Genomic DNA, 144,179 nt, shown 5'->3' on the forward strand with positions numbered 1-144,179 from the left:
TTCCTGTTTAATGCTGCTCCAAGACTGTTTCTGGAAATGTACAGCTTAAACGCCATTTGCGTAAGTTGCTCTATTTTTGGTATTCACGAAACATTTTAAGTACGTATTTTGCGTAAACTAACGCAGGTGCTGCATCAGCTGTTAGAAATGATTTCCTGCTCCACTGAGCACTCCCTGAATGCAATGCCATGAGGGATCATGCACCACACTGGTAGGCAATATGGTGTTAATAGTTTATTAGCACGTGTATGAATGTCTGTTTATGTGTGATCATTTCCTGTGATACCCACTGCCCCTGATGAAGCTAACATAGCGACACGCGTTGGGCCAGGTTCTCCACTTCCATTTTTAGATAGGGAATCACCATGATAGGAACTCTTTTCCTATGAGGCATTGCAGCTGCTGTTTTGACCATTTGGTCATAATGCTGCTTGAAAGATAGAATGTCTGTCTCAGTATATACCTATTTATAAGATGGTTATTTTTCTGACTCTTTATCTGTATTGTCTTGCATTTTGAACTATCTATGGTGATTCTGGTACAATATATATTTCTTGGAGAAGATTTTTTGGATTGGGTTTCATTACCATTGTCCTTGGTGTTTTTTAATATGTCTGCACTGTGTTGTATTTTGTATGTGTGGTTTTAAACTTTTTGATACATAAATAAAGAATCGTATTATATTACTTTAAATCTGGAGTGAGTGCCTCTAGTCAAGCGCTTTTCTTGTGATTACCCACCCAAACAACCTGAACCTTGATGCTGCCCCTAAGAAGTGGGCAGCACCCCTTTTCCCCAGTCCAGGAACGGGCCCAGGCGTTATCCAACGGGACGGGTGCAGGGTTTCACATCTGCTTGTCTTTTCAGAAGCCCCATGTCCAGGGGACACCTGACCGGAAGATGGCCAACGGTTGCAGTGGTGGCGGGCCTCGGCCATCTATTTCCCGCAGCCCCATCCTCCAGTCTGCCTCTCCGGAGGCTGTGAAACCGGGAAGGCGGGTTAAAAGGGGGGGTTTATTTACATGCCCAATAGTTTTTGGGTGGACACTAAAGGACCAGGATCCATAACCAAGAGGGTGGATACTGTGCAGAAGGGCAGATTGCACAATACTCTGTGACGACCTGATAGGCCAGGGCGTAACAAATACTCATCTGTCCCCGCGATGTTGTCCTCAGCGGTGCTGTCCCCGCGATGCTTCTGCTTCTAGCTCTGCACACCAGTGAATATTCAGTGAGTATAATGAGTGGCGGTCAGGAGCGAGAGGCAGCAGAGCTGATGAAAACAGCAGTGGATACAGGTTAATATAGAATATCTTTTTATTTCACAGACACGTGTTTACTCCGGTACCTGTCACACGAATACAAACACAGATGTCACATGTATGACACACGTATGACCATAACCATGCGTGTGACCAGTGTACCTCCCCGCTGAGCCGCCGAGCCGCTCGGATCTGTGCTCGTACGGTGGGTGGTTCGAGCTCCTCACGGACCCGGGGCTCACGTCGCTCTGCAAGGGGTTGGCGCTACATGCAGGGACTTCGGTGAGGAGTTCCACGGCCGGGGCCGCGGTGGTTTGTAAGGGATGTAAGTTCGTGACGCCACCCACGGGTTGTGGTGAATGGATGGACACCACCGCTGCTGTTGACTAGACCTCCCGGAGACGGTGTTGCGCAGCTTGGTGTTGACCCCTCCATGGGTAGGGGAGTGATGGTCCCGGGGGCCCGAGGGAGGTGCTGAGGCGTGGGGATGGGTGCGTGCTGGGTGCTGGTGCGGTGCGGCACGGTGCGCGGTCCGAAGGCACTGGTGTACTCACTATGACACAATACACTGGAGTCTCTGGTAAACCAAATGGGATGATGAATGGGACCCGCAGCCGGCTGCAGCTTCTCCCTTAACAGGTTGGTGGTTTCCGCCTTTCTCCTGCACCTCTTTGTGTGAATGTTTTGACTCCTATGCCTAAGCAACGGTAGTCCGCTCACGGCTTGCTGGGTGTCTGGAGAGCCCTATTTGCCCGCAGACGCTGGCCCTTTGGGTCTCTATGCCTTGGCGGGGGCTTTACCCTGTATGGTTGGGCTGTTGTCTTCTAACGGGTCTTGTGTGGGAAAGGTCCTTAAGTCCAGTCCTCAATCAGTTGATTTGACTTGGCCCTGTCGGTTCTGGGCTTCGTACTGGGTCTGAGTACCCCTCCTGATGCTCCGGTTTCCAATCGGTTCCCTCGTTCGGTACCGGCGAGGCCATCACCCGACCCTGGTCCCTACGGTTCCACTGGCTGTAATCCCAGCTCCTGCAGGCGGCCACCACCGTCTGCCTCCTTGCCAGAGGTGCCTGGCCTCCAACCCAGACACCTGAGTAGAATATGGCAGGCCTGGTTACAGGTCTGCCCTTGAACTTGACCTCACTCCTTCACTGTCAAAACTCATCTACTCTAGAACTACTGCTTTTTCCCGCCTCCAGGCCTGTGAACTCCTCGGTAGGTGGAGCCAACCACCTGGCTACACCCCCCTGGTGTGGACATCAAACCTGGAGGGTGGTGACAAGGTGTTGAAGTTTGGCTGCTGTCACCTTTCTAGGGAGGGGCTGTGTGTGAATGGGACTACTTGGGACGACCTGACTAGTCCAGGGCATCACATTCCCCCTTGGTTTAATGCAGACTGTCCGCGGGCTGCCCGTCCATCACCGGTTTATTTTGTTTCTGAAAGATAAAAAACGGGAACACAATACAAGTATTCTAACAGTCGTATAAACTTCAAATATTGGCTTTTTAAATCTTCCCTTATGGGAGGCACATACTTAAACGTTGCAAACGGTAACACTTTTATTAATGCGGGAAACGGGACCGGCTCCTTCAGGCACCCACCTAAACAACCTGAACCTTGATGCTGCCCCTAAGAAGTTGGCAGCACCCCTTTTCCCCAGTCCAGGAACGGGCCCAGGCGTTATCCAACGGGATGGGTGCAGGATTTCAGATCTGCTTGTCTTTTCAGAGGCCCCATGTCCAGGGGACACCTGACCGGAAGATGGCCAACGGTTGCAGTGGTGGCAGGCCTCGGCCATCTATTTCCTGCAGCCCCATCCTCCAGTCTGCCTCTCCGGAGGCTGTGAAACCGGGAGGGCCGGTTAAAAGGGGGGGTTTATTTACATGCCCAATAGTTTTTGGGTGGCCTGCCAGTTCTCGGTCTTGTCTTTATGAAAACGGGGCAAAAACAAAGTCCCTACGGGGACGGGCAATATGGTCCCAATGGGGACTGTTCCACTTTGGCAGCCGGGTTCCGCTGCCCCCAACTTTCATTTTCTTCATACTCCTCCTCGACAGCAACCTCAGGGCTGTACGGCGGGGGAGGGGACTGGGAGTGCTCTGGGATATCCTGGCGCACCCTCCTTTTAACGCTGAGGGCAAACCAGCCCCTCTCCCCGCAATGCCGGGTGTAAGTTACGAGATCTCCTGGAACCAGATCCCGATCCGGATTGCCCAACGGGAGGTGGGAGCCGACATCCTGTCGGGAGACAAAAACCTCGGCCTCCAGGCCCGGTTCGAAGATGAACCCCCATCCATGCCGGGGGTTAAACCGGCGGACTTGGCCTTGGAAGGTCGGGCCCCGCACCCGGTAGGTGGCACTCCTCAGGTTCTCCTTCTCCCGGATTGTGCGGGCCAGGATTTCTGCCTTCCTCCTCTCACAGGCCTCGATCTCTCGGCCCAGCTGGTTTGGCTGCCGCTCCCAATACGGGGCGCCTGCCTGCCCAGGGTCTCCTTGTGTGGGGGTCTGGCCCAGTTGATGCCCCAGGTGCCAGCGACGACTGACACCCTCCGTGGGGAACCCCGCTTTGTCACGGCCGGCTCTGCTGCTTGGCAGCGACCTTACCGCAGGACCTCAGCCGAGGCCTGAGACCCGGAGACGGCCAGCCTCACCTGCTGGGCCTACTTCCAGGCAGCGCCCTTCTCCTCCCTGGCCGGGCGGACTGCTGGGTCCAGGACCACATCAGGCGCGGGCACCTTCCGGGACTTAACCTTCTATGGGAGCGGAGGTAGTGCGGGCCGATCGGGTGGCTGTCCGCGTGCTGCGGCCACAGGCGGCTCCTCCTCGGCGTCTGGGACGGGCTCCGCACTGGTGACGGGGGTGGGGATCCGGGCAGAGAGGCAGCGGCGACCACTACGGGCAGTGGGGGAGGCAGTATGGAGGGCAGGAGCAGACCGGGTCTCTCAGCCGCAGCGGCCGGTCCCTCTCGGACACAGAGGCGTGGGTCGCGTACCCTTTCCTCCAACACTGCCGCCACTTCACATTCCCGCACAGCGGCAGCTATCCCCTCCATCTCAGTCGCCCATTGCTACATAGGGTAGCGTACCTGGACCTGGAGACGGCAGCACATCATTGCCGTCCGGGCTTCCACCCACGCCGCTGTTCCGGGCGCGCAGGCTCCGGGAATTCGGGCTTTTCAGACGGGGCGGACATGTTGCGGCTTGTGCGTCCAGGAACCAGACGGGTGGCAGAGTCCTGGAGTCCCTGCCCTTTATCTCCTCAGTCACATGAGGCTGGATCTTCACCCGTCCCCCCCCCCCTTGGTCTTTTCGGGGCACTCCGCTTGCTTTCTGCACCAATCTACTCTCGGGGGCGGGGCTTCGCTTTTCGCGCCCTTTCTGCTTGGAGAAGACGGCTTGTGCGGGAAACTTCGCGCCACTGGATAGTGACAAGATGGCGGATTCTGCAATTTTTCAGCTGGACGCCGCTAACGATAACTTCAAGGCGCACTTCCACAGGTAAGTGGATAGGTTCAATCCTGTTCGTGACACCAGAAGAGTTGATGTGTACCACCCCGCGGGCCCGGCTGCGGCCGCCGAGCCGCTCGGATCCGTGCTCGTATGGTGGGTGGCTCGAACTCCTCACGGACCCGGGGGTCACATCGCTCTGCAAGGGGGTTGGCGCTACACGCAGGGACTTCGGTGGGGAGTTCCACGGCCGGGTCCGCGGTGGTTTGTAAGGGATGTAAGTTTGCGACGCCACCCACGGGTTGTGGTGAATGGACTGACACCACCGCTGCTGTTGACTAGGTCTCCCGGGGACGGTGTTGCGCAGCTTGGTGTTGACCCCTCCGTGGGTAGGGGAGTGATGGTCCCGAGGGCCCAAGGGAGGTGCTGAGGCGTGGGGATGGGTGCGTGCTGGGTGCTGGTGCGGTGCGGTGCGCGGCCCGATGGCACTGGTGTACTCACTATGACACAATACACTGGAGTCTCTGGTAAACCAAACGGGATGATGATTGGGGCCCGCAGCCGGCTGCAGCTTCTCCCTTAACAGGTTGGTGGTTTCCGGTTTTCTCCTGCACCTCTTTGTGTGAATGTTTTGACTCCTATGCCCAAGCAACGGTAGTCCGCTCCCCGGCTTGCTAGGTGTTGGGAGAGCCCTATTTGCCGACAGACGCTGGCCCTTTGGGTCTCTATGCCTTGGCGGTGGCTTTACCCTGTATGGTTGGGCTGTTGTCTTCTAACGGGTCTTGTGTGGGAAAGGTCCTTAAGTCCAGTCCTCAATCAGTTATTTGACTTGGCCCTGTCTGTTCTGGGCTTCGTACTGGGTCTGAGTACCCCTCCTGGTGCTCCGATTTTCAATCGGTTCCCCGGTTCGGTACCGGGGAGCCACTGCCCGACACCGGTCCTTACGGTTCCACCGGCTGTAATCCCAGCTCCTGCAGGCATCCACCACCACCTGCCTCTTTGCCAGAGGTGCCTGGGTTCCAACCCAGACACCTGAGTAGACTATGGCAGGCCTGGTCACAGGTCTGCCCTTGAACTCGACCTCACTCCTTCTCTGTCAAAACTCATCTACTCTAGAACTACTGCTTTTTCCACCTCCAGGCCTGTGAACTCCTCGGTGGGTGGAGCCAACTGCCTAGCTCCACCCCCTGGTGTGGACATCAAACTTGGAGGGTGGTGACAAGGTGTTGAAGTTTGGCTGCTGTCACCTTTCTAGGGAGGGGGTGTGTGTGCATGGGACTACCTGGGATGACCTGACTATTCCAAGGCATCACATTTGTGCCTGATTAAACACGGACATCTGAAACCGGCCTAAGGGTATGTGTGCACGTTGCATTTTTACATGCTTTTCAGCAGTGTTTTCAACTGCACCTTTTCAATGCCAAAATGCATATGTTTTGATTTTCCAGCAAAGTCTATGTGAAATAGGGATTTCTTGTGCACACCATGCTGTTATAAACGCTGCGTGAAATTTGCATATTTTGTGGCAAAAACTCAGCGTTCAAAGAAGCAACATGTCAATTGTTTTTGCCATTTGAGGCGCGTTTTGCTAACATAGAAGTCAATGAGAAGTAGCAAAAAGCAAGCAACATCATAATTCCAGCGTTTTACATGCTTTTTAGCTGCAGAAACACTGCGTTTTGGAATTCCAAAACGCATGCTTTTCTGACATTAAATTAATGGAATAATATTTCCCATTACACACACACATAGTCCAGCAATTTATTTAATGAAAAATATAAATTTATTGCTATTTTACCACTAAATATTATAAAACCGGTATAATTATATGAAATATAACTATTTTCTTTATTATTCCAAAAATTGTTTTCCTTATTCTCTCTTTTTTCATTATGTTTGACTGTTTAAACTTTATTTAGCAGTGTCTTTATGTTCAAAACGCATCTTTCAAAACGCAAAGGAAAAGCATTTAAAAAGCTCTAAAAACGCGGCTAAAATGCGGTAAATACGCATGCGTTTTTAGCGCTATTTTGTGGGCAAAAGCAACTTTGGCAAAATCAATTACTGCCGGAGGGTGCGTTTGGAATTGCAAGTAGGACGACGCAACGTGCGCACATAGCCTTACAGCTTTAAAAAAAAGGGCTGGATGATTTCCTCAGTACACACATCATTGTTGGTTATAAATGATTTAGTGTCAATAATAATATATAATTAGGAAGGTTGAACTAGATGGTCTTTTTTCAACCTACGTACCATATATACATATAAGTTCAATTCTGGGAATAATCTTATAGGGTTCTTGCAATGCTAAACATGTAAACTTAAAAGTTTAATGATGGGGAATATTTTTATGTTTGTAAAATAGTTTTATACCAAAATAATCCTGCTAAACGCACCCAGTCACAAACAATACTGTAACTGGTATTATAGATGATACAGCAGTATTCTATATTTCGTAAATGATGTAAGGACTGTAAACTGAGCTCAACCACAAGGTCCTTTTTCCTGTTAAATAAATAACAATGTGCTACACAAGCTAAGCAAACAGAATCTTTTCACGATAGGCCTGCTACATTTGCAATTCGAACAATGTGGTATACTGTTACAAATGAGAAGCTAGACATTGTGCACTCACTATGTTTCTTGAGTGATTTCTTTTTTTTTTAATTAGGCCTCAGCCCCCTCTCTTTCAGACTTATTTAGAGGAGCCAATTAGTGGCTTGTAAACATGGCACAGCCCCCCCCACCCCACCCCCCCCTCTCCGGCTAACAAACGTAACACTTCTTTGTCTTCATGATGGCATTAAAATCATCTTATCAGGTGCACATCTTCCTGTGTAATCAGATGTGCTACAGATAATGAAGGTATTATAAGTGCCCCAAAACCATCCCCTTCCTGACAAGGACAACTTTAGTTTTTTAATTTTAGTTTTTTTCCTCTTCTTCTTCCAAGAGAGAGTTTTTTTAAAAATGTTGTCCACATGAACATTTCATGGCTTATTTTTTTATGCGGAACGATTTTTATTTTAAAGGATATCATTCAATTTATCATTCATATAGTGTACTGGAAAATGGGAAAAAATAATCCAAGTGTGGTGAAAATGCAATTCTGACATTGGGGTTTTTTTTTAAATTATTTTTATGGTGTACATTATGTGATAAAAATGACCTGTAAATACAATGCTCTTCATCAGTATGATTATTGCGATGCCAAACCTGTCCTGTTTGTTTTTATTATTTTAGTAGGGAAAAAATATCAAATTAAAAAAAAATGTTTTTTTTATTCTGTCATCATTTTCCATGCCTTGAAACGTTTTCATGCCTTTTTCTTTTTCAAATTTCAGATTTTTTTTCACCAATTAAATAATAATAATAAAAACACTATACAAGTTTGGTATCTTCGCCCACGTACTGACCTGAATAATCAGTTTTACCATATAGATAACATGGTAATAAAAAATGTAAGAACAAATGTCGAATTGCACTTTTTTCGCAACTTCAATGTACTTGAAAGTTTTTTCCCGTTTTTCTGTACACTACTTTGTAGAGTGAATTGTTTCATTCCAAGTACGGGTATGTGCGCACGTGTGCGTATTACATGCAGTTACGCTGCGTTCTGCACCGCAGCGTAACTGCATGCGTCCTGCGTCCCCTGCACAATCTATGGAGATTGTGCAGGAGCCGTGCACATGTGGCGTGTTAGAACGCAGCGCTTCGGCTGCTTGCCGAATCGCTGCGTTCTAAGAAGTGACATGTCACTTCTTTCGTGCGTTCTGCATGCTGTCTATAGGGAGAGGCAGCATGCAGAGCGCACAAATCTGCCGGCACCATGCACTTCAGAACGCAGCTTTTCAGCTGCGCTCTGAAGCGCACATTTTCGGTGCGGTGCAGAGCGCACACGTGCGCACATAGCCTTAATCTCTTCCTGCTAAAAACAAGCTCTCAGACAACTATGTGGAAGGAAAAATAAAAAAATGTATGGCTCTTGGAAGAAGAGGAAAAAACAAAATGTAAAGAAAAAAAAATGAAATATTTGCCTGGGTGAAAGTGTTAAAATCCTTGTAATAGCCATATATTATCAGCAGGAGAGCTCCCTCCATTCTCCATTTTTCAGATGTTCATGATGGGTTTACCAACGAACATAAAAAAATACTCATACTGTATCTACAAAATATAATTCGGCTTAGGGAACCTCCTTAATTCCTAAATTTGTAGACAGAACTTACAAGGCATTAACCACTTCACCCCTAAGGCTATGTGCGCACGTTGCTTTTTACCTGCTTTTTACCTGCTTTTTTGCTGCTTTTTCAACTGCAGCGTTTAATGGCAAAATGGTTGTGTTCTGCTTTTCAAGCAAAGTCTATGGGAATTTGGGTTTCTTGTCCGCACTATGCAGTTCAAAATGCTGCCTTTTTGTTGCAGAACTTTGGTCAATAACTCAGCTTTGCAGTGCAAAACCCAAATGGCAAAAACAATTGACATGTTGCTTCTTTGAAAAGCTGAGTTTTTGACCAAAGTTCTGCCTCAAAAAGGCAGCATTTTGAACAACCTAGTGTGAACAAGAAACCCAAATTCCCATAGACTTTGCTTGAAAAGCAGAACACAACCATTTTGCCATTAAACAGCGCAGAAGAAAAAGCAGCAAAAAAGCAGGTAAAAAGCAGGTAAAAAGCAACGTGCGGACATAGCCTAAAGGCTACTTTACACACTGCGATATCGGTCCCGATATCGCTAGTGTGGGTACCCGCCCCATCTGTTGCGCGACACTGGCAAATCGCTGCCCGTGTCGCACAACAGCCGTCACACATACATACCTGTCCGGCGACGTCGCTGTGACGGGCAAACCGCCTCTTTTCTAAGGGGGCGGTCCGTGCGGCGTCACAGCGACGTCACTGAACCGCCGCCCAATAGCAGCGGAGGGGCGGAGCTGAGCGGGACTTAACATCCCGCCCACCTCCTTCCTTCCTCATAGCGGCCGGGAGGCAGGTAAGGGGAGCTTCCTCGTTCCTGCGGCGTCACATGCAGCGATGTGTGCTGCCGCAGGAACGAGGAACAACCTCGTTACTGCTGCAGTAACGAGATTTGAGAATGGACTCCCATGTCGCCGATTAGCGATTTTGCACGTTTTTGCAACGATGCAAAATCGCTTATCGGTGTCACACGCAACGGCATCGCTAATGCGGCCGGATGTGCGTCACGAATTCCGTGACCCCAACGACTCCACATTAGCGATGTCGCAGCGTGTAAAGCCCGCTTAAGGCTGGTTTTCATCTTCATAACGAGACCATTTTTTTGCAATTCTGACCAGTGTCACCTTGAGTGGTTATAATTAGGGATGAGCGAATATATCGCCACTATTCGGTATCCGGCGGATATCGGGGTATTCGCGGTATTCGGTATCCGACAACTAATATGGTATTCGCTCCGATACTTTCATTTTAATTTCTGGACTTCCTGGCGCCTTTTTCCAGCTAATGAACACATCTGACGTTGCTTGCCCCCACAGTAACACCGCAGCCATCTTTGTTGTGGTGTTACTGTGATTGGCTTGGCCGCACAGCGTCATAGGGGCTATATGAGGCTGCCATTTTGTGCACGCATTAATTCCTGAGCTGCCAGTGTAGCTAGACTGTACTGTACGTTTATACATCAAACTAATAATAGTCCTTGTAAGGGCTGAAAACAGTGTCCACTAGCTGCTAGCAGCTGTGTAAATCTTAGAACCAGGTATAGGGACAGTGCAGTGCGTTCTATGAGATAGCGTTCCTGCTGCACAATCCAAAATAGTCCTTGTAAGGGCTGAACACAGTGTCCACTAGCTGCTAACAACTGTGCAAATCGCAGAACCAAGTTGCAGGGCACTGCGGCCGCTGCCGCTGCCCCTGACTGCTGAGCCCCTCACTACGTCCCCCCCATGGTCACCTCTCCCTCCTCCCCACTGTGCAATGCCCCCCGCTGCCCCCCTTCCCTGCTGGGACCTCCTACAGGGCATATAAACAGCTGCCGGAGTCCCTCCTTTCTCTTACCACATCTGCCCTCAGGGTGAGCATCGCCGATGGACCCCCTGGAAGCAGCGGTAAGAGAAAGGATCGGACGGGAGGGAGCCGAATGGCTTGCCTCCCTTGTGGGCACCAGCTCCCTCCTGCCGGTTCCCAGCAGCGGTGGGCGCAGGTCTTCCAGACCCTCCCGTCCACCGCAGCGCCTAAGCCCCACAACAGACCCCAGGCGCAGGGCGGCCCGGTCCAGAAGGTCCGGTCCGCTCTCACCCCCGGCCACCTATCCACTGCCCCACCGGTCATCGGGTTCACATATATCTCGCAGCGCTGCACCCCCGTCACCCAGGCATGCTGCCCCCCACCGAGCATCGCGTTCGTCCACGCCGCGCAGCGATGCTCCCCCTCCCCTCAGGAATGCTGCCCCCACCCTGGCATCACGCTCGCCACCACAATGCAGAGCGCCTCCCCCCAGGCACTCTGCACCGCCCAGCATGACGCGCCCCTCATGTTGCTTACCGCTCCATGCTGAGGCTGCGTCACATCCGGTATCCATGGCAGCCGAGTCACTTCCTGTGACTCGGCAACCATGTGACTATACTGTACTTCCGGTTTTCGGCCCCCGGACCGGAAGTGATGTCATTAAAAGTAAAAGCGGCAAATTTAAAGGGAAATGCAGTCATAAACAAACATGCTTTATAACTGCATTTCCTGCCCAGCGTTCGCATTCTTTACAAAGCGAACGTGGTGGTCTGCAGCAGTCAAGCACCCACCCTCCAGCCAGCAATCTCCACTGCCCTCTAATCACACATCAGCATCCAGGCCACATTATGGGAGCATCAGAAAGCAGAAGCTCTTCAGCCGAGGGATCAGCACACTCTGACTCACACCAGGAATGCAGGGACCATCATGGGCACCTTCCCCAATCTGACCCTAGCAAGAACAATGAGTTCCATGGTGAAGAGGATCCATCCTTACCCCTGACACCGCCATGCTCCAACCTACAGCTACAACCGCAGGAAATCCAAGGTACTCCTCCATTAGATTTACCCCCCCTGCCAACCCCTGCAATCCATCCATCGCCCATCCTGCCAGTAAGCCAACCGCAGGTAGAAGCAAGGCACTCATCACGCGTGGGGTCAGCCGAGCCAGGATCATCAGCTCTCCATCGTAGACCCCCTAGGGGTCATAACCACAGAAGATCACCGTCCACTTCCCGCAGCAGAAGCCGAGATAGCCACGGGCGTCACTCCCGGCGCTCACGGCACAATCACCAGTTCCGTTCATCCAACCGCAGCAAGAGATCATCCCGCAGGAGACACCACACGCCATCCAGCACTGCGTCATCCGACTCTCGCCGCAGCCGCTCACTAAGCGGCCCTCCAGGCGAAAGGTTTGCTAATCACCACCACGGCAGCGAACCACTACCCGAAGAACTACCCCAGATGGCGGCGCCAGAGGACCAACCTACCACATCGGCCGGTGAGTACAGCTTTACCAGCGCTTGGGCAGGGGGGACCCATCCAGGAGTAATGAGGGAAGCGGTTCGTTCACCGTCGGGACTAGTTCTAGTTAACCCCGCGTTCGTAAAACGCCAAGACATAGCGCATCAGCGCCCTGACCTACACAGGGACATGTTCTATTGTGGTGTTTCACCGCTTGGAACCCACCTAACCCCGGAAACAGTCCAAAAAATTTGGGCTAATGATTATGTGGATATCTGGTCCCTAATATCTGCGGATCAAAACACCGTCGACAAGGAAAGACGAGGCAACGACCGCCAATTCGCTAAAAAACCCACCGTAGCCAAGACCATAAATAATTGGTTGCAGGCTTTCTGCGTTATGGGGTGCGTGATGGGTCAGAAGCACCCCGAACGATGCTCAGAACTCTTCACTTACTGCGACACCATTTACAACTCCTATAAAACCCATGGGGGATCAGCGTGGTGGAAGTATGATGAAGAATTTAGGAGACGCCTGGCACTCCAACCACAATTGGGTTGGGGTGTAAAGGCAACCGATTCGTGGCTCAGACTCATGATGGCGCAAAAGTCCTTTCAGTCCTTTCCAGGCCAATTTTCCCCAAACCACGGCACACCGGGAGCCGCAAATGTTCGCAGACCAGGTTGCTGCTGGCTCTTCAACGAAGGCCATTGCAGGTATCAAGGTCTCTGCAAATACAAGCATGAGTGTTCATCCTGCGGGGGAATCACACCTCCACCAAATGCGATAAGCAAACAACAAGGCACCATGCAAAAAATGCACCACCAGGTCCCAAGGACCCCAGTGATCGTGCACGAGATGGAGCCATGGCTCGAACGTTACCCCAATAAGGCGGCGGCTGACACCATCAGAGACGGTTTCACCCACGGTTTCTTTATCCCCTTTAATTTCTCCTCAGAACCAACCTTTGCCCCTAACCTGAAATCTGCCCGGGACCAACCACAGGTCCTGGAAAACAAATTACTCAAGGAAGTGGCACTAGGCCGCGTAGCAGGCCCATTCACTAAATTACCATTCCCAAACCTTCGCGTTTCACCCCTAGGGGTTGTGCCTAAAAAAGAAAAGGGTGAATTTCGCCTCATACACCACTTATCCTTCCCGGCCGGGAGGTCAGTAAATGACGGCATCCCCACAGAGGACTCAGCAGTGTCCTACGCGTCTTTTGACAAAGCAGTCGGACTGGTACGCAAAGCAGGGCAAGGAGCATTAATGGCTAAATCGGACATAGCGTCCGCCTTTCGCCTGCTACCAGTGCACCCTGATTGTCACCACCTGCTAGGGTGCTATTTCAACAAAAAATTCTTCTATGACATGTGTCTTCCCATGGGTTGCTCCATATCCTGCTCTCACTTCGAGCTCTTCAGCACCTTCCTAGAATGGGTGGTTAAGGACGTGGTAAAGATCAAATCAGTCACCCATTATCTAGATGATTTCCTGTTCGTTGGCCCCGCCAACTCGGAAACATGCGCTATTGCGTTAAATTCATTCCAGGCACTAGCGGACAAATTCGGGGTTCCGCTGTCAAACGAAAAAACAGTTGGCCCTGTGACATGCCTTTCCTTTTTGGGAATTGAAATAGACTCAATTACCATGATGTTTCGGTTACCACTGGAAAAGGTCCAAAAAACAACATCGTTCATCGACGGGTTCTGTGCGGTTCGTAAGGTAACCCTGGCGCAAATGCAATCTTTATTAGGCTTGCTCGCCTTCGCCTGTAGAGTCATGCCTATGGGAAGGATCTTTTCCCGTAGGCTTTGCCTGGCCACTAGGGGCATAGCTGCCCCCCACCACAGGATTCGCATCACCAGCGCCCTACGAGAGGACCTACGTGTATGGAGGTCTTTTCTAGCTAATTACAATGGACGCACGTGTTTTCAGGAACAGGAGGTTTCCAGCTCTGACATATCTCTATTTTCGGATGCTGCCGGGTCCACCGGATTCGGAGTTTTCCTTGGTCCCAAGTGGTGCGCTAGTCGCTGGCCCCAAAAATGGCACTTGTCAGGTTGGACAAAAAACCTCACTTTACTTGAGCTGTTCCCTATAATTGTAGCTACGGATCTTTGGGCAGATCAGCTGGCGAATAAACGAATCTGCTTCTGGACCGACAACATAAGTGTCGTCCACGCCATTAACCACCTGGCATCTTCTTCCCCGCCAGTGATCAGCTTACTGCGCTATTTAGTCCTCAAGTGCCTCGAGCATAACATCTGGTTCAGGGCCCGTCACGTGCCAGGGATCGATAACAATATTGCTGATGCCTTATCACGTTTTGAATTTCAGAAGTTTCGTGTATTACATCCGGAAGCGGACAGCATTGGCCAGAACTGTCCACAGTTCCTTTGGACGGTCCCCGAGGACAGCTGATGCCTTTGGTCCAGGCATCTCTAGCTCCATCTACGTGGCGTTCGTACGGTAAGGCTTGGAACGAATGGTTAAATATAGCACAACCGCTGCCTAGCCAGGTGTCTGCTAATTTTCTCAGCAACTCCGTTGCTCGGTATATAGCGCATTTGCATAGTAATGGCGTGTCGGGTATTGTAGCGCAGCAGCGGCTCACAGGCATAGCCTTTCACTTCCGGGTTCGTGGATGGCCTGATGTCACCAAGGCCTTCTTGTTTACGCAGGCCGTTAAAGGCTGGAAGCGGAAGCGTCAGTGCACTGAAAGCAGAAGGCCCATTTCATTTGCCATTCTCTCAGGCATAATAAACCAGCTAGGCGACGTATGTGCCAATGACAGCGAGGTCCGCTTGTTCTCGGCTGCCTTCTCGCTTGCATTCTTTGGGGCTTTGCGAATCAGTGAATTAGTCAGCAGATCATCAGCTCGTCCTGGGGGTCTGCTCCACGACGATGTTATAATTTGCAATGGTGGAGTACGGGTTCGCATAAGGCGCTCTAAAACAGATCAGCTCGGTAGAGGGGTTTGGTTCCCCATTTTCCCGTTTCCCGGCCCCCTCTGTCCCATCCTTATCTTGCAGTGTTACTTAGAGTCTCGGGTTCCCAATAAATTCTTTTTAGAGCACGCGGATGGATCCCCGCTCACGGCAACGCAGTTTTCAGCCTTGCTAAAAACGTCACTTTCCAACCTGGGCTTACAGCCAGGGGATTACAGCACACACTCCTTCCGCATAGGCGCAGCAACCGAGGCAGCAAGGGCCGGCTTCTCGAACGAGGAGATACAGCGGATAGGGCGTTGGAAATCAGACTGTTTCTTCCGCTATATTAGGCCAGATCTAATTTAACCCCCCGATCCCTGCAAACCACCAAATTTTACACAAGTCTTAACCTCGAACCAGCCTCGGAAGTCACTACATCTTTCCACATCTCAGATAACTAATCATTGCTAACCGTTCAGTCCCGTAGTTCCGCCACCAAAAGCTATGACAACACTAATACAATGATGGACGCTGACACTATGATAAATATGCTGAGTACAGTTGCTAACAGCTTTTCTTCCTAGATCCGGCGAGACCTAGCATTTGGATCCTAGGTCACTCACACATATTCTGGGCAGCACGGCGGGCCGAGTCGAGACCAGGTGGAAGCGAGCTGGGATTTCATCACCTCAAGTTCCATTGGAGAGGAGTTCGGGGCATGGCCTGGACACAGGTCCTGCCCGAGGTAGTGAACATAGCAAGGATAGCCAGGGGCCCAGTAGTGTTAGTCATCCACGCGGGTGGGAACGACCTGGTAAATGTGAGGATCCAGGAACTGCTTGCGGTCATGCAAGCAGACCTGGATAGGTTTAGCGGCTTCTTCAGCAACGTAGTGGTGGTATGGTCCAGTATATTACCAAGATTAAGCTGGATAGGGGCAAGGAACATAGCGGCTGTGGAGAGGTCAAGGCGGCATGTCAATATGCAGATCGCCAAATTTATAGCATCAGGAAGAGGGATAGTGCTGGGACATGAGTTGCTGGAATCAGAGATCAGCAGATTGGTGCTAGAGGATGGTTTTAGCCTCAATGACATAGGTCTGGATATTTTCCTGTCAGACATCCAGGACGGGGTGGAGCGGGCCATGAGGGCCCTGTGTGGGGGTCGCAGCTCAGGCGTGGGCCTTCGCCACTCCGTGGCCGGTGGAAGAGGGATTTGGTGAGAGCCAACCTGCCACGGACGGCCGTAGGCATCGGGCCTCCTCCCTCAGGTTTAAGGCGGATTTGTGCCTGTGGTAAAAGCTGTGGCCAAAATATCAAGCAACCCCCTTTTTATATCAAAATTGAATGGTGTTACGTGGATACCTTCAATAAAGAACAAAAGAAAGATATTCCATGTGTGGTCTCCTTCATTGCGCGGTGGGGAGGGGGAACCGGTTGGTGGGTCTCGGCAGTCTGCAGGGCACTGCGGCCGCTGCCGCTGCCCCTGACTGCTGAGCCCCTCACTACGTCCCCCCCATGGTCACCTCTCCCTCCTCCCCACTGTGCAATGCCCCCCGCTGCCCCCCTTCCCTGCTGGGACCTCCTACAGGGCATATAAACAGCTGCCGGAGTCCCTCCTTTCTCTTACCACATCTGCCCTCAGGGTGAGCATCGCCCGCCCTCCCTCCCTTAAGAAGGTTTTGTTACAAGTTCGGAAGTCACAGCCGGTGGAAGAGGGATTTGGTGAGAGCCAACCTGCCACGGACGGCCGTAGGCATCGGGCCTCCTCCCTCAGGTTTAAGGCGGATTTGTGCCTGTGGTAAAAGCTGTGGCCAAAATATCAAGCAACCCCCTTTTTATATCAAAATTGAATGGTGTTACGTGGATACCTTCAATAAAGAACAAAAGAAAGATATTCCATGTGTGGTCTCCTTCATTGCGCGGTGGGGAGGGGGAACCGGTTGGTGGGTCTCGGCAGTCATAGGGACAGTGTTACTGCATTGCTTAGTTAGGTGAGAGCCGTTCCTGTTTTAAATGGGCCAAAAAAAAAAAATCCTCTTATTAGTGGTGCATACGGTCTGTTACTGCAGTGTGTGATATAGGGAGAGCTTAGTCACAGGCAGGGAGAGATTTAAAGCTGTCCTCCTGACATCTGCTACTGATAATCAACAATCTCAGGTATTACAATTGGCAAAAAAGGTCCCAAAAGTGTCAAAACAATGGCTTCAGGTGTAGTGTAGTGCCTGTCAGCCACAATCTCAATTCATACCAGCTCAGTTGCATCCTTGTGTTGATTTCACATCGTGCATAAACTCCATAGTACCCTACTGCTCAAAAAAAATAGTGTAAGTTTTAAAAAAAAGAAAAAAAAAATAAGAATAAAATTGCTGTCACAGCCTGTAGTTCTGCCTGAAGCCAAATACCATAATATATAGCATCCTGGTGGTGGCTTCATATCTTACAGAACTTAGATAGTGGCCTGCTGCAACTAACACACAGTCTCAGTGTTACCCAATTTTTATTAATACTTGGTGTCAGTGGCACTATTTCTGCCTCAAGGCCAGTACCTTCCTATCAGCAACCTAGTGTAATTTTGGGGGCTTCATATCTTACATAACGTAGATAGTGGCCTGCTGCAACTTAAGGCCCCGTCACACTAAGCAACATCGCTAGCAACATCGCTGCTAACGAACAACTTTTGTGACGTAGCAGCGATGTTGCTAGCGATGTTGCTGTGTGTGACATCCAGCAACAACCTGGCCCCTGCTGTGAGGTCGTTGGTTGTTGCTGAATGTCCTGGGCCATTTTTTAGTTGTTGCTGTCCTGCTGTGAAGCACAGATCGCTGTGTGTGACAGCGAGACAGCAACAACTAAATGTGCAGGCAGCAGGAGCCGGCTTCTGCGGACACTGGTAACCACAGTAAACATCGGGTAACCAAGAAGCCCTGTCCTTGGTTACCCGATATTTACCTTTGTTACCAGCCTCCGCAGCTCTCAGCTGTCAGTGCCAGCTCCTGCTCTGTGCACATGTAGCTGCAGTACACATCAGGTAATTAACCCCATGTGTACTGTAGCTAGGAGAGCAGGGAGCCAGCGCTAAACATTGTGCGCTGCTCCCTGCTCTCTGCACATGTAGCTACAGCACACATCGGGTAATTAACCCAATGTGTGCTGTAACTAGGAAAGCAGGGAGCCAGCGCTAAGCAGTGTGCGCTGCTCCCTGCTCTCTGCACGTGTAGCTGCATGCGCTGGTAACCAAGGCAAATATCGGGTTGGTTACCCGATATTTACCTTAGTTACCAAGCGCAGCATCTTCCACGCGGCGCTGCTGGCTGGGGGCTGGGACACTGGTTGCTGGTGAGCTCACCAGCAACTCGTGTAGCCACTCTCCAGTGATCCCTGCCAGGTCAGGTTGCTGGTGGGATCGCTGGAGCGTCGCAGTGTGACATCTCACCAGCAACCTCCTAGCAACTTACCAGCGATCCCTATCAGGTTGGATCGTTGTTGGGATCGCTGGTAAGTTGTTTAGTGTGACTGGGCCTTAACACACAGTCTCAGTGCTACCAAATTTTATTAACACTTGGTGTCAGTGGCTCTATTTCTGCCTGAAGGCCAGTACCTTCCTATTAGCCACCTAGTGTAATTTTGGGGGCTTCATATCTTACAGAACTTAGATAGTGGCTTACTCATATTAAAACAGAGTCTCAATGTTACCTAATTTTTATTAATACTTGGTGTCAGTGCACTACTTCTGCCTGAAGGCCAGTACCTTCCTATCAGCAAACTGGCATAATTTTGGGGGCTTCATATCTTACAAAACTTAGGCTATGTGTCCACGTTGCTTTTTACCTGCTTTTTACCTGCTTTTTTGCTGCTTTTTCAACTGCAGCGTTTAATGCCAAAATGGATGTGTTCTGCTTTTCAAGCAAAGTCTATGGGAATTTGGGTTTCTTGTGCCCACTATGCAGTTCAAACTGCAGCCTTTTTCTGGCAGAAATTTGGGCAAAAACTCTGCTTTGCAGTTCAAAACGCAAATGGCAAAAACAATTGACATGTCAATTGTTTTTGCCATTTGGGTTTTGCACTGCAAAGCTGAGTTTTTGTCCAAATTTCTGCCAGAAAAAGGCTGCAGTTTGAACTGCTCCCATAGACTTTGCTTGAAAAGCAGAACACATCCATTTTGGCATTAAACGCTGCAGTTGAAAAAGCAGCAAAAAAGCAGGTAAAAAGCAACGTGGACACATAGCCTTAGATAGTGGCCTACTGCAACTAACACACAGTCTCAGTGTTACCCAATTTTTATTAATACTTGGTGTCAGTGGCACTACTTCTGCCTCAAGGCCAGTACCTTCCTATCAGCAACCATATCTTAGAGAACTTAAGCTGGGTTCACACATAGCGACAGCGACAACGACATCGCTGTTACGTCACCATTTTCTGTGACGTAACAGCGACCTTGTAAGTCGCTGTTATGATCGCTGCTTAGCTGTCAAACACAGCGACGCAGCAGCGATCATAACGTCGCTACATGTGCAGAGAGCAGGGAGCCGCGCACACTGCTTAGCGCTGGCTCCTTGCTCTCCTAGCTACAGTACACATCGGGTTAATTAAACTGATGTGTACTGCAGCTACATGTCACAGTGCAGAGAGCAGGGAGCCGCGCACACTGCTTAGCGCTGGCTCCTTGCTCTCCTAGCTACAGTACACATCGGGTTAATTAAACTGATGTGTACTGCAGCTACATGTCACAGTGCAGAGAGCAGGGAGCCGCGCACACTGCTTAGCGCTGGCTCCTTGCTCTCCTAGCTACAGTACACATCGGGTTAATTAAACTGATGTGTACTGCAGCTACATGTCACAGTGCAGAGAGCAGGGAGCCGCGCGCACTTCTTAGCGCTGGCTCCTTGCTCTCCTAGCTACAGTACACATAGGGTTAATTACCCGATGCGTACTGCAGCTACATGTGCACAGAGCAGGAGCCGGCACTAGCAGCAAGAGCGGCGGAGGCTGGTAACGAAGGTAAATATCAGGTAACCAGGGAAAGGTCTTCCCTTGGTTACCCGATGTTTACAGTGGTTACAGCTTTCCGCAGCTGCCAGACGCCGGCTCCTGCTCCCTGCTCGCTTCATTTCGTCGCTCTCTCGCTGTCACACACAGCGATGTGTGCTTCACAGCGGGAGAGCGACGACGAAAAAATGAAGCAGGACATTCAGCAACGAGCAACGACCTCACAGCAGGGGCCAGCTCGTTGCTGGATGTCACACACAGCGACAACGACGGGTCGTCGCTGCAACGTCACAGAAAATGGTGACGTAGCAGCGACGTCGTCGTTGTCGTCGTCGTCGCTGTGTGTGACACCACCTTTAGATAGTGGCTTGCTCTTATTAAAACACAGCCTCAGTGTTACCAAATTTTTCTTAATACTTGGTGTCAGTGGCTCTACTTCTGCCTGAAGCAAACTAGCTTCATAGCAACAAACTAGCATCCTGGTGGTGGCGTCTTCCTATCTTACAGAACCTACATAGTGTCCTGCTCTTACTAAAACACAGTCTGAGTGCTAAAAACCAATACTAAAATACATGTGTTGTCAAACACTATTTTCTTTTGTGACTGAAAGACATTCACAACATCTTTGTCGATTCCTCCAAGTGGTAGTTTGTCCAATAAAGTTACCTTATGGTTTTTAGACTTACAGAAACAGTTATCGTGAGAAACTATTAACACAAGTTTAACAACCCGGCGTAAGTGTTGTTTCACTGCCTGTAGAAAAGGTCACGTTACAGTATTCACATTCAAATAATCAAACCAAATAAATGGGAAAAAGAGGGGGTAACGGCCATGGACGAGGTGATAGTGATAGTGGTGGTCGCCCAAGCAGTGTGATCGAGCCAAAGAAAAAGGTTCCTGCTTTATCTACCTCTGCCTTCCTATCCCAATTTTCTTGTCCACGTGGGAAAGCACTCTTGCGCCCTGAACAGTACGAACAGGTAACAAGTTGGCTAGCAGAAAATGCCTCCAGTTACTTGTCGAGTAGCAAATCCCAAGGGTCCACACAGACATACTTGAGTAGCCCAGAGGCTGACCCATCGAATCATCAGCCTGGTCCTCCTTCCTCACAACATCAGTATTCTAAAGAAACATATGACACCAAAGCAGGTTACTCTGAGGAGCTGTTTACGGGATTCTTTGACCTTTCTTGCCTCTCACTGCATACCACCAACGCAGGTGAGGCCGTGGTGTGCAATGATGCACAGATCTTTGAGCACCCAAGGCCAGAAGAAAGCCATGTTGTTGGCTGTGACATGCTGGGCAAGCAGATGGAAGTGTTGGAGGATGATGAGACACAGTTGCCCCCAGGTCAGCCTGAAACCTACATTCCCGAAGATGTTGACCTTCAGGAATTTGAAGACAACCAGGTCGATGATGAGGTGACTGATCCAACATGGACGGGTGGCATGGATTGCGAGAGCAGCAGTGCAGAGGAGCATGTGCCCATAGTCTGCAAAAAGGCTGTAAGACATAGGGTTTCAACCACTGCCAGAAGTTAATCAACTGTGCACATGACACCACCACCTGAGGCATCTCAGAGTCTAAAGCCTGCTTTACACGAGACGACCGATTGTGCGATAGCACGATTGATCGTACCCGCCCCCGTCGTTTTTGCGTCACGGGCAATTAGTTGCCCATGGCGCACAAACTCGTTTAACCCCCGTCACACGTACTTACTTTCCGGACGACCTCGCTGTGGGCGACGAACGTCCACTTCCTGGAGTGGGAGGGACGTTCGGCATCACAGCGACGTCACATGGCAGCCGGCCAATAGAAGCGGAGGGGCGGAGATGAGCGGGCTTCCATTAAGCCGTCGGGTGCCACAGGAGGCAGGTAAGCTGCTGTTCATCGTTCCCGTGGTGTCACACGGAGCAACGTGTGATGCCACGGAAACTATGATCAACCGCCGCCATTTTAATTAAACAATTTTATGAAACCTAGCGACAAGTACACGACTCACGATTTGTGAGCGATACTGCGTTGCTAGGAGGTGTTACACGATACGACGTCGTGTACGATGCCGGATGTGCGTGACGAAAACCGTGACCCCGACGATGCATCGCACAATCAGTCGTCTCGTGTAAAGGCCGCATAAGGGTCCGTGCACCACCTGTGCCATCTCAGACTCCAATGGTCCGTGCACCACCTGAGATTGTGTGGGAGTTTTTTTCCAAGAGTCCTTCGGACCAAACGGTTGCCATTTGTCAAATCTGTCAGACCAAGCTGAGCAGAGGCAGAAATACTTCCAGCTTGGGCACCTTCAGCATGAGAAACCATATGTTAGCCAAGCACACCACTAGGTGGTTGACAGCTCTTGAAAAACACGATTTCCAGACTCAAAACTCTGCCACTTTCCCTGGGCTGCCGGCTTCCCAAACTACTGTGGAAGAAGGTGGCACTGATGTCTCCTTCTCCCAACCTGATGTTGGCCAAACTCGATCATCGACGACCACATCCGCTTCGGTGCCCAGCGTTCCGTTCAGTTGTCCATACCGCAAACCTTTGAAAAGAAGCGAAAATACCCCGTACGCACCCAAGGGCAGAAACCATAACTGCACACATTGTACGATTGATAGCCCTTGAGATGTTGCCATATCTGCTTGAGGGAACAGAGGCTTCCCGCGACCGGTGTTAGAACATCGGTACTCTGTGCCTAGCCGCCACTATTTTTCTCATTGTGCCGTCCCGGTGCTCCACAATCATGTGTCCGTAAACATCAAACGGGCTCTCACCAACACCATAACAGGGAAGGTCCACTTAACCACAGACACGTGGACAAGCGGAAGTGGACAGGGATGCTACATCTCACTGATGGCACACTGGGTGAACCTGGTGGCGGCTGGTACAGAGTCTGAGCCGGCAACATCCCATATAGTTCCCACACCCAGAATAGCGGGGCCCACTTCAATCACAGTTTCAGTAGCCTCCTCCACAGCAACAACTCCTTTCTCCTACTCTTCATCTGGCTCCTGTGCATCCTCCTCAACATCCGCCGATGTCCAACCGTCGACATCATTCCCTAGCTGGGATCTCTGCAGCACTGCCTCGGCTAAACGGCAACACGCTCTACTGAAGCTCATCTGTATCGGTGACAAATCGCATATGGCATCTGGGCTTTTGAAAGCAATAACTGAGCAGACAGATGAGTGGCTTGAGCCGTTGGACCTCCGTCCAGGGATGGTAGTGTGCGATAATGGTCGTAATGTGGTGGCGGCTTTAAAGCTTGGAAAGCTTGTACACATTCCTTGTATGGCCCACATTGTAAATTTAGTAGTTCAGCACTTTCTGAAGAAATACCCTGGGATACCAGATCTACTTACCAAGGTACGACGTATTAGCGCACATTTCTGCAAGTCATCTCCCTCTTTTGCTGGCCTGGCAGTGCTGCAGCAGCGCTTACATTTGCCTCGTCACAGAATAATATGTGACCTCCCTACGAGATGGAATTCAACCTATCATATGTTGGCCAGGATCCATGAGCAGCAGAGTGCATTATCCCAATTTCAGCTCGAACATGCCCATCAGACGCAGCTGCCAGACATAAGTACTGCCGAGTGGGTGTGGATTGCAGACATTTGTCATATCTTGGAGAATTTTGATTACTGTACCAACATTGTGAGCAGTGAGGATGCTGTTATCAGCATTACCATTCCACTGATTTGTTTATTGAAACGCTCTCTGGTTGGTCTGACTGACTAAATTGTTCATGCACCCGAGTTGTCTGTGGATCCAGAATTCACAATGGTTGCTAGTAATCCGCACAACCTCGGCCAACAAGCTCAGGCCACCTTTGCTCAGCATCATGAGGATGAGCATGAGGAGGATGATGAAGAACAGGAATGCTTTGAAGTTGGTAATCAAGGGATTGACAACCCAAGCTTCAAGGCTGTCCAGCATGGAAGGCCTGGGGAGAAGCAGGAGGAGGAGAGAGAGACTGGGGAGGAGAGGAGGTTTAGGGAGACAGAATGTATTCTTAGCAGTAACACACAAAGGTTTCCAGTTCGGAGTCTGGGACACATGGCACAGTTCATGTCACACTACCTTTCTCATGACTGTCGGCTAGTTCACATTTTGGCAGACAACAAATACTGGTTATGTACCTTCCTTGACCCATGCTACAAAGACAAATTTGCTTGGCTACTTGTCGAGGCAAATAAGGATTTTACTACGGAAACATTCAAGAGGGCTGTAGTGGAGCAGTTGATGAAACTTATCCTCAGATCATGCTGGTGTGACGCCCTGCAAAGCCAGGTTGTCACAGAAAGAGTTAATCCTCCTTGGTAACCTGATCCCACACCAGTGCAGCAGGACAAACCACCTCCCCCAGTGTAGGAGCAAAACAGGGCAGGAGCTGAAGCAGAGTGTGTGGAGAGACAGGAGAGGAGCCCGGAGTTGTAGCTCCCGGGCTGCTACAGAAGCGTGCTCCAAAAGGGCCGGGACAGGCTGTTAGTGAGGAAGTGGCCAGAGGTAGCCGGGGCAGGGTAGTGGCCCGCCGGTACCAAGGGTGACCCGGATCACTGCAGGGGAGTGGACTCCCCGTTCCCGGCTGAGGAGAAAGAGAAAGAGTGGAGAAAGAGGCACCTGGCTGCAGGGAAAGAACAGGGGCTGCTGCACCGTGTGTGGGACACTAACACCTTCCGTACCGAAGGCTGCGGACTCCGACAGTTTCTGGTTAATTCCTGACTCTGTGTGAATTTTCTTGCAAAGCGAACTGTGAGTAACAACATCCCCCGGTCCAACTGGACGCACAGCTCTCAGACCGTCTCCATCTCCTCCCTGCACCACCTCACCGGGGTCCCGGGACACCAACACCCTACCCGTGGAGGGAAATCACCACCTTGCTGCCCACCACCATCCCCGGGATCCATTTACCGGCAGCTGCGGTGCTCCGTTACCTCACCGCACACCACGGGTGGCGTCACGGACAATCTCCCTTACCTAATCCCCTTCTTACTGTGGAGCCTGGGATCACAGACCGGGTCACGCCACCGTGATACCCACAGAAGTGACCCCGTGGCCCGGATCTGAGTACCCCTTGTCCCCGGGCGACACACTGGCGTCAGAGGTAGCGTGTCATCTCACGCAACAAGATTACAAGAAAGGGCTAGGCATAGTAGGAGCAACACAGGCGGGGGACTAATGTGCCAAAACTGGTCAATTTTCCCCAAACCGTCAACTGCGAATCAGATAACGGTTGGGGGAACTATGACAAGGAGGGAACAGTTAAGTAAGTTGGTGAGGGACTATGTAGGTGACCATATCAGCGTGCTTTCAGAGTCTACTGTTCCCTTTAACTATTGGGCTTCCAAGCTCAACACTTGGCCAGACCTCACCTTATACACTTCGGAAGTGCTAGCTTGCCCTGCTGCGAGTGTGTTGTCTGAGCGTGTTTTCAGCTCAGTGGGGTCAATAATAACAGATAGTCGCACACGACGATCCATGGAAAGTGCAGACAGTTTGACGATGATCAAAATGAACCATAGATGGATTGCTCCAGAGTATCTCAGGCCACCTGTGTTACGTCACCGCCGGAGTCTGCTCCAGCGACTTCTGCTCCGATCGGCAGGCGACGCCGTGTTCCTGCCGTGGATGGTGCTGGTGATGGGAGAGAAGTCGATGCCAGCGGCACCAGTGGGCGCAGGCTCCGATCATCCACTGGGCTGGGTTAGCTTGGGATCTGCAGTACCACTGGCTGACTGTGGGTGGCATGTGTCTTCCAGCTGAAGTTGCCAGCGTTCAGCTACAGCCAATGAGAAGACACCACACCCTTCTTATTTCCCCTCCTGTCACATGATTACTGTCAGATATAGTTCTGATTTTCCTGGCTCCTGTTACATCCTATTCTGTTTGGTGATTCCTGTGTGTTGACTTCTGCGTGTTTTGACTACCCTTTTGCCTACTGTTTTTGTACCTTGCTGCCCGACCCGGATCTGACCTCTGCTACGTTTACTGACTACGTCACTGCCTGCCGATTCTGTCCCTGTTCCGCAATTCCTGGTTTGACCCTGCCCGACTACTACTCTCATCGGACTGCAGCCTTCCACAGGTAGTGATCTCCAGTTCCCAGTGTAATTCCAAATCCCTGTATAAAGGTTAAAGGGTTTCAGGGTTCTGGGGGTCCTACTTGGTGAGTGGCTTCCCTCTAGCCTCCCCTTTACAGCCCATCTGAGTCTGTGGGTCCAGGCAGGCGTTACATTATATCTGGCCCTCTAACCAGGAGAGAAAAAAAAAATGGATTCTCTCCATGCTGTGCTAAATCAGGTGCACACCCTTTCTGGGCTTGTACATGGACTGACACAGCAAGTGCAGGACCTCAGGTCTGCTCAGGTCCAAGCCCCCGCTGCAGTACCTACCTCAGCATGTCCAGAGTCCCGTCGACTGCAAGGAAGTAGATCACGTGGTGGAGTGCCTGGATCAGAGAGGCAATCACTTCCAAGGCAGCAGCACCACCTGAGCGGACACCAGGATACCCGCTCAGGTGCCCAGGTACTTCCTGCAGACCCTATGAGGTTAATGTTACCTGTCTCATTGTCTCACCAGGGAAAATCTGTACGGCTGAAGGCCTTTGTTGATTGTGGCTCTGCTGCTAATTTTATAGACACTATTGTAGCAAAAGAGCTGGGTTTGACTTTGCTCAGGTTAAATGCACCTATTAGAATATCTGCTATCGATAGTACACCTCTCACCCAGGGTGTGGTTACTTTTCTAACTCCAGAGATCTCCATGCTTGTTGGTGCTCTACATGTAGAATCTGTGTCATTGTTTTTCTTGAGAATCTGATGTCAGCAGTGGTATTGGGCATGCCTTGGCTGCGTAAACATAACCCCGTCATAGACTGGAATCAGGGTGAGATTGTGCGCTGGAGCTCTGAGTGTCAGGGGACGTGCATGTCTTTATCTGTGAACCTGACTAGAGCTGAACCTATCTCCATACCTTATGCATTCAGGGAATTTGCTGATGTGTTTTCTGTATCTGAATCTGAAAAATTTCCTCCGCACAGAGATTATGACTGCCCCATAGATTTGGTCCCCAATTCCCGACTCCCCAAGGGTAAAATGTATAATCTTTCTGGTCCGGAGCGTCAGGCCATGAAAGATTATATAGCAGACAGTCTGCAGAGAGGGTTCATCAAACCATCCAGGTCACCAGTCGGCGCTGGATTCTTTTTTTGTTGATCAGAAAGATGGTGGCCTCAGACCTTGTATTGACTACCGTGAACTGAATGCTATTACTGTAAAGAATCAGTACCCTCTGCCACTCATCCCCGATCTGTTTAACCAGCTCATAGGAGCCCGGTGGTCCACCAAGCTTGATCTCAGGGGAGCATATAACCTTATCTGTATCAGAGAAGGGGATGAATGGAAAACTGCATTTAATACTCCCGAGGGACATTATGAGTACCTAGTAATGCCTTTTGGATTAAGTAATGCGCCGGCTGTGTTCCAGAACTTTAATGACATTTTCAGAGACATTTGTGGTCAATATGTGGTGGTCTATCTGGATGACATCCTGATTTATTCTCCTGATGCTACGTCACATGTCCAACATGTATGCACTGTACTCCAGAGACTCAGGGAGAATTCCCTATTTGCTAAATATGAGAAATGTGGTTTTTTTTTTTTTTTTTTGAGGCAGAGGTTTAATTTCCTGGGTTATATATTGTCTGCAGAAGGCTTCCGCATGGATCTCTCTAAGCTTCAACCGATTAAGGAGTGGGTGCAACCCAAGTCTCTGAAAGCCTTGCAGCGTTTCCTTGGATTCGCTAATTATTATCGCAAATTCATTAGAGATTTTTCCAAAATTGCCAAACCCCTCACCGATTTGACTAAAAAGGGGGCTGATGGGGTTAATTGGAAGCCAGAGGCGATCCATGCCTTCTCAAAATTAAAAGGATGTTTCTCCTCAGACCCGATTCTGGTTCAGCCTGACCTTATGCGTCCGTTTATTGTGGAAGTTGATGCATCCGAGGTTGGAGTGGGAGCGGTGCTATCACAAGGTACTCCGTCTCTCACTCAGCTTCGTCCTTGTGCCTTCTTTTCCTGCAAGTTTTCTCCCACAGAAAGAAATTATGATATTGGTAATCGTGAGCTGTTGGCTGTTAAATGGGCCTTCGAGGAATGGCGCCACTTCCTCGAAGGCGCCAAACATAAGGTCACAGTCATCACAGACCATAAGAACCTCACTTATCTGGAATCTGCTAAGAGACTCAATCCTAGGCAAGCTAGGTGGGCATTGTTCTTCTCCAGATTTGATTTTGTGGTAACATTCCGGCCCGGTAGCAAGAACACCAGAGCTGATGCACTTTCCCGTAGCTTCTGTCCCTCTCAGTCCGAAGACTCTGAACCAGTGCATATTCTAGCTAAAGGCATTATTTTGTCATCGGTTTCCTTAGATTTGATAGAAGAGGTCCATAATACCCAAGACCAAGCTCCTGAAACCACCCCTGTCCATAAACTGTTTGTCGACCCCCTCACTGCGCCTACGGGTACTCCAGGAATCCCACAATTCTGTGCTGGCAGGTCACCCTGGTATCGGCAATACCCTCCGATTAGTAACCAGGAATTTTTGGTGGCCAACCGTAGCGAAAGATTGTAAGGAATATGTACTGGCTTGTGAAACTTGTGCTTGAGCCAAGACTTCCCGTACCCGCCCTGCCGGATTTCTCCAGTCCCTACCTACTCCAGTAAGCCCTTGGACACATCTCTCCATGGACTTCATCACTGACCTTCCACCCTCAGAAGGGAAGACTTGTATCTGGGTAGTAGTAGATAGATTCAGCAAACAGTGTCATTTTGTTCCTCTGTCCGGATTACCCAATTCTGAAACTCTTAGCAAGTTGTTTATTAGGCATATTGCGCGGTTACACGGGGTTCCGGAAAATAATATTGTTTCTGACCGAGGAACACAGTTCGTCTCAAAATTCTGGAGGGCGTTTTGTAAAAAGATCCATATAGAGCTATCTTTTTCATCTGCCTACCACCCAGAGACCAATGGTCAGACCGAACGTTCCAATCAAACCCTTGAACAATATCTCCGGTGTTATGTGTCTGACCGTCAGTCTGACTGGGTGGAATATCTGCCGCTAGCTGAGTTCACTATCAATAATCAGTATCAGGAATCCATCAAGACTACCCCCTTTTTCTGCAATTTAGGGTTGCATCCACGTTTTGGTTCTTTTTCTTCTGCTGTGGGGGATACTCCTGAGGCTGACTCAACTGTGGACAAATTAAAGGCTATCTGGTCTGAGGTGAAAGAGAACCTGAAGAAGGCAAAGGTTGGTCAAGCCTCCTCTGCTAATAAGAGACATTCCAAGGGCCCTAGCCTTGGAGTTTGGGACAAGGTATGGTTATCCACACAGAATATTAAACTCAAGGTCCCTTCTGCTAAGCTGGGTCCGAGATTTATTGGACCTTACGAGATAATCGAGGTAATTAATCCCACAGCTTTCCACCTGCAACTCCCCCCATCCTTCAAGATATCGAATGTGTTCCATAAGTCCCTCCTCAAGTTATATCGTGTCCCCATTCACCCAGTCAGTGACCCTCCTACTCCTGTTTTGGTGGAAGGTAACTTGGAGTATGAGGTACAGAGAATACTTGATTCCCGTATTGTCAGAGAGGCGGTACAGTATTTGGTGCATTGGAGGGGTTACGGCCCCGAGGAGAGGTCATGGGTCCCTGCGAGCGATGTTCATGCTAGGGGTCTGGTCCGACGGTTTCACCTCCAGTTTCCTGGGAAGCCGAGTTTTGAGGGTCCGGAGGCCCCTCGTGGAGGGGGGGGTACTGTTACGTCACCGCCGGAGTCTGCTCCAGCGACTTCTGTTCCGATCGGCAGGCGACGCCGTGTTCCTGCCGTGGATGGTGCTGGTGATGGGAGAAAAGTCGATGCCAGCGGCACCAGTGGGCGCAGGCTCCGATCATCCACTGGGCTGGGTTAGCTTGGGATCTGCAGTACCGCTGGCTGACTGTGGGTGGCATGTGTCTTCCAGCTGAAGTTGCCAGCGTTCAGCTACAGCCAATGGGAAGACACCACACCCTTCTTATTTCCCCTCCTGTCACATGATTACTGCCAGATATAGTTCTGATTTTCTTGGCTCCTGTTACATCCTATTCTGTTTGGTGATTCCTGTGTGTTGACTTCTGCCTGTTTTGACTACCCTTTTGCCTACTGTTTTTGTACCTTTGCTGCCCGACCCGGATCTGACCTCTGCTACGTTTACTGACTACGTCACTGCCTGCCGATTCTGTCCCTGTTCCGCAATTCCTGGTTTGACCCTGCCCGACTACTACTCTCATCGGACTGCAGCCTTCCACAGGTAGTGATCTCCAGTTCCCGGTGTAATTCCAAATCCCTGTATAGGGGTTAAAGGGTTTCAGGGTTCTGGGGGTCCTACTTGGTGAGTGGTTTCCCTCCCCTTTACAGCCCATCTGAGTCTGTGGGTCCAGACAGGCGTTACAGCCTGTTAACAAGACCCAATAATAAGTGTAGCCCCACAATTTGGAATTCTTAAGTTCAAATAAGTTCCATTGTTTCTCATTCAAGACTATTTTGTCTTCTATCATGTAATGAGACCGCATGACTAATCGAACTTGTTATGCTGCTACGATGTAATTGTTTGGCCCAATTACCCAGGGCAATATTTTTCAAGCCTTTGTACATTATGCAGTGGCACAACCACTGTCGAGCCTACACTGTCTAGAACAAGTGGTCAGGCAGTCTCTATTTGTGTTCTTTATTGATCCTGTGCTCCACAGTGATTTACACATGGCCCCCTGCAAAATCAGATTTATTTTTTTTTAGCTCCTTGGCATGTTATGCCCTGTTGCTTATCCTACCAAATTTTTAAAAAAAGCTGTTGGAAGTACCTACTGATGCAGTGCTTAATGGTGTTTGAACCATTCCCCCTGGGGGAACTGAATTTATTAAACGTCTTGGCATGTTATGCTCTGTTGCAAATCCTATCAATTTTTTAAAAAAAAAAAAAGCTGTTGGGAGTACCTTGTGATGCTGTGTTACATGGTGTTTGAACCATTCCCCCCTGGGGAAACGGAATTTATTAAACTCCTTGGCATGTTATGTCCTGTTGCTTATCCTACAAATTTTTAAAAAAAAAGCTGTTGGGAGCTCTTGGGAGTAACTTCTGATGCTGTGCTATATGGTGTTTGAACCATTCCCCCTTAAGGAAACTGAATTTTTTTTAAATCCTTGGTGTTAGCTAGTAGAATAAAGCCTGAGTTCCAGAGTGAAACAACTGCCATTTCCACGGTGCTGCATGCTTCACAAACTGTGGTCTAGGAAGCAGGTGATGATGCCTCCCGCTCCCAACCTTCTTTTGGTCAGATGCAAGTGTGACGCCCTGGCCAGCCAGGTAGTCACAGATAGGGCCCCGCATTACACCTGTCCCTCATAGGTACCATACAGCCAAACACATAAACCCTAGTCACCCCCTCAGAGCTTGATGGACACATCAGGGGGCGGAACCAGGAGGTTGCAAAACGCCCACCAAGGAGTTCAGACAGCCTGAGGCAGGAAAGTAAGCAGTAGTTTGGTTTCGGAGTTCAAGTTGGAGAGGTGTGTGGGCTGGAGCTGTGTGCAGCTCCAGCAGAGGCGAGAACCCAAATTGAACAGGTGCCAGGGTAGGAGCCCTGGTACCTCAGGCTAGGAGGCAGACTAAGGCCTCTGTCTGCAGGAGCTGGGAAGACTGCTCGGTGGAACCGAGGTGGACCGGGATAGGGTTGTAGCCCGCCGGTACCGACCCAGGGAACCGACTCGGAAACCAGAGCACAAAGGGGGGATACTCAGACCCTGAAGCTAGGTCCAGAAGCTACTGGGGGCTAGGTAATTAACTGATTGCGGCCAGTACTAGAGGTCCTGTCCCACCCAAAGTCCCGACTGAAGGCAACAGTCCAACGAGGGGGATAGAAAGCCACCGCCACGGCTCGGAGATCCCACGGGCCAGCGTCTGCAGGCAAAGGGCTCCTCAGGCAACCACAAGCCGGGAGCGGACTCCTGAAGTTGCAAGCGCAGGTAGTCCACCATCACAAACAGGTGCGGGAGAAAGACAGAGACCACCAGCCGGGTGGGGGACCAGACTGCAGCCGGCTGCGGGCACCGACCACCATCACCTTGGTTTACCAGAGACTTGTGTGTTTACTAATAGTGAGTACATCAGCACCCTCCGGCCGCCATCTCCCTGCACCGCCAAGCACTCCCCCAACGGGTCCCGGGGCCACCATGCCTGCCCACGGAGGGGTTAACAACTTGCTGCCAAACATCTCCCCCGGGTGCCCCGTAACTGCAGCGGTGGTGTCCATCTTCACCACATCCCGTGGGTGGTGTCACGAACTTAACACTGCTCTGGCCGTACAACTACATCCCCAAACCACAAACCCCCTTTTTGATTGGAGTGACCGCAGGACCCCCTGGTCCGGAGAGCCTCAAGCCACCCACTGAAGGTCCGGATCCGAGCGGCTCAGCTGCCGAGCACGGGGCGGTACACGATCATCATCAACAACATCAGCTTGGATGTCCCAGCGTTCCATTCAGTTGTCCATACCACAGACCTTACACAAGAAGCGAAAATACCCCGTTGCGCACGCAAGGGCAGAAATTATAACTGCACACATTGCATGATTGATAGCCCTTGAGATGTTTTGGCGGTATTAGAAACTGAATTTATTAAACTCCTTGGCATGTGATGCCCTGTTGCAAATCCTACCAATTTTTAAAAATAAGCTGTTGGGAGCTGTTGAGAGTACCTTGTGATTCTGTGCTCCATGGTGTCTGAACCATTATCCCCTGGGGGAACTGAATTTATTAAACTTCTTTGCATGTCCTTCTCTTCTCCTCTCTCATTCGCTCCTCAAGCAACCGACTCCAAGACTTCTCCCGAGCATCCCCAGTCTTCTGGAACTCGCTGCCTCAACACGTTAGACTATCTGCTACCCTTGCAAGCTTCAAACGGAACCTGAGAACTCATCTGTTCAGAAATGCCTATAATCTACAATGACCTCACTGCTTCACTACCGTGCGGAGCTGCCGCCCGACCACCGTGCGGAGCTGCCGCCCGACCACCGTTCGGAGCTGCGGGGTTTCCGCCCAATCTACACCCCACCTACTGTCTCCTCCCCAAAATCCTATAGAATGTAAGCCCGCAAGGGTAGGGCCCTCTTCCCTCTGTACTAGTCTATCTACTGTAACTTGTGTATGTATCCTGTATGTAACTGACTCGCCCACCCCAGGGCTATGAGACACCCGGTGCCGGGCTGGACTAGTCCGGGGGTAGTCAGTGGTGGCGGGGCCCGACTCCGTGATCCTGGCGGGGTCAACTAATTTGGCTTCAATGGGGATGGTGATTAATAATAAAGTTTTTAGGTTATTTGTGACGCCACCTGTGGTTTGCGGCTATTAAGCCGCCGCTGCTGTATGGGGCCTCCGGGGCTGGTGGAATGGCAGCTTGGATGGTCCTGCTCCCCACAGGTGGAGCGGTACCCCGGGGCAACCGTTGGTGCTTGTAAGAGTCTATGATGGTTTTGTGTGAATGATACAGTGCAGGGCCGACAGGGCAGTGAAAGAAACAGACACAAACAGTAGTCTCTTTACCTTCTTTTCTTTTACTTGGCAAAACAGTCCAGTCCTGGGAGACCGTCATAGGTGGTGAAGGGGAGCTGGTCGGCCTGAAAGTAACTGGGGTGCTCTTCTTGGCCAGTCGAGTATTGAGGCCTACTCCCTGTTCTTCCTTCACTTTTACAGGACCCTGCACTTTGAATTTAGCAATGGCCCTCTTGTTGCGGGGACCGGTGGTTCGTCCTTTTCTCCTAGGATTGGCTGCGCAGGCCCTCTCTGATGCTCCCCTGCGGGGGTCCACACCGGGCCCTGGTGATGCAGCTGTACCTTTGGATGGTTTTGGGGGCCAGGAGACTTGCAGTCCTCCTGCCCTTTGGATTCGGCTACCAGGAAAGGGTTTTACACCCTGGCAACCACAGACTCCGATGTCTAATTCTTCTTCTGTACCTCTTTACAGCTCTTGCTTTCCTGGGTTGAGCTAACCTAGCTCCAACCCCAGTTCACGAGACTACACTACTCCACGGCCTCTCTCTCCAAACTTCCCTAACAGACTGAACACTAACTCCTCCCTCAGGTCAGACTTAAGGAAGTGCTCCCTGGAACTCCAGGTTTAGAGCTCCCTCTGCTGGCCTGAGAGAGGAACGGCGTTGGATGTTGGTACTTACTGGCCAATGGACCTCCCAATTACCTCCAGGCTCAGCATTAACCCTTTGGAGGGGCAATGCTGTTGTGGCAACCAGATCCTGGGGCGCCACATAACCCCTTCTCATGTACAGCACCATGGAATTAATGGTGCTCTATAAATAAATAAATAAATAATAATAATAATAGTAATAATGTTATGCCATGTTGCAAATCCTACCAATTTTTTAAAAATAAGCTGTTGTGAGCTGTTGGGAGTACCTTGTGATGCAGTGCTCCATGGTGTCTGAACCATTATCCCTTGGTGGAACTGAATTTATTAAACTTCTTGGCATGTTGTGCTCTGTTGCAAATCCTACCAATTTTTTAAAAAAAGCTGTTGGGAGCATCTTATAATGCTTTGCTACATGGTGTCTGAACCATTACACCCTAGGGGAACTGAATTTATTAAACTCCTTGGCATGTTATGCCCTGTTGCTTATCCTACCAATTTTGTTAAAAAAAGCTGTTGGGAACTGTTGGGAGTACCTTCTGATGCTTGCTCCATGGTGTTTGAACCATTCCCCCCTGGAGAAACTGAATTTCTTTAAATCTTCGGTGTCAGCTAGTGGAATAAAGTCTGACTTCCAGAGCGAAACAACTGCCACTTCCACGGTGCTGCATGCTTCACAAACTGTGGTCTAGGAAGCAGGCGATGATGCCTCCTGCTCCCAACCTGCTTTTGGTCAGATGCAAGTGTGACGCCCTGGCCAGCCAGGTAGTCACAGATAGGGCCCCGCATTACACCTGTCCCTCATAGGTGTTCGTGACGCCAATTGAGTCGACCATCAGGGTTTTCGGTAGGGGGGTACTCTGGCGCCGGGACTACGGATACTTTACTCTCGAATGGCGTTATCACAGGTGGTCGGTCCCAGGTTCGTGCCCTGGGCGCTCACTCTGCGGCTGGGGAATGGGGTACAGGGATGATTTTGGGGATATACGTGACGCCACCTGTGGTGTCTGGTAAGCGGGATATACCAGTGCTGCCTGCGGCCGACCTCTGAGGCGATGGTGACGGCAGCTTAAGATCTCTCAGCTCCCCACAGATGGAGCTATTTTACCTTAGGGCGGCGAGTCGCTGACCAGGTGGGAAGCGACCGAGCGGTGATGGCTGCCTTCTTCTCTGACGTTGCAGGGTCCTGACGAACGGTGGAGAGACGACACACCGAGTCCACATTACTAGCCAGGTGGTGTCTTTAAGGCGTGATGCCGGTAACGCTTCGGTCGCATGGTCTGCAGGATTCTGGTCGGTCGGTACATATCTCCACTGAGAAGGCTGTGAAGACTTCCTAATTCTGAATACACGCTTATTTACGTGGACATAGAATCTCCTAGTCTTGTTATGAATGTAGCCTAACACTACTTTACTATCAGTGAAGAATTCTGCATCTTCAAGCTGTAGGTTGAGTTCTGATGTGATAAGTCCTGACAGTTCTATGGCAAGAACAGCAGCACAGAGTTCTAGTCTGGGCATGGTGGATTCTAAACATGGAGTTAACTTGGCCTTTCCCATGACGAACCCTATATGGACATTACCCGTGTCATCTATCGTTTTCAAGTAGGTGACTGCGGCTATGGCTTTAACTGAGGCGTCGCTGAATATGCACAGCTTCTTAGAGAAAACTTTTTCTGAGGAAATACATGTGTATGGCCTATGTATACTGTGTATATATGTATACTGTGTATGTGTACCTCCCTCCAGGTTACCCATGGAATTTCTTTCCCAGGAAAAAGTGGGGTGTCCCAATCAACAGAGCCTACCATTAATTCTCTTAGCTTGGATGATCACCAATGCAGTGAATCCAGGGGGGGGTCATATAGACTGTTGCTTGTGGACAAGACTCCTCGTCGTGTGAAGGGTTTTGGCTCTAGGTCGACCTGAAATGTGAAGGTATCAGACTTTCATGACCCTGTCACACAGTGTCAAACACAGCGATGTGTCCTGCCCAGCAGGACATCGCCTTTGAAGAAAATGACCTGGACCATTCGGCAACGACTAGCGATCTCACAGCAGGGGCCTGATTGCTGTTAGGTGTCACACATAACGAGATCGCTAACGGGATCGCTACTGCGTCACCAAAATGGTGACTCATCTGCGATCTCGCTAGCGATCTCGTTATGTGTGACAGTACCTTAAGTCCCAATTGAGCCCTAGACTGCATTGTACAGGAAGAGAGTCTGTGGATAAGTCTAGGTCTTTCAGATCGGTGGCATAGTCTTCAGCAGAAAAGGCTTCCATCACTATTTTTCTATTAGAAGCTATCTTATGCAATCTGAGATTAAAACAAGCAAGTGTGTTCTGAGTTCTCTTAAGTAGGCTGATTGCAGCCTGAGGCGATGGAAGAGACTTTAGGCCGTCATCTACGTAAAAGTCTCTTTTAACAAACTGTTTAACATCTTCATCAAGGTCTTTTTCACTTCCTCGCATAGATCGCTTAAGACTAGAGTTGAGCGATGTTCGATTCGAATGGTTCTCCAATTTCAAATTTGAGTGATTTTGGGGGTGTTCGAGTTGTTCGACGAACTCGAATGATCTGTTTCAAGTTCGGCAGTTCGAGTTACCGCTCGATAACGGTTCGATCACCAAAAGTGTGGCTTTTCACAGTAAGGCTATGTGCGCACGCTGTGTATTTGCATGCGTACTGCATCCCCAGCACAATCCCTCTCTCTTTCCTACTCACCGATCACGGGCGCGAGGCTGCACGGCTGTCACAAATCTCTGGCGGCTTTTCCTCTTTTGAAAATGGCTGCCGCTTCATTAATCAATCTGGTATTCCCTGCTTACCCCGCCCACCAGCGCCCATGATTGGTTGCAGTCAGACACGCCCCCACGATGAGTGAAAGCTGTCTCACTGCAACCAATCACAGCCGCCAGCGGGCGGGTCTATATCGTGCAGTAAAATAAATAAATAAATTAAAAAAAAAACTGCGGTTCCCCCAATTTTGATACCAGCCAGGATAAAGCCACACGGCTGGAGGCTGCTATTGTCAGGATAGGGAGCCCCATGTTTTGGGGAGCCCACCACCCTAACAATATCGCCCAGCAGCCGCCCGGAATTGCCGCATCCATTAGATGCGGCAGTCCCAGGACTCTACCCAGCTCATCCTGAATTGCCCTGGTGCGGTGGCAATTGGGGTAATAAGGGGTTAATCATGCCAGGCGTCTCCCCGAGATACCTTCCATGATTAACCTGTAAGTGAAAGTAAATAAACACACACAATGAAAAATCCTTTATTTGGAATAAAAGACAAAAAAACCCCTCATTTACCTCTTTATTAATCCCCAAACAACAATTCAGGTCCGAAGGAATCCACACAACGCTTTCAGCTCTACTACATGAAGATGACAGGGAGCACCGTAGAATACGAGCGCTCTGTGTTCTTTCCACGCAGCACCTGAAGTGAGCCGCGCTGTCACCGGAGACTTCACTCTGCAATGCAGAGGTCAAGATGACCAAATCTTCCTATGCTTCTCATTAGAGGCAGTGGCTCAATGGTTAGCGCTACTGCCTAGGGAGCATTAGTTCACGAGTTCAAGTCCCGGCCGCCCCGGTAAAGAATTTAATTTATTTTTCATTTTAAATTATAGTTATTATTTATTTAAAAGTATAATTTAATTTAATTTAATTATGCATTGAGGGGAGGAGCCGGACATCAGCTGTGAGTCGTGGGACACACCTCTAAAATCGGAGCAGTTCACGGAATGATTCTGCATTGCTCTCTCCTCTAACTCTCTTCTCTCTCTCTTCTCTCTCTTTTCTCTCCCTCCTCTCTCACTTCTCTCTCTCTCCTCTCACTTTCTTCTCTCTCTTCTCTTTTCTCTCTCTTCCCTCTCTCTTTTCTCTCTCTTCTCTCTCTCTTCTCTCTCTCTCATCTCTCTCTTTTTTCTCTCTCTCTTTTTTCTCTCTCTCTTTTTTTTTCTCTCTCTCTCTCTTGTTCTCTCTTTTTCTCTCTTTCTCCCTCTCTTTTTCTCTCTTTTTTTTCTCTCTTTTTTTTCTCTTTTTCCCTCTCTCCTCTTTTGTAGTTGAATAATCTACTTCTGGATTCTCAAGTGCAAAACAGAGGTCAAGAGTGACTACCAAATCTTCCTATGCTGTTCATTAGAGGCAGTGGCTCAATGGTTAGAGCTACTGCCTAAGGAGAATTTAGTTCACGAGTTCGAGTCCCGGCCGTACCGGCAAAGAATTTAGTTTAATTTATTTTCCATTTAAAATTATAATTATTATTTATTTAAAATTATAATTTAATTATGCACTGAGGGGAGCAGCCAGACATCAGCTGTGAGCCGCGGGACACACCTCTAAAATCGGAGCAGTTCACGGAATGAGGCTGCATTGCTCTCTCCTCTTTCTCTCTTTCTCTCTTTCTCTTCTCTCTTTCTCTTCTCTCTTTCTCTTCTCTCTTTCTCTTCTCTCTTTCTCTTCTCCCTCTCTCTTCTCCCTCTCTCTTCTCCCTCTCTCTTCTCCCTCTCTCTGCTCCCTCTCTCTGCTCCCTCTCTCTTCTTTTTCGCTCCCTCTCTCTTCTTTTTCGCTCCCTCTCTCTTCTTTTTCGCTCCCTCTCTCTTCTTTCTCTTTTCTTTCGCTCCCTCTCTCTTCTTTCTCTTTTCTTTCGCTCCCTCTCTCTTCTTTCTCTTTTCTTTCGCTCCCTCTCTCTTCTTTCTCTTTTCTTTCGCTCCCTCTCTCTTCTTTCTCTTTTCTTTCTCTCATACCTGGTGATGATCAGCTAATGCGGTCACCTGACGGAATCAGCTGACACTATAAGTCAAGCGGTGAGGCCGGCTTTTTACCGCCCGGCCGGCTAAACTATCAACTGCTGCTGTCGGACAGGAGTCTGCACAGAAGTGTGTATTTTTTTTTTTTTGCACTGATGCATCAGCTGATTGTATAAATGGCTTTTATACAATCAGCTACTGTGTCACGTGATTCAGGCCCTTGAACCTGACACATCATCTGATCTCTTTGCCTTCCAGCAAACCTATCAGATGATATTGCATCCGGATTAGACGGCGCGGGACCCTTGACCCAGGATTACTGCGGCGGGGGGTTCTTTATTTCATTAAAGATGGAGTCACTAATTGTGTTGCGTTTTATTTCTAATAAAAATATTTTTCTGTGTTGTGGTTTTTTTTTTTATCTGTACTAGAAATTCATGGTGGCCATGTCTAATATTGGCATTACACCATGAATTTCGGGCTTAGGGCCACTTGATAATATACAGCTAGCCCCAACCCCATTATTACCCAATGAGCCACCTGTCACCAGGGCAGCTGGAAGGGTTGGATACAGTGCCAGAAGATGGCGCTTCTATGAAAGCGCCGTTTTCTGGGGTGGCTGCTGACTGCAATTCGCTGCAGGGGTGCCCAGAAAGCTTGGGCACCCTGCGTTGCGGATTCCAATCCCCAGCTGCCTAGTTGTACCTGACAAACACAAAAATTGGGCGAAGCCCACGTAATTTTTTTTTTTTTAATTATTTCATGAAATTCATGAAATAATAATAATAATAATAATAATAATAATAAAAAAAGGGCTTCCCTATATTTTTGGTTCCCAGCCGGGTACAATTAGGCAGCTAGGGGTTGGGGCAGCCCGTAGCTGCCTGCTGTACCTGGCTAGCATACAAAAACATGGCAAAGCCCACGTAATGTTTTGGGGGGGGGCAAAAAACTCCTGCATACAGTCCTAGATGGAGTATGCTGAGCCTTGTAGTTCTGCAGCTGCTGTCTGCTGTCTGTCTGTATGGAGGAGAGTAGACAGCAGCTGCAGAACTACAAGGCTCAGCATCCTCCATCCAGGACTGTATGCTGGAGTGAGAGAATGGGGAGCAGAACTACAAGGCTCAGCATGCTCCATTCACTAGTGTATGCAGGAGAGCAGACAGCAGCTGCAGAACTACAAGGCTCAGCATGCTCCATTCACTAGTGTATGCAGGAGAGCAGACAGCAGCTGCAGAACTACAATGCTCAGCATCCTCCATCCAGGACTGTATGCAGGAGTTTTTTGCCCACCAAAAAAATGATGTGTGCTTTGCCATATTTTTGTATGCTGGCCAGGTACAGGAGGCAGGTACGGCTGCCCCAACCTCCAGCTGCCTAGTTGTACCCGGCTGGGAACTAAAAATATATGAAAGCCCTTTTTTTAATTATTTCATGAATTTCATGAAATGATAAAAAAAAAAAAATGACATGGTCTTCGCCCCATTTTTGTGTCCAGCCAGGTACAACTAGGCAGCTGGGGATTGGAATCATCAGCACAGGTTGGCCTGAGCTTTCTGGGCCCCTCTGCTGCAAATGCAGTCCGCAGCCGCCCCAGAAAATGGCGCTTTCATAGAAGCGGCATCATCTGGTGCTGTATCCGACTCTTCCAGCAGCCCTGATGCTGTGTGGCTTGCTAGGTAATAAAGGGTTAATACTAGCTTTGTTTTACTAGCTAGTATTATGCCAGAGATTCTTAATGTCAGGCAAGTTTAACCTGGCCATTAAGCATCTCCAATAAAGGGTTAAAAAAAGACACCACACAGAAAAAATACTTTAATAGAAATAAATACACAGACACATTAGAGACTCCATGTTTATTACTCCCTCTCACCCCTCCACGATCCTGGTCTTCTGTCTTCTTTCTCCTTCAACCCATGCAGCTCTGCTACATTAGACAGCACTGCATGGGAGGAAGACGCTGCTGCTTCCGTGCAGTCTAATTACTCAGTGAGTGAGCAGAGGCTGCAGGTTGTAAGCAGTGATGTCAGCGCTGACAGGCGGGTTACTATAACAATGGTGATCTCCGTTATTCAACGGCTGTGGCATCCAGTCCTTACATGTGGGCTGACTGTGTAAAAAGCGCCGACATGCATGGACAGGGAGTCGACCATATGCCAGAGCATCTCGCCGGTACACGGAGATGCTCAAATGAGCACTGCGTACCGGAGAGATGCACTGACATGACCTAGCATGACGTCTAGCCATGTGACCAGTCTGTAGCCAATGAGATAATACATACGTGACTGGTCACATGCTATTTTGACGTCACGGAAGGTCCTATCATCAGTGCTAGTTACCGGGAGGGCGCAGCGATGATCAGAAGGGAAAGCATCGGGAGACAGAGTGCAGGACACGTCGTGGGGACCTGTAAGTGTAATGGCAATGTTTAATAACTGTATGTATATATGTATAATGTGTTTTTATGTGTTTGTGTTTTCCTGCCATTTGTTTGCAATGGGGTTCAAAGGGGTTCTTCGAATGTTCGTCGAACGTTCGCCGAACAGAGCTGCTGTTCGACGAACCGAACTCGAACACTAGGGGGCTGGCTGAACACTACTTAAGACCATAGATTGCTATCGCAGGGGATGAGCTATTGCCAAAAACATGCACCTTCATGCAGTACTCTACAATGTCTTTAGTATTTTCGTTATCTCTGAACCAAAGGAACCGTAGGAAGTCTCTGTTCCTCATCGACTAAAAAGCAATGAAACATTTGTTGTATATCTTCAGTGATGGCAACTGCTTCTTTCCGAAATCTGATGAGCCCACCATTGAGCGAATTGTTGAGGTCGGGACCTGTCAAATGGACATCATTCATGAAGAGTCCTTGGTATCTTGAGCTGGAGTCGAACACTACGCGTATCTGTCCAGGCTTTTTGGGGTGATTATACACCAAACATTGGGAGATACCAGCATTCATTGTTCTCTTTCAGAGGTTGAGCTACCTCTGCATGACCATTTTTGAATATTTTGTCCATGAAAGCAAAGAAATGTACCTCCATTTCCGGATTCTTTGAGAAACTGCGCTTTAAGTAGGTAAGGTGCTTTAGTGCCAGCTCTTTGTTGTTAGGAAGACGGGGTCTCTGTGGCTTGAATGGTAGTTGAGCCACCCAGCTGTCATGCTCATCCTTGTGAAATCCTTAATCCATTATCTCCAGGAAGGTCTCATCTTCAATGGAATGGGCTAGTTTATAATCTTCTTTGGTGTTTTGAAAGACAGCGCTCCTTAGGTGATCTATGTCTCCGTCGCACAATTCATCCATCGCGTATCTGTCTTCCCTACCATTTAAACGTGCTGAATTGGTGAGATTCTCCTTTACTAGGAATTTGTTGGGGCAGGGTAGGAAAAAGGATGGACGGCCACTCTCTAACGAGTTCGTGTAGAGAAAGTGGACGTTGTTTGGCTTGTGAGAGTTTCCCAGGAAGACGTCCCCTATAACTACCCATCCTAGATCTAGCTTCTGAGCGTAGGGCGAGTTATGAGGACCATTTATCTGTTTCCTCACCTTGTGAACTCTGATGATGTCTCTACCCAGCAAAAGGACCACCTTGGCTTGAGAATTAAGTGGATGCGCTATGTTTCTCAAATGGGGATGGTGTAGTGCCGCTTCTGGAGTAGGTATTTCTTCTCTATTGTTTGGGATGGAATTGCGCTTGATTAATGTAGGGAGGGGTGAGGATGTCTTCCCATTCGGGGATTCGATTTGATAACCTGTTGCCCTCCTACCAGATTCTTCACTCACTCCTGTACATGTTTTCAGTAAGTAGGAGCAGCTAAGTCCCTTGATTCCAAAGATGTCCAAGATAGCTGAGCTGGCGAGTGATCTATTACTCTTGTCATCGAGTATAGCATAGAGTGTAACCGCTTTTTCTTTGTGGCCTATAGGGTAAACTGTAACCAGACAGATCTTTGAGCAGGATTTGTTAGTAAGACCTTCTTCACAAACTTGAGTGCACTGGGGTGACACTTCAGGAGGTGTACTGTCTGTCTCCTCCCCGCCGTGCTTTGTAAGTCGGTCTGTGTGCGTGGGGTTCTGTAGGGCTGGCCCCGGGTGTAGAGCTGTGCTGTGCTCTTGACTGTTAAGGCCCTGTCACACACAACGAGATCGCTAACGAGATCGTTGCTGCGTCACCGTTTTCGTGACGCAGCAGCGCTCTCGTTATGTGTGACACCTACCAGCGATCAGGCCCCTGCTGTGAGATCGATAGTTGTTGTTGAATGGTTGGGACCATTTTCTTCAAAGGCGATGTCCTGCTGGGCAGGACGCATCGCTGTGTTTGACGCCTACCAACGACCTCCTAACACACTCCCAACGCCCGCTGAGATCGTTATACAGGTCGCTGATTGTTACTGCGTCGTTGGTAAGATCTTACTGTGTGACATCTCACCAGCGACCTCCCAGTGACTTACCAGCAATCCTTATCAGGTCACATTGTTTTCGGGATCACTGATAAGTCATTAAATGTGACGAGGGCTTAAGGGGTACTTCACACACAGCGAGATCGCTACTGAGATTGCTGCTGAGTCACGTTTTTTGTGACGCAGCAGTGACCTCATTAGCGATCTCGCTGTGTGTGACACTGAGCAGCGATCTGGCCCCTGCTGTGAGATCGCTGCTCGTTACACACAGCCCTGGTTCATTTTTTTATTGTTGCTCTCCCGCTGATAAGCACACATCGCTGTGTGTGACAGCGAGAGAGCAACAATCCTGAATGTGCAGGGAGCAGGAGCCGGCGTCTGACAGCCTGCGGTAAGCTGTAACCAAGGTAAACATCAGGTAACCAAGGTGGTTACCCGATATTTACCTTCGTTACCAGCCTCCCGCAGCTCTCACGCTGCCAGTGCCGGCTCCTGCTCCCTGCACACGCTAAGCTAAGTGGTGTGCGCAGGTAACTAAGGTAAACATCGGGTAACCATACCCGATGTTTACCTTAGTTACCAGTGTCCGCAGCTTCCAGACGCCGGCTCCGTGCAAGCGCAGCGTCGCTGCTGGCTGGGGGCTGGTCGCTGGTGAGATCTGCCTGTTTGACAGCTCACCAGCGACCATGTAGCGACGCAGCAGCGATCCTGACCAGGTTAGATCGCTGGTGGGATCGCTGCTGCATCGCTAAAGTGTGACGGTACTGACTCGCCCACCCCAGGGCTATGGAACACCCGGTGCCGGGCTGGACTAGTCCGGGGGTAGTCCGTGGTGGCGGGGCCCGACTCCGTGGCCCTGGTGGGTGTCAGTTAAAATATGGCTGGTGACTTGGGGTTTGTGTTCGTGACGCCACCTGTGGTATGCGGCTATTAAGCCGCCGCTGCTGTGTGAGGCCTCCGGGGTGATGATATGGCAGCAATGGTGGTACTGCTCCCCACAGGTGGAGCGGTGCCCTGGGGCACAGTTGGTGCTCGTGAGAGTCTATGGTGTAGTGGCAGGTTAAGCAGATGAAATAACAGAGGCGACACCAAGGGTGCAGTTTCAAGTTGTTTACTCACACATCCTGGTAGGTGCACACTGGTGCCTCTGGACTGCTGGAACCCACTGTCAGGGACCTCCGCCGTTTCTGGGTGATTTCTGGAATGAAAACCGGTACCCTTCTCTCTAAGGTGTCTCTGTCTTCAGCTGTCTTCCTAAGCCTAGCTCTTTTAGGATGAACCTGCTCGGCCTCCACTACAGCCTCCAGGCTGGGAGCTCGCCTGTCGGTTACTTGCCCCCTTTCTAGAGGTTCTGCTGTGGGCTGTAGCCCGGGGAGTTTACAACTTTCCCTGGGCCTCGGTTTTCACTGTTGGAGATGATTTTTCACTCCTTCTGTTTCTAGGGACCGTCCCCTGTTGCAGCTTGATCCCTCCACCGATGTTCCTGTGGAACAGGCCACCACAGCTCACCAGCTATCCGTGGCCTTAGAATCCCTTTGTTCCCTGCTTGGTGTCACCTGGACCCTCTGAGTCCCAGGGTCTTCACCAGGAAGCGTCACTTTCTTTTCTTAGCTCCTGCCTGACTAGAGCTTTTCTTTCCTTCTTCTCTTTCAAGTCTGCCTCCTGCAGACCTCCTCCTCCTTCTCCCTCTCTCTTTTCTCTGACTCAACTTGACCTTCCTTTCTCTGACTGCACTCTGATGGCTCCTCCCACCTTCCCAGTTGCTAAGCTGTACCCTATAGGAGCAGGGATGGGTCTTACGGCTCCTCCCAGCATGCAGCATGGGAGGGTTGCTGCCACTATCCCTGGTCCCAGTGTGTACCTAACAATGGGTGTTGTGTAGATTTACCAGGGGACCGGCGTTCACTCCTTTCCTCACCCAGAATGGGGCATCACACCGCTGGATGGGGTGCAATGTCCTGTGGCGACGGAAGCCTCAGGGGCGCCACAGTACCCTTACACTCCGAACAAGTGATACTGGTTTTGCAGTCTCTAGCTAAGTGAGATGTAGATGCACAACATCTGTAACATATGTTGTTTTCTCTGAGGAAGATTCTACGGTCTTTAAGAGATTTTCCTCTAAATCTCTTGCACTTTTTTGCAGTGGGTGAGGCCTTTTGTGTAGGGGGCACTCTTTGTCTGGGTCAATTGTTAGTGACCCTTCGGGTTCTGCTGTACTGTGGGCCTTGCATGATGAATCTGTAGCAGACACATTCGTTTTGTGTACAGTGATAGGTGAGCCTCGGGGGTTGCGGACTGAAGCAGGCTTACCTGTTCGTGGGTTGACGGGATCTGCGGTGGAAAGGTCGAAGCTGGGATCATTCCTGATCTTGGCTTGCTGGAGCACAAAATCTACGAAGGCGTGGAATTGATGAAACGGAACGTTGTTACGTTGTTTGTAATCTGAACCCCGGTTCAACCATTTCTCTTGCAGACTGTAAGGCAGCTTCTTCACTATGGGTTTAATACCTCTGGCTGTATCTAGGGATGCGAGGCCAGGCAGGTCTCCTTCAAACTTGGCGACTTGGAGTTCTACCAAGAGGTCGCTTAATTTTCTTAGCATGTGAAAGCTCTTATTAGAGATATTGGGAAAGTCCTCCAACCTTTTGAAGAGGGATTCTTCTATCCTCTCTGAAGAGCTATAGCACTCATCAAGTCTCTCCCATAACCGGCACAAACCTTTGCTTGGGTGGTTGATGCTGATATCTCTGATGCGTTTTGCATGTTCTACTGATTAGTTTCCTAGCCACTTGACCAAGAGATCGATCTCTTCATTGGCAGAGATGTCTAGGCCAGCTGTGGCATTTCTGAAGGAAGCTCTCCACACTCTGTAACTTTCGGGACAGTCATTAAACTTTAAGAGACCCTTGGTGAGTAACTCTCGGCGTGCGAAGAACTTGAGGAAAGCTGGTAGCTCTTGATTTCTGAGAGGGTGGTCCGGATACATGTCACTATGATGAGGTCCCAGTAAGTTATTGTTCCCGTAAAATACGTTGTCACCATGATAGTAACAATCGGAATCCCCCATCTTGTGGCGGTTTGCTGTGTAGTAGGAATCTACAAACTTGGATGCAGGTGACACTGATGGTGTTAGGTGGACGGAATTACCTTCATGCTTAACGTGGGATGTTTGTTGAATGAAGGTTGATGGCTGAATGGCAGGATTCAGTCTATCTCTTGGAGCTGAATGTAGATGGTCGTCTGATGTGGTATGCTGTAGCACGTAGTCTGAAGTGCGTTGTGAGATATCCCGGTGAGTAAGTTCGGGTCCGAGCCTTAACCTGAAACTTTTACTGTCGCTGCGTGCTGCTTCTTCTAAAGCTTGTACTTCAGCTTCTGCTGCTGCTGCTTCTGTGTCTACAGCAAGTTTTGCAAGGTCGGCTTTTAGACGTGCTTTTTTCGTCTTTAATTTCAACTCTAGTTCAGCGAAGGCAGCTCTCACTTTGGCGGCTTCCGCCTTCGCCCTGGCGATGGCAATTGCAGCGCTGCTCACAGACTTCCTTGAAGCTGACGATCTTACATGGGAGCGTGTTACATAAACTTCGGATCCTCTATCTGACATTGCGTCTGTATGCGGCTTGACTGTTCTCTGATAGAAGACGGCATCTATGCTTCAACCCCGTTTATAGAAGTCATTTTACTGTTCTGGCACCCTCACTCTGTGCTTTGGAAGAACGAGTTGACAGCTAAACTCTTTCCCATCGATGCATTGACTCGGATGCTGGGGGTCCTTTACAACTTTTATTAATGCGATCAGTGTAAAACTACAAGAAATAAATGAAAATACTAAGTACAACATACAACATATCTGAGTTACATAGCATTCCATTTAATACAGGGCATGCAAAGTAAATGCACTACATAGCGAATACATATTAGCTATAATTACAGGTAATACTTGCAGAGCAGAGCAACTACATTATAATTTGATGAGCCCTAGCCAGGGGATCATAACTCACCGACTGTGCTATTTAGAGGCAAACAAAAAGAGCAGATATCTGGAGATATGATCAGCATGCAGAATGTCTGTGTCTATGCAACTAAAATGGCTGCAGAAGAAGAAGAAGAAGGGGCAGGGCCCATTCAAGGTCTGATGGGTAACTACATAAGCCTTGGTGGTACAATGTTCATTGCACAGTAACCAGTGAAACATTAGATAAAGAAGCTGCAGTAAGAAAACATTGTCAACAGATGGTGCTGTTGGTTATCACTGGACAGTATCAATGTCAATTACTAAACTTTATTTTATTACATGGCATAATAAAAAAAATTATATGCATTTCTATGAAGGCATGACAGGTGCGGTCCTTACTCAGAAGACTTCCAAGGGTAAGACAGTAATCTGTGGCTTCTTTTCCAGGGCTTATTCCCCAGCAGAACGAAATTACTTGATTGGTGACTGAGAATTGCTGTCAATCAAGTTGGCCCTGGAGGAGTGACGATATCTGTTGGAAGGGTCGTTACATCCAGTCATAATCTATACCGAGAGATTTAATCATTATTCCCATATAAAAATATTCTTTATTTGGTATAAAATATCACACCACCAGTGTATAATATATGAACAGTGACCAAAAAGGTCAATTCTGTATAACAGTAGGATATACAAGTGCATTCAATAAATACAGTACATAGAATTGAATCATGAGGCTCACATCAGAGGATCACACAAATAGCCAAACTTAGCTTGAGGACTGTAATTGATTTGTTCAGGCAGCGCCATGTAATAGAAAATCATTAGAATAGTGCAGTCCAAAGGGATCCAGGTGGCTATGCAAGTCCAGGCAGCTATACACTGGTACTGCCAAGGGGTCCTTTTTAGCAAGGTGAACCATTAGCCATCATAGATATCATATCAAGTCTCCACCTCGACGCGTTTCCCCACATATAAATACGTGGTTCATCAGGAGGCTATAAGGTAAATACAGTCTATCAGAGATCAAATAAATGGATGTAATACAAACAAAGCAATCCACAGTTAGATCTACAACTCATGTGGCATGAAGGTAAAGGAACAAAACAATAAAGTACTTGCCCGTGTAGATATAATGTCAGATATGCAGGTCCATGGCGCCAACACCGCCAAGATCAGCAGTGGTGCAGACAATGCTGTATAGATGAACACCACCACAGTCCATAGGGACGTCATGGAGCTGCATATCCACGTGGAGTCTAAATAACCCAAGATCCCCACAATCAGGTGTGGGCCATTCAGACAATCACTTCTTATAAGGACACAATAAGATTAACTGCGCTATAGAACACTAGCGTTGCATCCAAAGATCTCACGCTTACAACACTAAAGGCCCCGTCACACTAAGCAACATCGCTAGCAACATCGCTGCTAACGAACAACTTTTGTGACGTTGCTAGCGATGTTGCTGTGTGTGACATCCAGCAACAACCTGGCCCCTGCTGTGAGGTCGTTGGTTGTTGCTGAATGTCCTGGGCCATTTTTTAGTTGTTGCTGTCCCGCTGTGAAGCACAGATCGCTGTGTGTGACAGCGAGACAGCAACAACTAAATGTGCAGGCAGCAGGAGCCGGCTTCTGCGGAGGCTGGTAACCACAGTAAACATCGGGTAACCAAGAAGCCCTGTCCTTGGTTACCCGATATTTACCTTTGTTACCAGCCTCCGCCGCTCTCACTGTCAGTGCCGGCTCCTGCTCTGTGCACATGTAGCTGCAGGACACATCGGGTTAATTAACCCGATGTGTGCTGTAGCTAGGAGAGCAGGGAGCCAGCGCTAAGCATTGTGCGCTGCTCCCTGCTCTCTGCACATTTAGCTGCAGTACACGTCGGGTAAATAACCCGATGTGTGCTGTAACTAGGAGAGCAGGGAGCCAGCGCTAAGCGGTGTGCGCTGCTCCCTGCTCTGTGCACATTTAGCTGCAGCACACATCGGGTAATTAACCCGATGTGTGCTGTAACTAGGAGAGCAGGGAGCCAGCGCTCAGTGTACGCTGCTCCCTGCTCGTGTAGCTGCGTGCGCTGGTAACCAAGGTAAATATCGGGTTGGTTACCCGATATTTACCTTAGTTACCAAGCGCAGCATCTTCCACGCGGCGCGGGGGGCTGGTCACTGGTTGCTGGTGAGCTCACCAGCAACTCGTGTAGCGACGCTCCAGCGATCCCTGCAAGGTCAGGTTGCTGGTGGGATCGCTGGAGCGTCGCAGTGTGACATCTCACCAGCAACCTCCTAGCAACTTACCAGCGATCCCCATCGTTGTTGGGATCGCTGGTAAGTTGCTTAGTGTGACTGGACCTTAAGTCAGGCAATCATTATATTATTTTATAGATACAAGTGGCATTACAGGAAAATATAGTAGAGAGTAGATTATTGTGTAGGAATTATACAAACACATTTTATGGTATCTCATGAAATCTCCACCATCCCATTATTAATCACCATGGGCAAAGAGGCAAAACAAAGATAGTGCCCATTGATATGGGCTATTCCCAAAAGGGGAATTTTCTTCCAAGGTAAGGCATAATGAAATTACATAACAATAAAAGGTCCCTTACAAAGCTAAGTGGGGAGGAAGCAGTTAAAGGAGAGCTATTCGTAAAGCCCTCCCGGGGTCAAAGATCCCATTTTAAAAATCCATGCTGATTCTTTCTGCAATAGTGTCCTGTCAAAATCCCCTCCCATTGGACTAGGCCTTACTAATTCCAACACAGAGAAACCTCTTTGACATCCGGAACGGACGGGATACTCCAATTTCCCGTCATATAAATTCGGTGCGCCGCGGGGACATCACTCATATTCATTTTTCTGTGTTAGAATTAGTAAACACCCACTAGACTTTGGGAGAATCAAAGGGGTACACAATCACATAACCACAGGGAATCACCCTCCCATTAAAGAAAGGTATAGACCTATACCACCTAAGCATTACCAATGTGCTAAAGAGATGTTGAAGATCATGACGGAGGCTGGGGTTATCAGAGACAGTTGTAGCCCCTGGGCAGCTCCATTGGTTCTAGTAAAAAAGAAGGATGGCACCATGAGGATGTGCGTAGACTATAGGCAGATTAACTACAGTAGATAACACACAAAGATGCTTATCCACTACCCCATATAGAGGAATCCCTGGCTGCATTGAAGGCTGCTAACTACTTTTCTACCCTAGATCTCACCAGTAGCTATTGGCAAGTTTCTGTTGCAGAAGAAGATCGAGAGAAAACTGCATTTGCCACCCCGATGGGATTGTGTGAGTTTAACAGCATGCACTTTGGACTCTGCAACGCGCCTGGAACATTTCAAAGGTCGATGGCATGTTGTCTGGGACATTGCAACTTCGACACAGTACTGCTCTACCTGGATGACGTGATTGTGTACTCGAAAATCTACGAGGGCCTTCTGGAACACCTGGCTGAGGTATTTGAGGCATTGTCCAGGTATGGAATGAAGTTGAAACCATCAACGTGCCACCTGTTGAAACTCCGAGTCCAATACCTCGGACACGTTGTCAGCTCAGAGAGAGTGGCATCAGATCTAGAGAAGATTACTGCCATCAAAAACTGGCCATGAACAACCACCGTCAAAGAAGTTCGTCAATTCCTGGGCATGGTAGGATACTACAGGAGATTCATCAAGGGCTACACGAAGATGGCAGCACCTTTAGAAGAACTCCTGGTAGGCTAGACCAAAAAAGGTAAAACTTCTGGTCCTCCATTCAAATGGGGTGAAGGAGAAGAAAACGCCTTCAGACAGATGAAGTTGGCCCTGACTGGCGATGAGATTCTGGCATATCCTGACTACAACCTACCCTTTGTGCTGTACACCGATGCCAGCAAAGTGGGATTTGGGAGCTGTGCTATCCCAAGTGCAGAACGGTAAAGAGAGAGTGATTGCCTACGCAAGCAAGAAGCTTCGTCCTACAGAGAGGAACCCTGAAAATTACAGTTCCTTCAAGCTGGAGTTCCTGGCGTTGGTATGGGCTGTCACAGAGCGGTTCAAACACTACCTGGCAGCCCCAAAGTTTTCCGTTTTCATGGATAACAACCCTCTGACCCACGTGAATACAGCAAAACTGGGTGCACTGGAACAACGTTGGGTGGCTCGACTAGCAAACTATGATTTCACCATCAAATATAGGGCTGGTCGCAAAAATGCTAACGCAGATGCATTATCCAGGATGCCTCATCTGCCAGAGGAGGGACAAGATGTGGATGAACTGGAAGAGATTGAATTGCCAGCTTTCCACCGCCCTAGCACCTCCCAGTACCCCAGTAGCAGCAGCCCTGTAATAAGCATCAAGAAACTGCATTGAACCCATTACCTCATCACAGTTGGAAAGAAACCCAGGATGGTGACCCTGCAGTGAAGTTGGTCAAGGAACTAATCACCTGAGCAGATTCACACCTGGAACCGGATGCTCCACCTGAAGCTCAGCAGTTGTGGAAAGAAAAAAACAGGTTATGCATCCATAGAGGTAAACTATGCAGAAGTGTCACCAACCCTTAAACTCATGAAAGAGTGTGCCAAGTGGTGATACCCAGAAGCCACATCCAGATGGTGTTAGAAGCCAACCATGATCGAGCAGGACACTTTGGCTGGAAAAAGTTGGAAGCATTGCTGCGAGACAGGTTCTATTGGATTGGAATGAGAAACTCCATAGAAAACTGTGCAGAAACTGTGGCCCCTGTGCCCTGAGAAGAAAGGATCATGACAGTCAAAGAGCACCACTGCAGCCCATTGTTACCAAACAGCCCTTGGAGCTTGTAGCCCTGCAGCATGTCAAATTAACACCCAGTAGGACAGGTTACACCTACGCACTCACAATCGTGGACCATTACTCCAGGTTCTTAGTGGTCGTCCCAGTCAAGGACTTAACAGCAAAGACTGCAGAAAAAGCCTTTCAAGCACATTTCTGCAGACCACATGGATACCCTGACCAGGTATTAACAGACCAAGGGCCTGCATTTGAAGCCGAGATATTTCAGGAGCTCTGCAACCTGTACGAATGCAAGAAGATTCGTACCACCTCTTACCATGCACAAACCAACAGAATGTGTGAAAGAATGAATCAGATCGTCATTGAATAGCTGAAGACTCTCCCACTAGAGGAAAGAAATCTGTGACCGGAGAAGCTACCAGATTTAGTGGATATCTACAATAACATCCCAGTAAGTTCAACAAACTGTACGCCAGCATATCTCATGAGAGCGAGACCTGGAAGACTACCAGTGGATCTTAAGATGGAAGTTGTCATGCCATAAGTAGATTCATCAGAAAGTGACTGGAATACTAATCGTCAAGCGCAATATAAGAAGATACAAGAATGCGTTGAAAAGAGCTTGAGCCAGAGTCAAGAAAAACAAGAAAAAGACTTCAATAAGAAAGCAAAAACTGATCCTTTAGTACCAGGAGAAATAGTGCTGAAGAGAAAAAGAAGAGTTCATAAACTCGACGATCAGTGGGAAGCAGAACCCTACACAGTGCTACCTTTTAAAACAAACAACAGGAAAGCTTGTGTAATTACCAAGGATCAAGGAAAAACTACATGTACAGTATCAAGGTATCACTTGAAGAATTGCCCAGAACAGTTAAGATCTCCAGAAGAAATTCCCAGAACACCTGAAGTACAGAAACCAACGGAAAAGGTGATACACACAATATTTGGAGATTTTCCTGAAAACCGGCCTCAGTACAACGTAGCCATCATTGTACCAGTGATTACATTCCCAAAACCAGTGGAAGAAGTCAATCAAGAAGAAGTAATCCCAGCTCAAGAAAAATTACCTGCTGTAGTAACACCAGAGGAGCCTACACATAGCACATCTGTCAATCAAACCAGAAGATTAAGAAGTGACAGTCAAACACTTAGGGGCACTTTGCACACTATGACATCGCAAGCAGATGCTGCGATGCCGTGCGCGATAGTCCCCGCCCCCGTCGCAGCTGCGATATCATGGTGATAGCTGCCGTAGCGAACATTATCGCTACGGCAGCTTCACATGCACTCACCTGCCCTGCAACGTCGCTCTGGCCGGCAAATCGCTTCCTTATTAAGGGGGCGGGTCGTGCGGCGTCATAGCGACGTCACACGGCGGGCGGCCAATAGAAGCGGAGGGGCGGAGATGAGCGGGACTTAAACATCCACCTCCTTCCTTCCGCATAGCCGGCGTTAGCCGCAGGACGCAGGTAGGAGATGTTCCTCACTCCTGCGGCTTCACACACAGCGATGTGTGCTGCTGCAGGAACGAGGATTAACATCGTAACATCGGTATTTCCCATTAATGGAAATGACCGACGCTACACCAATGATACGATTACGATGCTTTTGCACTCGTTAATCGTATCATAAAGGATTTACACACTACGATGTCGAGAGCGACGCCGGATGTGCATCACTTTCGATCTGACCCCACGACATCACACCTGCGATGTCGTAGTGTGCAAAGTGCCCCTTAGTTCACTTAGAGGCACTAGCGTGACACAGACACCAGATACCAGGGCACCACAAAGACAAGTTGACACACCAGGGTTACGTAGGTCTACCCATAGCAACCTATGTCAACCTCAGCTCAGGTACAGAAAATAAGGTGTAAAAAATAGAACGTGCATAAAACTAAATGTAAATATGTAGAGATGTAAATGTCAATTTGATCATTAATGGAAATGACCGACGCTGCACCAATGATACGATTACGATGCTTTTGCACTTGTTAATCGTATCATAAAGGATTTACACACTACGATGTTGAGAGCGACGCCGGATGTGCGTCACTTTTGATTTGACCCCACGACATCGCACCTGCCGATGTCGTAGTGTTCAAAGTGCCCCTTAGTTCACTTAGAGGCACTAGAGTGACACAGACACCAGATATCAGAGCACCACAAAGACAAGTTGACACACCAGGGTTACGTAGGTCTACCCATAGCAACCTATGTCAACCTCTGCTCAGGTACAGAAAATAAGGTGTACAAAATAGAACGTGCCTAAAACTAAATGTAAATATGTAGAGATGTAAATGTCAATTTGATCTGCCTTTTAAATATTTTGAAACATGGACAATAGAAGAAAAAATTAGGAAAGGTCCGGGACATAGATGGTCCAGACCTGGTCACCAGTGCAACATGTGACCTGCCTCCTTAGTGGGTTCTGGGTCCAGGTCCTTTGGGTGGTGGGTGCAGGGAGGGATACTCCAGTTAAAGAAACGTTAAAGGCCTGAACCTTCCCTGCGTGGAAAGACCGTTATGTTATTTTTGTGTGTAAAAAAAAAAAAAATGTAACCTGTACCACTTGCAGCCCGAGAATGTGTTGGAATTAACCAAGGGGGATTGTAACGCCCCTGAAGCCATCAGGGAGCTACAAGGTACTGCATCCCTTACCGTGATGCAGGGCCTACCGCCTAGAGACCCAGAAGACCAGTGCCGGTAGCACCAAAAATCGCAGTTTCCCCCAACAATCCCCCATAGAATGGTACAAGGCTAGTGTCGGACCAATGCATGGCCGCCTAGAGGTGGAGCCAGTCCAGTCCACTAGTTGACCAGGTGGGAGGGGCAGACTGTGGACAGTGAGACGGTCAGTCAGAGTGATGGGGAGAGTGAAGGAGACAGTGAAGGAGACACAGTGTGGTGGAGATGAGCTGTGACTGTGAACGTGGGCAGACGCACTGACCAGGAGTGACCAGTAACCTAAGGGCCCAGGCGGTTAGTTGCTGGTGAAGTACGGTGGAGTACTCCCGGAACTACGCACCGACGGGGTACAGGACCCTAGGACAGGCAGAAGTTCCAGGCAGGCCTGTTAACACCTGCACAGCGAGAGGCCCATCAAGGACCTCACTGACCTTGACGTCCGGGACTGATTAGCAAAGGGAGAACAGGGTTCACACTACTGTCATACGGACTGCAGTGGAAGACCACCAGACGGGGACCCCCTAGTTGCTCTACGCCACAGGGACCCATCAAGCAGAGACAGGTGCAGAGGAAGAAGGCATCAGATTACTAAACTGGCACTGGGACTACGGGGACCTTAAGGTGAAACCAGCCGGCCTCTGCTGACCAGTTACCACCAGAAAATGAGTAAAGAACCAGTTGCACTGAAACCCTTGTGTGGACTACCTTCTTCCGACAACCCTTCACATCACCTACCCTCTGGGGCCCGGCCCTGCTTGTAGAGGGCCTACCACCCAGGCTGCCATTAACACCAGCCCCTGGGTGACACAATAGCAACAGTAAATATAAATAACATAGGGTGGTAAACATTGTTTTTGATCAAAAAAGTGTAAAAATTTGGCTAAGGGAAGGCGACCAATGACTTCAATAACCAATATGACTGGACAGGAGGGGAACAAATCCACAAAACCACAGGAAATTAACCAGATCTTGGGGGACTACTATGAGAAACTGTATGGTAAGGGGGATGACGGTGGTGAAGGAGGGGCAGAATGGCTGAAACAAATAAACCTCACCCGACTCAGCACAGAGGAGCTGACTAGTCTGAATGCAGAAGTCACAATAGAAGAAGTCCAAAAGGTGATAGGAGAGTTAAACGTACATAAAGCTCCGGGACCCGATGGGTTCAATGGGGAATTCTATAAAGTGATGAAGGAGCAGATCTCACCGATTTTTGACACGTATGTTTAACAACATATTGGGAGGCACTGAAATATCGAGTCACCTCAACACGGCATATATAAAACTCATACCTAAGGGAGAGAAAAACCTAGATAATCCAGCAAATTATAGACCGATCTCTTTGATCAACCAGGACCTAAAACTACTGGCCAAATTGATGGCCAACAGACTGGCGGAGATATTGCCGAGAGTAATCTCTCCGGCCCAATCAGGGTTTGTAAAGGGGAGATCGGCGGTGACCAATATAAGAAAAACCATGCAAGTAATGGATGCTAATAGGCACGGACAACCACAGAAGGGGGCATTTCCAGCCATGATCACATTACATGCCGAAAAAGCATTTGATAATGTAAAGTGGTCATGGCTGGAAACAGTAATGGATGAGGTGGGCATTTAGGGAGCATTTAGAACATTCAACAGAGTATTACCGTATTTTTCGGACTATAAGACGCACCGGACTATAAGACGCACCCTGGTTTTAGAGGAGGAAAATAGGAAAATAAAACTTTAAGCAAAAAAATGTGGTCATGACACACTGTTATGGGGCGAGGATCTGCTGCTGACACTGTTATGGGGGTAATGTCCCCAAATTCTCTACTAAGGTACCCCATCCTGGTAATGATCCTCCTGCCTTGTATATGATCCTGCTATAAACCCCCATCCTGCTCATATACCCCCATCCTGCTTATATACCAGCATCCTGCTCATATTCCCCCATCCTATTCATATACCCCATCCTGTTCATATACCCCCATCCTGCTCATATACTCCCATCCTGTTCATATACCCCCATCCTGTTCATATACCCCCCCCATCCATCCTGCTCATATACCCCCATCCTGTTCATATACCCCCATCCTGTTCATATACCCCCATCCTGTTCATATACCCCCCATCCATCCTGCTCATATACTCCCATCCTGTTCATATACCCCCCATCCTGTTCATATACCCCCCATCCGTCCTGCTCATATACTCCCATCCTGTTCATATACCCCCCATCTATCCTGCTCATATACTCCCATTCTGTTCATATACCCCCATCCTGTTCATATACTCCCATCCTGTCCATATACCCCCATCTCTCCTGCTCATATACTCCCATCCTGCTATATGCCCCCATTGTGCTCATATACCATCCTGGTATATGGCCTGTATCCTATAGCACAGAGAAAAAAAAAACAAACGTTTATACTCACGTGTTCCTCACTCCCTGCAGCCGATCATCTTCCTCTCTGCACCACTGACCTGTGTGTGTGGAGCCGTTCCCCTGCAGCACGCGATGTCTTCCTGTCTGTGCCGATCAGCTGACCGGCACAGATCAGCTGACCGGCACAGACAGGAAGACATCGCGTGCTGCGGGGGAACGGCTCCACACACGGGGACGGGTGAGTGCACTGATTCACTGCACCCCGTGCTGATAATGACGCGCGGGGAGCAGTGAATACAGCCGCACATGATCATCCAGGCTGTAATTGCCAGGGGTGATCATGCGGACCGGCTCTTTACTATGCGCGCGTCCCCACTCGTCCTCCCGCCCACCTGTCAGCGCCGGCTTCTGCGCTGAGAAATGGGCGGGAGGATGGGCGTGCATATGTAATGAGCGGGCACATGTGGTCACTGCAGGCTGCTACAGCCTGCTCGTGCCCCCGATGACCCGCTCCACCGCAGCACCTCATTCCCCGCAGCCACAGTCAGACCATAAGACGCACCCCCAACTTTCCCCCAACATTTGGGGGAAAAAAAGTGCGTCTTATGGTCCGAAAACTACGCGAATCCTAAAGCCAGGGTGGCGACACCAGGATTCCTATCGAGACCTTTCTCATTGACTAAAGGGACTAGACAGGGGTGCCCATTGTCCCCCCTCCTGTTCAACCTGGCGATCGAGCCCCTATCAAGAATGCTGAATGAGGGAAATTGCTTTGAAGGTATCAACATTGGAGGGGAGGTGCTACGGTCAGCCCTGTTTGCAGACGACATTATATTGTTTATGAATAAACCCCAGAAGGAACTCCCAATGACACTGCAACGGATAGAGGAATTCGGAAACTTGGCAGGTTTCAAATTAAATAAGGCAAAATGTGAAATACTGTTTCTACACCAACAGAGCACAGTGGTGTTGGCAGCTCAGGGAATAGGAGACAATGTGCATGGGATACCAATAGCGAGAACCCACGTTAAATATCTGGGAATCCAAGTGGGACGCCAACCTACATCGATATATGAGCTAAATTTTAAACCACTGATAACGAAAATAGAACGTGAATTGAAGATGTGGGAGGGGCTTCCATTGTCCCTACTGGGTAGGAACCATCTTCTAAAAATGATGAGTTTCTCAAAACTATTATACCCAAAGCAGACTATCCCTATATTATTAAAACACACAGACGTAAACAGGCTAAACAAGGCATTTTCGACCTTCTTGTGGAGGGGAAAAAGGCCGAGAATAAAGGCTGAGAAATTAATGCAGACGCTGGAGAAGGGGGGTATTAAAATGCCAAACATTAGAGGGTACAATCTGGCGTGCCTCATGAGACATGTAATAGACTGGTTAAGGAAGACAAACGGTTACTCGGACATAAGATTGGAAGGCGAGCTCTGTAAACTCTGGGACTTGGTGGCAATATTGCATACGTCACTTGCTAACATACCACGGTACATTAAAAACTCACTAATATGCAGAGATACAGTGATGGCGTGGAAGGCGGTAAGAAAAAAATTCAACTTACCCTGGAGAATATCTAAATACTTAAACATATGGAGTTTCCCGGAATTCCCAGCAGGCAGGGAAAACAAATTATTTATAGAATGGAGGAGAAAAGGTATAAAAGGGGTGAAAGATCTGCTTCATGAGACGGAAAATAGATGGTTGTCCTGTCAAGAAATTGTGACAAAATATGGGCTATCTCCATTCCAAGTTATACAATATAAAGAGATAGAGAAAGGTATAATGCAGCTATTGAGAGATGTCGGGAAGGAACAAGAGATGAATGATATGGACCAACTTATTATGCAGCAGCAGTGGGTGATTAACATAACATAGTTAAGGGGGGGAAAACAAGGGAAACGGGAGGAATAGTTAATTGACAATAACCTGTTAATGTAAATAGTGAATTCATACTTGCTATATTGTTTCATAAGATGTAATGCACATGAAAATTTGGAATAAAATTTGGTGTTTAAAAAGTCATCCCACCGTGACAAGGTGTACTGCAATCGGAACGGTCTGATCCTCTAGTATTAAAACCTCACCTTGTTTTAACCAACCTCAGTATAGACGGGGGCAGAGCAGAACCAAAGCCTGACTGTTCAAACACATGCCCAGGAAACCTGTATAAATGAAAAGCTTACTTTGTACAAACATGGGTTGGCTGCCTTTTTGAGCTAGGCATGTCATTTATATAGCTTCCCATGGGCAGATGTTTGAACATTTGAGTCACGGTCCTGCTGTGCCCCATGTACATTGAGATTCAGGTTTTATGGCATTAAGGTTTGGTTTTAATGTAGCATCCCTGAAACCATCAGGGTGCTACAAGGTTCTGCATCCCCACAAGGATGCAGGGCCTACCCACTTAGGGACCAGAACCCCAGTGCCGGTAACACCAAAAACCCAGGTAATCCCAGTTTTCCCCAACAATCCCCCATACAATGGTACCTAGCTAGGGTGGGACCATGGATGGCCGCCTAGAGGTGAAGACACTCCAGTACACTAGTTGACCAGGTGTGGAGAGTAGTCAGTCTAAGTCTGAACTGCAGTGACAGTGGAGAGGAGAGTTAAGTAGTGACTGTAGAGGTATAAAGGTAGAAGTGAACTGACACCCTGACTCGGGTTAACGGTGACCTGGTACACAGGAGAGGTGGTTGCCGGTGGAGTACTCCCGGAACTAAGCACCGACAGGGTACAGGACCCTAGCACAGGAAAGAGCTTCAAGCTGACCTGATAAAACCTGCTCAGCAAAGGGGACCATCAAGGACCTTACTGACCCTATAGAATCCGAAGACTCAGTAGCAAAGGGAGAACCGGAGACAAGACCAGAGTCACCAACCCCACAGGGTTCACGCTACCGTCAGGCAGACAGAAGTAGACAAACCACAGAACGGGAACCCCCAGTGTTCTATACCATGGTCCCCCACTTACCAGAGACAGGTGCAGGGGAACAAGGTGCCAGAGAAACCAGACTGGCACTGGGATGAAGGGAACCTGGATGCGAAACTAGCCGGCCTCGGGCCCCCAGTTACTATTTTCAAGAAAGTGAGTAAACCAGTTGCACTGAATACCTGTGTGGACTCCCTTCTTCCGACGCCCACCGCACCTGTCGCGGTCGGAGGGGACACGCTCGCCACGCTCTGGTTTGGGGCTTCTGCTGCTGCTGCTTGGTGGCTCGAGCGGTGGACAGGACCCGGGGACTCGAGCAGCGCTCCTTGCCCATGAGTGAAAAGGGGGGTGGTTTGGTTAGGGAGATTGTTCGTGATGCCACCCACGGGACGTGGTGATAATGGCACCCCCGCTGCTGGTAACGGGGATCCCGGGAGAGATGGTAGGGTGCAGCTGAGATGTTGTTTTCCCCTCCGTGGGTAGGGGGGTTGGTGATCCCGGGGCCCGGTGGTGTGACGGGGAGGCCGGATGGCTGGGGTGCAGGGTTGCAGGGACAGCACGGCGCGGTGCCTGACGGCACTGGTGTACTCACTCAGACAATCACTGACAGAGTCTCTGGTAAACCAAAATGGCCGGATGGACGGGTCCCGCAGCCGGCTGCAGTGTTGTTGTTGTGCTCTCCCCGGACTGCTGATGGTGGCTATCTTTCCCTGCACCTTTTACAATGTTCTGACTCCTGTGGTTGCCCACCGGTAGTCCACTCCCCAGCGTATAGGTGCCGTAGGAGCCCGTTTTGCCCGCAGGCGCTGGCCCTTGGATCTCTAGCCTGTGGCTGTATATCCTCTCTGGGTGGACAGTTGCCTTCAATCGGGACTTGGTAGTTGGGAAACCCCTGGGGTTCCTGTCACATTCGGATTTGACTATTGACGGCGGCTCCAAGCCTGGTCGGGGTCCGATGGCTCTGCCTGTGTGCTTAGCTTCACTCCGTTCCCCGGTCCAGTACCGGCGGGCCGACGCCCGACCCTGGTCCTTACGGCTCTGCGGAGTTCCACCAACTCCTGCAGGCGGCCACCACCGTCTGCCAACCTTGCTGTCAATGCCTGGGCTCCTACCCAGGCACACGCAGTTTGTGACCTCTCACATTCACCTCCTCAACAAATCTGCTCCTTTTCCCGCCTCCAGGCCTGTGAACTCCTCGGTGGGTGGGGCCAACCGCCTGGCTCCGTCCCACCTGGTGTGGACATCAGCCTCTGGAGGGAGGCAACAAGGGTTTTTGGTTTGGCTGGTGTAACTGCCTAGGGTGGGGGTGTGTGTGTTGGTATGTATGTGACTACCTGGCTAGTCTAGGGCATCACACTCCCCCTTGGTAAAATGCAGACCGTCCGCAGGCTGCCCGTCCATCACCGGTTTTATTTTTCAAACTGTAAAAAGATAAATAACATGGTAAAACGGCAAAGCATAAAACATAAGCATACTTTCAAGTCTTCCCTTACGGGAGGTGCATTACTTTTAACGTTTCAAACATTTTTATTAAACGGACGGGTTCATGGTCATCCGCTCTCCCACCCAAATAACCTGATCCTTGATGCTGCCCCTAAGAAACGGGCAGCACCCCTTTACCCCAGTCCAGGTCCAGGTTACCCGAGCGGGAACGGGTATGGTGTCTCGCATCCGGCTGTCACTTCAGGGGACCCCACATCCAGGGGGACCCCTGACCCCCGGAGGATGGCCACCGGTCCTGGTTTTGGCCGGGCCCCAGCCTGCTCTTCTGCGGGCCCTTCCTCCAATCTGCCTCTCCGGAGGCGGCACGGAAGGAAAACCAGCCCACAAATTATTTACAGGCCCACAAGGCCTGCCAGTTCTTGGCCATGTTCATGAGCAGTTTCTCATGTGGGCGGTAAAACACATAGAGTCCCTCCGGGGAAAACTTGCCGGCAACGGCCGGGATAATCACTGTCGACAATCAGGTGAAAACTTCAGTTGATTCGGATTCATTTATTCTGCTGAGGGTCCCAACAGGGGACAACAGGGTGCAACGGCAGACCGCTGCCACTATTTGAGGTCGCACTTATCCAGGACCTCCTCCAGCTCAATATCCGGACGGCTCTGTGGGGGAGGGGGCTGGGGCCGCATCTGCACACCGCGGCTCTCCCTTTGTTTAACATCTAAGGCGAACCAGCCCCTCTCCCCACAGTGTCAGGTGTAGGTTACCAGGTCGCCCGGCAACAGGTCGCGACCTGGGTGGCCCGTTGAGAGGTGTGAGTTAACGTTGCGGCGAGCCACAAACACTTCGGCCTCCAGGCCCGGTTCGTAAATAAAGCCGAACCCCCTTTGTGAGTCAAACTTCCAGACTTGGCCTTAATACACCGGGCCCCGCACCCGAAAGGTGTCATTGCGGAGAGCATCCTTCTCCTTAATCACTCGCGCCATCACTTCGGCCCTCTGCTGCTCCCTGGCGGCAATTTCTCGGCCCTCCTGGCTTGGCTCCCTGTCCCAGTAAGGGGTGCTGGCATGCCCCTGCACTCGGGTCGGGCCCTGCTGGACCGCTCCCACAACAGCCACAACCGGTACTCTCTTGTGGGGGTCCTGCGGTGACGTGGCCTAAACTGCTGCGTTGCAGTGGCGGCCCGGCGCAGGCTCAGCCGAGGCGTGGGACTCAGGGACAGCTGGCCTCACCGCTTGGGCCTTCGGGCCCGCAGCGGCCGGTTCTTCCACGGCCGGGACGGTCTCGGGTGCGGCCACTTCCGGGGCCGACGGCTTCTCGTCGCGGACGGGCACTTCCCGCGGGGTATTCCATGGCAGCGGAAGGGATACTGGCCGTTCCCGGGCAACGCCCCCAGGCCGGTCCTCTAGGGCGGACGGGCTAGATTCCGCTACCGATGTTGGGGGTAGCGGACCGAGCAGAGGGGCAACAGCAACCGGTATGGATGGCGGGGGAGGCAGGAGGGTGAGCGGATGCAGGCCGGGCCCCTCAGCCGCAGCGGCCGGTCCTTCTCGGACACAGGGGCGTGGGTTACTTACCCGCTCCTCCAACACTGCCTCCACCTCGCGTCTCCACATGGCCGCCGCCACTTCCTCCATCTCGGCCACCCAGCGCTCCATCAACAACCGGACCTGGGTTTGGAGGCGACAGCACATTTGTGCGGTCCGGGCTTCCACCCACGCCGCCGTTCCTGGCGTAGGCTCGGGAATCTCGGCATCACCGGACGGGACGGACATGCTTGCTGGCAGACTTCCAGGAACCGGATATGTTGCAGAGTCCTGGCGTCCCCGCTTTTTATGCCCTTGGCTACATTAGGCAGGCTTTCACCCGCCCCCCTTGGTTCTTTCTAGCACTTCCGCTTGTTGGGGGTAGGGCTTCACTTTCGCGCCTTCCCTGCTCGGGGAAGACGCTCGAGCGGGAGATTTTCGCGCCAAAGATGGCGGCGCTTTCAATTTTTTGGCCGGACGCCGCCGGCGGAGACTGCAAGGCGCACTTCTACTGGTGAGTAGATCGGCTCTATCCTGCTCGCAGACGCCAAGTTGTCGCGGAAGGAGGGGACGCGCTCGACACGCACGAGTCCGGGGCTTCTGCTGCTGCTGCTCGGTGGCTCGAGCGGTGGACCGGACCCGGGGACTCGAGCAGCGCTCCTCGCCCGTGAGTGAAAAGGGGGGTGGTTTGGTTAAGGAGATTGTTCGTGATGCCACCCACGGGTCGTGGTGATAATGGCACCACCGCTGCTGGTAACGGGGATCCCGGGAGAGATGGTAGGGTGCAGCTGAGATGTTGTTTTCTCCTCCGTGGGTAGGGGGGTTGGTGATCCCGGGGCCCGGTGGTGTGACGGAGAGGTCGGATGGCTGGGGTGCAGGGTTGCAGGGACAGCGCGGCGCGGTGCCTGACGGCACTGGTGTACTCACTCAGACAATCACTGACAGAGTCTCTGGTAAACCAAAATGGCCGGATGGACGGGTCCCGCAGCCGGCTGCAGTGTTGTTGTTGTGCTCTCCCCGGACGGCTGATGGTGGCTGTCTTTCCCTGCACCTTTTTAGAATGTTCTGACTCCTGTGGTTGCCCACCGGTAGTCCGCTCCCCAGCGTATAGGTGCCGTAGGAGCCCGTTTTGCCTGCAGGCGCTGGCCCTTGGATCTCTAGCCTGTGGCGGTGGCTGTATATCCTCTCTGGGTGGACGGTTGCCTTCAATCGGGACTAGGTAGTTGCGAAACCCCTGGGGTTCCTGTCACATTCGGTTTTGACTATTGACGGCGGCTCCAAGCCTGGTCGGGGTCCGATGGCCCTGCCTGTGTGCTTAGCTTCACTCCGTTCCCCGGTCCGGTACCGGCGGGCCGACACCCGACCCCGGTCCTTACGGCTCTGCGGAGTTCCACCAACTCCTGCAGGCGGCCACCACCGTCTGCCAACCTTGCTGTCAATGCCTGGGCTCCTACCCAGGCACACGCAGTTTGTGACCTCTCACGTTCACCTCCTCAACAAATCTGCTCCTTTTCCCGCCTCCAGGCTTGTGAACTCCTCGGTGGGTGGGGCCAACTGCCTGGCTCCGCCCCACCTGGTGTGGACATCAGCCTCTGGAGGGAGGCAACAAGGGTTTTTGGTTTGGCTGGTGTAACTGCCTAGGGTGGGGGCGTGTGTGTTGGTATGTATGTGACTACCTGGCTAGTCCAGGGCGTCACACACCATACACCCGCTGGGGCAAAACCCTACTTGCAGAGGGACTACCATACTAGCTGCCAATACCACCAGCTCCAGTAGAGACATTCTGCAGCGGCGGCTCCCTACCCTTAGCTGCAACACCGCAAGTGGCGTCACATATACTGTACACTTTATTCAACCATCCCCTGTAAATCTCCCCATTATAAAAAGGGCCCAGGGCACGGAACCGGGCAATGGCCACCACCGTGACATTCCCAGGAGAGACACTGCCCGGGACCAAGTACCCCATATCCCTGGGTGCTACAACCCTTTTTTCTGGCGCTGTGAACAGGATTGAACTGGACCTGGTCAAACCGGGTGACGTGTGCCTTAAAAACTGTGTTTTATGGACTGAACTTTATTGTTTAAAAAACCGCCGCCATTTTGCTGTGAAAAATAGCTGCGCCACAGCAGACTAAAAGGCGCGAAAAGAAAGCCTTGCCTCCTGGGAGTATCCGGAATGTAAAACGAAACCGGAAGCAGGGAGCCCGGTGACCCTGCACCAAAATGCCTCCAGGACTGTTACTGAGAACATGTCTTCTCTAGGGGATCGTGCCAGTGTCCCAGTCCAACCAGGGACCTGGACCACAGAGAGGCTAGAGGCGGATATCCAGCGGCTATGCTGGACTCTGCGAGCGGAGCACCTGCAGCGAGTAGAGGAGTGGAAGGCGCAGATGATGGAGGTGGTGGCAGCCATGCAGGCTCAAGAAAGTGGAGCGCCGCTTGACCAGGCTGCACCAATCCAGCTACCGGGATCCATCCTCGACCAGGCTGCAGCACGGCCAGAGCTGGAGAGACCAGAAGTGGTTGCATCACCTTCTCCGCTGGAGAAGGCGCAAGATTCAGCACCTGATCCAGTGACTGCACCCCAGGCAATGACATAATCGAAAGCCACGGAGGAGGCTGCCACCAGTGCTGATGACTGTCCCCAGGTACTATGCACAGTTGCTATCGAGGCTCCGGCAGTGAGCTACCCTGAACCAGGTAGTGAGAAGTCAGCAGTTGTCACCTTTAAGCCTGCACGGGTGTGGAGGACACCCGTGGAGGCTACCAGGCTCTGATCACCCAGTTGGCCTGGGAACGGGAGTAGCGTAAGGCACGGCAGGCATAGGCAGAGGCCAGAGACCTTCAGGAGAAGCAGCAGCTGTGGTTCGCCACCTACCACACCCGGGGCCTGATGTACCAGGGTGTTGTTGAACGATTCAGTATCAAGAGGGGATGGGGGTTCACTGCAGAGCCCGGCCTGAAGGAGGGAGTCTTCATCTCCCGCCGGGATGTGAGACCCCATCTCCCCAGAGGACACCCTGATCGGGACTTACATGTGGGTGACAAGGTTGCCTACACCGGGCACTATGGAGAGCGGGGCTGGTACGCCCTTGATGTGGAGGTTCTTGCTGAACCGTCCTGGATACGGCGGGACTATCACGCTTTGCAGAGTTTGTCCCGTTGCCACGGGCGGGAGGACCGTATCCCGTGGCTCCGCCCACCCACTCTCTCCCCACCTCGCTGCTTTTCCCTCCTACCATCCTAACACATGTCTTGAGCATTACAGAGCAGAGCGCGCTAGTCTCTGTGCTGCTGCTGCTAAGGTAATGAATGTCCCCAGCGCTGATTCCCTCCCCTCCCTCCCCCCCCCCTCTCCCCTCCGGTCCGGAGCCTGTGCTCCTCCAGCTGTTTCTCTGACTCCCATGTGTTTGTGTCCTGATCTATTGTGTGTGCAGTGTTTGCCTCTCAATGCTGCAGGCACACCACAGTAGATCAGGACATTGGGGACAGGACAGTGTGTACTTACCATTTGTGTCCTCTCCTGCAGGTGCACAGCACTGGCCGGTAATATGCAAAGATAGAAGCATTGCCAATGCTTCTATCAGCTAACGTCCACATGATCTCCGGCCTGGCAGAGCTGCTGCATCTCTGCCAGGCTAAGTTCACACCTCCGGTTTTGCAGAGCCGGCCAATCCGGCTCTAAAACCTATGCAACGGATGCGGCGACAAAACCGCATCCTTTGCATAAGTTTTTTACATGCGGCCCGTCCGGTTTTTGCCGCTTGCAGCAGGCTACTGAGCATGCGCAGTGGAAAAAACCGCAGGCGGCTTCCATAGGCATGCATTGCAAATCACGCCGCATCGGCAGGATGCGGCGCGATGCGTTTTTTTTTTGCTGGACAAAAAAACATGCCAGGCACCGTTCCATCCGGCCGCCGCATCGGCTAAATCTGCCGCATGCTGCAAAAACCGGACCGAACGCAAGCCCATGCGGCACAATACGGCACTAATGTAAGTCTATGCAGGAAAAACCGCAACCGGCGGCAAAAAAAAACCAGTTGCGTTTTTCCTGCAGAGCGCCGTATTGTGCCGCATGGCAAAAAACGGATGTGTGAAAGCAGCCTTAGGCGAAGTTCACACATCAGTTTTTTCCAATCAGGCACAATCCGGTTTGTGCCTGATGCAATGGATCTGTCTCAGATTGTGAAAAAACTGATGCGACGGATCCGTTTTTTTTTTGTTTTTTTTGTTTTTTTGTTATGCTGAGAGAGAGACAGAGACCCCACCATCACTGAACAAATACCGGCACTACCTCACACGCATCATCACCGCACACGCCAGCACTACCCAGCACGCATCATCACCGCATAGGCAGGCACTACTTCACACGCATTATCACCGCACACGCTAGCACTACCCAGCACGCATCCTCACCGCAATGGCAGGCACTACCTCACACGCATCGTCACTGCACATGCCGGCACTACCTAGCACGCATCATCAGCGCACAGGCAGGCACTACCTCACACGCATCATCACAGCACACGCCAGCACTACCCAGCACACATCATCACCGCACAGGCAGGCACTACCTCACACACATCATCACCGCACACCCCTGCACTACCGCACGCATTATCACCGCACACGCCGGCACTACCCGGCACGCATCTTCACCGCACACAACCCGCCATTACCTCAGTGACGTCACCGCTGACAGCGCGACTCCCTTCAGTTGCTGCGTGGAGCTGATAGAGAGAGGCGGTGTTCTACTGCCGCTCCCGTCAGCTTCATGTAGTAGAGCTGAGAGCGTCGCGGGACCTCTGTGGATTACGTCGGACCTGGAAGGGTATTTGCAGATTTTAATAAAATGGTGAAAGAGGGTGTTTTTTTTGTCTTTTATTCCAAATAAAGGATTTTTTTGGGTGTATGTGTTTATTTACTTTCACTTACAGGTTAATCATTGGGGGTGTCTCATAGACGCCTGCCATGATTAACCCCTTATTACCCCGATTGCCACCGCACCAGGGCAATTCGGGAAGAGCCGGGTAGAGTCCCGGGACTGTCGCATCTAATGGATGTGGCAATTCCGGGCGGCTCCTGGCTCATATTTTTAGGCTGGGGGGCTCTCCATAACGTAGAGCTTCCCATCCTGAGAATACCAGCCTTCAGCCGTGTGGCTTTATCTTGGCTGGTATCAATATTGGGGGGGAACCGCACGCCGTTTTTCTTGTAATTATTTATTTATTTTACTGCACAATATAGACCCACCCATCGGCGGCTGTGATTGGTTGCAGTGAGACAGCTGTCACTCAGCGTGGGGGCGTGTCTGCCTGCAACTAATCATAGGCGCCGGTGTGCGGGGAAAGCAGGGAATATGAGATTGAATAATGAGCGGCCGGCATTTTCAAATCAGGAGAAGCTGTCGGAGCAGTGTGACAGCCGTGCAGCCCTGCGCCGGTGATCAGTGAGTGGGTGAGAGTGAGTGAATGAGTCAGTGAGTCAGTCAGTGAGTGAGAAAGTTTGAGAGAGAGTGAGTGATTGATTGATTTTCTGACAAGCAATGAATTTATATCACTTCTGGGCATGCTCAGAAGTAAAAACCGGATACGGTACATGCTTCCGGCATTTGAAGCATGACACCGTATCCGGCTCGCATAGACTTTCATTATGCACCATGCCGCACGCGGCGCTAGGCATTTTTTTGCCGCTGGCAAAAAACGTTCCTCTCTGCGTCCTGTGCGGCCGCCGGAGTGACGATTTTTGCCGCATCAGGCAAAAACCGGATCAAACGCAAGTACATGCGGCACAATCCGGCGCTAATAAAAGTCTATGAGGAAAAACCACACCCGGCGGCAAAAAAACCCCAGATGCGTTTTTCCCGCAAGGCGCCGAATTGTGCCGCACAGCAAAAACCTGATGTGTGAACATACCCTTAGCTGCACACCCTGTTCAGCTCTCCTCCTAGGTCCTAGCTGCCTGCACACCCTGTTCAGCTCTCCTCCTAAGTCCTAGCCGCCTGCACACCCTGTTCAGCCCTCCTCCTGGGTCCTAGCTGCCTGCACACCCTGTTCAGCTCTCCTCCTAGGTACTAGCTGCCTGCACACACTGTTCAGCCCTCCTCCTGGGTCCTAGCTGCCTGCACACACTGTTCAGCCCTCCTCCTGGGTCCTAGCTGCCTGCACACCCTGTTCAGCTCTCCTCCTAGATCCTAGCTGCCTGCACACCCTGTTCAGCCCTCCTCCTGGGTCCTAGCTGCCTGCACACCCTGTTCAGCTCTCCTCCTAGGTACTAGCTGCCTGCACACCCTGTTCAGCTCTCCTCCTGGGTCCTAGCTGCCTGCACACCCTGTTCAGCTCTCCTCCTGGGTCCTAGCTGCCTGCACACCCTGTTCAGCCCTCCTCCTGGGTCCTAGCTGCCTGCACACCCTGTTGAGCTCTTCTCCTGGGTCCTAGCTGTCTGCACACCCTGTTCAGCTCTTCTCCTGGGTCCTAGCTGCCTGCACACCCTGTTGAGCTCTTCTCCTGGGTCCTAGCTGTCTGCACACCCTGTTCAGCTCTCCTCCTGGGTCCTAGCTGCCTGCACACCCTGTTCAGCTCTTCTCCTAGGTCCTAGCTGCCTGCACACCCTGTTCAGCTCTCCTCCTAGGTCCTAGCTGCCTGCACACCCTGTTCAGCCCTCCTCCTGGGTCCTAGCTGCCTGCACACCCTGTTCAGCTCTCCTCCTGGGTCCTAGCTGCCTGCACACCCTGTTCAGCTCTCCTCCTGGGTTCTAGCTGCCTGCACACCCTGTAGTTAACTCCCTGCCTGTTCTGCACATTGCTGATCTGTGGTGGCTCAGAGCGATCACGGACAGCTTCTGCAGTTTCAGTTTGCTGGATGGGTGTAGATGGGGAGTGGATATGGGTGTGACCGTTTGTAAAATGGGTGTGGCCTAAAAATTGCCGCGGCGCACATTGCGCACCGCAAACTTTGTCCCTCTTTCCCTTTTTTAAAAGTTGGGTGGTATGCCATATGTACTGTACAAAAGGTTTTGGTCAGATGCTGAACTTACCCGTCCGGACTCGGGCCTCACTATTTATGCTGTAAATGGACTACCAGTAACTCAAGTTGTATTTAAGGAAGCAACCATAAAAGTGGGGACAGTAGAGTTAAAGGGCCAAGACTTAATTTTAGTCAAAATTGATGTAAATGACAGAAACCCACAGGTGATTCTGGGTACCAATGTGATTGAAAACTGTTTGGGGGAAGTGTTGTTTTTACTCCAACAGATTGCTGAAACTGCAGGTGCTGGACAGCAGAGAGTCCTGCAGAGAGAAATCTGAGCCTTCCTGCAAAGACAACAGGTAAGGCTAGTTTCACACTTGCGTTGAACGGTATCCATTGGATTGCGTTGTGTGATGGATGCAACAGATGTGTTGCATATAGTGGCATAACAGATGCAACGGATGCTGCAAAACAACGGAATCCGTTTTGATTTCTTTTTTTTTTACAGTTTACCGGCGGCAGACTATTGTGAACGATCAGCTGATCGCTCCCCGTAGCCGGCTGCCGGGTGATCAGCTGATCACTCCCCATAGCCGGCCGCCAGGTGATCAGCTGATCGCTCCCAGTAGCCTGCCGCCAGGTGATCAGCTGATCGCTCAGCCGCCGAGAATGTGTGCGGGGGGCGGAGTGAGGAGTGGGTGGAGCCGAGCGGGGCCATGGCGCTGAGGACAGGTGAGTGTGCGTGTGTGTATGTATATGTGTGTGTGTGTGTGTGCATGTACATACATGCGGAGTGGAGTGCGGGCGGGGGTGGAGCCAAGCGGGGAAGTGTCGGGCTCCCTGCACACGTAGCGAGGGTAAAAATCGGCACTTTGCTTGTTTACCCAATATTTACCTTGGTTACGGGTGCAGGGAGCCAGAGAGGGCATGCCCAGTGAAATCCAACGGATTGCGCTGCTCAAAAAAACGTTACATGCTGTGTTCCTCCCACCCGGCGCAGCGTCAAAATAATGACGCTGCGTCGTCCAGCAGATGCAACGCTGACATTTGCTTTACAGTGCGTCGTCCATACAAGTCTATGGAGAATAGCGCAGTGCGTTAACAGACTGCGCTATTCTCCATAGTGACGGACTCCGCTGAACGCAAGTGTGAAAGTACCCTAACCCTGTCTGGTGGAGAAATTGGTAATGTACGGGTATTAGACTCTGATCTCATTGTGATACCTCCCAGAAGTGAGATGATGATCTGGTGTTGGGTGGCCATAGGATTAAGAGGGCAAGACTACCAGGCAATAGTGGAGCCCAAATTTTCAGAAATTTGGTCCACCGTCCTGACAGCCAGGGGAGTGGTTGATGTCCGCCGGGGAAGAGTACCCGTGCGAATGTTGAATTGTGGGGAGAAGGAAACCAAATTGCCCAGGTACGCCACCATTGTCAAATTGTTCACGGTAACAGATGACTCCATCCAGACAGTGGAATCCCTGGTCCCACCAGAGTAAGCGGAGGTTGACAACCCCCAACAGCAGCGAGAGGGTTGGTGTCAGGAGTTGCATGTAGGTACTGATTCCACCCGTACACACCAGAAACACGGGGTTAACAGAGTAGTACAGGAATACAAGCAAGTCTTCAGTAAACACCCACTAGACTTTGGGAGAATCAAAGGGTACACCATCACATACCCACAGGGAATCACCCTCCCATTAAAGAAAGGTACAGACCTATACCACCTAAGTATTACCAATGTGCTAAAGAGATGTTGAAGAACATGATGGAGGCTGAGGTTATCAGAGACAGTTGTAGACCCTGGGCACCTCTATTGGTTCTAGTAAAAAAGAAGGATGGCACCATGAGGATGTGCGTAGACTATAGGCAAATTAACTACAGTAGATAACACACAAAGATGCCTATCCACTACCCCATATAGAGGAATCCCTAGCTGCATTGAAGGCTGCTAACTACTTTTCTACCCTAGATCTCACCAGTGACTATTGGCAAGTTTCTGTTGCAGAAGATCATCGAATGAAAACTGCAATTGCCACCCCGATGGGATTGTGTGAGTTTAACAGCATGCCCTTTGGACTCTGCAATGTGCCTGGAACATTTCAAAGGTCGATGGCATGTTGTCTGGGACATCGCAACTTCGACACAGTACTGCTCTACCTGGATGACGGGATTGTGTGCTCGAAAATCTACGAGGGCCTTCTGGAACACGTGGCTGAGGTATTCGAGGCATTGTCCAGGTATGAAATGAAGTTGAAACCATCAACGTGCCACCTGTTGAAACCCAGAGTCCAATACCTCAGACACGTTGTCAGCTCAGAGAGAGTGGCATCAGATCTAGAGAAGATTACTGCCATCAAAAACTGGCCATGAACAACCACCGTCAAAGAAGTTTGTCAATTCCTGGGCCTGGTAGGATACTACAGGAGATTCATCAAGAGCTATATGAAGATGGCAGCGCCTTTAGAAGAACTCCTGGTAGGCTAGACCAAAAAGGGTAAAACTTCTGGTCCTCCATTCAAATGGGGTGAAGGAGAAGAAAACTCCTTCAGACAGATGAAGTTGGCCCTGACTGGCGATGAGATTCTGGCGTATCCTGACTACAACCTACCCTTTGTGCTGTACACCGATGCCAGCAAAGTGGGATTGAGAGCTGTGCTATCCCAAGTGCAGAACGGTAAAGAGAGAGTGATTGCCTACGCAAGCAGAAAGCTTCGTCCTACGGAGAGGAACCCTGAGAATTACAGTTCCTTCAAGCTGGAGTTCCTGGCGTTGGTATGGGCTGTCACAGAGCGGTTCAAACACTACCTGGCAGCCCCAAAGTTTACCGTTTTCACGGATAACAACCCTCTGACCCACGTGAATACAGCAAAACAGGGTGCACTGTAACAACGTTGGGTGGCTCGACTAGCAAACTATGATTTCGCCATCAAATATAGGGCTGGTCGGAAAAATGCTAACGCAGATGCATTATCCAGGATGCCTCATCTGCCAGAGGAGGGACAAGACGTGGATGAACTGGAAGCGATTGAATTGCCAGCTCTCCACCGCCCTAGCACCTCCCAGTACCATCAGCCCTGTAATAAGCATCAAGAAACTGCATTGAACCCATTACCTCATCACGGTTGGAAAGAAACCCAGGATGGTGACCCTGCAGTGAAGTTAGTCAAGGAACTAATCACCCGAGCAGATTCCCACCTGGAACCTGATATTCCACCTGAAGCTCAGCAGTTGTGGAAAGAAAGAAACAGGTTATGCATCCATAGAGGTAAACTATGCAGAAGTGTTACCATCCCTTAAACTCATGAAAGAGTGTGCCAAGTGGTGATACCCAGAAGCCACATCCAGATGGTGTTAGAAGCCTACCATGATCGAGCAGGACACTTTGGCTGGAAAAAGTTGGAAGCATTGCTGCGAGACAGGTTCTATTGGATTGGAATGAGAAACTCCATAGAAAACTGGTGCAGAAACTGTGGCCCCTGTGCCCTGAGAAGAAAGGATCATGACAGTCAAAGAGCACCACTGCAGCCCATTGTTACCAAACAGCCCTTGGAGCTTGTAGCCCTGCAGCATGTCAAATTAACACCCAGTAGGACAGGTTACACCTACGCACTCACAATCGTGGACCATTACTCCAGGTTCTTAGTGGTCTTCCCAGTCAAGGACTTAACAGCAAAGACTGCAGAAAAAGCCTTTCAAGCACATTTCTGCAGACCACATGGATACCCTGACCAGGTATTAACAGACCAAGGGCCTGCATTTGAAGCCGAGATATTTCAGGAGCTCTGCAACCTGTACGGATGCAAGAAGATTCATACCACCCCTTACCATGCACAAACCAACAGAATGTGTGAAAGAATTATCAGATTGTCATTGAATTGCTGAAGACTCTCCCACTAGAGGAAAGAAATCTGTGACCGGAGAAGCTACCAGATTTAGTGGATATCTACAATAACATCCCAGTAAGTTCAACAAACTGTACGCCAGCATATCTCATGAGAGCTAAACCTGGAAGACAACCAGTGGATCTTGAGATGGAAGTTGTCATGCCATAAGTAGATTCATCAGAGAGTGACTGGAATACAAATTGTCAAGCGCAATATAAGAAGATACAAGAATGCGTTGAAAAGAGCTTGAGCCAGAGTCAAGAAAAACAAGAAAAAGACTTCAATAAGAAAGCAAAAACTGATCCTTTAGTACCAGGAGAAATAGTGCTGAAGAGAAAGAGAAGAGTTCATAAACTCGATGATCAGTGGGAAGCAGAACCCTACACAGTGCTACCTTTTAAAACAAACAACAGTAAAGCTTGTGTAATTACCAAGGTTCAAGGAAAAACTACATGTACAGTATCAAGGTATCACTTGAAGAATTGCCCAGAACAGTTAAGATCTTCAGAAGAAATTCCCAGTATACCTGAAGTACAGGAACCAACGGAAAAGGTGATACACACAATATTTGGAGATTTTCCTGAAAACTGGCCTCAGTACAACGGAGCCATCATTGTACCAATGATTACATTCCCAAAACTAGTGGAAGAAGTCAATCAAGAAGAAGTAATCCCAGCTCCAGAAGAACTACCTGCTGTAGTAACACCAGAGGAGCCTACACATAGCACATTTGTCAATCAAACCAGAAGATTAAGAAGTGACAGTCAAACACTTAGGCGGGCTTTGCACGCTGCGACATCGGTAACAATGTGTTACCGATGCTGCAGCGATAGTCCCGCCCCGTCGCACGTGCAATATCTAGTGAAAGCTGCCGTAGCGATTATTATCGCTACGGCAGTTTCACACGCACATACCTGCCGTGCGATGTCCCTCTGGCCGGCGACCCGCCTCCTTCCTAAGGGGGCGGGTCGTGCGGCGTCACAGCGACGTCACACGGCAGGCGGCCAATTGAAGTGGAGGGGCGGAGATGAGCAGGATGTAAACATCCCGCCCACCTCCGTCCTTCTCATTGCAGCCGGCGGCAGGTAAGGTGAAGTTCCTCGCTCCTGCGGCTTCACACACAGCGATGTGTGCTGCCGCAGGAGCGAGGAACAACATCGCACCTGTTGCTGCACCGGCATTATGGAAATGTCGGAGGCTGCAGCGATGATACGATAACGACGCTTTTGCGCTCGTTCATCGTATAATCTAGGATTTACACACTACGACATCGCAAGTGACGCCGGATGTGCGTCACTTTCGATTTGACCCCACCGACATCGCACCTGCGATGTCGTAGTGTGCAAAGCCGCCCTTAGTTCACTTAGAGGCACTAGAGTGACACAGACACCAGATATCAGAGCACCACAACAAGTTGACACACCAGGGTTATGTAGGTCTACATGTAGCAACCTATGTCAACCTCTGCTCAGGTACAGAAAATAAGGTGCACAAAATAGAACGTGCCTAAAATTAAATGTAAATATATAGATATGTAAATGTCAATTTGATCTGCCTTTTAAATATTTTGAAACATGGACAATAGAAGAAAAAGTTAAAAATGTTGACTGGTCCAGTTTGATTTGATAAAAATGGACCCAGGCTGCAAGACTGACAGCAGCCAAAAACTCTTACCTTGTAAAATGTTGCACCAGTTGTGCATCACCAGAGTACACCCAATCAGTAGACCCTGTTACTGCACCGCCACCAGGAGAGACCTGGTCACCAGTGCAACCCGTGACCTGCCTCCTTAGTGGGTTCTGGGTCCAGGACCTTTGGGTGGTGGGTGCAGGGAGGGATACTCCAGTTAAAGAAACGTTAAGGGCCTGAACCTTCCGTGCATGGAAAGACCTGTTATGTTATTTTTGTGTGTAAAAAAAAAAAAATGTAACCTGTACCACTTGCAGCCCGAGAATGTGTTGGAATTAACCAAAGGGGATTGTAACGCGCCTGAAGCCATCAGGGAGCTACAAGGTACTGCATCCCTCACCGGGATGCAGGGCCTACCCCCTAGGGACCCAGAAGACCAGTGCCGGTAGCACCAAAAATCGCAGTATTCCTCCCCAACAATCCCCCATAGAATGGTACAAGGCTAGCGTCAGACCAATGCATGGCTGCCTAGTGGCGGAGCCAGTCCAGTCCACTAGTTGACCAGGTGGGAGGGGCAGACTGTGGACAGTGAGACGGTCAGTCAGAGTGATGGAGAGAGTGAAGGAGACAGTGAAGGAGACACAGTGTGGTGGAGATGAGCTGTGACTGTGAACGTGGGCAGACGCACTGACCAGGAGTGACCAGTAACCTAAGTGCCCAGGCGGTTAGTTGCCAGTGGAGTACGGTGGAGTACTCCCAGAACTACGCACTGACGGGGTACAGGACCTTAGGACAGACAGAAGCTCCAGGCAGGCCTGGTAACACCTGCACAGCGAGAGGCCCATCAAGGACTTCACTGACCTTGACGTCCGGAACTCAGTAGCAAAGGGAGAACAGGGTTCACACTACCGTCATATGGACTGCAGTGGAAGACCACCAGACGGGGACCCCCCAGTTGCTCTACGCCACGGGGACCCATAAAGCATAGACAGGTGCAGAGGAAGAAGGCATCAGATTACTAAACTGGCACTGGGACTACGGGGACCTGAAGGTGAAACCAGCCGGCTTCGGGTAACCAGTTGCCACCAGAAAATGAGTAAAGAACCAGTTGAACTGAAATCCTTGTGTGGACTGCCTTCTTCCGACAACTCTTCACATCACCTACCCTCTGGGGCCCGGTCCTGCTTGTGGAGGGCCTACCACCCAGGCTGCCATTAACACCAGCCCCAGTAGTGGACATTGTGCAGCGGTGGCTCCATTCACATAGCCGCAACACCGCAAGTGGCGTCACATGTGAACACTATTCTAATCCCCTGTAAATATTCCCCTTTTCAAAAAGGACCCAGGGCACTGGATCGGGCAACGGCCACCAAAGGGACATTCCCCAGTTACACACCGCCCGGGACCGAGTACCCCATAACACTGGGTGACACAATAGCAACAGTACATATAAATAACATAGGGTGGTAAACATTGTTTTTGATCAAAAAAGTGTAAAAGTCATCCCACCGTGACAAGGTGTACTGCAATCGGAACGGTCTGATCCTCTAGTATTAAAACCTCACCTTGTTTTAACCAACCTCAGTATAGACGGGGGCAGAGCAGAACCAAGGCCTGACTGTTCAAACACATGCCCAGGAAACCTGTATAAATGAAAAGCTTACTTTGTACAAACATGGGTTGGCTCCCTTTTTGAGCTAGGCATGTAATTTATATAGCTTCCCATGAGCAGATGTTTGAACATTTGAGTCACGGTCCTGCTGTGCCCCATGTACATTGAGATTCAGGTTGTATGGCATTAAGGTGAGGTTTTAATGTAGCGTCCCTGAAACCATCAGGGTGCTACAAGGTTCTGCATCCCCACAAGGATGCAGGGCCTACCCACTTAGGGACCAGAACCCCAGTGCCGGTAACACCAAAAATCCAGGTAATCCCAGTTTTCCCCAACAATCCCCCATACAATGGTACCTAGCTAAGGTGGGACCATAGATGGCCACCTAGAGGTGGCGCCACTCCAGTACACTAGTTGACCAGGTGTGGAGAGTAGTCAGTCTAAAGCCTGCTTTACACGTTGCAATTTCGCATACGATATCGTATGCGATTTGCAACTCCCCCATCGTATGTGCAGCACGTTCAATTTGTTGAACGTTCCGCACAAACGATTAACACCCGTCACACATACTTACTTTCCATACGACCTCGATGTGGGCGGCAAACGTCCACTTCCTGGAGTGGGAGGGACGTTTGGCGTCACATCGACGTCACGCGGCAGCCGGTCAATAGAAGCGGAGGGGCGGAGCTGAGCGGACGTAAACATCCCGCCCACCTCCTTCCTTCCGCATTGTGGGCCGGGAGCCGCAGGAGGCAGGTGAGATCTGTTAATCGTTCCAGGGGTGTCACACACTGCCATGTGCGCTACCCCGGGTACGATGAACAATCTGACGTTCAATTCGTCAGGAATGAACGACGTGCATGCGATGAACGGTTTTTCGTTCAATCGCAATTGCACGTCGCTGTCACATGCTACAACATACCTTACGATGCCGGATGTGCGTCACTTACGACGTGACCCCGCCGACACATCGTAAGATATCTTGTAGCGTGTAAAGCAGGCCTAAGTCTGAACTGCAGTGACATTGGAGAGGAGAGTTAAGTAGTGACTGTAGAGGTATAAAGGTGGAAGTGAACTGACACCCTGACTCGGGTTAACGGTGACCTGGTACACAGGAGAGGTGGTTGCCGGTGGAGTACTCCCGGAACTTAGCACCGACATAGTTCAGGACCCTAGGACAGGAAAGAACTTCAAGCTGACCTGTTAACACCTGCACAGCAAAGGGGACCATCAAGGACCTTGCTGACCCTATAGAATCCGAAGACTCAGTAGCAAAGGGAGAACCGGAGACCAGACCAGAGACACCAACCTCACAGGGTTCACGCTACCGTCAGGCAGACAGAAGTAGACAAACCACAGAACGGGGACCCCCAGTGTTCTATACCATGGGGACCCACTTACCAGAGACAGGTGCAGGGGAACAAGGTGCCAGAGAAACCAGACTGGCACTGGGACGAAGGGAACCTGGATGCATAACTAGCTGGCCTCGGGCCCCCAGTTACTATTTTCAAGAAAGTGAGTAAACCACTTGCACTGAATACCTGTCTGGACTCTCTTCTTCCGACACCCACTGCACCATACACCCGCTGGGGCAAAACCCTACTTGCGGAAGGACTACCATACTAGCTGCCAATACCACCAGCCCCAGTAGAGACATTCTGCAGCGGCGACTCCCTACACTTAGCTGCAACACCGCAAGTGGCGTCACATATAGACTTTATTCAACCATCCCCTGTAAATATCCCCATCACAAAAAGGGCCCAGGGCACGGAACCGGGCAACGGCCACCACGACATTCCCAGGAGAGACACTGCCCGGGACCGAGTACCCCATATCCCCATATATGGGTACTACATTAATACTAGAGAATAGGACTTTCCCGATTGGGGTACATCTTGTTGTGGTGGGTTTGCTTTTACGCTTTTTTTTAATCAAAACACTGTTTACTAAGTGCCTTATATTATTTTTGTGTTTACTATTACTATTTACTCACTGCAGGGTATATGCTTCTTTTGTGTCTATTCTAGGTATCGTCTGTTAAATGTGTACTGCCCCGCGGGCTCGGCTGCGACCGCCGAGCTGCTCGGATCCGTGCTCGTACGGTGGGTGGTGGCTCGAGCCTCTCACGGGATCACGTTGCTCTGCAAGGGAGTTGGCGCTACACGTAGGGACTTGACGGCGTGGTTCCACAGCCAGGGCCGCGGTGGTTTGGGATGTAAGTTTGTGACGCCACCCACGGGTTGTGGTGAATAGATGGACACCACCGCTGCCGTTAACTAGGCCTCCCGGGGACGGTGTTGCGCAGCATGGTGTTGACCCCTCCGTGGGTAGGGGAACAATGGCCCCGGGGGCCCGAGGGAGGTGCTGAGTCGGGGGAGCGGGTGCGTGCTGGGTGCTGATGCGGTGCGGCGCGGTGCGCAGCCCGAAGGCACTGGTGTACTCACTATGACACAATACACTGGAGTCTCTGGTAAACCAAACGGGGTGATGAACGGGGCCCCGCAGCCAGCTGCAACTTCTTCCAGCTTCTTCCCGCCTTTCTCCTGCACCTCCTTGTATGAATGTTTTGACTCCTATGCCTAAGCAACGGTAGTCCGCTCCCCGACTTGTATATGCCGTAGGAGCCCGTTTGCCCACAGATGCTGGCTCTTTGGGTCTCTATGCCTTGGTGGTGGCTTTACCCTGTATGGTTGGGCTGTTGTCTTCTAACGGGTCTTGTGTGGGATAAGTCCTAAAGTCCAGTCCGCAATCAGTTGATTTGACTCGGCCCTGTCGGTTCAGGGCTTTGTACTGGGTCTGAGTACCCCTCTTGGTGCTCCGGTTTCCAATCAGTTCCCCGGTTCGGTACCGGCGGGCCACCGCCCGACCCCGGTCCCTACGGTTCCACCGGCTGTAATCCCGACTCCTGCAGGCGGCCACCACCGTCTGCCTCCTTGCCAAAGGTGACTGGGCTCCGACCCAGCCACCGGAGTAGTCTGTTGTCAGGCCTGGACACAGGTCTGCCCTTGAACTTGACTTCTCTCTACTCTGCACTACAACTCGTGTCTCAACTTGTGTGTCTGTTTTCCCGCCTCTAGGCCTGTTAACTCCTCGGTGGGTGGAGCCAACCACCTGGCTCTGCCCCCCCTGGTGTGGACATCAAACCTGGAGGGTGGTGACAAGGGTTTCTAGGTTGGCTGCTGTCACCTAATCAGGAAGGGGGTGATGTTGTATGTGTGTGTGACTACCTGGGATGACCTGACTAGTCCAGGGCGTCACACTCCCCCTTGGTTTAATGCAGACCGTCCGCGGGCTGCCTGTCCATCACCGGTTTATTTTGTTTCTGAAAAATAGAAAAACGGGAACACAGTACAAGTATACTAACGGTTGTACAAACTTTCAAATTTTTTGATTTTTATATCTTCCCGTACGGGAGGCACATAATTGAACGTTACGAACGTAAAACATTTTTATTATTACGGGAAATGGGTCCGGGTCCTTCACTCACCCACCCAAACAACCTGTACCTTGATGCTGCCCCTAAGAAGTGGGCAGCACCCCTTTTCCCCAGTCCAGGAATGGGCCCAGGTGTTTTCCAACGGCACGGGTGCAGGTTTCACAATTGACTGTTTCTTTCAGGGGCCCCACGTCCAGGGGACCCCTGACTCGGAGGATGCCCACCGGTTGTAGTGGTGGCGGGCCTCGGCCATCTATTTCCCACAGGGCCATCCTCCAGTCTGCCTCTCCAGAGGCTGTGAAACCGGAAGGCCGGTGAAAGGGGAGGTATTATTTACAAACCCAATAGTTTTTGGGTGGCCTGCTAGTTCTCAGCCATGACCTTTAGGTAAAACGGGGCAAAACAAAGTCACAACGGGGACGGGCAGTAGGGTCCGAACGGGGACTGTGTCACTTTGGCAACCGGGTTCCGCTGCCTTTAACTTTTTGATAAATCAGGTGAAAGCCTCGGGTGATTAGTGCTCATTCATTCAGCTATTTACACAATCAACATATGGCACCCCTAAATGGCAGTCGCCCTGTACCTAAGCGGGGGCCTACCTAGGTTAGGGTGTGTGGACCTTCTGGGCCCAATGTTGTCAGTGGGAGGCAGTGGGACAGAGGGGACAACCAGTCCCTCTTCCCGTGTGTCAGGTATGCAGGTAGAGACCTACGGGGGCGCAGTATAGGTGCATCCCTGGGCGCTTGGTCAGGTGGCTCGCTGGTGGGCGTTTCTGCCTCTCTCTCTTCCACGGGTTGTGGGAACATTATCACGGGAACAATTACCACGCCATTCTGCATAAGCCAGATTCCTTTCCACATACTCCTGTATCTGCCGGTACTGCATCTGTTGCTTGGTTTCCCAGTTGTTAGTGGAGGGAAGGGCTTCGGGTGCTTCTATATCCATTTCTAGGTCCACGGGCAGCCGCCCCGGTCAGGCTCTCATCAAATATGCGGGCGTGCACTTGGTGGAACTGCAGGGGAGCCAGGTCGTCACAGATAATTATTAAAATAAATAAATTAAAATTGTGTATATGTGCAACGTTTAAGTGATCTAATAAAAATGCTTATGCTTGAAATGTTTACATGTTATTTATGTTTTTACAGTTTTGAAAAATAAAACCGGTGATGGATGGGCAGCCCGCGGACGGTCTGCATTTCACCAAGGGGGAATGTGGCGCCCTGGACTAGCCAGGTCGTCACAGATAACACACAAACACCCCCACCCCCATTAGACAGTAGCATTAGCCAAACACAAAACCCTTGTTGCCTCTCTCCAAGGTCCGATGTCCACACCAGGTGAGGCGGAGCAAAGTGGTTGGCCCCACCCACCGAGGAGTTCACAGGCCTGGAGGCTGGAAAAGTGTGAGTTAGCAGTGAGAGGTTGGAGTGTGAAGAGTGAGGAGTAAACACTTGGGTGTCTGGGTTTGTGGCCCAGGCACTGACAGCAAGGTTGGCAGACGGTGGTGGCCGTCTGCAGGAGTGGTGAAGCAACACGGAACCGTAGGACCGGGGTCGGGCGTTGGCCCGCCGGTACCGACCGGGGAGCGAAGTGAAGCCAGCACACACAGGCAGGGCCATCGGACCCCGACCAGGCTTGGAGCTGACGACAATAGTCAAATCCGAGTGTGACCGGAACCCCAGGGGTTTCCTAACAGCCAAAGACCTGATAGAAGGCAACCGCCCACACCGTGAGGGTATACAGCTACCGCCTAAGGCTAGAGACCAAAGGGCCAGCGCCTGCGGGCAAACGGGCTCCTCCGGCATCCATACACCGGGGAGCGGACTACCGTTGGGGATCCATAGTAGTCAAACAAGTACATCAAGGTGCAGGGAAAGACAGCCGCCATCACCTGTCCGGGGAGAGACACTGCAGCCAGCTGCGGGACCCGTCCATCCAGCCGTTTGGTTTACCGAGGACTTTGTGTATCTTTTACTGAGTGAGTACACCCGTGCCATCCACCACCGCGCCGCGCTGTCCCTGCAACCCTGCACCTCATCAACCCTGCCTCCCCGTCACTCCACCGGGCCCCGGGACCACTGACCCCTACCCACGGAGGGGGAAAACAACATCCCAGCTGCTCCCTACCATCGCTCCCGGGATCCCCGTCACCAGCAGCGGTGGTGCCCATCTTCACCACAACCCGTGGGTGGCGTCACGGACTAAATCCCCCAAGCCAACCACCCCTTTCACTCACGGGCGAGGAGCGCCGCTCGAGTTCCTGGATCCGGCCCACCGCTTGAGCCACCGAGCAGCCGCAGCAGCGCCGGACCCGAGCGTTGGCGAGCGACCAGCAGTGGCGGCGCCCTCCCCGCCCACGACACATGTCCACCAGGTCAGGCAACTTCTCCGGCCACAAGTTCCTTTCCTCCAACAGTAGTGTCTTGAAGAGGTTCAGGACTAGGTGATTCATGTTCTCACACATCCCGTTAGTCTGGGCATGATATGGCGTAGTCCGGATCTTCTTACACCCATACAAGTGACAGAACTCTTGGAACACCTCCGCTTCAAAGGCCGAGCCCTGGTCTGTGAGCACCCTCTCCGGGTAGCCATGTGGTCGGCAGAAGTAGGCCCGTCAAATCTTTAACAGGGACAACCACCATGAACCTGGAATAGTGGTCTACAATGGTCAGGGCATAGGTATACCCGCTTCGGCTGGGCGTGAGCTTGACGTGGTCCAGGGCAACCAGCTCCAATAGCTGGTGGGTGACGATCGGCTGAAGGAGGGCCTTCTGGCTGGCTTCGTCCTGCCTTCTCAGTGTGCAGGGGCCACATTCTCGATACCAGGCCTCAACAGACTCCCGCATCCCACTACAGTAAAGCCGCTTTCTCAGCAACATCTCCAGCTTTTTCCAACCGAAGTGCCCTGCGCCATCATGGTAGGCCTGCAGGACCCTGGGCACACTGGCTTGGGGAACCACCACCTGGCGGACCTTCTCGTGGGTCGTCGGATTGATCATCTCCCTATACAGCTTTCCCTGATGTAAGTACAGCCGGTTTCTCTCCTTGCGCAGCCGTTGAGCGTCTGAGGGGGTCGCGGGATCCATCCTGGAGGAGCCCTGCGCGATCATGGCTTTGACCAGCTGGACCGCAGGTTCCTGATCCTGAGCTTCCTGCCACCCCTGGCCAGGCAGCGGGTCAAGGTTCACCTGCTGTTGGTTAACGCAGGGCTTCTCATCTCGTGGCTGATGGAATGCGGGTAGCTCAATTTCTTCAAGGTCGTCGTCCTCCACCCCTTCATCGGGTAGGTGCGGCATTCGAGACAGCGCATCCGCATTGGTGTTCTTGCGGCCGGCCCTGTACTTGATAGTGAAATCGTAGTTGGACAGTCGAGCCATCCACCACTGCTCCAGGGCGCCCAGCTTGGCCGTATCTAGGTGTGTCAACGGATTGTTGTCCATGTAGGCAGTAAACTTCGCCGCCGTGAGCTAATGCTTGAACCTTTCGGTTATTGCCCACACGAGGGCTAAGAACTCAAGCTTGAAGGAGCTGTAATTTTTGGGGTTCCTTTCCGTCGGCCGGAGTTTTCTGCTAGCGTAGGCGATCATCTTTTCCTTCCCATCCTGCACCTGGGACAGGACCGCACCCAGGCCCACATTGCTGGCGTCGGTGTAGAGGACGAACGGGAGGCCGTAGTCCGGGTAGGCTAGGATTTGTTCTCCTGTCGGGGCTGACTTTAACTGGTGGATAGACTCCTCATGTTTCCCGCACCAAACAAACGGGGGACCAGGGGCCCTCCCATTCTTGGTCTGTCCCATGAGGAGATCTTGCATGGGCGCGGCCATCTTCGTGTACCCCTTGATGAAACGGCGGTAGTAGCCCACCAGGCCCAGGAACTGCCTCCATTCCCTCACTGTGGACGGTCGTGGCCAGCTCTAGATGGCAACAATCTTCTCCGGATCCGGGGCCACATCTTCTGCGCTCACCATATGTCCGAGGTATTGCACCTTGGGTTTCAGCAGATGGCACTTAGAGGGCTTCAGTTTCATCCCGTACTTGCAGAGGGCTGCAAACACTTCTGCCAAGTCTCCAGGTGGGCCTCATACGTCTTGGAATACACAATCACATCATCCAGATACAATAGCACAGTCTCGAAGTTGAGATGCCCCAAGCAGCACCTCATGAGCCGTTGGAAGGTCCCCGGGGCATTGCACAGCCCGAACGGCATACTGTTGAACTCGCAAAGTCCCATGGGGGTAGCAAATGCGGTCTTCTCGTGGTCTTCTGGTGCAACCGCCACCTGCCAGTATCCACTGGTAAGGTCAAGGGTAGAGAAATAATTAGCAGTTTTTAGTACAGCCAGCGACTCTTCAATGCGGGGGAGAGGGTAGGCATCTTTATGCGTTATCTGATTTGATCTTCTGGTAATCCACACACATATTCTCATGGTACCATCTTTCTTCTTTACCAGCACCAATGGAGCTGCCCAGGGACTACAACTATCCCGGATGACCCCTGCCTCCTTCAAGTTCCTCAACATGTCTTTGGCGCATTGATAATGTGCTGGTGGTATCGGCCTATACCTTTCTTTAATGGGTGAATGTGTGCCTTTTGGGATATGATGTTGAACCCCCTTAATCCTCCCGAAGTCTAGCGGGTGCTTGCTGAAAACCTGCTCATACTCCTGTACTACCCTGTATACCCCGTCTTTGTGGTGTACCGGGGTAGACTCAGTGCCGACATGTAATTCCCGACACCACTCCTCTAGTGGCGTAGATGAGGTGTCACTGCTCAAGTTGCGTGTAGGGGTAGTGGGGGTGGTCTCATGGATGGCGTGGGGGTCTATGGTAAACAGCTTAGCTATGGTGGTGTATCGGGGAGCCTAACCTCTTCCTCCCTGCAGTTCAGCACTCTCACAGGCGCTCTCCCCTTCTTGACATCAATCATCCCTCTGGCTACAATTACTGTGGGCCAGTGCTGCGAAGGAGAGGGTTCCACCAACGCCGGGTAATCCCGTCCCTGGGGGCCTACTGCTGCCCTACACCAAATCATCATTTCGCTCCTTGGCGGGACCACCAAAGGGGCTGTGTCCATCACCCGAACTCTACCAATCTCTCCCCCCGTCAGGTTCACTTGTTGCCGGTGCAGGAGGGCCCAGATTTCACGCTGTAGGGCCCTCTGCCGACCTCCTCCTGCAGTGGCAGACAGTTGCTGCAACAAGCTCAATACCTCTCCCATACAGTGCTCAATCACATTGGTCCCTAGGACCTTTTTCGGGTTACGGTCCCTGGACTCATTCAGCACCACAATCATCCCTTGGCGTTTTAGCTGGGTCCGTCCCATGGTCAGGGTCACCTCCCTGAGTCCCACTTGGGTCATAGGGAGTCCATTGGCCGCAATAACGGTCATGCTATCATCGGGAGGGGCGAGTTCACTATCGGCCTTATATAGCTGGTACAATGAATTAGGCATAGTGGTTACCTGCGAGCCGGTGTCCAACAGGGCCATGGTTGGGACTCCATCCACTGCTAGGAAGATGATGGGGTGGCCTCCAACAAACCAGTCTCGCCAATCAGCCGGGCCACAAGGGCTACTCCTGAGGATTGGCCCTTGGCCTCAGGGGTCGCTCGTTTAACGGGCATCGCCTAGAGTAATGGCCAGGCTTGTTGCACCTGTAGCACACAGGCGGCCCGTACTGCAAATCGGGGTTCTTCCTTCGTTGCATCCAAGGGACGTCCTCTGGGCTGCCGGCGAGCTGGATCATTTCCGGAGGCTTGACTCTCTGCGGGAGCTTGAGTGCGGCGATCACCCGGACGAGGTCCTCGCTCATGTGCTGTACTTTTTTGGCCAGCTCGTCTCTCACCCCGGTGGGTGCTGCAAAGGCTGGCAGGGCCAGGAGCGGGGGCGCCACCGAGACGGAAGCCGATTCGGCCGGCCAAGGGGCCTTTATGGCCCGTTCTTTCAGTACTGCAAAGTCCAGCTCAGGGTGCTCCAGGGCCCACAACCGCAGCTGCTTGCGATCTTCAGTGGACCCCAGTCCCCGCAGAAACTGTTCCACAAACATCTTATTGCTGTCGGCCTCGTTGATGGTATCCACCCGCTTCAGGGTTCGGAGAGCTGTCTGCAGGCATAGGGCATAGTCTCTGAAACTGTCTGCGGGTCGCTGCCGACAGTGGTAGAACTGCATCTGTAGCTCGGCTTCGGTGCGAGTCTCAAAGACGGTCTGATGCTTTTCAAAGATGGTGGTCACTGAGGCCCGGTCCGCGTCGGCCCAGGTCTCCGTCTCCTGCTCGGCCACGCCGGTCAGCTGCCCTAGCACTACCATCGCACGCTGTCTGCCGGTCATGGCATACAGATCGAGAACCGAGCATATCTTTTTCCGGAACGCCTATAACGTATCAGGCTTCCCACCGTACTGGGGTAACCAGGCAGCACCGGGCAAAGAGATCGGCATTACCTGGGCGACCGCCGGACCCTCAGCCTCCTCCGCTCGTGCAACCGGAGTGGGGGCTATCGCATTTCCGTCTTCGGGCACCGCCACTCCTGCGGCTGACGTCCCTTCGCCATTTCCGGTATGCATGGACATCTTCTTTCTGTCCCCCTTGGTCTTTTCCGGGCACTCTCCTTGCCTTTTGCACCACTTTGCTCTCGGGGGGCGGGGTTTTGCTTTTCGCGCCCTTTCTGTTCAGGGAAGATGGCTCGGGAGGGAACTTTTCACGCCCAAGATGGCGGATTCTGCAATGTTTCAGCGGGACGCCGCTAACAACAATTTCCAGGCGCACTTCCACAGGTAAGTGGATGGTTCTATCCTGTTCGCAGACACCAGAAGAGTTGATGTGTACCACCCCGCGGGCTCGGCTGCCACCCCCGAGCCGCTCGGATCCGTGCTCGTACGGTGGGTGGTGGCTCGAGCCTCTCACGGACCCGGGGGTCACGTCACTCTGCAAGGGAGTTGGCGCTACACGCAGGGACTTGACGGGGTGGTTCCACGGCCGGGGCCGCGGTGGTTTGGTTTGGGATATTAGTTCGTGACGCCACCCACGGGTTGTGGTGAATAGATGGACAACACCGCTGCCGTTAACTAGGCCTCCCGGGGACGGTGTTGCGCAGCTTGGTTTTGACCCCTCCGTGGGTAGGGGAACGATGGCCCTGAGGGCCCAAGGGAGGTGCTGAGGCGGGGGAGCGGGTGCGTGCTGGGTGCTGATGCGGTGCGGCGCGGCGCGGTGTGCGGCCCGAAGGCACTGGTGTACTCACTATGACACAATACACTGGAGTCTCAGATAAACCAAACGGGGTGATGAACAGGGCCCACAGCCGGCTGCAGCTTCTTCCAGAATAGGTTGGTGGTTTCCGCCTTTCTCCTGCACCTCCTTGTATGAATGTTTTGACTCCTATGCCTAAGCACCGGTAGTCCACTCCCCAACTTGTATATGCCGTAGGAGCCCGTTTGCCCGCAGACGCTAGCCCTTTGGGTCTCTATGCCATGGCGGTGGCTTTACCCTGTATGGTTTGGCTGTTGTCTTCTAACGGGTCTTGTGTGGGATAGGTCCTAAAGTCCAGTCCGCAATCAGTTGATTTGACTCGGCCCTGTCAGTTCAGGGCTTTGTACTGGGTCTGAGTACCCCTCCTGGTGCTCCGGTTTCCAATCGGTTCCACGGTTCGGTACCGGTGGGCCACCGCTTGACCCCGGTCCCTACGGTTCCACCGGCTGTAATTCCAGCTCCTGCAGGCGGCCACCACCATCTTGCCAAAGGTGACTGGACTCCGACCCAGCCACCGGAGTAGTCTGTTGGCAGGCCTGGACACAGGTCTGCCCTTGAACTTGACTTCTCTCTACTCTGCACTACAACTTGTGTCTCAACTTGTGTGTCTGTTTTCCCACCTCCAGGCCTGTGAACTCCTAGGTGGGCAGAGACAACCACCTGGCTCCGCCCCCTACTGGTGTGGACATCAAACCTGCGATGTCGTAGTGTGCAAAATGCCCCTTAGTAGTGGAGCCTCCCATCTCCATCTAGTCTCCTCATTTAAACAAGGTTTCTTTTCCTTTGGCGTCTCATGAGTTAATATCAGGTTTGTTGCCAGCAGCTCTGAGCAGTGCAGGTCAGCTGTTGTTGCTTTGGGTCCACGCCCATTTACCGTATTTTTCGGACTATAAGACGCACTTTTCCCCCCCCAAATGTTGGGGGAAAGTGGGGGTGCATCTTATAGTCTGAATGTAGGGCTGCGGGGAATGAGGGTGCTGCGGTGGAGCGGGTCATCGGGGGCACGAGCAGGCTGTAGCAGCGCCTACCATGACCACGTGGACCCGCTCATTTAATATGCATGCCCATCATCCCGCCCATCATCTCTCAGCGCTGAAGTCGGCGCTGACAGGTGGGCGGGATGATGGGAGAGGGATAAACAGCTGGCCCGCGTGATCACCCCTGGCAACTACAGCCTGGAGTGATCATGGGTGGCTGTATTCACTGCTTCCCGCGCATCATCAGTGCGGGGTGCAGTGAATCAGTATACTCACCGGCCATGATCCCTGTAGCACCGTGATGTCCTCCTGTCTGTGCCGGCGGCAGCTGTGTGGAGACTAGCGGTGCGCACAGCAATGACGTCATCGCTGTGTGCACGTGTCCACACGCAGCCGCTGCTGGCACAGACAGAAGGACATTGCGATGCTGTAGGGATCGTGGCTGGCTCCACACAGGTCAGCGGCGCTGCTGCTGGCACAGACATGAGGAGGAGGGATGCTGCGTGGAGCAAGGAAAGGTGAATATGAACATTTATTTTTTTTTATGTGCCACAGGTTGTGGGCCGTATACCAGGATGGGGGTATATAGCAGGATGGGGGTGTATAGCAGGATGACGGCATATAGCAGGATGAGGGTATTTTATTAGCAGGATGGGGGTATATTATGAGCAGGATGGGGGTATATGAGCAGGATGGGGGTATATAGCAGGATGGGGGTATATAGCAGGATGGGAGTATATGAGCAGGATGGGGGTATATGAGCAGGATGGGGGTATTTAGCAGAATGGGGGTATTTAGCAGGATGGGGTATATAGCAAGATGGGGGCATATAGCAGGATGGGGGCATATAGCAGGATGGGGGCATATAGCAGGGTGGGGGCATATAGCAGGGTGGGGGCATATAGCAGGATGGGGGCATATAGCAGGATGGGGGTATATAGCAGGATGGGGGTATATAACAGGATGGGGGTATATTATGAACAAGATGGGGGTATATGAGCAGGATGGGGGTATTTAGCAGGATGGGGGTATATAGCAGGTTGGAGGCATATAGCAGGATAAGGGTATATAGCAGAATGGGGGCATATAGCAGCATGGTGGCATAGTAGGGTGGGGGCATATAGCAGGGTGGGGGCAGATAGCAGGATGGGGGTATGTAGCAGGATGGGGTATATAGCAGGATGGGGCCATATGCCAGGATGGGTTATATAGCCGGGTGAGCCATATGCCAGGATGGAATATATAGCAGGATGCGGCTATATGCCAGGATGACGGTATATAGCAGGATGTGGACTATACCAGGATGAGGGACATATACTGTATATAGAAGGCAGGAGTATCATTACCAGGATGGGGTACCTTAGTAAAGAATTTGGGGACATTACCCCCATAACAGTGTCAGCAGCAGATCCTCGCCCCATAACAGTGTGTCATGACCACATTTTTTGCTTAAAATATTAAATTCCTATTTTCCAGACCCAGCTGCTGTTAGAATCCATTTCTACTTTGTCCAGCCTGGTGGAAGGAACTGTTGAGGTTTTGTCCTGTGCCCATCCACCTGCTACTATTGAATCCATCTGCTATGTGAAGTTTGGTGTGTTGTAGCCTTCTATTTATCCCCCCCCCGTCTGTCTTTCCTTTCTCTCCGTGTTTATTAGTTGAGTGGCGAGTGAAGTGTACTCGTCGGCCTACTCACTAGACAGGGTGAGTTTAGGGCCAACTAAGGGACCCAGGTATTCTGCTCGCCCACAGGTTAAAAGAACTTGTATAGGGACACTAGGGAGCTCATGGAGCACAGGAGGTGCCCCCTCACCGCTCTCCCTAGTGGCAGGGACCTCCGTTGTATTGTGACCCCAGTGTTTCCCCCTTTTTTGTGGTGTTTTTTGGTAGTGCGTCAGACACCCATTGGTCTGATCGCGTGTCACGTACTATATACAGTTAGGTCCAGAAATATTTGGACAGTGACACAAGTTTTGTTATTTTAGCTGTTTACAAAATCATGTTCAGAAATACAATTATATATATAATATGGGCTGAAAGTGCACACTCCCAGCTGCAATATGAGAGCTTTCACATCCAAATCGGAGAAAGGGTTTAGGAATCATAGCTCTGTAATGCATAGCCTCCTCTTTTTCAAGGGACCAAAAGTAATTGGACAAGGGACTCTAAGGGCTGCAATTAACTCTGAAGGCGTCTGCCTCATTAACCTGTAATCAATGAAGTAGTTAAAAGGTCTGGGGTTGATTACAGGTGTGTAGTTTTGCATTTGGAAGCTGTTGCTGTGACCAGACAACATGCGGTCTAAGGAACTCTCAATTGAGGTGAAGCAGAACATCCTGAGGCTGAAAAAAAAGAAAAAATCCATCAGAGAGATAGCAGACATGCTTGGAGTAGCAAAATCAACAGTCGGGTACATTCTGAGAAAAAAGGAATTGACTGGTGAGCTTGGGAACTCAAAAAGGCCTGGGCGTCCACGGATGACAACAGTGGTGGATGATCGCCGCATACTTTCTTTGGTGAAGAAGAACCCGTTCACAACATCAACTGAAGTCCAGAACACTCTCAGTGAAGTAGGTGTATCTGTCTCTAAGTCAACAGTAAAGAGAAGACTCCATGAAAGTAAATACAAAGGGTTCACATCTAGATGCAAACCATTCATCAATTCCAAAAATAGACAGGCCAGAGTTAAATTTGCTGAAAAACACCTCATGAAGCCAGCTCAGTTCTGGAAAAGTATTCTATGGACAGATGAGACAAAGATCAACCTGTACCAGAATGATGGGAATGATTACTTTTGACCTCCTAAAATGTGGAGTGTTTGTAAAGAAATGTGTACAATTCCTACAATTTCTATCAGATATTTTTGTTCAAACCTTCAAATTAAACGTTACAATCTGCACTTGAATTCTGTTGTAGAGGTTTCATTTCAAATCCAATGTGGTGGCATGCAGAGCCCAACTCGCGAAAATTGTGTCACTGTCCAAATATTTCTGGACCTAACTGTACAGACATATTCTACTCCTTGTATGACAATGGTGGACAGTATTAAAAAGAGGGAGTCCACTTGTGGGACACTGTAATAAGAGATGCAGCATTGAAGTATACTTCAGATAGGGGCAGTGTGGAGGTAGTTACAGTGGGGGAAAAAAGTATTTAGTCAGCCACCAATTGTGCAAGTTTTCCCACTTAAAAAGATGAGAGAGACCTGTATTTGACATTATAGGTGGACCACAAGTATGAGAGACAAAATGAAAAAACAAATCCTGAAAATCACCTTCTCTGATTTGTCAAGATATTTTTTTTGCAAATTATAGTGGAAAATAAGTATTTGGTCAATAACAAAAGTTCATCTCAATATTTTGTTATATATTTTTTGTTGGCAATGACAGAGGTCAAACATTTTCTGTAAGTCTTCACAAGGTTGGCACACACTGTTGGTACTATGTTGGCCCATTCCTCCATGCAGATCTCCTCTAGAGCAGTGATGTTTTGGGCCTGTTCTTGGGCAACACGGAGTTTCAACTTCTTCCAAAGGTTTTCTATGGGGTTGAGATCTGGAGACTGGCTAGGCCACTCCAAGACCTTCATATGCTTCTTACTAAGCCACTCCTTCGTTGCCTTGGCAGTGTGCTAGGGATCATTATCATGCTAAAAGACCCAGCCACGTTTCATCTTCAATGCCCTTGCTGATGGATGGAGGTTTGCACTCAAAATCTCATGATATATGGCACCATTCATTCTTTCATGCACACGGATCTGTCGTCCCGGTCCCTTTGCAGAGAAACAGCCCCAAAGCATGATGTTGCCAACCCCATGCTTCACAGTAGGTATGGTTTTCTTTGGATGCAACTCAGCATTCTGTCTCCTTCAAACACGATGGATTGTGTTTCTACCAAACACTTCTCATTTGGTTTCATCAGAACATATGACATTCTCCCAATGCTCTTCTGGATAATCAAAATGCTCTCTAGCAAACGTCAGACGGGCCCGTGCATGTACTGGCTTATGCAGGGGAACATGTCTGGAACTGCAGGACCTGAGTCCCTGGCGGCGTAGTGTGTCACTGATAGTAGCCTTTGTTATGGTGGTTCCAGCTCTATGCAAGTCATTCACTAGGTCCCCCCTGTGTTTTTCTGGGACTTTTGCTCACCGTTCTTGTGATCAGTTTAACCCCACAGGAGCCCCAGATCAAGGTAGATTATCAGTGGTCTTGTATGTCTTCCATTTTCTTATTATTGCTCCCACAGTTGATTTCATCACACCAAGCTGCTTGCCTATTGCAGATTCAGTCTTCCCAGCCTGCTGCAGGACTACAATTTTGTTTCTGGTGTCCTTCGACAGCTCGACAGCTCTTTGGTCTTCACCATAGTGGAGTTTGGAGTGTGACTGTTTGAGGTTGTGGACAGGTGTCTTTTATAGGTGCCCTTACTACAGGTAATGAATGGAGGACAGAGGAGCCTCTTAAAAACGAAATTACAAGTCTGTGAGAGCCAAAAATCTTGCATGTTTTTAGATGACTAAATACTTATTTTCCACCATAATTTGAAAATAAAATGTTGCCAAATCAAACAAGGTGATTTTCTGGATTTGATTTCTCATTTTGTCTCTCATAGTTGTGGTCTACCTATGATGTCAATTACAGGCCTCTCTCATTTTGTTAAGTGGGAGAACTTGCACAATTGGTGGCTGACAAAATACTTTTTTCCCACTTTTTTCCCACTGTATAGCGAGAGGGTAAACAGTCGAAAAGATACAACGAGAAATGGAGATAGTGTGGAGAACACAGTTCATAAGGGGGAGGTATTTCAGTTACAGTATATTACAAAAGTCAATACACGCCTCACATTTTTGTGAATATTTTATTATATAATTTCATGGGACAACACTGAAGATACAACATGTTGATACAATGTAAAGTAGTCAGTGTACAACTTGTATATCGGTGTAAATTTGGTGTGGCCTCTAATAACTCAACAAACAGGCATTAATGTATAAACCACTTTCAACAAAAATGAGTACATCCCAAATTGAAAATGGCCAATTTAGCCATTTCCCCTCCCCAGAGTCAAGTGACTCATTAGTGTTGCAAGGAAGTATGAATGGGGATCAGGTATGCTAAAGTTCACTTGAAGTTCACAATGGCACATCATGGTAAATAATTCTCTGATGATCTGAAAAAAGAATTGTTGCTACATAAAGATGGCTTAGGTTATCAGAAGATTGCCAACACCTTGAAACTGAGTTGCAGCATTGTGGCCAAGACCATACAGCAGTTTAACAAGAGAGATTGTACTCAGTACAGGCCTTGCCATGGCCGAGCAAGGAAGTCGTGATATCCAGAGGTTTTCAAAATAGATGTATGAGTGCTGCCAGCATTTCTCCAGAGTTTAAAGTTATCAGTGTTCAGACCACACACTGCATGCTGTATCAATTTGGTCTGCATGGCTGTGGTTTCAGAAGGAAGTACAGTGAAACCTTGGTTAGCGAGAACAAACCGTTCTGTGAGTATGCTTGTTAACCAAGTTACTCGTTCAGCAAAGCAAGATTTCCCATAGGAAATCATTGCAATGCAGACAATTTTTTCCACAACTTGTTAAATGTCCCATCCTGGTCCCCTATTATGACATTCCACACACATACAAACACGTACAAACACACACAAACATGCACAAACACGCACAAACACGCACGCACACACATATTATGCTTACCTTACCTTCGGGCTATGTATCGGGTAACCATCGTGACGAGGGAGGAACGTCCGCTGCCAGAGCGCTGACGTCAAAGGCAGGAGCCGCTTGCCTCTGATTGGCCAGCGTGCTGCCTTTGAGTAGCGGCTGACAGCGGAAGTTCCTCCCTCATCGTGAACTACAAGAACCGTGAGGATGGAACAGAAGGTAAGGCGAGCATAATATGTGTGTGTGTGTTTGTGCGTGTTTGTGTGTGTTTGTGCATGATTCTGAGTGTTTGTGTGGCCTGCAAGAGCGGGTTAGAGCGCGGTGGATGTACAGAACTGAAAGTGTGTGCGGTGAGTATTTTGCTCGTACAGCAAGGCTTGCTCGTAAACTGAGATACAAATTTACAGCAAGCTTTGCTCGTTAAGCGAAATACTCGCTAAAGGTACCGTCACCCTAAGCGACGCTCCAGCGATCCCACCAGCAACCTGACCTGGCAGGGATCACTGGAGCATCGCTACACGGGTTGCTGGTGAGCTGTCAAACAGGCAGATCTCACCAGCAACCAGCCCCCAGCCAGCAGCGACGCGTGGAAGCGATGCTGCGCTTGGTAACTAAGGTAAATATCGGGTAACCAACCCGATATTTACCTTGGTTACCAGCGCACACCGCTTAGCGCTGGCTCCCTGCACTCCTAGCCAGAGTACACATCGGGTTAATTACCCGATGTGTAGTCTGGCTATGTGTGAAGGGAGCAGGGAGCCGGCACTGACAGCGTGAGAGCGGCGGACGCTGGTAACGAAGGTAAATATCGGGTAACCAAGGAAAGGGCTTCTTGGTTACCCGATATTTACATTCGTTACCAGTATCCGCAGAAGCCGGCTCCCTGCTCACTGCACATTCAGTTGTTGCTCTCTTGCTGTCATGCACAGCGATGTGTGCTTCACAGCGGGAGAGCAACAACCAAAAAATGGTCCAGGACATTCAGCAACAACCAGCGACCTCACAGCAGGGGCCAGGTTGTTGCTGGATGTCACACACAGCAACATCGCTAGCAACATCGCTGTTGCGTCACAAAAGTCGTGCCTCAGCAGCGATGTTGCTTAGTGAGACGTGGCCTTAACTGGGTTACTCGTTAAGTGAGATTCCACTGTATCTTCTAAAGAAAGCTGGCAAAGCATCTTCTGAAGATAAGCAGACTAAAGCTGGGTTCACACATAGCGATAGCGACAACGACGTCGCTGTTACATCACCATTTTCTGTGACGCAACAGCGACCTTGTAAGTCGCTGTTATGATCGCTGCTTAGCTGTCAAACACAGCAGAAGCAGCAGTGATCATAACGACACGCGTCGCTGTGCTACATGTGCCCGATGTGTACTGCAGCTACATGTGCAGAGAGCAGGGAGCCGCGCACACTGCTTAGCGCTGGCTCCCTGCACTCCTAGCTACAGTACACATCGGGTTAATTACCCGATGTGTACTGCAGCTACATGTGCAGAGAGCAGGGAGCCGCGTACACTGCTTCGCGCTGGCTCCCTGCACTCCTAGCTACAGTACACATCAGGTTAATTACCCGATGTGTACTGCAGCTACATGTGCAGAGAGCAGGGAGCCGCGCACACTGCTTAGCGCTGGCTCCCTGCACTCCAAGCTACAGTACACATCGGGTTAATTACCCGATGTGTACTGTAGCTACATGTGCAGAGAGCAGGGAGCCGGCACTGGCAGCGAGAGCGGCGGACGCTGGTAATGAAGGTAAATATCGGGTAATCAGGGAAAGGTCTTCCCTTGGTTACCCGATGTTTACCCTGGTTACAGCTTACCGCAGCTGCCAGACGCCGGCTCCTGCTCCCTGCTCGCTTTATTTCGTCGCTCTCTCGCTGTCAAACAGCGATGTGTGCATCACAGCGGGAGAACGACAACCAAAAAATAAAGCTGGACATTCAGCAATGACCGGCGACCTCACAGCAGGGGCCAGGTCGTTGCTGGATGTCACACACAGCGACAGCGACGGGATGTCGCTGCGTCACAGAAAATGGTGACGTAGCAGCGACGTCGTTGTCGTCATCGCTGTGTGTGACACCACTCTAAGAAGATGGATTACTGGAACAATGTCCTATTGCATGATTAGACAAAGATAAACCTATTTGGTTCAGATAATGTCAAGTGTGTGTGGTGGCACCCAGGTGAGGAGTACAAAGACAAGTGTGTCCTGCAGACAGTCAAGCATGATGGTGGGAGTGTCATGGTTTGTGGCTGCATGAGTGCTGCCGGCTGTGGGGAGCTACAGTTCATTGAGGGAACCATGAATGCCACCATCTACTGTGAGATACTAAAGCAGAGCATGATGCCTTCTCTTTGGAAAATGGCCACAGGACAGTATTTCAACATGATAACGACCCCAAACACACCTTCAAGATGAGCACTGCCTTGCTAAAGAAACTGAGGGTAAAGGTGGTAGACCTAAACCCTATTGAGCATCCGTTGGGCATCCTCAAATGGACAATGGAGGAGTGCAAGGTCTCTAACATCCACCAGCTTTGTGAAGTCATCAAAGAGGAGTAGTGGAGGATTACAGTAGCAACTTGTGAATCTCCAGTGAACTTCATGCCAAAGAGAGTTAATGCAGTGCTTAAAAATAATGGTGGCCACACAAAATATTGACACTTTGAGCACAATTTGGCCATTTTTACTTATTGGTGTACTCAGTTTTGTTGCCAGCAGTTTAGACATTAATGACTATGGGTTGAGTTTTTTTAAAGGGCACACAAAATTTATTTAAGATGTACACCCGCCCGCATAAGGTAGTCTTCTCTGATGAGTCTAATTTTCAGCTTTGCCCAAATCCTGGTCGTCTAATGGTTAGATGGAGACCTGGAGAGGCGTACAAGCCACAGTGCCTTTTACCCACTGTGAAATTTGGTGGAGGATTAATGATGATCTGGAGATGCTTCAGCAAGGCTGGAATTGGGCAGATTAAACTTTGCGAAGGACATATGAATCACGCCACATACAAGGCTATCCTGAAAAAACAGTTGCTTCCTTCTGCTCAGGCAATGTTCCCCAACTCTAAGGACTGGTTTTTCCAGCTGGATAATGTGCCATACCACACAACTATTTCAATCAATGTGTGGATGAAGGACCACCACATCAAATCGCTGTCATGGCCAGCCCACTCTTCAGACCTGAACCCCATTTAAAGCCTCTGGAATGTAATCATGAGGAAGATGGATAGTCACAAGTAGAGATGAGCGGTGTTCGAAGCGAACCATTTGCTAATTTTAAATTCGAGTTGTTTTGGACGATGTTCGAGTCGTTCGACGAACTCGAACGATTTGCTTCACGTTCGATAGTTTGAATTAACGTTCGATAACGGTTCAATCACCAAAAGCGTGGCTTTTCACAGTAAGGCTATGTGCGCAAGTTGTGTATCTGCATGCGTCCTGCGTCCCAAGCAGAATCCCTCTCTCTTTCCTACTCACCGATCAGCTGCATAGCTGTTACAAAGCTTTTCCTCTTTTGAAAATGGTTGCCGCTCATTATTCAATCTGGTATTCCCTGCTTTCCCCACCCGCCCATGATTGGTTGCAGACAGACATGCCCCCCCACGCTGAGTGACAGCTGTCTCACTGCAACCAATCACAGCAGCCGGCGGGCGGGTCTATATCGTGCAGTAAAATAAATAAATAAATAATAAAAAAAAAACCAAAAACCTCCGGTTCCCCCCAATTTTGATACCAGCCAAGATAAAGTCACACGGCTGGAGGCTGGTATTGTCATGATGGGGAGCGCCACGTTAAGGGGAGACCACCACCCTAACAATATCAGCCAGCAGCCTCCCGAAATTGCCACATCCATTAGATGCGACAGTCCCAGGACTCTTACCGGCTCATCCCGAAATGCAAGCAGGTTAATAAGGTTAGGTTAATCATGACAGGCATCTCCATGAGATACTTTCCATGATTAACCTGTAAGTAAAAGTAAATAAACACACACAACGAAAAATCCTTTATTTGGAATAAAATACAAAAAACACCCTCTTTTACCACTTTATTAATCCCCAAACACCAGTGCAGGTCTGAAGTAATCCAGACAACGCTTTCAGCTCTGCTACATGAAGCTGACAGGGAGCGCCGTAGAACACAACTGCCCTGTGTCAGCTCCATGCAGCAACTGAAGTGAGCCATGCTGTCACCGGAAACTTCACTCAGGTAGTGCCTGGGTGTGTGCGGGGATGATGATGAGTGCGGTAGTGCTTGTGTGTGCGGGGATGATGATGAGTGCGGTAGTGCTTGTGTGTGCGATGATGATGATGAGTGCGGTAGTGCCGGGGTGTGTGCGGTGATGATGATGGAAGCGGTAGTGTCGGGGAGTGTGTGCGTGGGACGATGATGAGTGCGGTAGTGCTTGTGTGTGCGGTGATGATGATGAGTGCGGTAGTGCCGGGGTGTGTGCGGGGATGATGATGTGTGCGGTAGTGCCGGCGTGTGTGCGGGGATGACGATGGGGGGCGGTAGTGCCGGGGAGTGTTTGCAGGGATGATAATGAGTGCGGTAGTGCTTGTGTGTGCGGTAATGAGGATGAGTGCAGTAGTGCCGGGGTGTGTGCGGTGATGATGATGGGGGCGATAGTGCCGGGGTGTGTGCAGTGATAATGATTAGTGCGGTAGTGCTTGTTTGTGCGGGGATGATGATGAGTGAGGTAGTGCCGGGGTGTGTGCGGTGATGATGATGGGGGCAGTAGTGCCGGGGTGTGTGCGGGGATGATGATGAGTGCGGTAGTGCTTGTGTGTGCGGTGATGATGATAAGTGCAGTAGTGCCGGGTTGTGTGCGGGGATGATGATGTGTGCGGTAGTGCCGGTGTGTGCGGGGATGACGATGGTGCGGTAGTGCCGGGGAGTGTGTGCGGGGATCATAATGAGTGCGGTAGTGCTTGTGTGTGCGGTAATGATGATGAGTGCAATAGTGCCGGGGTGTGTGCGGGGATGATGATGTGTGCGGTAGTGCCGGCGTGTGTGCGGGGATGACGATGGGGGCGGTAGTGCCGGGGAGTGTGTGAGGGGATGATAATGAGTGCGGTAGTGCTTGTGTGTGCGGTGATGATGATGAGTGTGGTAGTGGTTGTGTGTGCGGTAATGATAATGAGTGCGGTAGTGCCGGGGTCTGTGCAGTGATGATGATGGGGGCGGTAGTGCCGGGGTGTGTGCGGGGATAATGATGAGTGCGGTAGTGCTTGTGTGTGCGGGGATAATGATGAGTGCAGTAGTGCTTGTGTGTGCGGGGATGATGATGAGTGCGGTAGTGCTTGTGTGTGCGATGATGATGATGAGTGCGGTAGTGCCGGGGTGTGTGCGGTGATGATGATGGAAGCGGTAGTGTCGGGGTGTGTGTGCGTGGGATGATGATGAGTGCGGTAGTGCTTGTGTGTGCGGTGATGATGATGAGTGCGGTAGTGTCGGGGTGTGTGCGGGGATGATGATGTGTGCGGTAGTGCCGGTGTGTGTGCGGGGATGACGATGGGGGGCGGTAGTGCCGGGGAGTGTGTGCAGGGATGATAATGAGTGCGGTAGTGCTTGTGTGTGCGGTAATGAGGATGAGTGCAGTAGTGCCGGGGTGTGTGCGGTGATGATGATGGGGGCGATAGTGCCGGGGTGTGTGCAGTGATAATGATTAGTGCGGTAGTGCTTGTTTGTGCGGGGATGATGATGAGTGAGGTAGTGCCGGGGTGTGTGCGGTGATGATGATGTGGGCAGTAGTGCCGGGGTGTGTGCGGGGATGATGATGAGTGCGGTAGTGCTTGTGTGTGCGGTGATGATGATAAGTGCAGTAGTGCCGGGTTGTGTGCGGGGATGATGATGTGTGCGGTAGTGCCGGTGTGTGCGGGGATGACGATGGGGGCGGTAGTGCCGGGGAGTGTGTGCGGGGATCATAATGAGTGCGGTAGTGCTTGTGTGTGCGGTGATGATGATGAGTGTGGTAGTGGTTGTGTGTGCGGTAATGATAATGAGTGCGGTAGTGCCGGGGTCTGTGCAGTGATGATGATGGGGGCGGTAGTGCCGGGGTGTGTGCGGGGATAATGATGAGTGCGGTAGTGCTTGTGTGTGCGGGGATAATGATGAGTGCAGTAGTGCTTGTGTGTGCAGGGATGATGATGAGTGCGGTAGTGCTTGTGTGTGCGGGGATGATGATGAGTACGGTAGTGCTTGTGTGTGCGGTGATGATCATGAGTGCACTAGTGCCGGGGTGTGTGCGGTGATGATGACGGGGGCGGTAGTGCCGGGGAGTGTGTGCGGGGATGATGATGGGGGCGGTAGTGCCGGGGAGTGTGTGCGGGGATGATGATGAGTGCGGTAGTGCTTGTGTGTGTGGGGATGATGATGAGTGCGGTAGTGCTTGTGTGTGTGGGGATGATGATGAGTGCGGTAGTGCCGGGGTGTGTGCGGTGATGATAATGGGGTGGTAGTGCCGAGGAGTGTGTACGGGGATGATGGTGAGTGCGGTAGTGCTTGTGTGTGCGGTAATGATCATGAGTGCGGTAGTGCCGGGGTCTGTGTGGTGATGATGATGGGGTGGTAGTGCCGGGGTGTGTGCGGGGATAATGATGAGTGCGGTAGTGCTTGTGTGTGCGGGGATGATGATGAGTGCGGTATTGCTTGTGTGTGTGGTGATGATGATGAGTGCGGTAGTGCTGGGGCGTGTGCGTTGATTATGATGGGGTGGTAGTGCCGGGGAGTGTGTGCGGGGATGATGATGAGTACGGTAGTGCTTCTGTGTGCGGTGATGATCATGAGTGCGGTAGTGCCGGGTGTGTGTGGTGATGATGATGGGGGCGGTAGTGCCGGGGAGTGTGTGCGGGGAATATGATGATGAGTGTGGTAGTGCCATGGTGTCTGCGGGGATGATGATGAGTGCGGTAGTGCTTATGTGTTTGGGGATGATTATAAGTGTGGTAGTGGTTGTGTGTGCAGTAATGATGATGAGTGCGGTAGTGCTTGTGTGTGTGGTGATGAGTGTGGTAGTGCTTGTGTGTGCGGTAATGATGATGAGTGCGGTAGTGCCGGGGTCTGTGTGGTAATGATGATGGTGCGGTAGTGCTTGTGTGTGCGGGGATGATGATGAGTACGGTAGTGCTTGTGTGTGCGGTGATGATCATGAGTGCACTAGTGCCGGGGTGTGTGCGGTGATGATGATGGGGGCGGTAGTGCCGGGAGTGTGTGCGGGGATGATGATGAGTGCGGTAGTGCTTGTGTGTGTGGTGATGATGATGAGTGCGGTAGTACCGGGGCGTGTGCGTTGATGATGATGGGGTGGTAGTGCCGGGGAGTGTGTGCGGGGATGATGATGAGTACGGTAGTGCTTCTGTGTGCGGTGATGATCATGAGTGCGGTAGTGCCGGGTGTGTGTGGTGATGATGATGGGGGCGGTAGTGCCGGGGAGTGTGTGCGGGGAATATGATGATGAGTGTGGTAGTGCCATGGTGTCTGCGGTGATGATGATGGGGGCGGTAGTGCCGGGGTGTGTGCGGGGATGATGATGAGTGCGGTAGTGCTTATGTGTTTGGGGATGATTATAAGTGTGGTAGTGGTTGTGTGTGCAGTAATGATGATGAGTGCGGTAGTGCTTGTGTGTGTGGTGATGAGTGTGGTAGTGCTTGTGTGTGCGGTAATGATGATGAGTGCGGTAGTGCCGGGGTCTGTGTGGTAATGATGATGGTGCGGTAGTGCTTGTGTGTGCGGGGATGATGATGAGTACGGTAGTGCTTGTGTGTGCGGTGATGATCATGAGTGCACTAGTGCCGGGGTGTGTGCGGTGATGATGATGGGGGCGGTAGTGCCGGGAGTGTGTGCGGGGATGATGATGAGTGCGGTAGTGCTTGTGTGTGTGGTGATGATGATGAGTGCGGTAGTACCGGGGTGTGTGCGGTGATGATGATGGGGTGGTAGTGACGAGGAGTGTGTGCGAGGATGATGATGAGTGCGGTAGTGCCATGGTGTCTGCGGTGATGATGATGGGGGCGGCAGTGCCGGGGTGTGTGCGGGGATGATGAATGTGGTAGTGCTTATGTGTTCGGGGATGATTATAAGTGTGGTAGTGGTTGTGTGTGCAGTAATGATGATGAGTGCGGTAGTGCCGGGGTCTGTGCGGTGATGATGATGGGGGCGGTAGAGCCGGGGTGTGTGCGGGGATGATGATAAGTGCGGTGGTGCTTCTGTGTGCGGGGATGATGATGAGTACGGTAGTGCCGGGCTGTGTGCGGTGATGATGATGGGGGCGGTAGTGCCGGGGAGTGTGTGTGGGGATGATGATGAGTGCGGTAGTGCTTGTGTGTGTGGTGACGATGATGTGTGCGGTAGTACCGGGGTGTGTGCGGTGATGATGATGGGGTGGTAGTGCCGAGGAGTGTGTGCGAAGATGATGATGAGTGCGGTAGTGCTTGTGTGTGCGGTGATGATCATGAGTGCGGTAGAGCCATGGTGTGTGCGGTGATGATGATGGGGGCGGTAGTGCCGGGGTGTGTGCGGGGATGATGAGGAGTGCGGTAGTGCTTGTGTGTGCGGGGATGATTATGAGTGCGGTAGTGCTTGTGTGTGCGATGATGATGATGAGTGAGGTAGTGCCGAGGTGTGTGCGGTGATGATGATGGGGGCAGTAGTGCCGGGGTGTGTGCGGGGATGATGATGAGTGCGGTAGTGCTTGTGTGTGCGGTGATGATGATGAGTGCGGTAGTGCTTGTGTGTGCGGTGATGATGATGAGTGTGGTAGTGGTTGTGTGTGCGGTAATGATGATGAGTGCGGTAGTGCTGGGGTCTGTGCGGTGATGATGATGTGGGCGGTAGTGCCGGGGTGTGTGCGGGGATGATGATGAGTGCGGTAGTGCTTGTGTGTGCGGAGATGATGATGAGTGCGGTAGTGCCGGGGTGTGTGTGGTGATGATGATGGGGGCGGTAGTGTGTGCGGGGATGATGATGAGTGCGGTAGTGCCTTTGTGTGTGGGGATGATGATGAGTGCGGTAGTGCTTGTGTGTGTGGGGATGATGATGAGTGCGGTAGTGCCGGGGTGTGTGCGGTGATGATAATGGGGTGGTAGTTCCGAGGAGTGTGTGCGGGGATGATGGTGAGTGCGGTAGTGCTTGTGTGGGCGATGATGATGATGAGTGCGGTAGTGCTTGTGTGTGCGATGATGATGATGAGTGAGGTAGTGCCGGGGTGTGTGCGGTGATGATGATGGGGTGGTAGTGCCGGGGTGTGTGCGGGGATGATGATGGGGTCGGTACTGCCGGGGTGTGCGGTGATGATAATTGGGGTGGTAGTGCCTGCGTGTCTCTCTCTCTCTCTCTCTCTCTCTCTCTCTCTTTCTCTCTCTTGTCTCTCTCTCTTTCTCTCTCTTGTCTCTCTCCTCTCTCTCTCTCCTCTCTCTCTCTCGCTCTCTTCCCTCTCTCTCTCCTTTCTCTCTCCTCTCTCTTCTCTCTCTCTCTTCTCTCTCTTCTCTCTCTTCTCTCTCTCTCTCCTCTCTCTTCTTTCTCTCTTCTCTCTCTCTTCCTCTTCTCTCTCTCTTCTCTCTCTTCTCTCTCACCTTCTCTCTCCTCTTTCTTCTCTCTCTCTTCTCTCTCTCTTTTCTCTCTCCTTTCTCTCTCCTTTCTCTCTCCTCTCTCCCTCCTCTCCCTCCTCTCCCTCCTCTCCCTCCTCTCTCTCCTCTCTCTCCTCTCTCTCCTCTCTCTTCTCTCTCTCTTCACTCTCTTCCCTCTCTCTTCTCTCTCTCTCTCCTCTCTCTTCTCTCTCTTCTCTCTCTCCTCTCTCTCTTCTCTCTCTTCTCTCTTCTCTCTCTCTTCTCTCTTTCCTCTCTCTCCTCTCTCTTCTCTCTTTTCTCTCTCTTCTCTCTCTCTTTTCTCTTTCTTCTCTCTTCTCAAATTCAAATTCAAATTCAAATATGCTTTATTGGCAGGACGAAAATACAATTAGTGTTGCCAAAGCAAGAGAAATACAGTAAGTGTGGTGGGAGGGGATCAGAGTTATGGGGAGTTGGAGACACAATTTGGGCTCTGGAAGTCCATTTAGGGGCCTTATGTTCCCCTCAGCTTATGACATGTGGTGATATATTGGGCGGCGATCTCCACCATTGATTCCTCTTCCCCCAGTAGCAAGCGGAGTTTCATGTCCTCGTCCATGGATCGAAAGTCCGGGGTATGGGTGGTAAATTTCTGTAAGTGGGAGGCCCTCACTGCTGAGTATTTGTCACAGTGCAGCAGGAAGTGCGCCTCGTCCTCCAGAGCCCCCTGCTGGCAGTGCTGGCACAGTCTCTTTTCTCGCGGCTTGTATGTCTGTCGGTGCCACCCTGTTTCCACCTCTAGGCTGTGGGCACTTAGTCTGTACAGGCTCAGGGTCTGCCTGTCTTTGGGGTGGCATAACCTTTCCAGATATGGGGCCAGAGTGTAGTCCCTCCGCAGTGACCGGTAGATGGTGAGTTTCTGGGAGTTCTCTAATTCACTCTTCCAGTCCTCTATGTATCACATCTTGCGGCTCTCTGAGATCTCTTTTATTTGGGCTTTTGTCAGGGTGTGTTGCTGACTTTGGCTGGACTGGCTGCCGCAGATCCTGGCTTGCTCTGGGCTCCGGCTCAGCAGGGCTTTATGATGGTAGGAGCTGGGGTTGCTGTTCTGTATGTGCGCCTGGTGTGATAGCGCTCTCTTGTGTATACTGAACCATAAGGGGGATCGGCCCAGCTCTGCCCGACAGGCTATGTTTGAGGTGCTGCAATGGACTTGGAGGAGTAATTAACAGAACTCCATGTGGAAGACTTCAGTTGGGCTGGAATCCCACTTTGTGTGGTCTGGGTAGGCCCCATACCTCGCTGCCATATAGCAGTATAGGGGTGATGACGCTGTCAAATATCTTGAGCCAGACTCTCACAGGTGGTTTGAGGTGGTTTGAGGTAGGTCTTCTGATGGCGTAGAAGGTTCTGCACGCTTTTCCTTTTAGGGCTTCTGCTGCTTGCTTGAGGCTCCCATTATTGCTTACCGAGGTAGGTATAGCTGCTGGTTTTCTCCAGCGTGGTGCCATTTAGTGTGAAGGAGGGAGAGTTTATTTTATTCTGGTTCCTCTTCTGAAACACGATGACTTTGGTCTTCTTTTGGTTGATGGGAAGCGCCCATGTGGCGCTGAATGTTTCCAGTACTGCCAGGCTATCTTGGAGGCCTTTCTCGGTTGGGGGGAGTAGCAGGAGGTCATCTGCGTACAGCAGGAACTTCACCTCTCGGTCATGCAGACTGAGGCCTGGAGTGAGGGAGGACTCTAGAGCTGTTCCTAGTCCATTTATATAGATGTTGAATAGAGTTGGGCTCAGGCTGCAGCCTTGTCTGACCCCACGGCCCTGTCGGAAGAAAGCCGTCCTCTTCCCGTTCACCTTCACGCTGCACCGGTTCTGAGCTCTTGATCACGTCGTAGGTTCTGCCACCTATTCCGCTTTCCAGAAGTTTCAGGAACAGGCCTGGATGCCAAACTGAGTCAAATGCCATTTTGAAGTCAACGAAACATGCAAATATTTTCCCCTGATTTTTGCCGTGGACGTGTCTTGATGAGGCATTGCAGGGTGTAAATGTGGTCCGTGGTGCGGTGGTTTGGCATGAACCCAGCTTGGCTTCTGCTGAGGATGTCACCCTGGGTGAGGAAGGCGATAATCCTTTTATTAATGATGCTGTTAAACAGTTTTCCCAGAATGCTGTTGACACAGATCCCTCTGTAGTTTGCTGGGTCATATCGGTCTCCATTCTTGTAGATGGGCGTTATCAGACCTTGATTCCAGCTTTGAGGGAAGTAGCCGGCACTCGGGACGTGGGTGAATAGTTTTACCAGTGCTGCATGAATGTCTGGGGAACTGTATTTGATCATCTCAGGCAGGACGCCATCACTGCCCGCGGCCTTCTTACATTTTAGCAGTTTGATTCTGTCTTTTATTTCCAGCACACTGATTGGTATGTCCTTGATTGTCTCCTCCATGTCCCTCAGTTTAGTCATTAGATGTTCCTAGTCTGGGGTTAGGTCTTCTTCTGGGATATTCTTGTAGAGGCCCTTGAAGTAGCTGTGCCAGATGTTGCCATTTTGAATGTGGAGGGTGCTTTGCTTGAGATTTGTACCGATATGGCTCCATGTCTGCCGGAATGAGTTGTCCTGGAGGGAGTCTTCGAGCTGCAGCAGTTTGTGGGAGATGTGCTTTTGTTTTTTCTCCTTGAGGGTTCGCTTGTATTGCCTCTGTAGGGTGTCATGGACCACTCTTAGCTCCTTGTTGTCCGGGTCTCTATGTTTTTGATTTGAGGCTATCCTTAGGGAGTTGCGCAGTGCCTTGCATTCTTTGTCAAACCATTTTTGGCCTTGTTTATTTGTAGGTCTCTTGGAGTTGGTCCTTCTGAGGTCTGCTAGCTCTGCCATGGTATATAGGATGTTATTAAAGTCGTTTACTGCCAGGTTGACCCCTTGCTGCTTTGATGTATAGGATTTTGTGTGAAAATTTACAAGCAGCTCTTTAATCTCTGTTCTGTTGGTCATGTTGGTGTATTCAATGGCTAACTGTTTGGGCCACTTAAAGGATGGTGGCAAGTTGTGGAGACAGCTCAAGTGGGGCTTTTGTGTGGGTGACTTGTCCGTGGATCTCAAGTACAGCAGTGTCTGGTTGTGGTCTGACATGTGGGTGTCGGGGGTGACTATGAAGGCATTTATGCTTGCTGGGTCTATGTCTGTTATGGCATAATCCACTACACTGCTGCCCATGTGGGAGTTTAGTGTAAATCTCCCTAATGAGTCACCCCTGGTGCGCCCATTCAGTATATGCAGCCCCAAGCTCCGGCACAGGTTCAGCAGTGTTCTGCCGCTTTTCTTCACCACTCTATCATAGCTGTTTCTTGTTGTCTGTACTGAGTCTCTGTAGAAGGGCTCATCTCCCAGGACGTATGTCTCTCCTCTCTCTCCTCACTCTCTCTCCTTTCTCTTTCCTCTCTCTCCTTTCTCTTTCCTCTCTCTACTCTCTCTTCTCTTTCTTCTCTCTCTCCTCTTTCTTCTCTCTCTCTCTTGTCTCTCTCTCTCTCTTGTCTCTCTCTTCTCTCTCTCCTCTCTCTCCTCTCTTCTCTCTCTATCCTTTCTCTCTCCAATCTCTTCCTCTCTCTTCTCTCTTTTCTCTTTCTTCTCTCTCTCTTATCTCTCTCTTCTCTCTCCCTTCTCTCTCTCCTCTCTCTCCTCTCTCTCCTCTCTCTCCTCTCTCTTCTCTCTCTTCTCTCTTCTTTCTCTCTTCTCTCTCTCCTCTCTCTCCTCTCTCTCCTCTCTCTCCTCTCTCTTCTCTCTCTTCTCTCTTTCCTTTCTTTCCTTTCTCTTCTTTCTCTCCTCTCTCTCTCTCTCTCCTCTTTCTTCTCTCTCTCTTGTCTCTCTCCTCTCTCTCCTCTCTCTTCTCTCTCTCTTTTCTCTCTCTTTTCTCTCTCTCCTCTCTTCTCTCTCTCTCCTTTCTCTCTTCAATCTCTCTCCTCTCTCTTCTCTCTCTTTTCTCTATCTTTTCTCTCTCTTTTATCTCGCTCCTCTCTTCTATCTCTCTTCTCTGTCTTCTCTCTCTCCTCTCTCTCTCTCTCTCCTCTTTCTTCTCTCTCTCTTGTCTCTCTCTTCTCTCTCTCTTCTCTCTCCTCTCCCTCTCTTCTCTCTCTCCTTTCTCTCTCCAATCTCTTCCTCTCTCTCTTCTCTCTTTTCTCTTTCTTCTCTCTCTCTCTCTTATCTCTCTCCTCTCTCCCTTCTCTCTCTCCTCTCTCTTCTCTCTTCTCTCTTCTCTCTCTTCTTTCTCTCTTCTCTCTTCTCTCTCTTCTTTCTCTCTTCTCTCTCTTCTCTCTCTCCTCTCTCTTCTCTCTTTTCTCTCTCTTCTTCCTCTCTTCTCTCTCCTCTCTCTCCTCTCTCTCCTCTCTCTCCTCTCTCTCCTCTCTCTCTCCTCTCTCTCCTCTCTCTCCTCTCTCTCCTCTCTCTCCTCTCTCTCCTCTCTTTTCTCTCTCTCCTCTTTTCTCTCTCTCCCCTTTCTCTTCTCTCTCTTTTCTCTCTCTCTTCTCTCTCCTCTCTCTCTTCTCTTTCTTGCCTCTCCCTCTCTTCTCTCTCTCCTCTCTCTCCTCTCTCTTCTCTCTCTCTTTTCTCTCTCTCCTCTCTTCTCTCTCTCTCCATTCTCTCTCCAATCTCTTCCTCTCTCTCTTCTCTCTTTTCTCTTTCTTCTCTCTCTCTTATCTCTCTCCTCTCTCCCTTCTCTCTCTCCTCTCTCTTCTCTCTTCGCTCTCTTCTTTCTCTCTTCTCTATCTTCTCTCTCTCCTCTCTCTTCTCTCTTTTCTCTCTCTTCTTCCTCTCTCCTCTCTCTCCTCTCTCTCCTCTCTCTCCTCTCTCCTCTCTCTCCTCTCTCTCCTCTCTCTCCTCTCTCTCCTCTCTCTCCTCTCTCTTCTCTCTCTCCTCTCTCTTCTCTCTCTCTCTCCTCTTTTCTCTCTCTCTCTCCCCTTTCTCTTCTCTCTCTTTTCTCTCTGTCTTCTCTCTCTTCAATCTCTCTCCTCTCTCTTCTCTCAAATTCAAATTCAAATTCAAATATGCTTTATTGCAGGACCAAAATGCAATTAGTGTTGCCAAAGCAGGAGAAATACAGTAAGTGTGGTGGGAGGGGATCAGGGTTATGGGGAGTTGGGGGCACAATTTGGGCTCTGAAAGTCCATTTAGGGGTCTTAGGTTCCCCTCAGCTTATGACATGTGGTGACATATTGGGCGGCGATCTCCACCATTGATTCCTCTTCCCCCAGTAGGAAGCGGAGTTTCATGTCCTTGTCCATGGATGGAAAGCCCGGGGTATGGGTGGTAAATTTCTGGAAGTGGGAGGCCCTCACTGCTGAGTATTTGTCACAGTGCAGTAGGAAATGCGTCTCGTCCTCCAGAGCCCCCTGCTGGCAGTGGTGGCACAATCTGTTCTCCCGCGGCTTGTATGTCTGTCGGTGCCGCCCTGTTTCCACCTCTAGGCTGTGGGCACTCAGTCTGTACAGGCTCAGGGTCTGCCTGTCTTTCGGGTGGCGTAGCCTTTCCAGATATGGGGCCAGAGTGCAGTCCCTTTGCAGGGACCGGTAGATGGTGAGTTTCTGGTAGTTCTCTAATTCACTCTTCCAGTCCTCTATGTATTGCATCTTGCAGCTCTCAGAGATCTCTTTTATTTGGGCTTTTGTCAGGGTGTGTTGCTGACTTTGGCTGCCGCAGTTCTTGGCTTGCTCTGGGCTCCGGCTCAGCAGGGCTTTATGATGGTAGGAGCTGGGGTTGCTGTTCTGTATGTGCGCCTGGTGTGATAGCGCCCTCTTGTGTATAGTGAACCATAAGGGGAATCGGCCCAGCTCTGCCCGACAGGCTATGTTTGAGGTGCTGCGATGGACTTGGAGGAGATATTTACAGAACTCCATGTGGAAGACTTCGGTTGGGCTGGAGTCCCACTTTGTGTGGTCTGGGTAGGTCACTGGGCCCCATACCTCGCTGCCATATAGCAGTATAGGGGTGATGACGCTGTGAAATATCTTGAGCCAGACTCTCACAGGTGGTTTGAGGTGGTACAGTTGTCTTCTGATGGCGTAGAAGGTTCTGCACGCTTTTCCTTTCAGGGCTTCTGCTGCTTGCTTGAGGCTCCCATTATTGCTTAGCTCCAGACCGAGGTAGGTATAGCTGCTGGTTTTCTCCAGCGTGGAACCATTTAATGTGAAGGAGGGAGTGTTTATTTTGTTCTGGTTCCTCTTCTGAAACACCATGACTTTGGTCTTCTTTTGGTTGATGGGAAGCGCCCATGTGGTGCTGAATGTTTCCAGTACTGCCAGGCTATCTTGGAGGCCTTTCTCGGTTGGGGAGAGTAGCAGGAGGTCATCTGCGTACAGCAGGAACTTCACCTCTTGGTCATGCAGACTGAGGCCTGGAGTGGGGGAGGACTCTAGAGCTGCTGCTAGTCCATTTATATAGATGTTGAATAGAGTTGGACTCAGGCTGTAGCCCTGTCTGACCCCACGGCACTGCCGGAAGAAGGCCGTCCTCTTTCCGTTCACCTTCACGCTGCACCGGTTCTCAGTGTATGAGCTCTTGATCACGTCATAGGTTCTGCCACCTATTCCACTCTCCAGAAGTTTCAGGAACAGGCCTGGATGCCAAACTGAGTCAAATGCCTTTTTGAAGTCCACGAAACATGCAAATATTTTCCCCTGTTTTTTGCCGTGGACGTGGGTCTTGATGAGGCTTTGCAGGGTGTAAATGTGGTCCGTGGTGCGGTGGTTTGGCATGAACCCAGCTTGGCTTCTGCTGAGGACGTCACCCTGGGTGAGGAAGGCGATAATCCTTTTATTAATGATGCTGTTAAACAGTTTTCCCAGAATGCTGTTGACACAGATCCCTCTGTAGTTTGCTGGGTCATACCGGTCTCCATTCTTGTAGATGGGCATTATGAGACCTTGATTCCAGCTTTGAGGGAAGTAGCCGGCACTCAGGACGTGGGTGAATAGTTTTGCCAGTGTTGCATGTATTTCTGGGGAACTGTATTTGATCATCTCTGGCAGGATGCCGTCACTGCCCGCGGCCTTCTTACATTTTAGCAGTTTGATTCTGTCTTTTATTTCCAGCACACTGATTGGTATGTCCAGAGGATTTTGAAAGTCCTTGATTGTCTCCTCCATGTCCCTCAGTTTAGTCATTATATGCTCCTGTTCTGGGGTTAGGTCGTCTTCTGGGATATTCTTGTAGAGGCCCTTGAAGTAGCTGTGCCAGATGTTGCCATTTTGCATGTGGAGGGTGCTTTGCTTGGGACTTGTACCGATATGGCTCCATGTCTCCCAGAATGAGTTATCCTGGAGGGAGTCTTCGAGCTGCTGCAGTTTGTGGGAGATGTGCTTTTGTTTTTTTCTCCTTGAGGGTTCGCTTGTATTGCCTCTGTAGGGTGTCATAGACCACTCTTAGCTCCTTGTTGTCCGGGTCTCTGTGTTTTTGATTTGAGGCTATCCTTAGGGAGTTGCGCAGTGTCTTGCATTCTTTATCAAACCATTTTTGGCCTTGTTTATTAGTAGGTCTCTTGGAGTTGGTCCTTCTGAGGCCTGCTAGCTCTGCCATGGTATATAGGATGTTATTAAAGTCGTTTACTGCCAGGTTGACCCCTTGCTGGTTTGATGTATAGGATTTTGTGTGAAAGTTTACAAGCAGCTCTTTAATCTCTGTTCTGTTGGTCGTGTTGGTGTATTCAATGGCTAACTGTTTGGACCACTTGAAGGATGGTGGCCAGTTGTGGAGACCGCTCAAGTGGGGCTTTTGTGTGGGTGACTTGGCCATGGATCTCAGGTACAGCAGTGTCTGGTTGTGGTCTGACATGTGGGTGTCGGGGGTGACTATGAAGGCATTTATTTTTGCTGGGTCTATGTCTGTTATGGCATAATCCACTACACTACTGCCCGTGTGGGAGTTTAGTGTAAATCTCCCTAATGAGTCACCCCTGGTGCGCCCGTTCAGTATATACAGCCCCAAGCTCCGGCACAGGTTCAGCAGTTTTCTGCCGCTTTTATTCACCACTCTGTCATAGCTGTTTCTTGTTGTCTGTACTGAGTCTCTGTAGAAGGGCTCATCTCCCAGGACGTATGTGTTTCCGTGAGGTGACAGGTAGTCCTTCTCTGTACCTGTCCTGGCGTTCAGGTCTCCACAGATGAGCACCTTACCTTTGGACTGGAATTGGGCTACCTCCCTCTGAAGTTCCTCGTAGATGTCCAACTTCTCTCTCTCTCTCCTCACTCTCTTCTCTCACTCTCCTCTCTCCTCTTTCTTTTCTCTCTCTTCTCTCTCTCCTCTCTCTCCTCTCTCCCCTCTCTCTCTCCTCTCTCTCCTCTCTCTCTCCTCTCTCTCTCCTCTCTCTCTTCTCTCTCTCTTCTCTCTCTTCTCTCTCTCCTCTCTCCCCTCTCTCTTCTCTCTCTTCTCTCTCTCCTCTCTTCCTCCTCTCTCTCTTCTCTCCCTTCTCTCTCTCTTCTCTCTCTCCTCTCTCTCCTCTCTCTTCTCTCTCTCTTCTCTCTCTCCTCTCTTCCTCCTCTCTCTCTTCTCTCTCTTCTCTCTCTTCTCTCTCTCCTCTCTCTCCTCTCTCTCCTCTCTCTCCTCTCTCTTCTCTCTCTCCTCTCTCTTCTCTCTCTCCTCTCTTTCCTCTCTTTCCTTTCTCTTCTTTCTCTCCTCTTTCTCTCTCTCTCTCTCTCCTCTTTCTTCTCTCTCTCTCTTGTCTCTCTCTTCTCTCTCTCCTCTCTCTCCTCTCTCTTCTCTCTCTCCTTTCTCTCTTCAATCTCTCTCCTCTCTCTTCTCTGTCTTTTCTCCATCTTTTCTCTCTCTCTTATCTCGCTCTTCTCTTCTATCTCTCTTCTCTCTCTCCTCTCTCTCCTCTCTCTCCTCTCTCTTCTCTCTCTCCTCTCTCTCCTCTCTCTTCTCTCTCTCCTCTCTCTCTTATCTCTCTTCTCTGTCTTCTCTCTCTCCTCTCTCTCTCTCCTCTTTCTTCTCTCTCTCTTATCTCTCTCTTCTCTCTCCTCTCCCTCTCTTCTCTCTCCTCTCTTCTCTCTCTCTCCTTTCTCTCTCCAATCTCTTCCTCTCTCTCTTCTCTCTTTTCTCTTTCTTCTCTCTCTTATCTCTCTCCTCTCTCCCTTCTCTCTCTTCTCTCTCTCTCCTCTCTCTTCTCTCTCTACTCTCTCTCTACTCTCTCTTCTCTCTCTCTTCCTTCTCTCTTCTCTCTCTTCTCTCTTTCTTCTCTTTCTCCTCTTTCTTCTCTCTCTCTTCTCTCTCCCTCACTGCTAAGTATTTGTCACTGTGCAGCAGGAAGTGCGCCTCGTCCTCTAGAGGCCCCTGCTGGCAGTGCTGGCACAGTCTGTTCTCTCGCGGCTTGTATGTCTGTCGGTGCCGCCCTGTTTCCACCTCTAGGCTGTGGGCACTAAGTCTATAGAGGCTCAGGGTCTGCCTGTCTTTGGGGTGGCATAACCTTTCCAGATATGGGGCCAGAGTGTAGTCCCTCCGCAGTGACCGGTAGATGGTGAGTTTCTGGGAGTTCTCTAATTTACTCTTCCAGTCCTCTATGTATTGCATCTTACAGCTCTCTGAGATCTCTTTTATTAGGGCTTTTGTCAGGGTGTGTTGCTGACTTTGGCTGGACTTGCTCTGGACTCTGGCTCAGCAGGGCTTTATGCTGGTAGGAGTTGGGGTTGCTGTTCTGTATGTGCACCTGGTGTGATAGCACACTCTTGTGTATACTGAACCATAAGGGGATTCGGCCCAGCTCTGCCCGACAGGCTATGTTTGAGGTGCTGCAATGGACTTGGAGGAGGTATTTACAGAGCTCCATGTGGAAGACTTTGGTTGGGCTGGAGTCCCACTTTGTGTGGTCTGGGTAGGTCACTGGGCCCCATACCTCACTGCCATATAGCAGTATAGGGGTGATGATGCTGTCAAATATCTTGAGCCAGACTCTCACAGGTGGTTTGAGGTGGTACAGTTGTCTTCTGATGGCGTAGAAGGTTCTGCACGCTATTCCTTTCAGGGCTTCTGCTGCTTGCTTGAGGCTCCCAATATTGCTTAGCTCCAGACCGAGGTAGGTATAGCTGCTGGTTTTCTCCAGCGTGGAGCCATGACGCATCTATAAGGGATAAGCAGGTTATCCTGCAGAAACACCCCCCGTACTATATCTCCCTAAATAAAGACGAGAACCACGACTTTATTGCAGGAATGGCCACAGTTTTATTTTATCGTATATATGTATACCAAAACTCGTGGCCCAACATGCCACTCAATTGTTCAACTTAACCTTATACATATATACCCGTATAACCAGAAACACCGATAGATCCGTCCGAGAGGCAAACCATCATTCCTAACCCCCCCGGCCGTAACCTCCAAACCGGCCCAGAGGACCACCTCGGCCGTGATCACCCGGCCCAAGGTGAGGGGTAACAACGTTCCATCGTTAATTACCCCTACCCAGAACCTGCGGGACCTCCGCCCACAAGTTCCCATCCACTCCGAAGCCACTCCCCTTGAGCGACTTCGTACCAAACAACCGACTGTCGGTACTCCCAACCTCTCAGACGGACCTATCACCCCGCTGTGACAACAATAGATTAGCAACTCAACCTTGTATTCACCTTTATTCCTTTTTTTTTTTTTTTTTTATAAAATTTATTTATTTTTTTTTATTTTTTTTAAAAAACCATCACCGTTTCACTTTTTTTTTTTTTTTTTTTTTATAAACATATACATAAAAATTATATATCAGGGCGGGCGGGTGGGACACAGAGATCAAGCGACGAAAGGGGAGGTGATCAGTACACCCCCCTCTCTTATACCTCTCACAACACACCACCCCATCCTTGCTCCCCCCCAATCCCCTTACAGCTCCCTTCTACCAATCCTGTACTCCCACATATCCCCCATCCCATGCAAACCCATTAACCCTTTCCTAACCTTGCACCCTCCCGATCGTCATGGGGTCCATTCACCCCTATGGGGCTCACTGCCCTTCTTGACGCATCTATAAGGGATAAGCAGGTTATCCTGCAGAAACACCCCCCGTACTATATCTCCCTAAATAAAGACGAGAACCACGACTTTATTGCAGGAATGGCCACAGTTTTATTTTATCGTATATATGTATACCAAAACTCGTGGCCCAACATGCCACTCAATTGTTCAACTTAACCTTATACATATATACCCGTATAACCAGAAACACCGATAGATCCGTCCGAGAGGCAAACCATCATTCCTAACCCCCCGGCCGTAACCTCCAAACCGGCCCAGAGGACCACCTCGGCCGTGATCACCCGGCCCACGGTGAGGGGTAACAACGTTCCATCGTTAATTACCCCTACCCAGAACCTGCGGGACCTCCGCCCACAAGTTCCCATCCACTCCGAAGCCACTCCCCTTGAGCGACTTCGTACCAAACAACCGACTGTCGGTACTCCCAACCTCTCAGACGGACCTATCACCCCGCCACAGGCCGGCCAAGTGACACCCTTACTTGGCCCGAGCCCCCCACACCCCCAGTGCTTGCTCTAGGCCATCCCTCAAACCCAACATCCATAAATCCAGACCCACATCAGTCAGATGAACCCCATCTCTCCTCAGATATTGCTCCGTGGACTCCTCCAATTCTCTATGCCGCACCACCAACCCCCCATTTCTCGCCACAAACCTGCCAATAGCCCGGTTCAGCTTGCTCCGGGCCCTATTAATACGGTCTACTGACCTCCCAAAACGCCACTGCGTCCGAGCTATAATGTCTGACCAAACGATAACTATGCCCGGGAACGCCCTCCACAAATGCAACAGGTCCAGCTTAATATCCCTTTTCAATTCCCTCGCCGACCTCACTCCCAAATCGTTCCCCCCCACATGCAAAATTAACACATCAGGGACCCGATCCATCCGGCTATAATAAGCCACCTCAGGGCGCACTCTACCCCAGGTCATGCCCCGAATTCCGAGCCACTTTACTCGAGCTTCCGACACCGACACTCCAAGCTGCCGACCGTCACGTCGCACATCCGCCCGCAACGCTCCCCAATACACATAGGAGTGCCCGAGGATCCACACAAGACATGGACCTAAAATACAAAGACCACGAATAAAAACAGCAACAGCACAAGAAATTGCCCCACAAAACCGGCATCAAACACCAACCTTGAATCCCCCCACCCCTGACCATCACCTGACCAAGTGAGGCCTAATGTACGAACGGAACCTGGAAGACTCCCACCTCCCAATCCGCCGGATACAGTCCTCACTCAAACCCCACCTGGCGGCCTCCGTTGCAGCCCCAATCCGGAAAGAGTGAGACCCGTACTCACGTGGCTCCTCCCCCACCCTTGCTAGAGCCATCTTCAGCACCGCATTGAATTGATACCGCGACAAAGCCAATCCGTCCGCATGTCTAAGAAAAACACCAGGGTAACCGCCGCGCACTTTTAAAAACTCTGACACATGTAACACTGGGCACAACTGGTGCCCCGATAAAGCGAACAACACTACTAAGCGCCCCCGGCCCCTCTGATCCGTCTTAGAAAAGCGAAGCCGACATTCCACTCTATCCTCCCCCAGCATTACATCACCCAACAGCAAACCACCCATCGCTTGCTTAGTCGGGCTGACCAATTCGCCAATACGAAAGGCCCCAAAAAACGCCAGTACAAAAGCTACCGAAAACAACACCCGCTCATAAGGAGACGAACATAACTCCCCTAAACACCCCACTAAACGCACCAACAATGGCAATGACACCGGCCGCCTAGAGTCACGCGACTGAGCCCCTTTCCGAAAACCCTTCATTGCCTGTCGCACCAGAAAATCCTTAGTTGCGTCCCGAACCCCTTGCATCTGGAACAAAAAGGCCAACGCCGCCAACTTGCAACCAATCACCGAAACCGACCTGCCTTCCGAAAAATCCCCACTTATTAACATCAGTACCCCCAATACTCGACCCTTGTAACCCGACTCCATGAACTCCCTACTTTCCAACTCTGCCCATTCCTTCCACACCGCCTGATATCGGCACCAAGTAGCCTCAGACACCGATCTCCGAATTCCCTCAATTGCTATACCGATGCCAGGTCCCACAGCCAGTTCGGGCAAGGTTCTCCCTCCGCGTCCGCTTCCGGCACCAGCTTCCTGAACCTGCAAAACTGAAACCGTGATAGCGCATCAGCCACCTCGTTGTGAATCCCAGGCACATGCCGAGCCACCACGCAAATGTTTAAATCCAAGCAACGCAACACGAGATGCCTTAAATACCCCACAACCGGCGGGGATTTTGCCGACAGTGCGTTGATGGAATGCACCACCGCCATGTTGTCACAATGCATGCAAACCCTTCTTCCAGCAAAAACAGGGCCCCACAACTCCACCGCCACAATAATGGGAAACAATTCCAACAGCGCCAAATTCCTCACCAAACCTGCTTCCACCCAACGCTGCGGCCACTTTCCCACGCACCAGCGCGTTTGAAAAATTGCTCCAAAACCCGTCGCCCCAGCAGCATCAGTGTACAATTCCAGCTGGCTATTGGACACTGCCTCGCTCATCCAAAGGGTCCGACCGTTGTACCGGTCCAAGAACTCCTCCCACACCAACAAATCCCCTTTCATCATTTTTGTCACTCGGACAAAGTGATTTGGAGCTTTTACCCCCGCGGTTGCGCCCGCCAGTCTCCTATTAAACATCCGCCCCATCGGCATAATGCGACAAGCGAAATTCAATTTTCCGAGCACTGACTGCAACTCGCGCAACCGCACCTTCTTGGCCTGAGACAAAAACCGCACCGACGCCTTCAAATCCAACAGCTTCCCCTCCGGCAACCGGCATTCCATTGCCAGTGTATCAATTTCGATACCTAAGAAACATAAAACCGTCACCGGCCCTTCTGTTTTGTCTTTTGCCAACGGAATACCCAGGCTACGCGCGATCCGCTCTAACGTGAACAACAACAAGGAGCAAACCGAAGAGCCCGCCGGACCCACGCAAAAGAAGTCATCCAAATAGTGAATCACCGAATGGACTCCTGCCACCTCCTTGACTACCCATTCCACAAACGTACTGAATGCCTCAAAATAAGCACACGAAATGGAACAGCCCATCGGCAAGCAACGATCCACATAGTATTCACCATCCCACATACACCCCAAGAGATGAAAGCTCTCTGGATGCACCGGGAGTAAACGAAAAGCTGCTTCCACATCCGCCTTTGCCATCAGGGCCCCCCGCCCCGCTACCCTTACCAGCTCCAAGGCCCTATCGAACGATACATAACATACCGCCGACAATTCCGGTGATATCCCATCATTCACCGACAATCCCGCCGCATAAGATAAATGATGAATGAGCCGAAATTTGTTCGGCTCCTTCTTAGGAACCACCCCAAGGGGGGAAATCCGTAAATTGGAGAATGGCGGGTCCTGGAATGGGCCCGCCATCCTTCCCAACTCCACCTCCTTCTGCAGCTTTTCCTTCACCACCGCCGGATGTTCTTTTGCGGACCTCAGGTTTCCCGGGCGAAACACCGGCGCCTCAGATTCAAACGGAATCCGAAAGCCCTCCGTAAAACCCCGTTCCAACAACTCCGCCGCCCGAACATCCGGGTATCTACTTAAATAGGGAAGCATCGCCTCGACCCTCACTGGCGTCCTCCCTTTTTCCAGACCCATCCCCCGCCTTTCCTTTCCCTTTCTTGAAGCACCTGGCCAGAGGGTGGGACCCTCCACATCCGGAACACTCGTGTTTGAACCGACAAGAGGCCCCGAACTTACACTGTCCCTCGTTATACTGCCAACAAGCTCCCTTTTCCTGTCCAGCCGAGGACCCGCCGCTCGCACCCGGGCTCCCGGCACCCCCTCGAAAGGGCTGAACCGGCGCCGTCATTAACCGCATCCACAAAGAAATATCCTTGTGGCCCCACTGGACTCCCGGCCGCAGAGCCTTCCGTTGCCGGAACTGCTCATCATATCTCAACCACCCTAAACCGCCGTATACTCTATACGCTTCCCCTATCGCATCCATATATCCAAATAGGGCGGAACAATGCTCCGGCTCCTTTTCCCCGATCACGCTGGCTAAGATCGCAAAGGCCTGTAGCCAGTTAGTAAACGTCCTCGGGATCAACCTATACCTCCGTTTTTCCTCATCCTCCTTCTCCTTTTTTGTATCACTGGGCTTTACCTTATCCAAATTAAACTTTTCCAAGGGAAGCAGGGAAAAAATTTCCACATACTCCCCTTTCCAAATCTTTTCCCTCACCTCCTTTTTCAAATGAACCCCTAACTGACCTTCAAAACACACATAAATTTCACTCCTCGCCCTATCATCCAAGCGCACAACCTCATCCTCCTTTTCTTTTTCCTTTTCCGCCTCCTTACTTGCGCCCCCGGAAGCCGCCCCACCTGCCTCCTGTCCCGTACCTGCCGCCGAGGTCGGGTCCCCCGACGCAACCTCGCGCACCGGCGCCTCTGTCCGCACCACCTCCGTGGGGCCCACCCACGCCCCCACCGGAGCCCCAGGCCCAGTCCGACTAACCCGTTCCGCAGACAACCCCTGCAACACCCCCATAAGCTGCCCCCAAAACTCCGGACCCGGTAAACCAGACTGCCCTACCGCACTCGCCCCCAGCGCAACGCGTCCCGCGACGGAACCCCCGCCCCCGCTCGCGCTACCCACAGCATGAAACATTTCTGTTGTCTGCTCACCAGGCTGCCGTTGCGCCGACCCCGGAACAGCCGTGCCACGATCTTCCTGCTGCCGCTCCGTCCGACCCGCCGCTGCTCCTTCTTCCTCGCTGGAGTCAGATGCGCTGCCGAAATCCTCAGGGGGGACCAGCGAGGGGACAGCCCGCACCTGGCGGCCGTCGACCCCCACGGTCACCGCACCCTGCTCGTCCGGGCGACTCCTGCTTGACCTCTTCCGTTTCTCCCGCCGTGGCGCCCTGCCGCCGTCTTTCCTCGCTGTAGTCGTGCCATCCTGCTGCGCCGCCACTTCTCCTGCCGTCCTCAGAGGGCTCTCTCCCTGCCGACTGCAGGAAGGCCGTGCCGAGCTTGCTCCTCGCCGGGACCCTCCCCCAGCACGCTCCTCGCCGGGGGGGACCGTGACTACCGATCTCCTCTGTGCCTGCGGGCCACCGTACCCCTCCTCCGATCTCCTGACCTCGCCGCGCGCATCCGCTCCCGTCCTCCGTCCTGTAGCTCTCCCCTGCGGTCTGCAGGGAGTCTCCTCCGGCAATCCGGCACGCCGAGCGCCACCCCCAGCCGGCACATCACTGGGGGCTGCCGTCATCCATGCTCCGGTCCGATGCTGCGCAGGCCGCGGACCGGAAGTGGGCCTCGCCGAGGCTCCGCCCACCCCCGACCCACGGGATCTCCGACGCGGATTCCTCCCGGTGGCCGGCTGCTCCCCTAGGTGAGTGGAAGGGCTCCGCCGCTGCTCCGGAGGGTCCCCGCAGGGGCTCCTTGATCGTATTCTCCCCCTCCAGCTGGGGGAGTAGCGCTCCGGCGGTCGCGCCCGCCGAGCACGTAGCATCGGCCCGGGCGCTGGAACAGCAGGCGGCGCCGCTCCAGCCCCACAGACCGCTGCCAGCTGCTGCCTCAGGGCATCCACTCCTAATACCTCGGAGGCCCCCCGCACCATCTCCAGCAGTTCAGCAAGGGCAGCCATGGCAGGAGGCAGCAGTACGTCCTGGGACACAGAGATCAAGCGACGAAAGGGGAGGTGATCAGTACACCCCCCTCTCTTATACCTCTCACAACACCCCACCCCATCCTTGCTCCCCCCCAATCCCCTTACAGCTCCCTTCTACCAATCCTGTACTCCCACATATCCCCCATCCCATGCAAACCCATTAACCCTTTCCTAACCTTGCACCCTCCCGATCGTCATGGGGTCCATTCACCCCTATGGGGCTCACTGCCCTTCTTTTAATGTGAAGCAGGGAGAGTTTATTTTATTCTGGTTCCTCTTCTGAAACAAAGGTAGGAAATAGAAGGAAGGATCCGGCACAAATTCTTCTTATAATAAAAACATCATAACCTTTATTTCAAACGTTTAAAACAAATATTGTGAAGACCAAAACGTGTATTGGCAAATAATTGATAACCCATCTATTTTAGGATATGGTGTGTGATGTACAGTTAGGTCCAGAAATATTTGGACAGTGACACAATTTTGGCGAGTTGGGCTCTGCATGCCACCACATTGGATTTGAAATGAAACCTCTACAACAGAATTCAAGTGCAGATATTAATGTTTAATTTGAAGGTTTGAACAAAAATATCTGATATAAATTGTAGGAATTGTACACATTACTTTACAAACACTCCACATTATAGGAGGTCAAAAGTAACTGGACAAATAAACCAAACCCAAACAAAATATTTTTATTTTCAATATTTTCTTGCGAATCCTTTGGAGGCAATCACTGCCTTAAGTCTGGAACCCATGGACATCACCAAACGCTGGGTTTCCTCCTTCTTAATGCTTTGCCAGGCCTTTACAGCCGCAGCCTTCAGGTCTTGCTTGCTTGTGGGTCTTTCCGTCTTAAGTCTGGATTTGAGCAAGTGAAATGCATGCTCAATTGGGTTAAGATCTGGTGATTGACTTGGCCATTGCAGAATGTTCCACTTTTTTGCACTCATGAACTCCTGGGTAGCTTTGGCTGTATGCTTGGGGTCATTGTCCATCTGTACTATGAAGCGCCGTCCGATCAACTTTGCGGCATTTGGCTGAATCTGGGCTGAAAGTATATCCCGGTACACTTCAGAATTCATCCGGCTACTCTTGTCTGCTGTTATGTCATCAATAAACACAAGTGACCCAGTGCCATTGAAAGCCATGCATGCCCATGCCATCACATTGCTTCCACCATGTTTTACAGAGGATGTGGTGTGCCTTGGATCATGTGCCGTTCCCTTTCTTCTACAAACTTTTTTCTTCCCATCATTCTGGTACAGGTTGATCTTGGTCTCATCTGTCCATAGAATACTTTTCCAGAACTGAGCTGGCTTCATGAGGTGTTTTTCAGCAAATGTAACTCTGGCCTGTCTATTTTTGGAATTGATGAATGGTTTGCATCTAGATGTGAACCCTTTGTATTTACTTTCATGGAGTCTTCTCTTTACTGTTGACTTAGAGACAGATACACCTACTTCACTGAAAGTGTTCTGGACTTCAGTTGATGTTGTGAACGGGTTCTTCTTCACCAAAGAAAGTATGCGGCGATCATCCACCACTGTTGTCATCCGTGAACGCCCAGGCCTTTTTGAGTTCCCAAGCTCACCAGTCAATTCCTTTTTTCTCAGAATGTACCCGACTGTTGATTTTGCTACTCCAAGCATGTCTGCTATCTCTCTGATGGATTGTTTCTTTTTTTTCAGCCTCAGGATGTTCTGCTTCACCTCAATTGAGAGTTCCTTAGACCGCATGTTGTCTGGTCACAGCAACAGCTTCCAAATGCAAAACCACACACCTGTAATCAACCCCAGACCTTTTAACTACTTCATTAATTACAGGTTAACGAGGGAGACGCCTTCAGAGTTAATTGCAGCCCTTAGAGTCCCTTGTCCAATTACTTTTGGTCCCTTTAAAAAGAGGAGGCTATGCATTACAGAGCTATGATTCCTAAACCCTTTCTCCGATTTGGATGTGAAAACTCTCATATTGCAGCTGGGAGTGTGCACTTTCAGCCCATATTATATATATAATTGTATTTCTGAACATGTTTTTGTAAACAGCTAAAATAACAAAACTCGTGTCACTGTCCAAATATTTCTGGACCTAACTGTATAATATATATATTTTTTAAAAACTCCCGATATACATATACATACTTATATTTTTGGCTATTCAATCAAATCCTTTGCAATTCTTTGCGGGGTGGAAAGTTATCCCATCCGATTGAGCAGCCCTGTCAATACTTTATATGTCACATTTATTATTATATTAATTTATTTATCTGTATTTTTATGGGCTATTCCTACAGAAATGTTCTGATGTTATTCATATTCATATTAAGTGCTTTATACTTGGTGGTTTACATGATATTCTTATTTGATATAATGAATTATATATGTGGATGTTCTATCCTAATTATTCATACTTTTTTAGAGGATAAGTTTGCATTCTTGCATTTTTCATCTACATTTAGACACACGTATATACATATATATATATAGAAATAATATATTCTTATATGTATTTTATCATCATATTTATTCATGTACATACTCCTTGCATATTTTATGTTCAGCTTTTTCAATTAATAGAACGGAATGAGATTATGTGTTTATACATCACACACCATATCCTAAAATAGATGGGTTATCAATTATTTGCCTTAAATAACATGCTATTTTTTCTTTCTTTTTTCTGTTATATCAATTTAAATTCTCTGTCTTCTTTGTTTTGGCTATAAGATGGCTCAATTCAATGTGAACTTTCATACTCACCTGTTTCCCTATGTAATCATGATGCTTCCGCCCCTCCCTAGTGTCCAACCTGTGGGTTAGTCTATTTTAGTAGTCTTGTGTTGCAGATGAGGTACTTATGACTAAGGACTCTTTTGTTTTTACCGAATTCCGAAACGCGTAAAGTTTCTCCATTTGCCAATACACCTTTTGGTCTTGACAATACTTTTTTTAAATGCTTGAACTAAAGGTTATGATGTTTTATTATAAGAAGAATTTGTGCCGGATCCTTCCTTCTATTTCCTACCTTTGCACAACTGGCTGGGACCCACCGGTGGATTCCGTGCACTCGCTGGATTCAACAGCCCAGGCAACAGGTCAGCTGAAGTTTCCTCTTTCCTCTTCTGAAACACCATGACTTTGGTCTTCTTTTGGTTGATGGGAAGCGCCCATGTGGTGCTGAATGTTTCCAGTACTGCCAGGCTATCTTGGAGGCCTTTCTCGGTTGGGGAGAGTAGCAGGAGGTCGTCTGCGTACAGCAGGAACTTCACCTCTCGGTCATGCAGACTGAGGCCTGGAATGGGGGAGGACTCTAGAGCTGTTGCTAGTCCATTTATATAGATGTTGAATAGAGTTGGGCTCAGGCTGCAGCCTTGTCTGACCCCACGGCCCTGTCGGAAGAAAGCCGTCCTCTTTCCGTTCACCTTCACACTGCACCGGTTCTCAGTGTATGAGCTCTTGATCACGTCGTAGGTTCTGCCACCTATTCCGCTTTCCAGAAGTTTCAGGAACAGGCCTGGATGCCAAACTGAGTCAAATGCCTTTTTGAAGTCCACGAAACATGCAAATATTTTCCCCTGTTTTTTGCTGTGGACGTGGGTCTTGATGAGGCATTGCAGGGTGTAAATGTGGTCCATGGTGCGGTGGTTTGGCATGAACCCAGCTTGGCTTCTGCTGAGGATGTCACCCTGGGTGAGGAAGGCGATAATCCTTTTATTAATGATGCTGTTAACCCCTTCACGACCGCGGGCAGTAAAATTACGTCCTATTTTAACGTGACTTAACGACCAGGGACGTAATTTTACTGCCTAAACTTCCTTTGATTGCCGTGGCCATAGCAACGGCTTTCAAATGATTTCCCCTGCTGTTTCTTACAGCAGGGGACCTTTGCTTGACCCCAGGGGGGGTGGCATCCCCATAGGCGATCGATGTGATTGGCTGTTCAAATCTGAACCGCCAACCACATCGTTCGCACTAATTTCGGCAAAAATAATGCCCGAATTAGTGCGAGACTGTGAGATCCAGCTATGAGATGCCGTAGCAGCTACAGCAGATCATAGGTGGATCTCAAACATGTCGCCCCCAGCCCCTGCAGCACTGATTGGAGCGATCGTGCTATGACGCGCAATCGCTCCAATCAGTGTGCAGAGGGGCGGTCTTATCTGTGGGTGGCCGCCCTCCCCAGGCCTGTCCTGGTCTGGGGACCCTCCCCCAACATGTCTGCAGCGCGGAGTGGCTGGTACTTTTGGTACCACGCCACCGCTGCTGCCGCCGCAGACACCGCCTCTGCTGTCACCGCGCCTGCTCCAATGGTAAGTATTGCGCTCCGGCGAGGGCCCCTGCGCGCTCCCGTGAAGGCCCCTGCGCGCTCCCGTGAAGGCCCCTGCCCGTGCCCCCCCCCGATCTGCCCCCCTATGCCCCGATCTGCCCCCCGGCATCCCGATCTGCTCCCCACGCGATCTGCCTGCCTCCTCTGTCATCTCTATTCTGCTTCCAAGGTTCCTTCCTTCTGCCTTTGCTTCTCCGCCCCCTCTGCTCTCCCTCTGCCCCCCCATCTGCCCCCCCCCTCTCCCCATCCTCTCCCCATCCCCCCCCATCCCCCTCTGCCCCCCCCCGACGTCCTCTTACCTGCCTTCACAGGTCGTCCGAGGTCTTCACTGGCCCGATCACATCTGCCTCCATCGCTGGGTCCTTCTGCTGATCTGTCCAACGTCCTGCCTGCTGCTGGTGTAAAGCTGTCTATCTCACTGCCTTTTTGTTCCTCTGCAGCTCTTCTGGTCAGTGATCCTCTTGGTACTGTGAGTATAACTTTTTTTTTTTTCTTGTATCCTGTCCATTTTTACACCTCATCCGTCCATGCGTCCCGCCAAGCGCTGATCAGGGATGCAGATAACGGATCTGCATCCGTGGTCAGTTTTTGGCGTGACTTTTTTCCGTATTCGCGACGCTTTTTGTATCGCATCCGTCCGTGCGTCCCGCCAAGCGCTGATCAGGGATGCACATAACGGATTGGCATCCCTGCTCAATTTTTGGCGTGACTTTTTTCCATATTTGCGACGCTTTTTGTATCGCGTCCGTCCGTGCGTCCAGCCGAGCGCTGATCAGGGATGCAGATAACGGATCTGCATCCGTGGTCAGTTTTTGGCGTGACTTTTTTCCGTATTCGCGACGCTTTTTGTATCGCGTCCGTCCGTGCGTCCCGCCAAGCGCTGATCAGGGATGCACATAACGGATCGGCATCCCTGCTCAATTTTTGGCGTGACTTTTTTCCGTATTTGCGACACTTTTTGTATCGCGTCCTTCCGTGCGTCCAGCCGAGCGCTGATCAGGGATGCACATAACGGATCGGCATCCCTGCTCAATTTTTGGCGTGACTTTTTTCTGTATTCGCGACGCTTTTTGTATCGCGTCCGTCCGTGCGTCCCGCCAAGCGCTCATCAGGAATGCACATAACGGATCTGCATCCCTGCTCAATTTTTGGCGTGACCCTTTTTTTTTCCGTATCCCCAACGCTTTTTGTATCTCATCCGACCGTGCGTCCTGCAGCGGCCGATCAGTGCACCGCGACTGTGCGTTTGAAAAGTTAAATGGCGTTCCTTCTCTTCTGAGCCCCGCCGTGCGCCCAAACAATTACTTTCCACCACATATGAGGTATCTGCGTACTCAGGAAAAATTGCACAATATGTTTTATGGTACATTTTTTCCTGATACCGTTGTAAAAAAAAAAGCTACCTGGTTGATACAAAAATTTTGTGGTTAAAAAAATAAAAATAATTTTCACGGTTCAACGTTATCAACTTCTGTGGAGCCCCTGAGGGTACAAGGGGCTCACCAAACATCTAGATAAATTCCTTGAGGGGTCTAGTTCCGAAATGGGGTAATTTGTGGGGGAGCTCCACTGTTTAGGCACCATAGGGGGTCTCCGAACGTGACATGGCATCCGCTAATGATTCCAACCAATTTTGCTGTCAAATGGCGCTCCTTCTCTTCTGAGCCCCGCCATGCGCCCAAACAATTACTTTCCACCACATATGAGGTATCTGCGTACTCAGGAAAAATTGCACAATATGTTTTATGGTACATTTTTTCCTGATACCGTTGTAAAAAAAAAAAGCTACCTGGTTGATACAAAAATTTTGTGGTTAAAAAAAAAAAATAATTTTCACGGTTCAACGTTATCAACTTTTGTGGAGCCCCTGAGGGTACAAGGGGCTCACCAAACATCTAGATAAATTCCTTGAGGGGTCTAGTTCCGAAATGGGATAATTTGTGGGGGAGCTCCACTGTTTAGGCACCATAGGGGGTCTCCAAACGTGACATGGCGTCCGCTAATGATTCCAACCAATTTTGCTGTCAAATGGCGCTCCTTCTCTTCTGAGCCCCGCCATGCGCCCAAACAATTACTTTCCACCACATATGAGGTATCTGCGTACTCAGGAGAAATTGCACAATACGTTTTATGGTGCATTTTTTCCTGATACCCTTGTGAAAAAAAAGCTACCTGGTTCAAGTAACAGTTTTGTAATGAAAAAAAAAAAATTGTATTCATGGCTCAACATTATCAACTTCTGTGGTGCCCCTTGGGGCTCGCTAAACATCTAGATAAACTCCTTGAGGGGTCTAGTTTCCAAAATAGGGTCACTTGTGGGGGAGCTCTACTGTTTAGGCACCATAGGGGGTCTCCAAAACGTGACATGGCGTCCGCTAATGATTCCAACCAATTTTGCTGTCAAATGGCGTTCCTTCTCTTCTGAGCCCCGCCATGCGCCCAAACAATTACTTTCCGCCACATATGAGGTATCTGCGTACTCAGGAAAAAATGCACTATAAATTTTATGGTGAATTTTTTGCTGATACCCTTGTGAAAAAAAAGCTACCTAGTTGAAGCAACAGTTTTGTGGTAAAAAAAAAATTTTTCTTTTCACAGCTCAACGTTCTAAACTTCTGTGAAGCCCCCAGGTGTTCAAAGTGCTCACCAAACATCTAGAAAAAATATTTGAGGGCTCTAGTTTCCAAAATGGGGTCACTTGTGGGGGAGCTCTATTGTTTAGGCACCTCAGGGGGTCTTCAAACCCGACATGGCGTCCGCTAATGAGTGCAGCTAATTTTGCGTTCAAAAATTCAAATGGCGCGCCTTCCCTTCCGAGCTCCGCTGTGCGCCCAAACAATTGATTTTTACCACATATGGGGTATCAGCGTACTCAGGAGAAAATGCACAATGAATTGTATGGTGTACTTTCTCTTTTCTCCCTTGTGAAAATGAAAATTTTATGGCTAAAGTAACATTTTTGTGTTAAAAAGTAAAATTTTCATTTTTTCCTTCCACATTGCTTTGGTTCCTGTGAAGCACCTAAAGGGTTAATAAACTTTTTGGATGTGGTTTTGATCAGAGTGAGGGGTGCAGTTTTTAGAATGGGGTCACTTTTGGGTATTTTCTGTCACCTCGGCCTCTCAAAGTCACTTCAAATGTGATGTGGTCCCTAAAAAAAATTATTTTCTAAATTTTGTTGGAAAAATGAGAAATCGCTGATGACCTTTGACCCCTTCTAACTTCCTAACGAAAAAAAATGTTGTTTCGAAAATTGCGCTGATGGAAAGTAGACAAGTGGGAAAGTTTATTTAGTAACTATTTTGTGTGACATATCTCTCAGATTTATGGGCATAAATTTTCAAAGTTTGAAAATTGCGAAATTTTCAAAATTTTTGCAAAATTTCCTAAATTTTCACAAATAAACGCAAAAATTATCGGTTTAAATTTACCACTGACATGAAGTACAATATGTCACGAAAAAACAATCTCAGAATCGCCAGGATCCGTTGAAGCGTTCCAGAGTTATAACCTGTCAAAGTGATACTGGTCAGAATTGCAAAAAATGGCCCGGTCATTATGGTGTTTTAGTAGCCGGGGGTGAAGGGGTTAAACAGTTTTCCCAGAATGCTGTTGACACAGATCCCTCTGTAGTTTGCTGGGTCATATCGGTCTCCATTCTTGTAGATGGGTGTTATCAGACCTTGATTCCAGCTTTGAGGGAAGTAGCCGGCACTCAGGACGTGGGTGAATTGCCAGTGCTGCATGTATATCTGGGGAACTGTATTTGATCATCTCAGGCAGGATGCCGTCACTGCCCGTGGTATTCCTACATTTTAGCAGTTTCATCCTGTCTTTTATTTCCAGCACACTGATTGGTATGTCCAGAGGATTTTGGAAGTCCTTGATTGTCTCCTCCATGTCCCTCTGTCCCTCATTATATGCTCTTGTTCTGGGGTTAGGTCATCTTCTGGGATATTCTTGTAGAGGCCCTTGAAGTAGCTGTGCCAGATGTTGCCATTTTGAATGTGGAGGGTGCTTTGCTTGAGATTTGTACCGATATGGCTCCATGTCTTCCAGAATGAGTTGTCCTGGAGGGAGTCTTCGAGCTGCTGCAGTTTGTGGGAGATGTGCTTTTGTTTTTTGTCCTTGAGGGTTCGCTTGTATTGCCTCTGTAGGGTGTCATGGAACACTCTTAGCTCCTTGTTGTCCGGGTCTCTCTGTTTTTGATTTGAGGCTATCCTTAGGGAGTTGCGCAATGCCTTGCATTCTTTGTCAAACCATTTTTGGCCTTGTTTATTTGTAGGTCTCTTGGAGTTGGTCCTTCTGAGGTCTGCTAGCTCTGCCATGGTATATAAGATGTTATTAAAGTCGTTTACTGCCAGGTTGACCCCCTGCTGGTTTAATGTATAGGATTTTGTGTGAAAGTTTACAAGCAGCTCTTTAATCTCTGTTCTGTTGGTCATGTCGGTGTATTCAATGGCTAACTGTTTGGGCCACTTGAAGGATGGTGGCAAGTTGTGGAGACAGCTCAAGTGGGGCTTTTGTGTGGGTGACTTGTCCGTGGATCTCAAGTACAGCAGTGTCTGGTTGTGGTCTGACATGTGGGTGTTGGGGGTGACTATGAAGGCATTTATGTTTGCTGGGTCTATGTCTGTTATGGCATAATCCACTACACTGCTGCCCATGTGGGAGTTTAGTGTAAATCTCCCTAATGAGTCACCCCTGGTGCGCCCGTTCAGTATATGTGTCGCGGGCGGAGGAGGGGACGCTGCGCTCTCCCACTGTTTGGGTCCGGCTGCTGCTGCCGCTGCTGCTCGGTGGTGGCTCGAGCGGTGGGCCGGATCCCGGGGACTCGAGCGGCGCTCCTCACCCGTGAGTGAAAAGGGTGGGTTTGATTGGATTGTGGGGATTTGGTTATTGTCCGTGACGCCACCCACGGTTGTGGTGAAGTTGGTGACACCACCGCTGCTCTGGACGGGGATCCCGGGAGCAGTGACAGGGAGCAGCTTTGATGTTAGTTCTCCCCTCCGTGGGTAGGGGGGGGTTGGTTGTCCCGGGGCCCGGTGATGGGGTAGGGATGGATGGCAGGCGGGTTACGGGGCCTGGTGAGGTGCAGGGTCACGGGGACATCGCTGTGCCGCACGGCACGGTGGTACTCACTCAGCCAATGATGAGGACACAGTTCTCTGTAAAACACACGGCTGGATGGACGGGTCCCACAGACGGCTGCGTTGTTGTGTCTCCCGGCAGGTTGATGGTGACTGCCTCTCCCTGCACCTGTGTACTGTAAACGGTCCCAATGGGTTCCCACCGGTAACCCGCTCCCCAGCTTGGATGGTTGCTGGAGGAGCCCCTTTTGCACGCAGGCTCTGGCCCTGGGAACTTTCGCCTTGGCGGTGACTGTGTTTCCCTCTCTCAGTTGGACGGTCGCCTTCTCATGGGACTTGGCTGCTGGGAAACCCAGGAGGTTCCCTTCGCTAACGAATTTGGCAAATTCACGGCGACTCCTAGCCTTGCCGGGGTCCGTAAGCCCCTGCCAGATGGTGCTGGCTTCTCTTTGCGTACCACTCCTGCAGACGGTCACCACTGTCTGCCAACCTTGCTGATCCGTCCGGGCCACACACCCGGACCAACTTCTGTCTGCTCAACTGCTACTTCCCTCCTCTCACTTTCACTTCCAAAACTCTATCTGGCTGCTTTTCCCGCCTCCAGGACTGTGAACTCCTCGGTGGGCGGGACCAACCGCCTGGCCCACCCCCTGGTGTGTACATCAGCCCCTGGAGGAAGGCAACAAGGGTTTGTGTCTGACTTCGGTGTGCCTGACCGGGAGTGTGGGGTGTGTCTGTGTTGTTCTCTGTGGCCCCTGGCTTGTCCAGGGCGCCACATTCCCCCTTAGTAAAATGCAGACCATCCGCGGGCTGCCCGTCCATCACCGGTTTTATTTTCACAACTGAAAAGATAAACGGTAAAACAGTGATTACAAATAAAATAACATCTTCCCACATCGGGAGGTACTCTTACTTTTACGTTGCAAATGGTTACGGCTTCCGCTCTTTCCCACCCAAGCAACCTGGCCCTGATGCTGCCCTTAAGCAAATGGGCAACTTCCCTTGACTAGAGATGAGCGAACCGGTCGCGGTTCGGATCGAGGTCGGTTCGCCGAACGGAGGTCCCGTTCAAGTTCGGTTCGTCGAACGTTCGACGAACCGAACTCGAACCGCATAGGAAACAATGGCAGGCATTCTCAAACACATAAAAACACCGAGAAAACACCCTCAAAGGTGTCCAAAAGGTGACAAACAACTCACAACACAACACAAACACATGGGAAAGTGACAAGAACAAATTCTCATGCGAAAACAAAAGAGCGTAACGAGGAAAAAGAGGACGAGACACAGATATAGGCATGGTATATAAGAAGAGTCAGCTCGGGCACTCAGAAGACAAGAAAAAAATGAAAGAATGTTGATGCTTTTGATTCCAATTTTATTCATGCAAAGGTTTATAATATGACGTTTCGGCCATATAATTTAGGCCTTTATCAAATAAATGTTCTGAAAGAACAAAAGAAGATATATATCCTAGTGAATACATAATGTTATTCTCACATACATGTACATTCAATTTTACATGGTGCATGAAACAAAAAAATTTGGCAAGTGTTTTTCCAAAAAACAAATCATACAAAAAGAAAATGAACCTCAATACACGTTATGGTGTGAACAATCAATAGTCCAGAGGTTGAGAGACCCTAATGCTTATTAGACCCAAGTACAGATATATTACAATGCAAAAGAATACATACCACAGGAAACGTATATAAGGCTAGATTGGTGAAATTGAGTTCACATGTGTTGGCCAATGGACCTTAGTAATCAACCTGAAGCAAAGAACAGAGTCGTCTAAGAAAATTACATATATTTTTTTCTATATATTTTTCATATACATGCGTAGATAGGGGACCGGTAGATAGAATGTAGAACAGGGGGTATGGGCTAAAGATTCCCGATAGAATTACATTTGCTATTGTCTATATGGTATACCTCTTGAAGACACAACGTTCATTAGAGTGCTGTGGCGTATGGCCCACTGAATGGCATAGAATACAAGGAAAGCAGCAAAAGTTAGATTAGAATACCCATCAAGTGGAGGGAAAGAGGGGAATCTAGTTATTATGACTCCATGATAGAGTGACATATAGAGTATATATGAAGTTACCTTTATTATTAGCTATGGGATGAGTCTCCCATGGGCCTCATGTGCAATAAATTGCTGTGGTGTAGAACCCACCAAGTTGCTTTAAATACAAAGAAAACAGAATATATCAGCATAAAGAGGGGAGGAGTGGAGGGGATGAGATACATGGCCTTTATCACTCACCACAATATGTGTCAAGATCAAAATTATGTAGTATAGGTGCAGGACCCCAAATCCTTGGAACTATAATATACAAAGAATGCGCATCAATATATCCTTAAGCTATGTTCTGACAGTGAACATGTAGACATAATGGGGAATACTACCAACCTGATTCCACTGTCAAGGTCTCCTAAGGGTACGAAAGCCCTGTATCTACAGCCCCCCTGTAGAGATCTATAAGAATATCATAGTCAACTGCTGTATTGTATTTGCCATTCAAAAAGGTGAAAGATCCCTGTTAAATACCTGTATTTGCCAGATGCAGTGGTGATTCCGTGGGGATGAAAGGCTGTGTGTAAGGTGGGAGCCCGTGGAGTCCAGAGGTGCCAGTGCATGCATGGCGGCCGCCATTTAAAGCCAGAGCCCGTGAGTGGGAAGTCCTAATGGTGGAACGCAGCGCCGTCCGTGGAACGCAGCCGCGCGCACGCGGAGGGGGATCCCAGCCGGGAGTGCCCCCCGCGCATGCGCGCCGGCGCACCACAGGCGGCACGAGTGAGTGTATCGCATTGCCGGCCGTGGAGCACAAGCGCACGCACAAGCAGGGGGACCCGCACGCGCGCGCGCACGCGCCCCACACACGGCGCAGAGACGTGGAAGGAGTGGCTCCATGTATGGCAGACGCGGGCACGGGTCTATGTAATCCCCGCGGCCGCGCACGCATGCGCACATACTCTGGATATGTGAGATAGGCAATTCCGTGGAAAAAGCGTGATGATGTGACTCCGTGATGACGTTTATTGTGCCTAAAAGGATAAAAAAGAAAGAAATTAGAAGACTTATAATAGCAGACTAACATTAGCATCATAGCAATATTGGTATATAGTTATAGTTAATCTATAAATACCCCATATAGTTAAATGGTTTTTATAGAAAATCTATCGGTCCCCTGGAAAACAATAACATATATTACATTAGTAGGACACCTCATATTCCCGATTCAGGCCGTTAGGCTCGAGAGTCTGAAGGGTGTAAATCCAGAAGGATTCCCTTTCTTTTAATTTTTGAACCCTATTGCCCCCCTCCTACTTAGTGGGATATGTTCAATTACTTGGTAACGCAGTTGTGAGACCGAGTGGCCTGCCTTCATAAAATGAGCTGGGATAGGCAGAAGATCATATTTACACCGGATAGTAGATTTGTGTTTACTTATCCGGTCTCGGATATGTTGGGTGGTCTCCCCAACATACCCGAGACCACAAGGACACTTTATGAGATAGACCACATATGATGAATCACAAGTGAAAAAATCCTGGAGATGAAAAATCTTACCCGTACGTGGATGGGAGAAAGAGCTGCCCTTTGTCATATTCGAACACTGCATACAATGCAAACATGGGAAATTGCCCTTACATGTAGTGTGAAGGAATGTTTGACGGGGCTCTTTTCTCTGGGAACCCACACCAGCACCAGCATGAATAAAATTGGAATCAAAAGCATCAACATTCTTTCATTTTTTTCTTGTCTTCTGAGTGCCCGAGCTGACTCTTCTTATATATTTGACTTTTTTCTCGGAGGCACCTAACCTATTTGTGAGCCAGATTCTACTCTAGATATAGGCATGGGACGCCCTTCTAAAATCATGTAAAACATCGCAAGGTGACTCCAAGCGGAGTCTCCCTTTTTTCCAAAAATTGGGCCACACAGACACCCCATCAGTGGCAGCACTTGTGCCCTAGTTGCAAACAGGATGTTTTGATTTGCATCAAGCACATTCAAAAATATGCCATAATTAACTGGCCCCAGGATGACACTGGGGTAGGTAGCAAAGTCTTTCCTGATCCCACCTCTGTTCATCTTGGATCATTTTTAAAAAACACAGCAAGCAAGGGTTACTCCAAGCGGAGTCTCCCTTTTTTCCAAAAATTGGGCCACACAGACACCCCATCAGGGGCAGCACTTGTGCCCTAGTTGCAAACAGGATGTTTTGATTTGCATCAAGCACATTCCAAATCCACAAGCATTTACTCTCCCCAGGATGACACAGGGGTAGTAAATTCCTTGTGGATCCATGACTTGTTCATTTTGATGAACGTTAGTCTGTCCACATTGTCACTGGACAGACGTGCGCGCTTATCTGTCAGCACACACCCAGCAGCACTGAAGACACGTTCAGAGACAACGCTGGCAGCTGGACACGACAAAATCTCCAAGGCGTAAGTGGAGAGCTCTGGCCATTTTTCAAGATTTGAAGCCCAAAATGAGCAAGGCTCCATTTGCAAAGTCATGGCATCGATGTTCATTTGGAGATACTCCTGTATCATCCTCTCCAGCCGTTGACTATGTGTTAGACTTGTTGTCTCTGTTGGCCTTGCAAAGGATGGTCTAAAAAAATTATGAAAAGATTCCAAAAAATTGCTGTTACCAGCACCAGATACAGTCCTACTGGTACGGGTAGACTGTTGAAGATGACGAGACCGTCCCATGTTTGTCAAGTTACAACTGGGAGATTCACTCCCTGCACCTGCACGGTTGTTTGGTGGAAAAGCCGAGCTAAGATCGAGTAACAGCTTCTGCTGATACTCCTGCATACGTGCGTCCCTTTCTATGGCTGGAATTATGTCACAAAATTTGGACTTGTACCGGGGATCTAATAGTGTGGCAAGCCAATAGTCATCATCACTTCTAATTTTGACAATACGAGGGTCATGTTGGAGGTAGTGCAGCAAGAAAGCACTCATGTGTCTTGTGCAGCCATGCGGACCAAGTCCACGCTGTGTTTGTGGCATAGAGGTGCTAACCGTTCTTTCTTCCTCTGACATCTCCCCCCAACCTTCAACTGAAATTTGACCAAGGTCTCCCTCATCCGCTGAGTCTTCCATGTCCATGGACAGTTCGTCCTCCATTTCTTCATGTTCTCCTGCACCTTCCTCAACATTTCGCCTGCTACCATGCGCCCTTGTTGATCCCTGTCCCCCATGGTCCCATGTGTGCCGCGTTGGTGATGATGAACGTCTGGACCTTGGTGATGTTGTTGTGTCTTGCGCATATGAATCCTCCTGTAGTTCCTCCCCTTCCTGTTGTCTCACCCCCTGACTCCGAATAGTGTTTAGCGTGTGCTCCAGCATGTAAATGACTGGAATTGTCATGCTGATGATGGCATTGTCAGCGCTAAACATATTCGTCGCCATGTCGAAACTGTGCAGAAGGGTGCATAGGTCCTTGATCTGAGACCACTCCATCAGGGTGATCTGCCCCACCTCTGCATCTCGTTGGCCCAGGCTATAAGTCATGACGTATTGCACCAGGGCTCGGCGGTGCTGCCACAGTCGCTGTAACATGTGGAGAGTCGAATTCCAGCGTGTCGGCACATCGCATTTCAGGCGATGAACCGGCAGGCCGAAAGACTTCTGGAGCGATGCAAGTCGCTCAGCTACGGCGCTTGAACGGCGGAAGTGAGCAGACAGTTTTCGTGCCCTGGTCAGAAGGCCATCTAGGCCGGGATAGTGTGTTAAAAATTGCTGGACAACAAGGTTCAACACGTGAGCCATACAAGGTACGTGTGTCACCTTGCCCAGGCGAATGGCCGCACCCAGGTTTGCAGCATTGTCGCACACGGCCTTACCAGGCTGCAGGTCTAGTGGAGACAACCATTTATTAAACTCGGACCGCAGAGCTGACCACAACTCCTCAGCTTTGTGACTCTTATTCCCAAGACATGTCAAGCTAAAGACCGCCTGATGCCGTTGCGCTCTGCTGCCAGCATAGTAATGAGGGGTGCGTGATTCCTTCTGCGCAGTGAGAACGCTGGTGGCCTGACCAGGCAGGCTTGGGGCGGAGGTGGAGGACACAGATGAGGTGGAGGAGGCAGAAGCAGTGGCGGAACTTGGACAGACAGAGGATTGACACACAAGTCGTGGGGACGGCAAGACTTGTACAGCAGACCCTTCACCACCTATCACCATAGTTACCCAGTGCCCAGTCAGCGACGTGTAACGTCCCTGTCCATGCTTACTGGTCCAAGTATCGGTGGTAAAATGCACCCGTTCACACACAGAGTTTCTCAAGGAAGCGGTGATGTTGTGTGCGACATGCTGGTGTAGCGCGGGCACACCTTTCTTAGAGAAGTAGTGGCGACTGGGCATCTGGTACTGGGGCACAGCGACAGACATAAGGTCTCTAAAATCCTGTGTGTCCACCAGGCGGAAAGGCAGCAATTCGGTAGCCAAGAGCTTACAAAGGGATAAAGTCAACCTCTTAGCTTTGTCATGGGTCGCAGGAAATGGCCTTTTATTTGTCCACATCTGAGGGACAGAGATCTGGCTGCTGTGTGTAGACGGTGTTGAGTAGGGTGTCCCTGGAAAAATGCAGGTTTGTGAGGAAAGTGCAGTCGGAGACATGATGTTGCCTTCATCCAACGTTGGTGCTATCGATGTCTGAGAGAGCTGTACACACGCACTTGTTTCCCTTCCAAACCAACTGACGACCTACCAAGCAAACTGCCTGTTGCGGTTACAGTGGTGGAAGTTGTGCGTGGAAAACTAGGTGTGACAGCTGTCCCCACAGTCCTAGAAGATGAAGAGCGCGCGAATGCACTGGAAGGGGCAGGCGGTGGATGGTTCGCTCCGCTAGGCCGCATTGCAGCACGGTGAGCTTCCCACTGGGACATATGATATTTATTCATGCGACGATTCATGGAAGAAGTTGTCAAACTGCTGAGGTTTTGCCCTCTACTAACAGAATCACGACAAATTTTACAGATCACATAATTTGGGCGATCTTTTGCTATGTCAAAAAAGGACCAGGCTAGGCAAGGCTTAGAGGGCATGCGACCTGCTGAGCCCCCCCGACTAGTGCTCAGAGGCAGAGTGGTGGCTGAGGATGCAGTTGTAGATGTGCTGCCAGTGCTCCGACTCTGTCCAGGAAGGCGCAAGGTAACTTCGTCGTCGGTTGCATCCTCCTCGAGTGCCTGACTGTGGGTTGACAGTAGGTGGGATCTAGAACTTCCTCATCAATTGTTGTGTTTGCACTCCCCTCACCCTCAGACCGAGCCTCTTCTTGCCCTGACCGAATATTTAAGTTGTCATCCCAATCTGGTATCTGCGTCTCATCGTCATCAGTATGTTCCTCATTGTCTATGACCACAGGTGTTACAGTTTGTGACAAAGGGTCAACATTATGCTCTGAAACTTGGTCCTCACGGCCTGAATCAGAGTCACAAAGGTTCTGGGCATCACTGCAGACCATTTCCTGGTCTGTACTCACTGTAGCTTGGGAGCAGACCTCTGATTCCCAGGCTATAGTGTGACTGAACAGCTCTGCAGACTCAGCCATCTCACTTCCACCATACTGTGCAGGGCTGATGGAGAATTCAGAGCTGTGAGAAAGCAAGTTTGATTGGGATGACAACTCAGAGGACTGGTGTTTTTTGGATGCGGTAGTTGAGGTGGCTGAGAGGGCACTTGTTGTACCACTTGAGATCCATTCAAGCATTTTCCTTTTTTGGCCATCATCTACCTTTGTTCCTGTTGTTCGTGTACGTAAAAAAGGGAGCACATCGGATTGTCCACGGTAAGTAGTAGACATCTTACTTTTGCTGGTAGATGGTCTATCTTCAGCAGATGTTAATGGAGCTTTGCCACCTTCCCCACGGACAAACCCTTTTTTTCCTTTTCCAACACGCCTCTTTCCCTTTCCACCAGCATCTGTCATTTTGCCACTCATGTTGATTGCGACAAGATTGTGCACTTAAAATGTGGTAGTAAAAATTGAGAGGTGGTGTAGATTGCAGCGGTGGTCTAGCTTTATTAACAGCAGAATAATAAAGAATAATTATCCCTGACAATGCAACTACGGCCCTTAAACTGGCAGCATAAATTGCTAGTATAATGGCTTAGTAACAATGAGTTTGAGTGTGCAATGCAGGCAGAGGTGCTGCAAATATCTTTGCACTAGTGGGACGATACAGAAGTCCAATAGCCACGTTTAGGATGCCACTAAGTTCACTCAGTGTTTGCTAGTATAATGGCTTAGTAACAATGAGTTGGAGTGTGCAATGCAGGCAGATGTGCTGCAAATATCTTTGCACTAGTGGGACGATACAGAAGTCCAATAGCCACGTTTAGGATGCCACTAAGTTCACTCAGTGTTTGCTAGTATAATGGCTTAGTTATAATGAGTTTGAGTGTGCAATGCAGGCAGACGTGCTGCAAATATCTTTGCACTAGTGGGACTATACAGAAGTCCAATAGCCACTTTTATGATGCCACTTAGTTCACTCAGTGTTTGCTAGTATAATGGCTCAGTAACAATGAGTTTGAGTGTGCAATGCAGGCAGAGGTGCTGCAAATATCTTTGCAGTAGTGGGACTATACAGAAGTCCAATAGCCACGTTTAGGATGCCACTAAGTTCACTCAGTGTTTGCTAGTATAATGGCTTAGTAACAATGAGTTTGAGTGTGCAATGCAGGCAGAGGTGCTGAAAATATCTTTGCAGTAGTGGGACTATACAGAAGTCCAATAGCCACGTTTAGGATGCCACTAAGTTCACTCAGTGTTTGCTAGTATAATGGCTTAGTAACAATGAGTTTGAGTGTGCAATGCAGGCAGAGGTGCTGCAAATATCTTTGCAGTAGTGGGACTATACAGAAGTCCAATAGCCACGTTTAGGATGCCACTAAGTTCACTCAGTGTTTGCTAGTATAATGGCTTAGTAACAATGAGTTGGAGTGTGCAATGCAGGCAGAGGTGCTGCAAATATCTTTGCACTAGTGGGACTATACAGAAGTCCAATAGCCACTTTTATGATGCCACTTAGTTCATTCAGTGTTTGCTAGTATAATGGCTTAGTAACAATGAGTTTGAGTGTGCAATGCAGGCAGAGGTGCTGCAAATATCTTTGCAGTAGTGGGACTATACAGAAGTCCAATAGCCACGTTTAGGATGCCACTAAGTTCACTCAGTGTTTGCTAGTATAATGGCTTAGTTATAATGAGTTTGAGTGTGCAATGCAGGCAGACGTGCTGCAAATATCTTTGCACTAGTGGGACGATACAGCAGTCCAACAGCCACGTTTAGGATGCCACTAAGTTCACTCAGTGTTTGCTAGTATAATGGCTTAGTAACAATGAGTTGGAGTGTGCAATGCAGGCAGACGTGCTGCAAATATCTTTGCACTAGTGGGACAATACAGCAGTCCAACAGCCACGTTTAGGATGCCACTACGTTCACTCAGTGTTTGCTAGTATAATGGCTTAGTAACAATGAGTTGGAGTGTGCAAAGGGCAGGAGGGTACAGTGGCAGGGTTGTGGGTCTCTGGGTAGAGGAAAGGAAGCCTGCCTTTCTATCCCTCCTAATGGGGAAATGCAGCGAGGAAGTCCCTGACCTTAGCTTCACAGACGCTGTCATCTTGTGTAGCTGTTAAACTCTGTTTTCACGGACATGTCACCTATGGCTCTGACCCTGCCGGTATGAGCCCTTAAAAGGACTGATAGAAAGTGCTATCCCTAAGCTGTCCAGCGCTGTGTATGGAGCGTATACAGCAGTATCGGCGATAGGAGCTGCGCCAGTGATGTCTGACACCAAGGACGCAGAAGGCAGATAATGGCGTGCTGGAGGAAAATGTCAGGTTTTATAATGCAGGGACATGTGACATGGACATCCTATCACACATGCCGTTGCTTCTCTGGCTAAAAGTCCACTTAGCTGTATGTGTGTCTGGGATTGGCTGACATGCTGGCCCGCCCCACAAGACGCGCGCGCTTAGGGAAGGAAGACAAGGAAAAAAAAAAAAATGGCGAAATACAGCAGTGATCTGAATGCGCTGTTCCCGCACACTATACACTGAAATGTCATAATAGTGTGAGTCACAGAGTGACTTACACTATTACAGCGGAAAGCCAGCTAGGAATTAGCTGTTTTTTTGGCTGCTAGAACCGTTCTCGAACGTATCTAGAACTATCGAGCTTTAGCAAAAAGCTCGAGTTCTAGTTCGATCTAGAACAGCCCCCAAAATCACTCGAGCCGCGAACTGGAGAACCTCGAACCACGAACCGCGCTCAACTCTACCCTTGACCCCAGTCCAGCACAAGTTGCCCGAGCGGGTTCTGTCCTTTTCAGGGGACCCACGTCCATGGGGAACCCCTGAAACCCCCAGAGGATCGCCACCGGTTCCGGTGGTGGCTGGGCCCCAGCCTGCTCCACTCTGGGCCCTTCCTCCAATCTGCCTCTCCGGAGGCGGCAACGGTGAAAGGCATGAAACAACTTTTTATTTACAAGCCACAAGTTCGTGGTTGCCTTGCTAGTTCTCAGGCTTGTCTATAAGGAGTCCCTTATGCAAAACTTGTAGACAGTCCCCACGGGGACAACAGTGCCGGCAACGACCGGTCTCAATCAGGCTGACAATCAGGTGAACTTCACGGTAATCATTCTTTTTTATTCTTTTAAACGATACTTTCAACACACACACACAATTTTTCCCCTTTACAGAACAGTTTCCCTGTACCTAAGTGGGGGTCTACCTAGGTTGGGCCGAGTGGACCTCCGGGGTCCAGTGTCAGTGGGGACAGGCGGTGGGGCAGAGGGAACAATCAGTTCCTCTTCCCTGCTATCGTGTGGGGCAGGCGGAGGCATAGGGGAGCTGGGTACAGGTTCATCCCTGGGCACTGGCTCATGGTCGACCACTTCCATCACTTTCTCATCCTCGGGTTATGGGAATAGTATCACTGGAAGAATCACCGCGCCGTTCTGTGTAGGCCAGTCTCCTGGAAAATCACCCATCATGGTGTGGATTACCTCTTTGCCTTCTCCGCCGGCCTGGGAACCAGAGCTTCAGCCGTTACCCTCAATGCTAGTGGGCACTTCTTTAGATGGTCCCGGGAAACCGTGGCCAAAGTGCCCCCTTGGTCCCGACTGATCTGGTAGGCCTTCCCATCTTCCCATCCTGTGGGCTGTATGACATATGGGGTTTGTTCCCATTGATCATCCAGCTTGTGGGTCCTCCTTTTTCGCTTCAGCACTACATCTCCAGGCTGGAAAGGACCAGCAGACGCCTTCTGGTTGAAGCGCTGCTCCTGTTGTTCCCGACTCCGACTCAAATTCTTCTCGACATACTCCTGAATTTGTCGGTACTGCACCCTCCGCCGAGTGTCCCATTCAGCTGTCGAAGGGAGTGCTTCTGGGGCTTCCAATCCCATGTCCAGATCCACCGGCAGCCGGCCGGGGCGAGCCCTCATCAAGTATGCTGGGGTGCATTTCGTTGAGCTGGACGGTATATTGTTGTACATATCGACCAGGTCAGGTAGCTTTTCCGGCCACAGGTTCCGCTCTTCTAGTGGCAGCGTCTTAAGGAAGCCCAGGACTAGGTGGTTCATCTTTTCACACAAGCCGTTGGTTTGGGCGTGGTAAGGCGTGGTCCGGATCTTCTTGCAGCCGTACAACTGGCAAAATTCCTGGAATACCTCCGCTTCAAAGGCCGGGCCTTAGTCCGTAAGCACCTTCTCAGGGTATCCATGTGGTCGGTAGAAATAAGCCTGGAACGCTCTAGCGGCGGTGCGGCCGGTTAGGTCTTTGACTGGGACAACCACCATGAACCTTGAATAGTGGTCTACGATGGTTAGAGCGTAGGTGTACCCACTTCGGCTGGGGGTGAGCTTTACTTGGTCCAGGGCGACCAGCTCCAGCGGCTGATGTGTAACGATCGGGTGTAAGGGCGCCTTCTGGCTAGCCTCGTCCTTCCTTCTCAGCGTACAAGGGCCATATTCCCGGCACCAGGCCTCCACAGATTCCCGCATTCCGCTCCAATAGAACCGCTCTCTCAACAGCATCTCTAGCTTCTTCCATCCAAAGTGTCCAGCCATCATGGTATGCCTGCAGGATGCTGGGCACATTAGCTTGGGGAATCACCAACTGGCGGATCTTCTCATGGGTCTTTGGGTTAATCAGCTCACGGTACAACCGGGTTCGTTCCCGCCACAGGCACTGAGATTCGGCTGGGGCGGCGGGGTCTATCCCAACAGTACCTTGCTCCACTAGGATCTTGACTAGGCGGACAGCGGGCGCTTGGTCCTGAGCTTCTTGCCACTACTGGCTTTGCAGTGGGTCTAGGTTTGCCCGTTGTTGATGGACATGCACCTTCTCAGTCGGCAGGCGATGAAATGCGGGCAACTCAACCTCCTCGAGGTCGTCATCCTCGGGCCCTTCTTCCGACAGGTGGGGCATGCGAGAGAGTGTATCGGCATTAACGTTGGTACGGCCGGCCCTGTATTTGATGGTGAAATCGTAATTGGCTAGCCTGGCCACCCACCGCTGCTCCAACACGCCTAGCTTGGCTGTATCCGGGTGGGTCAGCGGGTTATTATCCGTGAAAGCGGTGAACTTAGCTGCGGCCAGGTAATGGCGGAATCGCTCGGTGATAGCCCACACCAGTGCCAGGAGCTCAAGTTTGAAAGAGCTGTAGTTCTCAGGGTTCCTCTCAGTTGGTCGGAGCTTTGGGCTAGCATAAGCAATTACTTTTTCCTTCCCGTCTTGGACCTGGGAGAGAACTGCCCCAAAGCCTACATTGCTGGCATCGGTGTAGAGGATGAAGGGGTGGCTGTAATCAGGGTAGGTTAGGATTTCTTCCCCTGTCAGGGCCGCTCTCAGCTGGCGGAAGGATTCCTCATGCCTTTCTTCCCACATCAGTGGGGCCCCTAGGGGCTTACCACCTTTGGTCTGTCCCACGAGGAGGTCTTGCATGGGGGCAGCCATCTTCGTGTACCCCTTGATGAAGCGACGGTAATACCCCACCAGGCCCAGGAACTGCCTCACTTCCCTCACCGTAGTCGGCCTCGGCCAGTCCTGGATGGCGGTGATTTTCTCGGGGTCTGGGGCGACACCCTCCGCTCCAACCACATGCCCTAGGTACTGCACTCTGGGTTTCAGCAGATGACACTTGGAGGGCTTCAACTTCATCCCATATTTAGCAAGGGACGCGAACACCTCGGCTAGGTGCTCCAGATGGGCTTCATATGTCTGGGAGTACACAATCACATCATCCAGGTACAGCAAGACGGTCTCGAAGTTCAAATGCCCCAGGCAGCATTCCATCAGCCGTTGGAAGGTTCCAGGGGCATTGCACAGCCCGAACGGCATGCTATTAAACTCGCAGAGTCCCATAGGGGTGGTAAATGCAGTTTTCTCTCGGTCTTCTGGTGCCACAGCCACCTGCCAGTACCCACTGGTGAGGTCATGGGTGGAGAAGTAGTTAGCGGTTCTCAGCGCAGCCAGGGACTCCTCAATGCGGGGCAGAGGGTAAGCATCCTTATGTGTTATCTGGTTAATTTTTCGGTAATCCACACACATCCGCATGGTGCCATCCTTCTTCTTAACCAGTACCAACGGGGCGGCCCAGGGACTACAGCTGTCCCTAATAACCCCTGCCTCCTTCATGTTCCTCAACATGTCCTTAGCACATTGGTAGTGTGCAGGGGGAATAGGCCTGTACCTCTCTTTGATAGGGGGGTGCTCACCGGTGGGGATATGGTGTTGGACCCCTTTAATCTGCCCAAAGTCTACGGGGTGCTTGCTAAAAACCTGCTCATACTCCTGTACCACCCGGTATACCCCTTCCTTGTGATGTGTAGGGGTATCGTCAGTGCCTATGTGTAGCTGTCGGCACCACTCGTCTAACTCCCCTGGGAATGGGTGAGTGCTGGCAGT

The sequence above is a fragment of the Anomaloglossus baeobatrachus genome (assembly GCF_048569485.1).
Source record: "Anomaloglossus baeobatrachus isolate aAnoBae1 chromosome 1 unlocalized genomic scaffold, aAnoBae1.hap1 SUPER_1_unloc_5, whole genome shotgun sequence".
Lineage (NCBI taxonomy): Eukaryota > Metazoa > Chordata > Amphibia > Anura > Aromobatidae > Anomaloglossus > Anomaloglossus baeobatrachus.